We start from the raw sequence: 144179 nt of genomic DNA, 5'->3' as shown, positions 1-144179 counted from the left end.
AAATCTGTCGGAGGGGGCATAGCGAAATTTAAACTCTGCTTTGCAATTTTTTTTAAATTTTTGACTAAGCGGGGGTTCGAACCCGGAACCTATAGGTTTTAGCCGAAGGGCAAAATTTAAATACCACCCCAAAAAAAGGGCAATTCTGCGAATTGCCCATGCCAATTTATCGTCTTCAAATGGACCGGATAAAACATGGACTAAACTATTAGAAGCGGGCTTCTTTTGAACCAAATGGGCCTAATATAGTTGAAAGCAAATGGTGTCTTTGGACCATTTGGGGAAAAAACATAATTCTGCATTATTTTAAAAATATTTACAAAAGTTGGGCAGCATTATTGAAATTACAAACCGTGTCGGCTATAATTTGATTTTTGTTTTATAATCCTTCTCAAATATACACTAGAATGATTTCTCCTTCCTACATTTTCGCCCTAAAAATTAGCCTCCATAAGTTGAAACAAATCCTGTCATTCCTATAAGTATGCTTAAGGTTTCCAATTTCCACCCAAACTCTTCTTATATTCTCTCTGTGATACGATACGACTTCCCCCTCCCCCTAAGTGACAGTTAATTGTATAAAAAGCTTAATAATGGAATCAATAATACATTTATAAAATAGTTTTAGTATATTTAATTATACAAGTGGTATCATAATGGTGTAATTAGGAATATTTAATTATACAAGTGGTATAATAATGGTATAATATATATGTGTTTATGTTTATTTATGCATTTTTATTTAGAGAAATATTTATGCTATATTTTAATAGGTAATATATATATAGTATATTTCAAGTATAACTGTCATTATACTTATAGTATTACCGGTATACTTAGTAGATATTATTATACTCATAATATTATTAGTATATTAATAATATACATTTTGATATATACATGAGTTCACAAAGAACAGAAAAAGAAGTACCAAGATACAATAATCAATTGAGAAAAATGAAGAATTACGAGAAATCAAATGCAACAATTTAAGATTTAAACAAAAATCTCATTTTCTCTATGTCAATAGTAAAAGCATAGAAGAATTTATGGTTTATGGGGCACTTATTTTAGCTAGAGAAAAGGGTTTAGGGCGGGTTGGGGAGGGATTAATTCCTTAAAAATCATCGTTGCTCATAAATTTTTGCCATTAAAACCCCACCAAAATCACCATCAATATTTATCCTAAAGCATATAGAGGTAGTGTGTTTGAGGTGGAGAGAGTGAATTTGAGGGTGAAAGAGAAATTCAGTTTGAAAGCTAGACAAAGATGAATTTTGGATTTATAGTGATGAGAGAGAAAGCAATATATATATATATATATATATATATATAAGGATAAAATTAATTCATTATTTTATGGTGTTATTTTTTAAGAACTTTAAAAGTTGTGTTATTTATGTGTCTAACTTTAAAAGCTTGACCTGTGATGTAATTCTCTCTTTATTTTTCTTTTTGGTTGGACGTTTTCAGGAGCCGAACCAAGATATGCAGTGTCAAAATCCCAAATGAAACGTAGAAATTCAATTGGAAAACTACATAAATGGACCCTTCGGCCATCTAGTTTACCAAACATGGCCCGGAGTATACACTCTCTATACTTTGTGTTGTAGGTATGTACAGGTGTGTGTATTATATGTATAGGTATGTAAATTATATGTATATTTGGTATAAAATATACATTACCTATACATTGTGTACATATTTTGTAAATTAGATGGCTAAATGGAATTTCGCTGTAATTATCCCAATTGAATTATGAAGCATGTTACGCGTGGTCCTAGTGAGTGTGAATTACACCAAACTTGATTGGTCATCTCAAGTTAAATATAATTGACTATGTTGGACTAATGTTTACGTAATAAGCATTAACATCATTATGTTCACGATTAAACTTTTTTTGTTTTATATATATATACGTCTTTCGGAAACACCCGTCCTACCTTGGTAGGAGTAAGGTCTGCGTACACTCTATCCTCCCCAGACCCCACGTTGTGCGATTTCACTGGGTTGTTGTTGTTGTATATATATAACATACGTCTGTAATGCAAGTGATACAAAACTGGATTATCTAACTTATCGTCGAATGTAAATCTAACTAAACATATCGGAATTTCAAATCTTAGATTAATTGGCGTGAATATCATTACATTCATTATTAGGCATACTCTTAACGTATATGTGTGTATGTGCGTGTACGCATGTGCGTATTGTATGCATATGTGTGCGTGTTGTATGCATATGTATGAGTGTATCTAATGTTTTAAGAGAAAAGACATCATTTGACCCTTGAACTTGGCACAAAAACTCAGTTTGGCAACTAAACTTAACTTGTATTTATTTACCCCCCTTAACAACTTTCATCTTAATTAAATACAACCCCAAATGCTGAAGTGGCAAAAAAAAATAAAAAAATTAAGAGAGTGAAAAATATAAAAAGGTGGGCCCGCTGATATAATATATATATATATATATATATATTATAATTAAAAAATAAAATAAAAATAATATATAATTAAAAAATAAAATCAAAATGCACCGCCCACCGCCCACCCCCACCCGCTCCTCTCCACCCCACCTTACAGTCTCGGCCCTCTTCTTCACCAAAGAACTCCTCCCCCACCGCCATCTTCTTCTTCACAACCCCACCCCACGCCACATCCCCGCCCCCACCACCTTCTTCTTCTTCACAGCCCCCCACCCCACGCCACAACCCCTCCCCCACCACTTTCGTCTTCTTCACAACCCCTACCCACGCCACAGCCCCGCCCCCACCACCTTTCTCCTCCTTCTTCTTCCTCACAAATTCCTCTTTCTCTCTATATTCTCATCATTCTTTTTTTACCATTTTCTCCATTTTTTGGTTTCTTGATTTTGATTTTTGTTTTATTTCAAAAATAAAGTTATGGAATAATGATTATGGAAGAAATGGGGTTGCTAATAATAATAATAATAGCCAACAATAACAACCAAAATAACCAATTTGGACGAATTTGAGAAGGAATGGGATGAAATTTGGTGGGGTGATGATGGTGGTGGTGGTGGGTGTGGGTTAAAGATGTGGGTGTTGTTCTTATGGGTGGTTATGGTAGGATGAGGAGAAAGAAGAAGAAAGAGAAAAATAAAAAATGAAGGGTTGGTAATTTTTGACATGGCAATGACGTAGTGAGGATGACGAACTGAGCTATGTTCAATCATGGCGGCTGCGGAGGTGTGGCGGCAGCGCGGGGGGAGGGGGGGGGGGGGGGGTGAGGAGAAAGAAGAAGAAAGAGAAAAGGGGGAAAGAAGAAGAAAGAGAAAAAATAATAAAAGAAAAACAAAAAATGAAGGGTTCGTAATTTTTGACATGACAGTGACGTGGCAACGATGTGGCAATGACGTGGCGCGAGTGTTACACACCTCCCATTGTGAGAGTGGTATTATTTTTTTAGGGTGGTAAATAATTGAAATGAAAGTTGTTAAGGGGGATAAATAAATACAAGTTAAGTTTAGTTGCCAAATTGAGTTTTCGTGCCAAGTTCAAGGGTTAAATGATGTTTTTTCTCATGTTTTAATTATTCATATTGTTTAATATACAAGCTGAACCCCTCGTATAATTAGGGTATAGAATAAGTAGGTTTGACAAAATCTAGGCAGATTAATAATCTGTCAAAGTTATTTGGGTTGAGATGAACTTGGTCAAGATGAGTTAAAATTGGGTCATAGGTTAACCCGTCCAACTCATGCCGAGTTTTAGTTAGTTAGTTAGTTTGTTTTTTTTCCCTGCCAATTTGTTAATTACCAAACTAAACTAGTAAAATAAATTTACTATGGCTATATAAGCGTTACAAAGATGATTTGGGCTACCGATTTAGATGAGTTGAATTGAGCGGGGCAAAATGAATTAAGTTAATAAATGAACGAGTTACTAATCCGCTTAAATTTAGACATGTAGACAAATCATATTTTTGTGGATTAATTTATTGCCCCTACATGTAATTACATGAGGTGCTATAAAAGAAGTTTGGTGCTATAAAAGAAGTTCCATTAGACTTCTCTTGAACATTCTTTTATAAAAAGAGGATGAATCCAAACTCATGCCCAACTTATTCATTTGAAATATTCTTGCTCCATTGTCCAATGACTTGCCATAGTAGTATATATATGAAGTTGCATCACATGGATTTCCACTTTAACACTATCATCATCCACTAATTTTGGTCCCAATCACAAGTGACATAATTTCCTTGCTTATGCTATCTATTAGGTTTCTTTTAGTACGTTTCACTTTGTCCAAAAAGCTGGGGGGGTGACAGATATGGTAACCCACACTTCATACATAGGAGAATAATATATATCTACTAGATAAGCATTGTTGCTTTAGTGACATGATACTAGGCAAATGAATGTGAGCGTTATTCTTTGATTCTTTTTAACGATAATTTCTCCTACAATAATTTCGTTAATTTCTCCTAGAATAATTTTTTCTTTCGTTCTTTTTAACGATAATTTCTCTTAGAATAATTTCGTCAATTTCTCCGAGAATAATTTTTATATTGTTAGTATAAATAATTTCTTACACGGTCAAGTTATTTAATAGCCAAATACACCTAATTATAATTTTAGAGATGAATTCAGGATTTAAACTTTATGAATTCTAATCCTTTAAAGTTATAGAATTCTGAGTTAATGATTTGCACATATTAAAAAAAATTAAAGTAAATACAGAGTCAGCTAAAAGAGTTGAGATTTCTCTATTAGTCCAGGTTATTTCGGGACCAAAACTATTGGATTTGGTGGGTCAGTTCAAATCCGTATTCAAATAAAAATTACGGATAATAGCATTTTTTTGTCCCGTTGTTAATGATGAAATTTGAATTTTTGTCATATGATATCTGACTAGGAACATTTAATCTTCAATTAATCAAAATTTGTGTTTTTTGTTCTTTTACTTAGGAGATGTGTTAGATTTGAACTATTTTAAAAATATTATTTTACCTTCAAATATGGATTAAAAGTACAAGTTTAACATAATACATAGGTACTTAAATGGTGAAACAGTCGATAATCATGGTAAATTTGTGAGTTATTCACAAGTAAAGGAATCAACAATTAAACGTTTAAGTGATTTGAAAGTTAAATGTGTTTAGTTAGCTATTAAAAAATCTAAACTTAAATTTTACTAATAACTGAGGGATCCCAAGTATTATTAACCCAAAATATATTACAAACTCAAGTCATTGATTGACAGTAGTTGTATTTCTTCTTAATACTGCATTTTTATATTCTCAAGTAGATAAACAAAGAATACGTTGGATATGAATCAAGATTTTTGCGATACCTTGGCAAGTAGCCAAAACCTAAGAGAATATGTTCCCCATATTTTTGCTCAAAACGAGACAACAAATGAACTTGTTTATTGTTATTATCATCAGCAAATAATCATCAACCAAAGTCGTAGACATAAGGTTAAGTTAAAAAAACAACTTAACTTTCATACGGATAAGTTTAGAAACATCTTACGCTATTATATTATCAAATGTTAACTACAAGAAACTAGAGGTGGCAAATGAGCGGGTTGGGTCAGACTGTGTTGGTTCGAAACGGGTTAATTCAATGAATGAAGGAAAACCCAACCCAACCTAGATTTAGTTGGATCAAAATGTTGTTGGGTCAAGTTGGATTTAAAAGTAGGTTATAACTCAACCCGCCCAACTTAACCCAAAAATTCTATCACTTGTACTCGTGAACAAACACTGGTTTAAGAGCCGAAGCAAGCTAACAAAAACAAATCAATGCCATCTAATACTACACCATACAGATAAGGTGGACAAATATTTCAATGAACTTATCCCTGTTCTAATCAAATACTACGATAATTTTAATCCGATCAAGAAAATAATGAAAGCCTTTAATTAATCTAATTCCATCAGAAAAGAAAATAACATTAGTCCACAAACAAAATAATAGTATCCTTCTATTAAAGTTTAAACGTATAGTTTTTTTAAAATATGTTTGCTTGTTTAGGTTGGGTTACATTTTGACCCGGCGGCTACACTACTTTGACCTGATTGATTGATGTGTCATTTTGGGTTCAACCCGTTACATAAACTCAATAAGCGGGTCATGACCCAGCTCGTAAAATCACTGGACCGGTTGGGTTTGGTTTTGCCACCCTTACAAGAAACCATTTATATAAAGTGGAAATATTAACTTGTATCTGTGTTAGAGGCCCGACTACCTGTGCCGCATAAACCTATTAAAAGAGGATGTAGGCTCTATCAAAAAAAAATAAAAAAATCCTGAAACTCGAGCCGAGACCTCACGTTAAAAGTAAAAGGATCTTACCCATTCCATCAAAATCCTTGATGGTAGATATGCTATCTATATAACATTATTGATAGTATAACATTTATTGCACTGTCAAATAACATTAATTAAATACATACTCCAAGAAAAGCCTGTAAACTATATATTCTGCATCCGATACTTTCCAACTTTTCTTCCATAGGCCAGTTAGCACTAACTATACCTTTCAAAATTAGATATCTCCGATGAAAAGTTTTATGTCATTTTTAGTCCTAGTAGATTCTTTATTTTTTCTGTTTTCCATTGTCATGGGATATGACCAAATTTACCACATGAAATGACAAGTAAATAATTACAAGAAGTTTGTATTATTAATAAAGTAAGATCTGATATGCTACGTTATGTACCAAACAAATCTGGCTTAATTATTTGTTTATAACTTATAATTAATCTGGTTTGAATTAACCATATTTTTTTAACTTTATGCCCTGAAAGATACTTTGGTTTAGCAGCGAACTTTTTTTGATTTTACACAAATATCGTGGCGTTTGTACAGTTTTTTAAGAGTAGTTTATTTAAGTAGTAGTTGAAAGATTAAAAAAAACTAATAAATCGCATTCAAATGTGATTTATAAATTGCACTTTCAAACGCGACTTATAAATAGCATATCGTGAAATGCGACTTATCAATCATATTCAACAAATGCAACTTATAAATTGCTTTAAGAAAATACGAGTTACAAGTAGCATTTGTCAAAATTACTTATAATTAAATCGCATTTATCTTGTGACTATGTGTTTATTGCTTATTATAGACCACAATATTAACCTTAATACCACTCTTGTATTCACCACAAGTTGAAATGATAACACATTGTGTTCACAACCGTTTCTTTTTGCTATGGTGTAAACTAAAATTGAGTGAAATAAATTAAAATGAGTTCTTTTTATTTAATCATCTAGTATACTAAATTCACGACCTGACTAATTTAAATTCACGTCACACAGAATTTATTTTGATAAGGGCTCGAACTCAAAACCTCTCGTTAAGGATGAAAGTTCCTATCGATCCCACCTAAATTTGAGCTAGTACTGTCATTGTAGGTCTTTTAATTTTTGAAGACTCATATACTAATATTACTTGCTCATTTCATTAATTTCAACTCAGAATTAGTCTAATATACAGATATTGTCAAGTTGAAAATGTACGTCACCCAAGGTATTACCTAAACCAAATGATAAAACGAAAATAACAACAATGATTTGGTGGTTAAGATAATACTAATAATTTTTTTTCCCAATTATTATAAATTACTCTGGTTGAAAAAAGCTTTTAAGGGTGTAATTGACTTCTTCTTATGCCTTTTTAATATAAGAATGCCAAAAATCGATTTTTCTATTAATTGTCAGGAGTGACCTTCATCTAATCTAATCAGGATGTAGTTTAAGCCCTAATCAAGTCTCTTTCAATTGAGTCTTATAAAATGTTCTTATTCTTCCTTTATTTCTTTTGTCTAACGTAACTCTGCCTAACAAAACACTAGATTTCTTCATCAAAACAATTATCTACATGCAAGTATTCAGAGATGAGAGAACGTTGACATTTAGTTAATTATGCATGGCACTACTATTTTCTTTTCTTTTCGAGAAGGATTGTAATAAGATAGATAAGCTACGTACTTTCATCCTTAATCAGAGTCTTGAATATGAGTCTGGGATGGAAGAAATTTAGGCGGAGGTGAATTTAGAATTTAATCTTTACGGGTTCTAATTCAAAATTTTATCACTTATTTAATTTACTAAGTTCGAAATCAACCATTTGTACTTTTATAGATTTTTTAGCACATATACATGTTCCAAGTTAAAATTATTAAGTTCATCCGAACTCGTATATGATCCTCTACTATACATTCAATTGTGAATCATAGGGAGCATTTTCTCTTTATTTGGATCTCACACAACAAAAATTCAAATTAATCGACTCAATAAGCCTCAAATACGAATGGTTATAAAAATAAAGAGAGAGAGAGGATGAATATTTTTCACAAGTTGGAAGAGAAAATTACGAAGAAGGTGATGCGAGGATATACTAGTCAAAGCAAACTGTCAAATTATAGCTTAGATTCAAGCGGATCTAAAATTTAAATTTGATGGGTTCAATCTTGAAGATCTTAACATTAACCTTAATGTAAGCTGAAATTACGGATTCATAATTTAATATTTTTTAAAAAATTAGTGGCTTTCGTACATATAACTATGTTACATGTTAAATAATACTGGTGTCAACTGAACCCGTATCACAAAGATTAATATATCCGCCTCTTGTTAGATGAGAAGACCTATAGATATTTAGGTTTGGTCAAGATTCCATTCTAATTATCTGTCTAAGAATATAATAAAATGTCATTTCTGGCATTAATTATTATCTTCGGATGTTGGTTGCTAGTTGTTGCCCTTTAAAGTTTCAATGACCTTTCTGATTCTGAAACATATAATGCAACTCATGTACAACTCTGACTCTATCATGAATAAATTCAATAATTAAGCAAAGTCACTCTTATAATTATTAGCACGACCAAACCATGTAGTTATTTCGTGTCCTTAAAAATTTAGATCTCATTATTAATATCTGGACTTCGACTGCTTACTTGTTCCAATATTGTTAACTATATTTTTTTAGGGCAATGTGAATCAATCGTATTCAACCAGGAATATATGAGGCAATATGAATCAATCATATTCAACCAGGAATATATGACTTTTCTTTTCCTGATTTTTCATTTGGTGTTTCGGTATTCGCATTAGAGTTCAACTATATATTTGAATTTGTGCTGACAAATTATACATTATGGGGTAAAGTACTTGTTGACACCCAATTTTGTCCCGCCTCTCCTCCGAAATACCTATTTATACTTCTGGTATTTTGAAAAATTAAAAACTATGCATTTAAATTTTACTATAATTATTAGTCTTTTATTAACACCCACGTTTTTATTCTACTGCAGTTATTATTATCATTATTATTATTATTATTATTATTATTCTTAAATTATCATTTATTACTAATTATCATTAATTATTATTATTCTTGTTATTTCCATTATTATTATTATTATTATTATTATTATTATTATTATTGTTATTATTATTATTAATTACTAATCATTATTATCAGCGTTATTCTTGTTATTAATTATTAATCATCATTATCATAGTTATTTTTTATTATTAATTATTATCATTGTTATTATCATTATTATTTTATTATTACCACTATTACTGTTATTATTATTAATTTATTATCATTTTTGTTGTTATCAATAATTGTCATTTTTTTTTATTATTAATTACTACCATATTTATTATTATTATTAATTATTATCATTATTCTTATTGTTATTTGTTATTAATTATCAATATTTGTTATGTACTATTATTATTATATCTATTGTTATTTTTTATCACCATTATCATCAGCATTATCATTATTACCATTATCATTATTGTTATCATTATTAGCAGTATTACTACCGCTATTTATTTGCTACTATTATTTAGTATTATTGAAACTTGCATTTCTCGACGTTTCTACCAACTTCCGCACACACATCGCATTTATTTCGCACATTTAAATGATAGCGTTTGTCATTAAATATTATAGCACGGTCATTTGCGACATCATATAATTTTTACCCGGATCTTTTTTTTATAATTACATATTTCCGTATTAGGTGATATTCTGGCACCCTTAGTACATCGTCAATCAAAATGTGTCTCTTATTCAAATTTAGAAGCCAAACTATTTCTTGCACTCAGTCCGTATTTTGACTTACCGGACCACAAATCAAAGTCCGATTAATTCCTAATATTTTTTGGACTAGACCATATGTTTTATCTCAATTTTTTAGATCAGTCCATGTTTAATTTAATAGTCCGTTCTTTTAATACCCAGTCTAAAATTTGACCCGGTCCACAAATGGACCGGGTCCAATTCATTCTTCAGCCAAATAAGGGAAACCCTTTTAGGGTTTCCCCTTCATTTTCCTCCATACCCACCGCCGCACCCCTCTCTTCTCCTTTCCCTTTCTCCCTCCTCCTTTCCCGCCTCCCTCGCCGCCGCTCCCACTTCCCCCCCCTTTTTTTCCTCCTTCTTCTCCGCTTCCTCCACTCATCCCTGTTCCCCACTTAACCTTGTCTCCCTCCGCTTCTCCTTCACTCTGTCTTCAAGCACGAGCACAAAGAAAAAGCAAGCAAAAACCTATAAAAGGAGGAGGAATCGGAGTTGAAGAGGGGGAAGGAAAGACGAAGAGAAAGGTACCAAAAAGACCCCCCAAGAACGAGATCTTTGATTCATAAAATTTCCCCAAAACACCATTTTTTTTTTACCGCAGAAACCCCCCAAGAAATATTACTCATAGCCGTTTTGAAATCTGTGGAAAATAAGAGTTACTTCAATCTCTTTGAAATACCCGAAAATACAGTCTTTAATCGTTCAAATTCTCTTTTGATATCAATTTCAATTTCCTTGATATTACCTCAAAAAAAAATACTAAATCCATTCTATTTTGTTCGTTCGAGCATAAGTACCGAGATTTCGGAGTTTGTGTTATTTCGAGTGTAGATCGAAGATTCGCACCCACTTCGCTGCACCCGAAGAAGGTAATTCTCCAATCCTTCTTTTTATTCTTCTTTTTTTGCATTCGTTGGTCACCTTGTGTTATTTCGGTTTATTATTCCGCGATTCAAGCATGTTAGTTCAGTTAAGTTGATTTAGTTTGACAGATAGCCTGTTTCTGTGTTGGTTCGTTTTGTGTGATTAATCCTGGTTTCTATGATAATTTAGTTTAGCTGGTTAAGCATGTGAGCAGCTCTTCCTTGTTTAGTTGTTTTCAGTTTCGGCACGTGTTTATACACTAAGTTGGATATATTCTTATGTTAGTTGATTCAGTTTGTACAGTTAAGCCATGTTCCTAGAATGCCGCTTTTGGATAGTCGGTTTGGTCTCATATAGTGTCATTTAAATGCTTATGTGTTGGTTAATGATTGTGCTGTATAATTAGATTGATTCAGTTTGATTAGTGTTAAGGTTAAGTTTAAGGATGTACTGACTAATTAGTCTTTTGTGTGTGTCGAATCTTAATTCACATATGTTTGAATACTAGTCAATGTTAGTCCAGTTCCTTTGATGTATAAACATGTCATTTCCTCATTATGGAGTAATATGATGTTAAAGTAATTAATATTTTAGATTGATTTATAGGCTACACATCTATTTAACTCGTTCAGCATGATCCTTTATAGATTAGCAGCAGTCCAATATGGCTATCCACTCAGATTAAGTTGATGTTTAGATCTAGCAAAAGGGGCTCAACAGAGTTTCGAATTAGTTGTATGAAATCCTTATATATAAAATAAACCTGAAGTATCATTTAAAGATTCTAATATGATTATTCAAGCTTATGTTCCTTCAACTTGATGCAGAAGTACTGTGAATTGCTTTACATCGAGATAATATGCCTTAGTCCCTTTACGAAGCATTCTTTATTTATGCTGTCAATCTCAGTTAAGCATGGTCTAGGTGTTAATGTACTCGTTCAGCCAAAAGGGTCTAGGGTGTTATTTGGCTAAATTTGCTGATGTTAACTATTCATTGTATGTTAATCCTTGTTTTGATTAGTTATGATCTGTGTACTGAGTTGTTATAGTTGATTAGGCTAGTTGTAGTATAATATGATTCGAGCATAGTTAGCTTCTAGATGTTGTTGCTAATATGTGTCAACTTAGTCTTTATTCTGATCATTTGAGCATATAATCTAATCCTGCACTGTGTTAGATATGGCCTCTGGCAGGTTAAATATGATGAGTGGTTTTGTAAATAATCTAAAAGTACTAGATGGCCTGCCTGTTTCTCCCTCTTCTTTCAAAAAACCAAGTTGTAAAAATATTCATTAGGTTCTAAAGGGGTCTCTACATATCTAGAATATACCCAAATGGTATGAAACTGTTTAATGTGGCTGTTTAAGCATCGATTTGAATTATTAACAAAAGCTTGTATTAATGGTTCTATGTCAGGATAATATGCCTTTACTTGAGTCTTTTCTTGATTGATTAACCTGCATATGATATTATTGATGTTTCCATGCTAGGTTATAAATTGAATTCTGATAGGTTTAGTATTGATCTGAGTTTATTTGGATTCATATGTTCTTCAGCATGATAAAAAAATTGAATTTCAATGATGACAGCAGGTCTAAATAGAATCAACAAGGATCTGATTTTAACTTCAATTAGTTCATAAACATGTAGTGCCTCTAGTTTTTTTTAAGTTCTGAGCTTCCAATGCTTGCATGTTTACATCTTTGCCTGCCCCTTGTTTCATCTGAATTCACTCTCAATGAGCATTTATTCATCTGCATATGGCATAACCTCATTTGCATCCTGATTTGGGTGTAGCATGAGTTACTTGTTTCATTCAATTTTCAACATGATAGGATAATGGGACAGATGGTCCCTGATTAAGTCTGAATGAAGTAAAAAATAAGAATCTAAATTCAATTATAGTCATGGAAATGAAATCATAACTTTGAGTAGATAAGGTCCTATTCACTCTGCTGCACAAACAGGTCATATGAGAGCACATTTCAGCCCCCCCCCCCCCTTTTTGTTTTCCTCTTGAATCGAATTGTTGCTTGCTTGTCCTGCATCCTGCCCACTGCCTTCGTTTTGAGTGGAATACTCAACTTCTATGATGCATAATGAAGACTCTCTGCATGATAACTAACATACTTAATCCATGTTAATCTTAAGAATTTCGTGTAGTTTGCCTAAAGCCAAATGTCTGTTTAGGTGGTATTCTTTACATCTGAGCATGTCTTTTCCTTTCCTATGAATATTAGTGTTTTATCTTGATTGTTCCATGTGGATTGGAGGTGCATTGTTTTTCCCCTTTTTCCATTTTCAATTTTGGTTACTGTTATAATCTGTATCTAGTTAAGATATTAGCATATAGTTTGGCCTTAAAAGAGTTCAGATCTACTGCTGAGACTCCAAACTGATGACAGTTTTAAAGGGGTAGCTTTGGTTCCAATATTGGTTTGTTTATGTTTCTAGTTCGCATGATCAGGTATTATAATTTTGCTCCTGCTGTTGTTTTTTTTCTTTTTTTTTCTTTGAAGTTGGAAGTCATAATTTGTGCCCCTTCCTTGACTTGGTATTTGCAATCAGTTTAAGTCATTGGTTTGTAAGTTTGAAAGTAATTCTCACCATGATATATTAGAAAGTTGGTATGTCTCCCTTTTGTTTTGGTTTTCTGGTCTGAGGCTCCATTCAATGCCTTTTCTTTCCTCTTTTATATGCTGACTAAAGAAGAGCTGTACTAAGAGACCCTTTTTTTTTTTCCAAATCTGTCATTTGAGAATGTAGTTTTGACAGAGTTAATTTAAGACTGTAAGAAGTATAATCTTATCGGTTTGATCAATGAACGTAGGAGTCAGAGTTATAGAAGTCTATGCTAAAACCATGTTAACCTTATCTATGGCAGTGAATATGAATTCAAGGCTTTGTGGTTGTGCTGTCTAATGTGTTGGAATATTAATTGCATGTTAAGAGTGTTACTTAATCTTGTCCAGCTTCATACCTGTCAACTCATTTTTTTTTTTGCTTGCTTGGAAGCTGTTGATATATTAATTAGAAGTAGTCCATAGCGTTTAATTAAAGTCATTAAATTGCTCGTAGACTGTTATATTTAGTAAGTATACTTTGGAATATTGGTTTGATGTTTTCTTGCCCTCAAACTGTCTCGAGAAAGGTTCAAGAGGGTAAGGATCAGATTTGTGTGAAATTTGGGTTTATTTGAATTCATATGTGTTAGTGTATTTAATACATCCCTATCCACATGACTGTGCATGTACGAAATATACCTAAATATACATAGCACATATGTAATCCATGGAATTTGCTTTGAATTTGTATCTTTACATGTTTAAGCCGTATTGATTGTATACTAATCTGTCTTTTCTTTTGTTTATGCATGACCATCGCATATGAGTCCCAAAGACTCGTTCTTCTCCCGCATTTGGCGTTGGGCTGAAAGCCCAACAAGACTCCTCTCGTGTCCACCCCACAGCAGCCATGAAAGTTTGTTATTGGGCCAAAGCCCAACAACAGCCCTTTGAACGCCACATCAAAAAATGGGCCGAGCCCACTTAATTTTATTTATGACTTTGTTTTATTTTATGCCTTTAACTTGTATGTATTATTTGACTAACACGTTCGTATTTTCTGCTCTTCCTTAGCTTGGTTGAACTATTGAGGATTAGTAGAGATAGTTTAGTAAAGGGGTAGGTAGATAAAAAGACTAACGGTCAATCCCATAAGTCGTGTTCTTCTCTTTTATGTCGAAACTATTTATAAGCATCTAATATTTATCTTATTTAGAATAACTAATTTGCAAATGGCCTAATTTCATATTTTTGAGTCAAAGGATTCACGTTTTTTTTTTTTTTTTTTTTTTTTTCGAAACGTCATTAACACGTAAATAGGAATTGAAGAACATTTTGAACTTCCAAAACGCGAGAGTCAATCAGTACATCATCGTTTAGTTTGTTTCAAATATTTGTTAAAACATTACGCAAATCCGCGTTTTCTTTTTGCTTATACATTTCATGCGAGTTCTATTAGCATCATTAATTAAAATCTTTGCAACATTTATAAGCTATTTTCGTATGACATTTGCAATTTCTTTTACGTGAATTATTGCATTTTCTACAAATTTCATTTTTAAACATCATTTTTTCTTATATTTCAACATTAATAATATTTACAAATTATATGGCATTTGAAGCCTCCTTTTATACAAATTATTATATTCTTTTTCATAAGTTCATTTAGTATTTTATTTTAAATCTTAACAATATTTATAAACTTCTATTTCAAATAGCATTTTAAAATTCCATCTTATGCGAATTATTAGTCCCATTTTAACAACCTTATTACTTGACAACCTTATAAAAATGACAAATAAAATTCTCTTTTGCATAAATTGCTATATTTTACAAGTCTTATCCGCATAAACAATGTTTTCTTAAAATTTGATACTATATCCAACATTGATTAATTAACCTAAGTTTGGCCGGATAACCGTGTTTAACGGATTCTAAAGGATGCCTAACTCCTTCCCTTTAGGATGATATAGAACCCTTACCTAGAATCACACTGGTTAAGCAGACCATTAACAAAGGTTTAGTTTTAACTTTATCTTAGTTAATAATTAGGTGTCCTAATTCACTGTAAAAATCAATTAGGTGGCGACTCTTTAAAAAAAAAAGCAACAAAGAATCTCCAATATGTTGTACTCCGCTCTAACCCAGGTTAAAATGGGGTGTGACAGTACTCTCTAACAAATTTGATGACTCAATACCAAAGGTTCGAACCTGAAATCTTTGATTAAAGATGAAGAAATACTTGTCACTCCACCACAACCTTTGTTGGTCAAGAATATATGAGCTGTTTGAATGAGACTTGTCGGTGAAAATAAAAATATAATTAAAAATAAATAAGAAAATTGTTCAGACTCAAATGTAGATATTTCGTTCTTACTAAAAAGGTTCAACTCTTCGAATTCAAAAGTTATTTGTCTGAAATAATATTTTTGACTTGTCCTCTTCAAAGTACTAATACTCCAATAATATGTATGATCGGGGGCAGATACACCTTGCAATTTGCATTAAGTGGTGTCACTTAGTGGCGGAGCCACATGTGCTTCAGGGGTGTCAACCGACAACCCTTCGTCGGAAAATTGCACTGTGTAGTTAGATAAAAATATTTTTTATGTATATATATTACATATTGACACCTCTTGACTTCTTCGTGAATTTACTTTTTTATATTTTGACACCCCTTAATAAAAATTCTGGCTACGCCACTGGTGTCACTGGACGTCATTTAATCAAACTATATTTATTAGATATGTATGTGTAAATAATAAGATAAATGAAAACAAATATAAAAAATAACATTACTTGTCATTTTAATGATTTATTCATTTCTTGTAAATATTAACACTGCTTACAAAAAATTATATATACGTCACTGAGTATTACTCAACAAATCATTCTTAAGGTGTTGAGTCGAAAGTTTCACGATGGCAATTTATTCTTTCTAAAAGTTTCAACTTTCACCAATTAAATTTCTTTTAAATTTTGCAATTTTCAGCATATTAAAAAAACAAAGTTAGTTTTCTTGTCTTTCTCAATCATGATAAAGATTTTACATCCCATACATGGCGGACGTCAGCCTCTTTTTGTTTATTTATTTTGGTTTGTTATACTAGTTCTTTGTTTTTCCTTAAAGAAAAATACGGACATCTAGAAAATTAAGAAAAGGAGAAAGAAGTAATTTTCATTTAAGTAAGCGTTTGAATCAAGAATAGATATGAGTTTATTACCAACAAGGTTGTGCTAAGCTAGCTTCAAGTACTCTTTTATCCTTAATCAGAAGTTTTGACTTAAGCTCTATTGATTACGAAGTCATCTTTATTACTTTGTGTGAAATTTTTCAGCGCGAATCTAAATTTAATTGGACCCCCGAATACCATACACAATCATATTCTTTTTGGAGCGCTATTTGTATAGGATCAGTCTTTCTCATCCTTGCTTCTTTAATTCTTAATACGTATTTTGGTCGATAGGTCAAAACTGAATTAAATTATTGATTGGATTGCTGAGGTTAGGTCTTTGTCCCCCTCTATGTTCCTTTATGACTTATCAATGAAACTACCTCAATATGAGGCTTTAGAAAAATAAAAATAAAAAGTAAGCGTTTGAATAATATTTGGTTAAAATAAAAAGTAAAAGAATATTTAAAGTTGAAGTTGAATGAAAAAGCTAAAAAGTTAAATTTATAGTTGAACATAAATTTCAAAAGGATATATCAGGTACAATAAGTTTCCTTTGCTACAGAGCGATGTCGATACCACTATGGTTTAGTTAAACCTGATTGAGTTTTAATGGTAAAACTCAAGGAAAGAGTTTGGGATTTCATTCAAACTTCATGAGAAAATGTTGGAATTTGAATGACAGCAATTCAAAAATTCATAAAAAAATATTGGAATTCGAACTTCAGAAACATCTGTGAAGTTTCCAACTGAAAAATTTCGAACTTTTGCACACGGTGTTGAAGTTTTTCTGTGGTTTGCTAGGATTATTTGTACAAATTCTGTTTCCCATTTAAAAGTGATTATTTCTCAATTGCATTTCAAATGGTGGTTAAATGTTAATTACTAATCCAAAAAGTGGCCATTCGGGCTGTTTTTCATCAATATTTGGTTGAAAGTTTTTTCTAAAAAATATTCGAATTTAGGGTTGGGAAAAATTAGAGGTTGAAGTTGTATTTGAACATGAATTTTAGTTGAAATAAAAAAATTTAAATTCATGAGTTGAAATCTCATTTCACTTGAACTTGAAATACTTCTTACAATCTTACCTTATATTCCAAAAATACTGAATTCAATATTTAAATTATTGAAATAATATTTCATGCCTACACAGACAACTAATAGAATTCCTATTACATGTGGACATCAATAGAATTCCTACTCACGCTGATTGACTTTGAACTTTGAAGTATATGCTATACATAACTTAGTACATAACGTGCCGTTTCAGTAGGTTCATTAGAAAGAAAAAATATATATATTTGACAGTATTATGCAGCAAAGTTCTAAAGATGAAAGTGACACAAAGGAAGACTATTCTTAAAGTAGCATTATTTTCCAGTTGACTAAATGGTTATTACCAGTATTCTCATTAGAAAAATTCAAGATTCTTGTGGAAATGAAGATGCATTAAATTCGGGATCTTTACATATTTTCTATATGTGATGATGAAGAATATTATGGGGATACCAAAGTCAAATGTACATATGTATGAATCTTCCAAAGAAATAAGAAAAAATAAATAGGCCAAGTTGTAAATACTCAACTTATCATCTTTCTAATTTAGTACTCCCCGTCTAAACAAGAAACATACTGTTATTAATTACGTAATGAATATTTGTATGTTTATGTAATTTTGAAATATAAAAAAAAAATATATATCAAAAGTAACAATAAAATTTAGATGCATGGACCCTCATACTTCCAACTCGTAATAGTATTTGGAGCAATCATCTTGGGACGTGGTGGATGAATAAGATTCTTTCATATTTAATTAAAGGTTTTGGACCATCAAAGGATGTCGGGTAGCGGATGAGGCTGCTCTTCCCTTAACCAAATGTCTCGGGTTTGAGTTCTAGGTATGAAAAAATTCTTGGTAGCGTGTGCTTCGCCGAATGGGGCCCTACACGGTGTAAATCTAAATATAATCGGGCTCGAATGCGGATACCTCTCACCGGATGAGAAACAAAAAAATAATGATTTTGGATACGAGACCTAAGAACAAAGTAATTTCGGGTAGAGAGCGATTCTCCCTAAAATAAGTCTTCTATAGAACGCAAACTCAAATTAGGTGGACATTGGTTTTTGGATACCTATGATAAAACAAAAAAATGAATTGACTTTCACTCCTAGTATTTTGTTCTCTTTTTTTTTTTTTCCTTTTCATTGCATTGAATTAGAAGAAACATAGACTACTTGTTTCTTTTTACTAGGCCAGTGAGAATCTTCATCTTAGGGCAGGGACCTTGGTAGTGGTCGCCACAAACACATAATCATAGCTACCCTTGTGCATAATTTATTTTGTAATCTTATCCTTAGAATTTATTCATACAACTTATTATGGAATATGGTTTTAGTTGCCAAAAACTACCATTGCTTGTGGATGGGTTACCATTTGAATGTAAGACTTTCCGTCACGCGTTCAAATAGTCGGACTTTAAAATGAGTATCGAATATCAAAAGACCAAACACAGGCAAGTGGTCGTTGACCGTAGAGTAGGCATTGTTCCTTCAGACATTGCTAACTCAAAAATGTTTTGTGTATCGAACTGTTTTTTTTTTTTAATTATTATTATATTATTATTGGATGGTGGAGAGTGCAGCATAGGAAAAGGAAGTACTGTGGACTGGCACGCAGGAGACTGCAGCACCACTAGATTTTTTGCTTGCCATTAAATATAATGGAAAAGTTAACTTTTCCGGCAACGAAAGATCTTAACCGCTCAATTTGTTAAATAAAATGTAGGGTCATCCATTTACGGCTAATATGTTGCCACGTAAGCATACAAATTGAATCATTCAATGGCACAATATTAGCTACGGAGGATCTTCATCAATAGCACAATCGGCGCGTCCATTTCAACTCCCATTTGATTATTTAACTCACCTTAAGAAGATGACCATTTCTTAATTATAATGGTGTTTTTGGGCCATCTTGCAAGGTGAACTCTCTAAAGAGTCGTTTGGTTTCATGGAATAAGCTGGATATATCAGGATTAAATTTAAGATTATAAACTTTATTTGATTGGATTTTTTTAATAAGGTTTTATTATCGTGATGGAGGAGTTAAGCTTGACTCCAATCTTTATATTTCAAAAATCATAATTACATGGAGAAGGACATATACCTAGGAGTGGCGTTCGGGCCATCGGATTGGATATGAAATTTTCGGTTTGGATATTCGGTTTTTGGATTGAAGAAATTACAATCCAAATCCAATCCAAATAAGTTCAGATTGGATTGGATATTTTAAATTCGGTTTCGGATTATTCGGTTTGGATATTTCGGATTTTCGGATTTGACTCTTGACACTTAAGGCAAACTTATTAGGAACGAAATTCATGTGTTAGTTCCACAGAGGTAAATCTAAATCTTAATTGCTCAGTAAAAAAAGTCTTCCAGTTCAAGTTAGGATTAACAAATCCAAGTCATGTCCAACATAATAAATCCATACTAAATAAAAACATTATGAAAAAGTGGAAATGAACAAAATAAAATCTAAGTAGTCATATGGAAAAAATAACAAAGAACATTGCCTTGGGTGACACAGATGTGAGACTTTTGAGACTTGAGAAGTAAGAAAACTCTATATTATATTTGATTTAGTAGAGAATTGTATATTAGATTTAATATTTTAAGGGATAACTACATGGCATAACTAACTCTAGCACATATTTATATTTAATAGCTATAGTTTAGATTAATTACATCCTATAGCTAAGAGTAATATGTTAAATACAACTAATAGTTACATATATATTTAAAATAGAATATTCTATTTTTATTATTTTTATCTGGACCTCACCTTAGTCTCCGCCGCCTCCGGGCTCCATGAACTCCGCCTTAATCCTAAACCCTCCACCGCCGCATATTCCGAACTCGCCGCCACTAAAGAGAAGGAAGCTTCTGTTGATTCCTTAACTGAAGAAGAGATTGAAGCTAATGTAGTTTCACAAATTGGTGGAATCGAACAATCGAATTAAGCATAAGCATAATTTGATGCTCTGGCAAAGAAGAAAGCTACTGTTGTTGTTGATGCAAAGACGAAGCAGTAAAACCAAAAAAGAAGGTGGTTGTTGTGAAGACTAAAGCAGTGACTCCTAAGAAGAAGGTAACTGCTCCTGCGAAAGCGAAGAAAACAACTCTGCTCATATCTAACGGAATTCCACTTAGATCTAAGAGAATTTGTGGCGGAGGAGAGACCAGACCCGCTCGTTTTCCGACATTGCCTCCAAAAAAAACTCGTAGCTAATTTTTAGATTGTATTCATTTTTTTAGCATAAGGATTGTTGTTGTTGTTGTTGTGAAATTTCCGGCAGATCTAGCCGGAAATCGTCCACAAATTTAGCCGGAATTAGTAGTTGGTGTTGTTGTATTCACGAATATGGCGTGCTTTTTTTGTTCAAAATTTAGATTGTCTTCATTTTTTTTTATGGTGTATTTGTTAATTTTTGGTGTATCTATATTTTATGTATTCAGTTTTTACTCATTGTTTTCATATAGTCATTTATGAATACAGATAGTCATTTCTTGAATACAGTGAAAACGTAGCTATAGATGAATACAGTTGAGTTGAATACATCTGACTTGAATACAATTTAGTTGAATACATCTGACTTGAATACATCGAAATTTGATTTGAATACAACGAAATCTGAACTTGAATACAGTGAAATCTGACTCAGCCAAAATTTGAATACAATATACTGTAGCGCGTGAATACAATCTACTGTAGCTACGAAATGTAATTAGCTAAAGTGTAGCTATGCCAAATTTTTAACCCTCAAAATGTAGTCATTTATGTAAGTTTCCCATATTTTAATGGGTAGGGCCTTAGGTACTAATCTATTGGACCTTTAGAAACTAGACTTATTTGTACATATGATATAGATAGGTCTAGATAAAAAGTACAAAAATTTCGGATTTTCGGATATCCAAAAATCCATAGTACTAAATCCATATCCAATCGGAAATCCATAAATTTTAAAAATAAAATTGGAAGTCCAATCCATAATCCAAATATCCAAACCAAATATTTAAAAAGTTCAGATTTCGGTTTGAATATCGGGTTGGCCCAAACTATGCCCACCCCTACATATACCTTGGCCTCTATTAAAATATGTAGGTTGACAAAGTCCAACCTAATAACAACAGGGGAGGGATTGATGGGCAAAATATTGAGGGCTTCGTCCCTAACTTTGTGATTCTGAAAAGGTTTGCAAGAGGTTATTACATATTATGTAACACACCAAACGCCAAAACTAAGTTCAGGAAATTCCATCAGTAATATTGTAGAGAATCTGAAATTGGGCTTCAACCAAACAAAGTATAACTTCAATCTTAAACTTTAGTCCTGAATTCTCGCCTCATTTCATCAAATTTAGTGTTATTTTATTTCCGAGATAAATTAGTCCAAGAATTATAATTCCGCGATAACTTAATTTGCAAATCAAACAACTCCTAAAGAGTTGGCTCTATACTGACCATCAAGTGGACGATGGATTAAATGATCATCGTCTTAAAGGACTGTGTCTATGGTACAGTTGTTCCCTCTCCCTCACAAGGTGTAACTCACGCCTATGAACTGTTATAACTATCCAAGAAGACACTTGAAACTAAGCATATTGCATTACTTGAAGGATGGAAAGACATACTGTTTGAAACCAAAAACAAGAAAGTGAATGAAAGAAGCTAAGATAAATGTCAAAATACATCGTGGTCGTTTAGTTTGAGAGATAAAGGATCTTGATTTCGAGATTGAATTTGGGTTCAATTAATATCACATTAGGTCATACTTTTTTATTTCTAGATTGACAATTTTGAAATTTATGTGTATTACTTTAACTCATATTTCATGTGGTTTAGCAATTTCGGGATTAGTGATTCTAGAACTAAATATCAAAATAATATATTTGCTTTTCCCCAAAACTCTTCTCTCAAAAATCTAGTGTATTAATTGAACCATATGTGACTAGATCAGATTGAGATTTATTTTATTAACGAGAGAAAAACTGATTTTTACAAAGGAGTTTCAAACATAAGATATTCGGGTATGAAATTAGGCTTGATAATCCCAACTTCAAATTCATGATATTTTCAACTTCAGTCTCATGGGTGTGAAGTTGATTACCAAGTAGTTACATTTTATACTTTATAATTTTCGATTATATTATCTTAATTAACATTAATTAACATTTTCCAAGCTGATATTTAGTACTTACCGCGACTATACAAATAGGAATCAATCACTTTTTTTAAAGCCCAAATTTGGATATTGATCTTTTGTGTTCTTAACTGTCAATTTAAGAAGATGATGATTTGTTTGACGGTTTTAGATTTTCAAATAGAAAAACATTTCAACATTAACCATTCTATAAGCCTAACCTGGATTGTAAGAAATTGATTTTCAGTGTATTCGTTGTCTAATGTACTACAACAATGAGTCCGGAACCAAAATAACCCAAAAAAAAAAGGGTATGAACCAAAATGCCAAAAAAAAAAGGTATAAAAATACCTTTAACGCATGATTTTCATGCGTTATTGGATTGTCTTTTTTTTTTTTTTTTTTTTTTTTAATTTCTTTCTTTCTTTCACAGTTTTTTACATACTTTAGTCATAGATTAATCATGCTTCGAGACTCCAAAACTTGAATATTTTATATAGAACCCTATTTATTTTTGTGCGATTAATAAGGTAGGCTCAACACATCAAGGATACACAAAACTTCGGATTGTCGTTTTAGTGGTTGAAAAGTGCTCAAAGTCCATTTTTGTTTGAAGACTTGTTATCATTAGCTTTAAGTTATTTATGTTTTAGGGTTTCACGTTATTTTTATATTAATGCATAACTTTATTTTTAGTGATTATAACTTTATTTTTATAATCAATTAACAAAATATCAATTCATGATCAATTATTTATGTGTAATTTGTTTTTGCGTTATACCCTTCAACCCCCAACTAATTGGAGTCCGCAACTTAAATAGCCCAAAAAGTGGATTTGGGGTACCAAAATAACCCACTAAAAAACCTTTTGCGCACTAATTTATTTGTAAGTTGATAAAATTTTAAATGGTCATAACTTTGCGTTCAGATGCCCATTTGATGCGATTTTTTTTTTTATTTTGGGTATTTTTTCGAGATCTATGCATCTGAACTACCGCAAGGCTGTTCGCCCGCCCCGAATTTTCCAAAAACTTCCGTTATCCCATTCAATTTCAATTTTCCCCAAATTCGTGCGCAATTTTCATTTATTTCTTTTTTAAATCTAATGGAGAAAAATATAATTCAATTCCATAATCCCGTGATAATGATGTTTTCAATGTCAATTTCAAGGTTCCAAATTCAATTTAAGAAAACAAGTTAGATAGCATTAGTGAACATACAAAATAATAAAAAATGTCTACATTATTACTTTAACCAACTTGGCTTGGTGGTAAAGCCTTTGGCTTTTGACTTTTGACTTTTTTTTTATCTCATCCACCAGGGATCAAACCTCGGCAGGAGCATTGAGAAGATATTATTAGTAAAAAAAAATGAACTAATTTATTTAACGATTAACATGAGATAAACAAGTAATTAACATGGGAAAAACAATTTCAGAAATAAATATATTAACAATGACATAATTAACAAATATTAACAATGCCATAATTAACAAATAATTAACGGAGATCCATGGAGGTGTCGTATTTGTAAATACTAAATTATTCATTATTCTTGAAATTAACTAAAAAAAATCCTCTAATTAGAACTTACTTAACTAGGATAAGTTATGGAGGATTTAATTAGTTATTTTGAATAATCCATGATATTGTATTGCTGATTATAATTTACTTAACACATGTGGTTAAAGTAACGAACAAATTTTTTTATTAACTAACTAATCCTTCGTCAAAAAATTATGTTAACTAACTAATCCTTTTCGGAAATTCTGTTAATGATGTTCAATCCAAAACTAAGGATTTAGCTTATCGTTTGTTATTCAGGATTTAGTTTATCGTTCGTTATTCGGGATTTAGTTCATTATTCGTTATTTGGGATTTAGCTTATTGTTCGTTATTCGTTAATGGATTATTTTGGTACCCAAACCCACTTTTGAAGTTATTTAAGTTGCGGACTCTAATTAGTTGGGTGTTGAAGGGTATAACGCAAAAAAAAAAAAAAACATAGAAATAATTGATTATGAATTAATATTTTGTTAATTGATTATAGATTATTAATTTTTTAATTTTTTATTTATTGTTAATTTATTTATCTGTGAAATTATCAAAATAAAGTTACGCATTAATATAAAAATAACACGAAACCCTAAAACATAAATAACTTAAAGCTAATGACAACAAGTCTTCAAACAAAAATGGACTTCGAGTACTTTTCAACCACTAAAACGACAATCCGAAGTTTTGTGTATCCTTGATGTGTTGAGCCTACCTTATTAATCGCACAACAATAAATAGGGTTCTATATAAAATATTCAAGTTTTGGAGTCTCGAAGCATGATTAATCTATGACTAAAATATGTAAAAAAAAGTGTGAAAGAAAGGAAGAAATAATAATAAAAAAAAACAATCCAATAACGCATGATTTTCATGTGTTAAAGGTACTTTTGTACTTCTTCTTTTTCCTGGGGTATTTTGGTTGATACCCTTTTTTTTCGGGTTATTTTGATTCCGGACCCCTACAACAATGAAGTAATTTGTCTAGTTAAAACTTTATTTGGTCGATATCCATGGTTTGGTTCTCTTTTAATCAACATGAATATTTAACCCCCCCCCAAAAAATTCACCTATTTATAACATTTGGTATGACGAAATTTATTTCTAGTGTCAAGTCAAGTAAACTAAATCTAAATCAAATCAAATAAGACACTAAATAAATGAGATATGACTAGGATTCATTAGATCTTAGAGCACGACATCGAATTTCTGACACATGAAATAGGTATACTCAAAGGTGAAGCTATATTTAAACGATATGAGTTCCTGATCCTAGTCACTTAAAGTTATTAACTTTTAAATTATTAAATTATATATATTTCGTGAATACAATTAATATAAGTATTGGCGTGAACTTAAGTTATTGAGTTCGACTGAGCCTATAACCGAGCATTGAATACATAAATTATTAATATAAATGCAGGTGTGAACTGAATTTTGTGGGTTCTTGATTTTAAAACGACGACTTCAAGTACTAATATTGTGTTTTAAATTTAATATGTGTATATATTTAATGGATTTTTCAACACAAATACACATTGATCGGGCATAGAGATTTGTTGAACGATGAGTTATTTAACCAAAGGAATAGAGATCACTTCTCAATTGATATTATTTTCTCCCTTTTTAGTGGTATACCTATGTTTTAGAAGTTTCAGATCTGCCTTGCTCTCTACCAAACATGATTCAATATTCAATGCTCAAACTTAAAACTTCTATTTAAAATCCATCACCAGCAAATTGCTCAATATCCTTTTTTTTTTTCAAGTCCGATACTTGCGTTGAAACCCCACTAATTTGGGAAAACATTCTCTATCAAAAAAGAAAAGCTCGAAACTTCTGATTAAGGAAGAACATCTCACATCTACTACACCACAATACAAATTGCTCAATCTAGAAATAATATGTAGGAAGACAATTGACATTTGTCTTAAATAATTTTTTTTTAATATAAATACTATGCTTTTTCTCTTGTTCGTTCAAAATGAGGAGGAGCGCGTGGGTGTATAGTGATAAAGTTCGTGGAATATTCAAAAAAATTTAAAATGATGACTTTGATCCAAACACGACACTAAAAATTAAATTCTAATTGATACTTTCAAGGCATAAATGGGACCCACACAATTTGACGACTCTCCTAAAGTTCCCGGTTACCTCTTATCACAGGATTCTAGAATTCAACGACACGTGTCGGTGAAATCTATGCTTTCTCATGCCTAACTCTTTGGAGTCCTTTACCGTACCAGACAAATAAGTACACCGGCTAAAAAGGTCGTACGTCACCTAGATTCCCCTTAATTTCACACTCCTTTTGCTTTTTATTTACTTCTTTCTTCACCAACCTAATTTTACCCACCAACCATAATTTATTAATAGTGTGTGACTTTGACTAAAAATATTATTGGCGCTTGATAATTTTATTTAAGGAAGGCTTAAAATACCTCTAAACTATTTGGAATTTGATCGAATTTATTGTTCATTATGTTTTTGGCTAAAACCTGCTCTTACAGTTACTTTTTTACTCAACGGTGCTCTTCAACTAGCCAAATAGCTTAAAAATACCTTTTCTACTAATAATTGCTCTAAAATAAAAGAAAATGAGCCAATTTTGCCTTTGAACTATTCGAAATGGGATAATTTTCAGACAAAATTCTCGGGCAGCACCATCATTTGCGACAAAATTATTTGATGATAAGTGAAGCATTCATAATTTTCACAAATTGTAGAATTTTTACGTTTATGAGAAAAAATACAAACTTTTTAAATTCAAAATATATATCCAAATACAATTTTAAATTAACCTCTATCCTAATTAATAATTTCAAATCATAGTCTCAAGTTGACGTCCAAACGCCTACCAAATGTCCAAAGCCCCCAATCTAAAAGAGATCTTTTTTACCTGTCCTATCTTGTACGATCTGACTTGATTCACTGGACTTGTAAAAGGTACATTTGAGTACATTGGCAAATTGTTTCTTTTAACAAAAAAAAAGAGAATGGCAATGTCTTTCTTCAAGAAAAAGGACGGTTAATATAAGTATCCAAACGTGCAAGATTTCAATGTAAGGGGCGGGCCTATATTATTAGGTAACAATAGTATATGTCAAACGTGATCATAGAAGTGAGGTTTAAAGAAGGTAGAATGTATGCAGATTTTACCCTCATCTCGTAGAAGTAAAAATCCTATTTTCGAAAGATTCTCAGCTCAAATACAACAAATCAAAGAAATTATGAAAAAAGAAAAATCACAATGAAGAAAACATTACAATTAATAAGAAAAAGAGCACAGAGCATGCAGAAAAAGAACAGTATCAGAAAGAAATTCGATAATTTTTACTCATAGCTATTACTATATATTTATATTAAAAAGAGTTTTACTGAATATGCATCTTGAGCTTAGTAACAAAAATGAACTATTAAAATATTCAAATTTGAAATTCTTGCTCCACTTATCACAATAAAGGCAAAGGCTGAAAGGAGACTTTAAAGTATCAAAAGTATAGCTTTAATTATGTTTCAACCATGTAACTATTCCTCACTTTGAGGACGATAATGAGATTTTGACTTGTAATTTGTCCAATAACGAGTTAAAAGATTAGTAGTACTCCACATATAGTTCATTATAACCATGAAAAGTGGAAGAATCAGGCGTGCAAAATAGAAAAAAGATGCATTATTATACAAACACTATATAATGTCTTATTTTTTTTAAAGAAACTTTTTCTTTGGAAATGTACACCACGGGAAGCACATGACAATATCTGTAAAAGTAAGCTTACATATAGGAATATTGTGTATTATTAGACTACTTTTGTAACATAGCTAGTGGACCCGTGACCATAATTCATAAGAGCAAATTGATTAAAAAATAATAATAATCTTACATATCAATAATTGCTCCAAATTAAACAGTATAAGGGTAAATTTGATCTAAATGAAGGGAAAGAATAACTGACTAAGAGATCAGAGGCGTGCCGTAATTTTTAATTTATAAGTTTGAATATTTTTCTTTATTAAATTCTGAATAAATTATTTAAACACATCAAATGAAATTTTTAAACACAGAGACTTTTTTTGTTCGGATACTACAATGCATTGGTTATTTAAGCCTTTCCGAAGAGTAGACGAGCAAATTTAACCCTTTTTCCCCTTTATCTATTTTACATAATATCAATCATTTTTGTTTTCACTTTTGGTTTTTTGCACTCTTTAAGAAAATAGCTTAAACCTCTAGCATTCTAAAATGTAACTCAATATACTACTAAACTAACAAAAAGGAATATATAATCCCAAATGCATCGACTGAATTTACTAAGAAAGTTAATGAGTATGATAACAAAATGCAGTTTTGTCATCAAAACAATTTATGACAAAATTAGTGAAATCTTATCTATGAAATCTGAAATAGATTGATTGTATAATAAGCAACTTTATGTTTTCTTTATTCACTGAGTTAATCTTTTTCCTCTTTAAAATTCTCTGGTTTAGAATAGTAATAATTAATGCTTGGTCCCCATATATGGACATACATTTCATTTTTTAATCCATAATTGATTTACTACTATATTTTGTTTCACATTATTAATGCAAGTACGGAAGGACTCGTGAGATAATTGAAAATTAAACTCATTGTATTGTGAATCATTTTTAGACGTTAAAAATCTTAATATCCAAAATTCAAACTCAAATCAAAGTACATTGGCCATCGAGACCTTTAATCAAATACGAGTTACAAATCCTATTACTAACCCATAGTCATCTCTTCCTCTATATTTCTTTTCCAGATTTTAGTTTCTTTCCTCTTAACTTACGCTTTTTTTTTGCAATCGTACTTCAAACTTTGTCACTCTTTATCGTATAGAAGAACCATGTTGACCGCTACTTTGTAGTAAAAGGACAATCTCAACCTTCACCAACTCAGCGAACAAATGACATGTATACAATTTAATGTGGAAATTTTATAATAAAAAGTCTTAATATCTATATGTTGACCCGATATACCATGATTAAACTTGTGTTATAAACCCTGTTACTTCTCCCAAAGTCACCTCTTCCTCAATCTTTTTCGGTTTTTAATTTCTTTTTTTCTAACTTAAGAATTTTGTGCAATAGTACTTCAAACTCCATCATTCTTTGCCGTATAAGAACCTGTTCACTGTTGTCTTGTGACGAAAAGACCTTTTAACCTTCACTAAATCACCAACAATTGACATTAACTACAAATAAGCTTTTTTTTAAAACAATCTTAATATCTAAAAATCAAATAAGTGTTCCGTCAAGACCCCTAATTAAACATAAGCTCTGTATCTTGTGCGAATGTACTTCTATTCCATCATCTCTTCCACTAATTTTTCCGAATTTAGTTTCTTTCCTCTTAACTTACGAATTTGTGGTATTGTACTTCAAACTCTGTCATTCTTTATGTACAAAAAACATGTTTACCATTGTCTTGTGGTAAAAAGACTATCTCAACCTTCACCAAACAAATTGGTTAAAAAGAAAATTGATAAAAAAATAAAAACAACCGGCACTACAGTTACTCGATAAAAAGAAATAGAATCATCAAATTGGATTCTCTGTTTCATGTTCATTAGTTACCTACCCTTCGGGACAACCCACGTGTCCTATTTTATTTATTTTTTCTCAAAGTAGTCTACAATAATTAAAATCACGCATTTTTTTTCCCTTTCAATCACAATTATTAAAATAGAATAAAAAACAGAATAATTATCTTATCACTTCATCAAATCACCAAACAATTGACATATATAAAGTTTAGTGTCGAAATTTTATTACGCACTCTGTCCCAATTTATATGACATATTTTCTTTTTTAGCAAGTCAAAAATAAAATGACACATTTTCTTATTTGACAATAATTTAACTTTAATTTTTACCTTTGACGCTTAACGAGATGATCTATAACCACACAAATATCTTTGACTCTTTTTAGACAATAAAATTCAAAAGTCTTAGGAGTACTTCATTTCTTAAACTTCACGTCTAGTCAAATTATTTCATATAAATTGAGACGGGAGAGTATAAGAAGTTAAAAAGATCTTAATATCTAAAATTCAAACTAAAATTGACTAGCGAGACCCAATGAATCGTGTTACTTCTTTCACTCCAACACTCATTTGCTCCTGTATTCCTTTCCCATTTTGATTTCTTTCCTCTTAAATGACGAATATTATGCAATTATACACTTCCAACTCCATCGTTCTTTCTTGTAAGAAAAAAAACACATGAAGAATATTATGTTTATCGTTGCCTTGTGGTGAAAATGACTATCTTATCCTTCACCCAAACTATTATAAAGTTTCAACTTAGTCAAAAGCAAAAAATCAAATTGATAAAAAATAATAATACCGGCACTACAGTTACTCGGGAAAAGGCAAATAGAATGCTCAAATTGGATTATACTTTAAACTCGATCGTTCTCTGTTGTTAAAAAAAAAAAAACATGACGAATATTATGCAATCGATACTTCAAACTCCGTCATTCTTTGTCCTATAAAAAAAAAACATGTTGAACGTTAGCTTGTGGTTAAAATGACTATCTCATCCTTTACCAAAACAATTGTAAGGTTTCAACCTTAGTCAAAAGTAAAAAAAATCAAATTGATAAAAAATAAAAATAAAAAAATAATAATACCAGCACTTCAAGTACCCGGTAAAAAGCAAGTAGAATCCTCAAATTGGATTCTCTTTGGAACAACCAACTTGTCCTATTTCACTTATTTTCTCAATGTCAACAATAGTTAAAATCACGCCATTGTTTTCTTTTTTCATTTCAAATCACAATTATTAAAATAGGAAAAAAAAATACAGAATAATTAGGTAAGTAAGTATAATAATAGTTTAATACAACCAACCCTGAAAATCGCCTATATATACAGTGTATATAAATAACTCTGCCTCACCAAACAAATTCATATATCTTTTTAATATCAGAGTATTTTTAGAAGTCTATTTTCATCATGTCTCTGCTTTCAGATCTTATCAATCTCAATCTCTCTGATTCAACAGAGAAAATTATTGCTGAATACATATGGTTAGTTCTTATTATTTATTTTTTTACCACTCCATTAATGGGGTTGCTCTGTTTTTACACAAAAAATGAACAAGATTCTTTCTTTTACGTTTTTTAAAGTAATTTTTTGTGTGGATCTATTCTTGAAGCTATTAGGGATTGTTTGCCCCCCCCCCCCCCCCTTTTTTTTTTTTATCTAAAGGGTGCTCTATGTTTTAGTTTTTTTTTTTTTTGGATTTTGGGTATGATGTCTTGTTGTGATTTAGTAAATAGTGTTAAGTGTTTTTGTAAACTCTATGGTGTTTTTTTTGGGGGGTTCTGTTTGTTTCTTTTCACTGCATTAATGGGGTTGCTCTGTTTTTACATTAGACATGCAAAAGACTTGTTCTTTTTTTTTTTGACTGTTTTGTGGATCTTATGATTGTTAAAGCTATTAAGAATTGTTTTGTGTTTTTGTCAAAAGGATGTGTTGTGTTTTACTTTTTCTGTTTTTTGAGTATGATGTCTTGTTGTGATGGATTGTTTTTGTAGGGATTTGCTTGCTCTGTTTTATACCAGATATAAAAAAGATTATATTTTTTTTCTGATTTTTTTTTTTTTGGTTCCTGTTTTATGGATCTTATGATTCTTGAAGCTATGAAGGATTGGTTTCTGGGTTTTATCTTCAAAGGGTGTCTCATTTTAAGTGTTTTTGTCTGTTTTGGAATTTGAGTATGATGCCTTGTTGAGTGTTTTACCACACCAAATGGTATCCCATTAATGGGGTTGTTCTGTTTTTACATTAAACATGAAAAAGATTCTTTTTTTATTTCTTAAACAACTTTTTTTGGTGTCTCTTTGATGTGATCTTATGATTCTTGAATCTAGTAAAGATTGTTTTTTTTTTCTTTCCAAAAAGGTGTCTTGTGTATGATGTCTTTGTTGTGATCTAGTGAGTAGTCTTGAATGTTAATCTTTTTTCTTTTTGAGTGAAATGTTAAAGGGTGTTTATGCTAATTTGATCTGTCAATTTCATTAGATCCATTTGTTTTTCCTTTTGTTCTTTTGTTTCCTTTGTAGTTTTCCTCTTCAATTAGATCCTTTTTACATTAGCTATGAGGAAAAAAATGACACTTTCTACATAAATTTTTTTTTTTTTTTTTTTTTTTTGTTTACCAAGACATTAGAGTATGCATGGCTTCATTGAAAAAGCTAAAACTGAATGAGTGATATTTTTTGGAGAAAGATCTGATTTTTATCAGTTTTGGAGATTTATTTTAGGTTCTTACCTACTTATGATTAAAAAAATGTGTCTTTTGTCTTTTTGTTAACAGGATTGGTGGATCAGGCATGGACATGAGGAGCAAAGGCAGGGTATAATTCTTTAATTGATTTAATTTAATATATATTATCTTTTTGAGTTTTTTTTTTTTTTTGTTGGCTCAAATGGAATAATTGAAGTTTGCTTATATGTTTTTATTTTTTATTTTACAGACTCTTCCTGGTCCTGTTTCTAATCCTTCAGAACTCCCTAAGTGGAACTATGATGGATCTAGTACTGGTCAAGCTCCTGGTGAAGATAGTGAAGTGATCTTATAGTAAGCAGCCTTTGTTTGATGTGCAAAATCTGTTAAATTTTTTAAAATATTTTGTATAAAGTGAACTTTTTCTTGACTATAATTTAATTGAAATTTGACATAGCCCACAAGCAATCTTCAACGATCCATTCAGGAGAGGCAACAATATCTTGGTTAGTTCAGATTTATTTATTACCTATCATTAATTCCAGCATTTAATTTTTTCTAATTGACTGTTATTTGGTACTATTGGAATAGAGTTTAACTCCTATACCTCACCTAAAACATAACTACATGTAACTCTCCTTGAAAGACGAGATTAGTGACACGGGTCGGCAACATTTTTGAAGAGTCCGAGCAGCATAGACCAGAGAAATAACATGATGTTAAAATACAGTGACTACTATATTAGTTAAATCCTTTTTGTAATCATTTGTTTGATTTTTTTTTTCTTTCTTTTTTTATACTGAAGGTTATGTGTGATGCCTATACTCCGGCTGGTGAGCCCATTCCAACAAACAAGAGGCACGCCGCCGCCAAGATCTTCAGCCACCCTGATGTTGTTGCTGAAGAAACCTGGTATGGGCACATTCTATTAAGCTTTTAAAATACCCTTTTTTTTTCCCCGACACATGTTTTGTAAATTTCCAGTTGATTGAAAACATTGTGTATAATATAACTTAGGTATGGTATTGAGCAAGAATATACGTTGTTGCAAAAGGAAGTTAACTGGCCTGTTGGATGGCCTGTTGGAGGTTTCCCTGGACCCCAGGTAGATTATTAATACTTAATTTCTATTCTGCTACAATTTTCTTCTGTTTCCTGTGTTTATTGGCATTAGTTCTTTCATTTGGCTTATACCTTAGTCATAGATTATTTTCTCATATTGATGGCATTACATAAGAATCGAAAAGGGGGAAAATGTCGTGGCATAGGGTGTATTTGGTATGAAAGAAAATGTTTTCCACAGAAATTAAGTAGTTTTCTTACTTCTTTTCTTGTGTTTGGTACATAAGGAAAAAAATATTATCCCAAAAGTATTTGTATAATCTAGGTAAACGCTATTGGGGTGGGGGTGGTGGGCAATGGCGGAGCCAAGAATTTTGTTAAGGGTGTTCAAACTTAGGCAAGTAATTTTTTTTTATAAATGAATAAATCAAATTTCACAATATTTAGTTAAACAATGACTTTAAAATTTGTTTATTTGAAATAAGATTAATCAAAAAAGAAAAAAGAAATGTAAAACAGAGACCTGTTGGGAATTGGTATAGGTAAGATCTGTTTTTTAAAAAGGTAAGGCAGTGTTGTTGAGAATCGAACTTGGGCTCTGCAAGACTGTCAGGGCAACCTTTACTGCTGGACTACCTCTATAGTTGTTTCAAGGGTGTTCAAAACATGATTTAAGTTGATAACGATAGTATTTCACCTTTATACACTGTATAATTTTCTAGCAAAGGGTGTTCGCCTGACCACCCTTGATAGGCTGTAGCTCCGCCCCAGGTGGGGGGAGTGGGGTGCGTTGGAAGGTGGGGAGGAGACAATTAGTGTGTAATGCCACTATTGGGACTTCATTTCATAGTTCCACTAGGGAAGTCATTTTACTCATCTTTTAGGAACTCGTTTTCCTAGAGAAAATGTTTTCCAAAATTTTTGACTAACAAACATGGGAAAATTGGAAAGTGCGTTTTCCTCCATACCAAACATCCCCTTAGTTTGAGTGCTTAGTTAGCTTGATATTTAGAGAATTTATTTTTGCCTCATGCATTGGTCCGTCTGTGGTCCTAATACTTTATTTTTGTTGGTGGCTGCTGTAAGTTCTTGACCCTTTTTACTGTTTCATCTAGGGACCGTACTAATCCGTAGTTAGCTAACTGTATCTAACCGCATTTATTGTTGCCTTTAGGGACCATACTACTGTGGAACCGGAGCTGACAAGGCCTTTGGACGTGACATTGTGGACGCACACTACAAAGCATGTCTTTATGCTGGGATTAACATCAGCGGTATCAATGGAGAAGTCATGCCCGGACAGGTATAGAGGCGTTGTTCTTGTTTGCTCATCTAGCCAAGCCAGAATTGATTGATTTCACAGATATTTAATGTGTTTTTAGTTAAATCTTATGTAGTGGGAGTTCCAAGTCGGACCTTCTGTTGGCATCTCAGCCGGTGATGAAGTGTGGGTAGCTCGTTACATTCTTGAGGTAGTATTGCAGCTTATAACTGTTGACACTTTTATCGACCATTCTGGTCTTTTTCAATTCAATTCTCTTGCTAATTTTTTCGAGCTTGAATGCAAAATTTACTTATTGATTTGGTGGTTTAACAGAGGATTACAGAGATTGCTGGAGTGGTCGTGTCATTTGACCCCAAGCCTATCCCAGTGAGCTTTCTACTATGTGAATCTTTCAAGTTGCACTACTATGAACTGATATTCGTTTGGAATAACGTGTGTATTGATGATGAATATTTTTTCTTTATTGTCAGGGCGATTGGAATGGTGCAGGTGCTCACACAAACTACAGGTAGAGGAATCACACTTTTTCTTTCGACTATTATCTTTTAAATCCACCTGCCCCTGTCAGTAATGCTTTGGAACCTTTTGCAGCACCAAATCAATGAGGGAAGATGGCGGCTATGAAGTCATCAAGAAGGCTATTGAGAAGCTTAGCTTGAAGCACAAAGAGCACATTGCTGCATACGGTGAAGGCAACGAACGTCGTCTCACTGGAAAGCATGAAACAGCCAACATCAACAACTTCAAATGGGTATATAAACTTTTGATCTTTCTCATCATTTCTCATTTTGGCTTGTTCATTACCCCCCTCGTTCCATTTTATTCATAACACATGCCCCTTTTTTTTAGTCTGTTTCAAAGAGATGACACCTTTCTATATTTTGAAAACTATTCAACTTAAATTTTTTCAAATTTCCCTTATTGACATGCTCTTCTGGACGAGAAACATCATACCATGTTTATGACCACGAATTCTGAGAGTCGTTCTTTCTTTCTTAAACTTTGTGATGATCAAACACAGTAAATTTCAAGCAAAATGCATCCAACATCTTATCTTGTCTTGTGACACTTTATTTGACATGTTCAGGGAGTTGCAAACCGTGGTGCATCTGTCCGTGTGGGGAGGGACACAGAGAAGGCGGGCAAAGGTTACTTTGAGGACAGAAGGCCAGCCTCAAATATGGACCCATACATCGTTACCTCCATGATCGCGGAAACCACCATCATCGGGAAACCTTGAAGCTGTGCGATATGTATTGCTTGTTTATGGTTTGCACAATGTGGGATAGAAAAAAGGATTGAATTTGTGGACCGACCTGACCCTTTCCGCTTCACCCATGTCTTTAGTTATAGGATAGTCTTGTCTTTGTTATTTTTCCGGTTGAAGTTGTATTTTTATACAGCAAGGTCTTATTTCATTGTCTATGATTTGGCAATGCTGTTACAAACTATGTTATTCTTATTAATAACAAATATTGGAAGGGTTTGGTTCTGTTGCTCAGTTACTGCACTTTTGAGACAAGTGAGCACAATTTTGCTTATTTTACCAGATAAAAATAAAGGATGAAGGTTGCGGTAGGTTAGAGATTAGCATATAAATAGTTTAATTTGATACAATTCATCAAATTAGATCGTGTAAGTTGATATAGTCCTTAGAAGAAACCAATCTCTTTGGTAATAACTGTGTAGAATAATTGCCAGAGTTCATTAGTAGCTTGTAGATATATACTATAGTTGTATCATCGTACATTTGTCTTCTAGCAAAGATGTTTGATACAAAGAGGTGAATCCAGGGTTTGCGAGCATGAGTGCTTAGGTATATTTAAATCTAAGTCCTTGATAATTTTTTTCAGTTGTATTTATTTTAATCAAAAATAAATAAATAAAGAAAATTCCTTTCTAACAACCTTTTTCATTTGTATTTATTTTAACGAGAAAGGAATAAAGAAAGTCATGAAGAGTGAAACTACCTTTCTACTCAACACTTCTGGATGCACTCGTAGGGACTAGTTGTAATTGGCATCCTAAGAGCTCATTATGGGGTTCTAGCGCTCCTATCAATCGAGATGACTCCAATTTTACAGTTTGAACCCAATATGTATGATTAACGAGTATGAACTTTTACGATTCCATCACATTCTTCTACGGTAAATAACAAAGCATCTAAATCTGATGTTTGACATTTCAAATGGAAAAAACACAATTGGACATAAGCACATAACATACCACTTGTGCATATGACTTGTGGCAGACATTATATGAAGAATTATTTAAAAGCAACTTAAAAAAAATACTTCTTTTAGATGTTTGGTCATGCAAACTTTTCTTTGTCCTTTTTAATTTTCATTTTTCAGTACAAACTTTTTGAAAGCAAAGTACTCAAAGTACTTACCTTTTAAGGCTTTTTTAGGAATCTTGTTGCATCACAAGACTTCTTAAAGTAAGAACCAACCAAACATTTATAAAGATAACTTTTCTACAAAAATACAGAAAAAAAGCTTCTCTGATTAGCTTATTTAGAAAATTAACCAAAGTACTAAAATCCTTAATACAAACATATATATTCATATAAATCTATAATTTTGGATATTCTTTGTATTCAATATGTGTCTCGTTATGTTTTAGAATTCGGAGTTAGGTAATATGAGTTAGGTACTGAATAAATGATGGCAGTTCCCTTATCCCACAGCCTTCCCTCCAAATGGATAGCCCCAACTTCACTCTTCCGAGGATTTCTGAAAATTTCTCTAAACTAGAGCAACCCTTTATATTAAGAGATTCCAAGAAAGTGGTTGAAAGTATTGATTGAAAGTGTCTCTCAATAGTTTTATTAAGCGTAGAAGGGCAACAAAAAGGGGTTGAAAGTATTGATTGAAAGTGTATCTCAATGATTTTATTAAGCGCAAGAGGGCTTTAAATAGCCAACTTAACAATAAAAAATTTGTATAAAATCTGCAGGATAATTTCAAAAGCCTAAAATATTTCAACTAGACTAATCTCCAATAAAATTTTAAAATTCAAAAGTAGATTCATCCGAAGTCTAATCAACTTTCTATGCTAAAAATAAAATTACTGCATAACTGAAAGTAAATTTCAACATTCCTTCTTGCTTTAGTTACTACAATTTAAGAAGAAAATTCTTGCTCCTCAATTTCCGCTTGGTTGTTGGTGTTGACATCTTTTGACTACTTTTGAACTTGCACTTTTTTTTCACGACTAGTCTTCTTCCTTTTTCTTTTTCTTCATTTGTTTTTGTGCATAAAAAACACCCGCAATAACCTTATTTTGTTTAAAAGCTCTTTAATTTGAAAAATAGTAGGATTTGCAATAAATTGTTATGTTGGCACTGAAAGAGAGATTTATGCTCCCCAAATTTAAAAATAGGTTAAAACTGATATTGTTTAAAAATTGGCATTGGCTGAAAATAGCTTTGTTCGCCGAAAATAAGCATGTGTTAAAAAGGCTATTGGTTGAAAATTGATACCCAAGCATTAAAAATAAGCAAGGGTTAAAAATGAGTTGAAAATAGATATGAGTTAAAAATGGTTGAAAGTTGTTCATCCACAAACTCACGGATCCATTAAGATCAATGGAGGATCTAAGAAGAACTCACAGATCCCGTAAGATCAATGAGGCTCTGATAACACTTGTTGGTTTTTTAAAAGACGGACAACAAAAAGGGTTGAAAGTGATTGAAAAAAGTCTCTCGAGAAAATTGGTGTGATACCATTGTTGGTTTTTTTAAATATGGAGCAGCAAAAAGGGTTGGAAGTGTCTCTTAATAATTTTATTAAGCGTAAGAGGGCTTTAAATAGCCAACTTAACAATAAAAAATCTGTATAAAATCTGCAGGATAATTTCAAAAGCCTAAAATATCTCAACTAGACTAATCTATCCAATAAATATTTGAAATTCAAAAGTTAATTCATCTTAAGCATAATTAACTTTTTATGCTAAAAATAAAATTACTGCAGTAACTGAAATTAAATTTCAACACCTTTATATTAAGAAATTCCACGGTAACACATGGAAACCTCTTAAGGCTTTCACAATTAGAAAACTCTAACCAAATGAGTTTTCCGCAATACCCCAGGGAATCGTCAAGCTCTTCAAGACTCATACGGTCCGGCAGATTCAAGTACCCCGACTTTGGCATCCTCGTGAAATCTGGTGTTCGCTTCAACCAACTAGACCTGCTGAGATCTAACTTCCGTAAAGATGACAACTGCTGCAATTCGGAGCACAAAAAAGGGTGAGACAAGAAAAACAAGAAATGACAGGCAAAATAATTAATTTCTTACTATCATAAAAGAATCAGGGTTTAGATTTGGGTATCTACCATTCATCATACTATTCCCATTTCCTTTCTTTTCTTCTTTTCTTCTTTTCATTTTTGTATTTGAGGGCATCAAATGACCTTTATGTTCTTAAAAGGTACTATTAAAAAATAATTTATTCCCTCAAACGAAAAATAAGTAGTGGGTCATTTGGATTATGAGGGTCAACACAATATTTTGTGTGAAATTAGAAATTAGTTTATATTTTTAACATTTCTTCTTACTTCTTACTAGACAATGTATAATTTAACCCATATCTTACTTTTTTTAAAAATTTATTCTTTACCTGTAATGGCTATTTGTTTCAATTGTGTGTGTGTGTATACATATGTATTTTGGATCAAATCTATACCAAAAAAACTTGTCTAGGACTCTATTATTTTAGCCAAATAGAAAAGTTGTGCCAAAATAATAGAGTTCTGACTGCATATTTCGTTTGTTTCTTCTTTAGATGCAGTGACTATTTATTTAATTATGTATTTTTATTGGGAAAATACATATATAAAAGAATTTGGTTGCAACTCCATTATTTTTTAGCCAAAACAATAAATCTGTAAAATAGAAAATGGTTGGAGTCTAATTATGTTTATCCAAATAAAAAAAGATTTAGCCAAGGTAGTAAAATTTCAACTGTGTGTTTCTTTTTATTTCCTCTTTAGATGTCATGACTATTTATTTTGGCATTGTAGCTAGCCTGTAAATAAAAACTGGGTGAAACTCTTTTACTTTTAGTAAAATGAAAAAGTTTAGCCAAATAATGGAGTTCCAGCATGTTTTTTTTTTAAACAAATTTTGGTCCAAAACTTTAAAAGGTTAAAAAACATGTTTATTTCAGAAAATGTCACATGACGGCGTAAATCTCAACCTAGAACTTGTCAGGAGGATAAATGATAACAAAGAGAGTAATTAAGACATCATAAGTGCTTTAATTTGAACAATAGTAGAATTTGCAATAAATTGTTATGTTGGGCACTAAAAGAGAGATTTATGTTTCCCAAATTTAAAAATAGGCTAAAACTGATATTGGTTACAAATTGACATTGGCTGAAAATAGCTTTGTTCGTCGAAAATAAGCATGTGTTAAAAAGGATATTGGTTGAAAATTAATACCCAAGCATTAAAAATAAGTAAGGGTTAAAAATGAATTGAAAATATGTATGAGTTAAAAATAGTTGAAAGTTGTTCTTTCAAGAACTCACGGATCCATTAAGATCAATGGGGGCTTTAAAAAGAACTCACAAATCCCGTAAGATCAATAAGGCTCTGATACCACTTGTTGATTTTGTTATATCCCGTATTTTATACGTCGAATTATTCATAAGTTAATCGACATAAGTTAAGGACGGGATTATTTTGGGATATGTAATAGGGACTTTTAATTTTCAATTTTAATTAGAGCATAAGTTGTTTATAAATTTTATTTAATGTAGAAATATTATTGGAGATTAGAGATTAATTAATTGTGATTAGAATATTAAGTGGAGAAATTGTAGTTGGTATAAAATAATGCTAGTGGAAGGATGAGTGTTGAGTGACTCCACTTTCACGTTCATGTGGCAGCTTACAATGACTAAGCATTATTGAGGGATAAGTGGCATATTTATAAATTAAAGTCCATTAGAAGAATGGACCCCACAATCCATTAGGTGATAATAACACAAATGAAAACATTTGCTGGCTAAATTTCTTTAGCACAAAACATGGCATGTTAGTGGGACACTTTCTTCCACGAGAAAGTAAGTAAACAAGGATGGAATAAGTTGAAGTGTGAGTCAACAACACTTAATGTGCATGAATGGCACATGGAAAGTGATAAAATATTAACAACTCTTAGTGCACATGTATAGTTTACATTACTGGATGGAATATTAAAAAGGATCATTTTAGTTGCCTTTAAGTGAATTAGAAAAGAGTAAAGGAGATTAAATCTCCTTCCTGGAACGTTGATAGTTCTATGCAGCAAGCTATTTGAGCTCTCACTTGTAGTTATAAAATTTGTGTTGAAATGGGGAAATTAACGTGACAAATAATGAGCAGCAAGTCACGTTAACAAGCAGCAACAATACGCATACAAGGTAATAATTCTCCTCTCCTATTTAAATTCATCCAAGTCATAGTTAAATTGTCAGATGAGAACTACGGAATTAATTGCGGAAAATCGGATAAATTATTATTGTTATCATATGGACTGTTTGGTGGTTGTTATAAATTGTTTGGTATACTGGAATATCGTGGAATTGGTTGTAGTTGTTGTGGTTGTACTTGTTGTTATACTATGTATATACGGAAATAAAGAAGTGTGTACAAGTATCGGTATAGGAATGTATATTGGGCTGTTTTGGAGGAGATTTAGGAATGGATTTGATTCTATTTGGATAGGTATTTATTGATATTGTTATTGGTATTGTTGTGATAATCGGAAATTAATTGGAAGTTCGGACTAGGCGAATATATATGGGAAATGCTGCCCGATTTTCGTTAAATCTTTAACTAATGGAAACCCCTAAACGAGAAAGTATGAGTTAAAGAATAAGGCTCTATAAGCAGTGGGTTACGGATTTACAAATTAGAAAGTATAGTTACTAATGAATACGTTACCTTTATATTAAATAGGCTAAAAGAGCGAAGAGGCGAACGGATTTACGAATAGTTGCTAACAGGTATGTAAAGCTGTCCCTTCCTTCTTTTGGCATGTCTTAGATATAAGTGACATATGATATGAGCTTTGGGGTAATTCTATTCATAAGTTTCGAGTGTGATTCAAGATTCTTATTCACTTCTTGATGTGAGAATTCTTAAGGTAATTGAGCTATTGCCTCTCAAGTCTTTTGTACGTTGGATAATAGTCAATATATATATCAGCCTCTATTTGTAGGAACTCTATGATGACTCATGTCTTGACTTCACTACATATTCATACTGTATATCATATATATTGTTATTGTTCCACCTGATCAACTGGATTATGATATTCTTAAGCCGGAAGCGGCTGCCCGAAGGGGCCATCGTTATTAAGCCGGAGGCGGCTGCCCGAAGGGGCCATCATGACTACGCCGAAAGCGGTCGTCCGAAGGGACTATTGTATTATTAGCCAGAAGCAGCTACGAGTAGGATATTCTATATTTATATTGTGTATGCTAGAATTTGTGTAAGGGACCATATGGCATGGTTCAAAATGTTGTTCCAGGTTACTCCCGAGTTGCTTTCTAAACTTGTTTACTGTTACGCTTTTTCATTGTTTATGATTCAGTAATGCTTTACATATTCAGTACATATTCCGTACTGACCCCCTTTCTTCGGGGGCTGCGTTTCATGCCCGCAGGTTCAGAGATGCGGTCAGACAATCCAGCCACCTATGAGGAGTCAGCGTTGAGAGTCAGACAGCTCCACTTGCTTCGGAGACTGTTCCTGTTTTGGTATAATTTTGTGTGTATACATTATAGGCACGACGGGGCCCTGACCCGTCGCTTATGCATGGTCATACTCTTCTAGTAAGTCTGCGGACAGCGTGGGTGTCATGGATACTGTTTGGCCTTGCCGGCCACTGTTTTGTTGTACAGAAGCATCAACAGCCTCGTTGGCTTGCATTGTGATATGTTACATATATATATAAATATGTTTTGGGATGTTTTGAGTTACAAGTCGATGTTGGTAATCTATTTACAGTTTTCAAACTTAGTTAAATAAACCCTATTGAATGCTATGTTTGGGTACAAGTAACATAAGTCAGGTTATCAGGCAGGTTAAGCTCGGTCACTCGTCATGGCCCTAGGTTGGGTCGTGACAGATTTTTAAAAGATGGACATCAAAAAGCGTTGAAAATGATCGAAAAAAATTTCTCAAGAAAATTGCTCTGATACCACTTTTGATTTTTTAAAGTTCTGGTGTTCGCTTCAACCAACTAAAATGCCTTTTTTCATTTAAAAAAAAAAACTTATCTGCACCTACTTTTCAAGGCCCATTACCCAACGTCTTTTTCATATACCTATGCACAACATATATAAAGACTATGACCTAAACCATAACACCTAAACTACACAATCATCAATTGCACCTAAAAGCTCTACACACTTGTCGCACCCCATTTTAACCCGGAGTCAAAATTAGGAGTGCAACATATTGGAGATTCCTATTTTTTGTTTTTATTTATTTTAAGGAGTCGCCACCTAATTAATTTAACGATGAATTAGGACATCTAAATGTTAACTAAGGCAAAGTTAAAACTAAACCTCCGTTAATAGTCTGCTTAACCAGTGTGATTCTAGGTAAGGGCTCTATATTATCCTAAAGGGAAGGAGTTAGGCATCCTTTAGAATCCGTTAACTTACGGTTATCCGACCAAACTTAGGTTAATTAATTAATGGTGAAAATTTGTATGGGAGAGAATTTTGAGTGCTTACTTTAAATAAAACTTTACAAATATTGCTAAGGCTTTAAATAAGATGCTATTTTGAAAAATAAAACTTGTAAAGAACATTTTTTGCATAAAGAGAGGATTTTAAATAAAGTCCACAAAATGTTGCTAAGATTCTGAAAGAAAATATAATAATGTTGTATAAAAATAGGCTTATAAATACATATTAATTGTTTTTTCTACGATTTAAGAATATATTCAAAAGTAGCTAATAGGAATTTCTTTATCCTTTCATCATTTCTCATTAACTAATGATAACTATGCTTAGATGAAAATATGCGTGATTGATTTGAATTTGAAAGGGTTATTTATAAGAATAATACTTGAATTTACATTTACATATTAATGACGTTTTGAAATTTCTAGGATAGTAAGAATAAAATATGATTCTTTTAACTCGAAATATAAAATCATGCCATTTTGCAAATCAAAGAAATGAAACCACAAAAGAAGAGAATAATCTTATGGGATTAATTTGTTAGTCTTCCTTAAACTAACTACCCATTACTAGAACTAAATCCACTAATTTATTAAGATTCATCTAAGTTAATAAAATAAGATAAGGTTAGTTATACAAAGCAAATAAAAATATACAACAATAAATAAGATAGAGGGGAAGAGAATTGGATGGATCTAGCCCATTTTAGGGCCCAACTGCTGCGGACTGTTTTGCCATTGGGCTTTAGCCCAGAATTCTTTTCTTTTTGTGTATAGGCTGCGGATGGGGCTGGACACGAGAGGATTTCGTTGGGCTTTAGCCCAATACCGAATGCGGAAAGAGGCGAATCCTTCGGACTCGCAGCAGTGGTCATGCTTTTGTGTGTGCAGTGAACTGAGGCGAGGGTTTCGATATCTACCTCGAATACTTTGAAATTCGAACTTGCGTATGCTCGGATTTGCAACAACACAAAGCGAATAAAAGCAGAAAAACAAAACAAATGTTCTAGAATTTTGACTAGATAGTTCGAGACTATGATTTACTAAAGCAACTGTTTTTTTACGGAGATTTTGAGGCGGCTAATGAACTAGTATTACTGGTGATTTTACCACTGAAAAATAAACTTGTTTCTTGCTTTAAGGGGTTTTGGGGGTTCAAGGAACTGTCCCCTGAGCGATTCAACTCGTCCCCTTTTATAGGGGTTTGCTTTGTGCTTGAGGAAATAGAGAGAAGGAGGAGCGGTGGAAACAGACGCTCTGGTGGGGTTGAGATGAAAAGGAAGCGGCGATGGTGGGGACAGGGGTAAGTGGGGAGGAGCGGGGTGCGAGGAAGAGGGAGAAGGGAGGAGGAAAGGGAAAGGGAGAGACGAAGAGCGTGGGAGTGGGGTAGCGGTGTGCAGGCGGCGGTGGTGGGGCGAAGGAGATGATGACAAAGAGGAGGGAGCGGCGGAAAAGGGGAGAAGAGAGAAAGAGGAAGGGAGCGGCCTGAAGAAAAGAAAAAGAATAGGGGGGGGGGGATTAGGTTTTAGGAAAACTTTGGGCCAAATCGGGTTGGGTTAAAAAAAATGGGCTGGTTTGGCTAAAATATGGGTTGGAAAAAATTAAAATAATGGGCTGGTCCGAAAAATGTTGGTTAATTGTTTGGGCTGGGGTGAATTAAATGATGTCAGGTAAATTAAAATGTGGACTGATTTATGAATTGGTCCGAAAGTAGCATGAGTTGATTGGGCTACTACATTTAAATAAAAGACCTATTTAAATAAACTTGTGTTAAAATATTACTTAATATAAAATATGCAATTATTGGTGCTCAGATAAAAAATGGCGTTGTAATAGCCGTGCAATAATATTTCGAAAATCCACAGTAAATAAACACTATTATTTAATTATGCAAAGATAAATGCGATGCGTGTGCGTAAGCTGGTAAAATGTGCTGAAATGATAAAGATGTGAATAATAATAATAATAATAATAATAGTAATAATAATAATAATAATAATAATAATAATAATAATAATAATAATAATAATAATAATGGCTAGTAACTGTATAGAATAATGAAATGCCGATATTGATAAGAGACTAATAATTATAGTAAAAAATAAATATATATATTTTAATTTTTCTAAAAATATTAAAAGCGTAAATAGGTATTTCGGAGGAGAGGCGGGACAAAATTGGGTGTCAACAACACTTAGCCGCCGCCGGAGCACACATGGAATACACTGCACCTAGTAGGAGCTAAAAACCAAGCAGCCATCAACAACGCTTCATAGCTTTCTTCTACATATACACACATAGAAGGCATAGATATATATATATATATATATATATATATATATATATATATATATATATATATATATATATATATATATATATATATATTCGTTTACACGCTAACAGTGGCTTTCATGAAAACCATCCCCTTATAAACAGTCATGTAATTAAAGACCAATAATCAGCTTCCATAGTAATAACTGAAAACACCCCAAAACTCCATTAAGACCGACTCTTGAAAAACTCCATTTTTATAGCCATGTGACTACCGAAAAAAGTCGTGAACCACTACTATCACTGTCAGCCTGTCATCGAGCATATGGTCCTGGTAGTGGTCGGTTTAGTGAGGTTTCTTGTCGAGGAACTCGTCCAAGGTCTAGCCCGTTTCAAGCTCTGTTATTAGTGGAAAGTTCTTGACTATTAAAGGTATTTTTTATTTTTTTTTACACTTAAGTTTTCTTTATTTCCTTTAACTTGTATTTTTGTTGACTTGATGTTTAAAAGTTCTTGGAAATTGTTAAATTGATATACAGTAGGTCCGATTCATGTTCATATACCTCTCCTTTCTATCTTCTTGCTATATTTTATAGTTTATCTTTTATAATATTTTGTTATTTTTGAACTGCCCATTATCAAATGAATAGTCAATGGTTAGTATAGTAATTTATATGGTGAATATCTTAGTTTCGTTAACTAACAGTATGACAAAGTTATTTGAGTACTTTAGTTGGGCTTGGATTTGTTTAAATGGTTTAGTATTTGGATGACTTAATTAAGTGCTTTTAGGCAGTAAGTATTTTAGTTACACGTTCAGTTTTCCCTTTTGTTAATAATCGAGTCATTTTTAGATCATATTGTCTATTTAAAGAAAAAAAAGATTTGTTCGTTACTGATATTTTTCTTTTCCTTTGAAAATGATAAGCTCATGTTTTAGTGGTTATTCATTGAGGTGAAAGTGCTTGTTATTAAATTCATTTTACCCATTATTAGATTCAAATTTAAATGCTGCTGACACGAAATTAGGATTAGACGTTTTGATAAAGTTAGATAATATGGGCATTTCTTGAATTGACCCGATAATCAGATTTGGGCCAAGATCTTTGTGGCCTGGTTAAATTTCTAATGTAATTTGAGCGAGATGAGGCGCAAATTTATTTCAAAACCTATTGCAAAAGTAAAAAGACAAGAACAGAAAAACCAATCGTAAGGGAGCGAGATGGGTTGCGAATTTATTCAAAACCCGTTATCAAAAGAGTTGAAAATTAACCAAATAATAATAAGTCTTGGATTTTAGAGACAAATAGTTGACTTTAACAGTAGACTCTTTAGGTGCGTTTTAAATTGTGCTGACCATGTGGACAGTCCCGTTCCTTGGTTAAATGAATATAATTAAAGAAAAGTCATGTGGGTCATCCCGTTCCTTGACACTTTAATAATAATTGTGTTGACCATGTGGACAGACCCGTTCCTTGGTTAAATGCATATAATTAAAGGAAAGTCATGTGGGTCATCCCGTTCCTTGACACTCTAATAATAATTGTGTTGACCATGTGGACAGACCCGTTCTTTGGTTAAATGCATATAATTAAAGAAAAGTCATAAGCGTCATCCCGTTCCTTGACACTCTAATAATAATTGTGTTGACCATGTGGACAGACTCAGTCCTTGGTTAAATGTATATCATTAAAGAAAAGTCATGTGGGCCACCCTGCTCCTTGACGCTCTAATTATATAAATAATGAAAGACTTTATGTGCATACATGCTCCTAAGTTTAAACAATTAAAACACGTATTATCCAAGAATTAATTATAACCAAGTATAAGCCGATAAAAGCAACTGTGCTAGAACTACGGGACTCGGGGAATGCCTAACACCTTCTCCCCGGTCAACAGAATTCCTTACTCGGTCTTTTATTTTCGCGGACCAAAAAATAAAGAATCATTTTCTTTTGATTAGGGATTTAATAAAGTGACTTGGAACACCAAAACTCAATTCCAAGTGGCGACTATGTAAATAAATAATCCCTTTTTAAAATCGTTACATCAAATGGAAAAACCCTTATAATAAATAAAACTCGTGTGTGTTATCGCGCGGGGCCCAAAAAAGGGGTGTGACAGTAATGACTATTGATTCTAATTGTGTATTTTTTTACAGGCCAAATCTGTAAAAAAAAAAATGGCTTGAGTTTCATTATGTTTATCCAAATAAAAAAAAAATTAACGAAGGTAGTAGAATTTCAACTGTGTTTTCTTTTTATTTCCTCTTTAGATATCATGACTATTTATTTTGGCATTGTAGCTAGCCTGTAAATAAAAACTAGTTGAAACTCTATTACTTTTAGTAAAATGAAAAAGTTTAGCCAAATAATGGAGTTCCAGCATGTTTTTTTTTTAAAGAAATTTTGGTCCAAAACTTTAAAAGGTTAAAAAACATGTTTATTTAAGAAAATGTCACATGGCGACGTAGATCTCAACCTGGAGCTTGTCAAGAGGATAAATGATAACAAAGAAAGTAATTAAGACATCATAAGTGCTTTAATTTGAATAATAGTAGGATTTGAAATAAATTGTTATGTTGGGCATCGAAAGAGAGATCTACGCTTCCCAAACTTAAAATAGATTAAAACTGATATTGGTTAAAAATTGATATTGGTTGAAAATAGCCTTGTTCGTTGAAAATAAGCATATATTAAAAAGAATATTGGTTGAAAATTGATACCCAAGCATTAAAAATAAGCAAGGGTTAAAAATGGATTGAAAATAGATATGAGTTAAAAATAGTTTAAATTTGTTCTTCCATGAAGTCATGAATCCATTAAGATCAATGAGGGCTTTAAGAAGAACTCACAAATCTCATAAGATCAATGAGGCTCTGATATCACTTGTTGGTTTTTTAAAAGATGGACATCAAAAAGGGTTGAAAGTGACTGAAAAAAAATCTCAAGAAAATTGTTTTGATATCACTTTTGGTTTTTTAAATATTTGGTATTCGCTTCAACCAACTAAACCCGCTGAGATCTAGCGTCCGTAGAGATGGCAATTGCTGCAATTCGGAGTACAAAAAAGGGTGAGACAGGAAAAACAAGAAATAGCAGGTAAAATAATTACTTAATATCATAAAAGAATTAGGATTTAGATTTGGGTATCTACCGATCATCATACTGTTCCCATTTTTTTTTCTTTTTTTCATTTTTCTTTATGTTCTTAAAATGTACTATTAAAAATAATTTCTCTCTCAAACGAAAAATGTATAGCGGGTCATTTGGATTATAAGAATCAGCACAATATTTGTGTGAAATTAGAAATTAGATTATATGTTTAATATTTCTTCTTGCTTCTTACTATATAATGTATAATTTAACCCAAATCTTACTTTTAAAAATTTATTCTTTAGCTCTAATGACTATCTGTTTCAATTGTATATATATATATATTTTTTTTTTTTTTTTTTTTTGGATCAAATTTACTTGTCTAGGACTCCATTATTTTAGCGAAATAGAAAAAGTTGTGCCAAAATAATAGAGTTCTGACTGCATATTTCATTTTTTCTTCTTTAGATGCAGTGACTATTTATTTAATTATGTATTTTTGGTTGGCAAAATATGTATATAAAAGAATTTGGTTGCAGCTCCATTATTTTTCAACCAAACAATTTTTTTGCTAAAATTGTGGAGTTCCAATTGTATTTTTCTTTTTTTTTTTTAATATAATGACTATTTATTCTAATTGTGTATTTTTTTACAGACCAAATCTGTAAAAGGAAAAATGGTTGGAGTCTCATTATGTTTATCCAAATAAAAAAAGATTTAGCTAAGGTAATAAAATTTCAACTGTGTTTTCTTTTTGTTTCCTCTTTAGATGTCATGACTATTTATTTTGACATTGTAGCTAGCCTGTAAATAAAAGCTAGTTGAAACTCTATTACTTTTAGTAAAATAAAAAAGTTTAGCCAAATAATGGAGTTCCAACATTTTTTTTTTAAAACAAATTTTGGTCCAAAACTTTAAAAGGTTTAAAAACATGTTTATTTAAGAAAATGTCACATGGCGGCGTAGATCTCAACCTGGAGCTTGTCAGGAGGATAAATGATAACAAAGAATGTAATTAAGACATTATAAGTGCTTTAATTTGAACAATAGTAGGATTTGAAATAAATTGTTATGTTGGGCACTGAAAGAGAGATCTACGCTTCCCAAATTTAAAAATAGGTTAAAACTGATATTGGTTAAAAATTAGTATTGGTTGAAAATAACCTTGTTCGTTGAAAATAAGCATGTATTAAAAAGAATATTAGTTGAGAATTGATAACCAAGCATTAAAAATAAGCAAGGGTTAAAAATGAATCGAAAATAGGTATGAGTTAAAATTAGTTAAAAGTTGTTCTTCCATGAACTTACGGATCCATTAAGATCAATGGGGACTTTAAGAAGAACTCACAAATCCCGTAAGATCAATGAGGCTCTGATACCACCTGTTGGTTTTTTAAAAGGTGGATATCAAAAAAGGTTGAAAGTGATTGAATTTTTTTTTTGAAGAAAATTGTTCTGATACCACTTTTGGTTTTTTAAACATCTGGCGTTCGCTTCAACCAACTAGACCTGCTAAGATCTAGCTTTCGTAGAGATGGAAAATGCTGCAATTCGGAACACACAAAAGGGTGAGACAGGAAGAACAAGAAATGCCAGGTAAAATAATTATTTCCTATCATAAAAGAATTAAGGTTTATATTTGAGTATATACCGTTCATCATACCATTCTCATTTCCTTTCTTTTCTTCTTTTCATTTTTGTGTTTCAGAGCATCAAATGACCTTTATGTTCTTATAAGGTACTATTAAAAAACAATTTACTTTCTCTAACGAAAAATGTATAGCGGGCCATTTGTATTATGAGAGTCAACACAATATTTTGTGTGAAATTAGAGATTAGTTTATATTTTTAATATTTCTTCTTGCTTCTTACTATATAATGTACAATTTAACCCAAATCTTACTTTTTAAAAATTTATTCTTTAGCCGTAATGGCTATTTGTTTCAATTGTGTATGTGTATATATATATATATTGGATCAAATTTATAACTAAAGAACTTGTCCAGGACTCCATTATTTTAGTCAAAATAGAAAAGTTGTGCCAAAATAATAGAGTTTCGACTGCATATTTCGTTTGTTTCTTCTTTAGATGTAGTGACTATTTATTTAATTATGTATTTTTATTGGGCAAAATATATCTATAAAATAATTTTTTTGCAGCTCTATTATTTTTCAGTCAAACAATTTTTTTTGCTAAAACAGTGGAGTTCCAATTGTATTTTTTTTTTTTGGTATAATGACTATTTATTCTAATTGTGTATTTTTCTACAAGCCAAATCTGTAAAAAGAAAAAGACTGGAGTTTCATTATGTTTATCCAAATAAAAAAAGATTTGGCCAAGGTAGTAGAATTTCAACTGTGTGTTTCTTTTTATTTCCTCTTTAGATGTCATGACGATTTATTTTGGCATTGTAGCTAGCCTGTAAATAAAAACTGGTTGAAACTCTATTACTTTTAGTAAAATGAAAAAGTTTAGCCAAATAATGGAGTTCTAGCATGTCTTTTTTTTTTTAAAACAAATTTTGGTCCAAAACTGTAAAAGGTTAAAAAAACATATTTATTTCAGAAAATGTCACATAGCGGCGTAAATCTTAACCTGGAGCTTGTCAGGAGGATAAATGATAACAAAAAAAATAATTAAGACATCATAAGTGCTTTAATTTGAACAATAGTAGAATTTGAAATAAATTATTATGTTGGGCACCGAAAGATAGATCTATACTTCCCAAATTTAAAAATAGGTTAAAAATTAGTATTGGTTGAAAATAGCTTTGTTTGTCGAAAATAAGCATGTGTTAAAAAGAATACTGGTTGAAAATTGATACTCAAGCATTAAAAATAAGCAAGGGTTAAAAATGGATTGAAAATAGGTATGAGATAAAAATAGTTGAAAGTTGTTCTTTCATGAACTCAGGGATCCATTAAGATCAATGGGGGCTTTATGAAGAACTCACAAATCCCGTAAGATCAATGAGGCTCTGATATCACTTGTTGGGGTTTTAAAAGATAGACATCAAAAAGGGCTGAAAGTGATTGAAAAAAAAAAATCTAACTGATACTACTTTTGATTTTTTAAAGATCTGGTGTTCGCTTCAACCAACTAGACCCGCTGAGATCTAGCTTCCGTAGAGATGGCGAATGCTGCAATTCAGATCACAAAAGAGTGAGACAGGAAAACTAAGAAATGACAGGTAAAATAATTGCTTACTATCATAAAATAATTAGGGTTTAGATTTGGATATCTACCGTTCATCATACTATTCTCATTTCTTTTTTTTTTTCTTTCCATTTTTGTATTAAACGGCATCAAATGACCTTTATGTTCTTAAAAGGTATTATTAAAAAATAATTTACTCTCTCAAATGAAAAATGTATAGCTGGTCATTTGGATTATAAGAGTTAACACAATATTTTGTGTGAAATTAGAAATTAAATTACATTTTTAATATTTCTTCTTGCTCTTACTATACAATGTACAATTTAACCCAAATCTTACTTTTTTAAACTTTATTCTTTAGCTGTAATGACTATTTGTTTCAATTATATATTTTTTCTTTCTTGGGGTCAAATCTATACCAAAAGAACTTGTCTAGAACTCCATTATTTTAGTCAAATAGAAAAAGTTGTGCCAAAATAATAGAGTTTTGATTGCATATTTCGTTTATTTCTTCTTTAGATGCAATGACTATTAATTTAATTATGTATTTTTGTTGGGCAAAATACATATATAAACGAATTTGGTTGCAACTCCACTATTTTTAGCCGAATAAATTTTGTTTTGCTAAAATAATGGAGTTCCAATTGTATTTTTCTTATTTTTTTTCCAGATGTAATGTCTATTTCTTCTAATTGTTTATTTTTTTACAGGCCAAATCTGTAAAAGAGAAAAATGGCTGGAGTTTCAATATGTTTGTCCAAATAAAAATAAAAAATTAGACAAGGTAGTAGAGTTTCAACTGTGTGTTTCTTTTCAGTTCCTTTTTAGATGCCATGACTATTTATTTTGGCATTGAAGCATGTAGATAAAAACTGGTTGAAACTCTATTACTTTTAGTAAAATGAAAAAGTTTAGTCCAAGTAATGGAGTTTCAACATGTTTTTTTAAATTTTAGTCCAAAACTTTAAAAGGTTAAAAAAACATGTTTATTTCACAAAATGCCAAATGGTGACGTAGATCTCAACCTGAAACTTGTTAGGAGGATAAATGATAATAAAGAGAGTAATCTAGACATCACAAGTTTAGGTCTGTGTAGAATAAAACATATCCAATTTGGGAGAGTTTAAGATTTTGCTTAGATACAAAATAATGTTAAATTTATCTGAAAATATTTAAAGAAAATCGTAGCCAAAAGAGATAAATATTTGTCTCTTTAAAAAAAGTGTATTATAGCATGGAGAAAACAAAGTGTTAAATCTGGAAATAATGTCTAAAAGCTTTTGAATTATTCTAGATCTAGAAAATAGTCGTGAATAATATACCCCTTGTGTTCAACAAGTATTACTTCCATCCCACAACATACAAGCTTAGGATGAGATCAAATCTTGCTAGATTTTTTTTTGAATGAGGTGGCTTCTTAGTTAAATCATATCATATCAATAAATATTTAAAATTCAAAAGTACATTCATCTTAAGTATAATCAACTTTTATGCTAAAAATAAAATTAATACAGTAACTGAAATTAAATTTCAACACTTTATATTTAGATATTCTAGAGAATGCATGTTAACACATGGAAACCTCTTAAGGTCTTCACAACCATTCAAATCTAATGGCGAACCTCTTCAAGAGTATCACACCATTTCAGGTACAAATACTCCAAATTTGACATCCTTGTGAAATATGGTGTTTGTAGCCTTTTAGAGAAGCTGAGATTCAACGTCCGCAAAGACGACAAATGCTGCAATTCAAAACAGAAAAAGAATTGAATAGTAGAACAAACAATGCCAAGTAAAAGAGTTATCATAAGAGAATAAAGGTGCTCCCCTGAATTTAGATTTAACTAGTGGACTATGAACCTAGAGACAATTTCCTTTCTTTTCTTTTTGTATTTGCGGGCATCACATGACCTTGTGTTCATAAAAGATACTATTGAAATATTAAAATATTTATTGATCCCTTAGACGAAGATGAGTAACGAAATTTGATTTATGAGAGTCAACATAATATTTTGTGTGAAATCATAAATTGTTTATCTTATTTTTACATGAAAATTAAATATTCAGAATCTAAATTAAATGTTCAAGAATTGATGAGCATGTGCACTTTGCTTGACAAGTTGGTATGAAAATAAATTTGAACTTTTCAAGCATCAATGACAATGAGTAATGTACTACGTATTATTCTTTTAGCTATATTCATCTGTCTCGCTTGACATCACAATTTTTTTTTTTGTGCCGGAACGTTTCTTATTTAAGATGTGGGTAGGACGTAAGATATGAGTCTTCTTTAATACTGTTTTATTTATGGAGTCCATGTCTATATGACATAAAAATTAGTTTATTTTTCCTTGTAAGATTTTTTAATGACAAATCTGATTGAGTGATTTCATAGGAGAAAAGCGTTAAGTTGAATAATTTTATTGATACAAAAGAAAGTTGAACGACCTTGATACACAATTCTTCGTAGTTGGATGTCCTTTTGAGATATTTACTCCAAGTAAAAATGGACCGATGGAGTAGCCTTAAATTGTCTCATATATGTCCTCGATGATAACGAAACTCCAACGTGCTGAAATAACATAAGATAATTATACTTCATTTGTTTTATAATAAGTGGTGTTTTTATTTTATGCACACCCCTCAAGAAATTGCTTACTCTTAGAAAATTAGGAGCATTTTTACTAATTTATCCCTAATCAAATTTTACATCTTTCTAAATTACCTCTTTTCTAGAAAAAATACTTAATGATTCTTGATTATGTAAATAAGGATAGTAAGTATAAGATCAATTTTTTCTTGAAATCCAATAACACCTCTTATCTTGAAACAAAATGAAAAGCTTAAAATACCATTTATTTAAAATGGAGAGAGTAATTAACATTTGGATCCTTTTCTCAAATATATAGATATTCATTTTTTCCCTTGAGGAAATCCACAAAAACAAAACACCTTTTATTTTTATTTTTTATGAACCGTTACTTAACGTGCCACGTGGCTATAGGATACCCACCGGACCGTCCAACCCGACCCGCTTCCAAATCATAGGGTTTAGGGTTTTAGGAGAAATACAATTTCAAATACCAAAATAAATTCATAAAAATATCATTAATCTTTCTGTAATTTCAAGTTTGTATAATTCAATTTCGATTAGTCAAATGATGTTTTCCCGTAAAGCATCTGCTAATTTGCTCAGAAGGTTTCGGTTTTCAGCTCAATCAATTACTACTACTTCACGTCAAAGAAATTACCCAATTTTACTATCTAATACTGGTAAATTTTTTAATTTTATATATTAAAGATTCGATTTTTTATAGTATTAAATTGTGTTGACATGATCAAGATTTGCATTTGGGTTAATTATACAGCTTATTAAGCTACAACATTCAATGATACTATGTGTGTATGTTTGTGTGTGTGTGTGTGTTTTTTTTTTTTTTTTGTTAATCAGCTGACATTTTTATGAAGACCCCACTTTTTATTTATCATAATAAATTGTAGTTTTTTTTTTTTAGATTAAATTGTGTTCAATGATCAAGATTTGTATTTGGGCTAATTATGCAGCTTTTTAAGCTACAATATTCAATGATACTATTTGTGTGTGTGTGTTTTTTCCATCATTTTGTTTATCAGCTGACAATTTTATAAAGAACCCACTTTTTATTCATCAGAATAAATAGTAGATTTTTTTTTTTAATATTAAATTGTGTTCAATGATCAAGATTTGCATTTGGCTAATTATGCAGCTTTTTGAGCTACAATATTCAATGATACTATTTTTTGTTTTGTTTTGTTAATCAGCTGACATTTTATAAAGAACCCACTTTTTATTCATCAGAATAAATTTTAGATTTCTTTTTTTCATATTAAATTGTGTTCAAATGATCAAGATTTGCATTTGGGCTAATTATGCAGCTTTTTAAGCTACAATTTTCAATGTTACTATGAGTTTTTTTGGTATTTAAATCATTTTGTTAATCAGCTGACATTTTTATAAATAACCATTTTTTATTCATCAGAATAAATAGCAGATTTTTTTTTTTCATATTAAATTGTGTTCACATGATCAAGATTTGCATCTGGGCTAGTTATGCAGTTTTTTGAGCTATAGTATTCAATGATAATGGTAAATTTTGAATTTTTATGTATTCAGAGTCCTTTTAAATAAACCACTTTCTATTAATGACAATAAAGTTGGTTTCTTTTCATCATATTAAATTGTGTTCAATGATCAAGATTTGCATCTGGGCTAATTATGCAGCTTTTTGAGCTACAGTATTCAATGATGCTGGTAAATTTTGAATTTTTATGTATTCAGAGTTCTTTATAAGGAACCCATTTTCTTTTACTGAGAATAAAGTCGAGTTTGTTTTGTATTCAAATGATCAAGATTTGTATCTGGGTTAATTATGCAGCTTTTTGAGCTACTCAATGATGTTATGTGCTATTTTGTATTTCCATGATTTTGTTGATACTTTTATTAAGAACCCACTTTCCATTCATCAGAATAAATAGTCGACCTTTTTTTTTTTTTTGTAATATGAAATGGTGTTCAATGGTCAAGATTTGTATCTGGGCTGATTATGCGGTTTTTTGAGCCATAATATTCAATGCTGCTATGTGCTATTTTGTATTTCCAACATTTTGTTCATCAGCCGGCATTTTCCTTTTTTGGCAGGAAAATGTAGATTTTCCAATCAGCTTGGTTCTGGAGGGTACTATTCAGACTCATTTCGATGGATTTTTCTGTTTGGACCAGCTGGTATTCACTACTCTTATGGGGTAATCCATTTGTTTGTTGATGTTGTATGTTTATTTTTTAGCTTGTAGCATATTAATGTTTTCTAAACAACAATAGTCAGCTATATCAAATACAAAATTCTTTTAGCAAGAAAGACCACCTGTTATCCTATATCATCAAACAGCGTAGCAGAGGCAATATTGATAAGCATCCATATTGAATTGCTAATAAGCAAACAAATTGACAGCCCTTTTTGCTTTTCTCCCCCCAAATGTTCATGGTTTTGTTATCTATTTGCTACTGATCTGTAAAAAGGGCTGTCCGGTGCACAAAGCATCTCACGTTAGCAGGGTCCAGGGAAGGGCCGCACCCCAAGGAGTGTGATCTGTGATGTAGACAACCTTCCCTAACGCAATCATTAGTGGCTTCCACGGCTCGAACCAGTGCCTTGCCTGTCTCCTTATTTTTCTTTACTTTGGCAAGCTTCTCTACATATATAAAGTAGAGCTTGTTATTAAGAACTAATGTCTGCTTTACTTAGATTACAAACGATGCATTCTTCTTCAATATGCTGAGATAGAGTTGAGGATGGTACAGAGTTTCAGAGATCCATTTTTTATAAATGTCAATCCTGTTATACCACAAAATTTCCTTATTTTTACTGCCCTTTTCATGTATTAAGAGCCTTACTTTGCTGGCCGTTAATTTCTGCACTTTGATTCGATATTCTAATACGTCTTAAAGTAAGGATCCTCATATGTGACACTATAATTCAAGTTTTTGGTATATGCATGTGTGTTGGCTCATGGCTGGTCTGCTTGAATGATGTTTTGCAGTTCTTTGCTCTTGACCTTTTTTTCATACATTTGAAAGGTCTTTAGCTGTTTCTTTAGTAAATTTAGTTCGCAAATGTGTGTATTTGTAGTATTTATTAGTGATATGGAGATGGTTTGGGTTACCAATGTATCTCATTTCTGAAGTTGTTGCTTCTGATTTTTCCTACAAGTTCCAATCTATGTGAGTGTTGTTCTTATATAGCAGAAAGAACGTTCTCTGTTGGCACAGCATAAATTTGCATGGAGAATTTTCAGTGCTTTCTAGCTTGTGTCGCCAAGCTTCTAAAACTTGCTTATTTTGAAATTGCTTTTTGAAAAAGGACTTTTGGAGAGTAATAGTTTGTGTTTGGCTAACACTTTTGCCAATATTTGAGCAGTTCTTTGTGCTTGGCCAATGTTCAGAAAGTGCTTTTGGGAAAAAACTGTACTTTTTTTTAGCTTCTAAAAAACAGCTTCTGTTACTGCTCGAAAACACCTATTTTTTCTCGAAAACCTCAACTTTGTAAAATGAGCACTTTTAGCTTCCCAAGCTTGGCCAAACACGCTAACCTATCTCTTTCAAATTGCTGTTTTTTAAAGCCACGTACAATGGTAACATGCCGTCAGACCTATTTTGATAAAGCATTAACTGTCGTTTCCTGCTGCAGCCGTAATCCTTGGAGTAAATGTCAGTCCTGCCTTGGCAGAAGAGGTTTCTACTCCAGCACCTACTGGAATTGATGTTGAAATAAGTGGCTTGCGCAAAATTGAGGATGGGTCTGTGGTATCCAATATACACACATCCAAATGGAGAGTTTTTACAGACAGTGGAAGGGATTTGTTTTTACAGGCATGCAAGCCTCCTATGTTGTCACTGATTTATCTTTACAATTCAATTTTATGTTCACACGGTCTAAACTTGCAGTAGTAATTCTATTCAACCAGGGAAAACTTGAGGAAGCTGAAAAACTGTTCCTGTCTGCATTGCAAGAAGCTAAAGAGGGTTTCGGAGATAGGGACCCACATGTTGCATCTGCATACAATAATCTGGTAGGTCCACTATTAGATGCTTTTTGTACTTCGGGCTATTAATAGAATGATTTACCATATTAAAAAAAAAAAACACAATCTTATGCTTTTAACGCTATTTTTCAAAATTAATTCTAATGCTATGGCTGAGTATTTATTGAATCACCAAGCACTAGTGATTTGGGAAGTGATAGTCTTCAAGATGCATTTTGCACGTAAGTTACTTTGGAGGGTGATCATTTAATTTCGTACATGCCAAGGAAGTCAATGAATAATGCACACACTTTTAAAAAATTTGGTTCTTGGAGATGTGCTGATTCTCATTTCTTATGAAGACTCCAATTTTAAGATCGTATTACATGGAGAAGGTTGAATTTTAGATGATTTTAATGACAGTGTAGTAGTCACATGTGTACAAAATGTCCTATACTTTGAATTTCTTATATTAAAAGTATGCCGCATGAAACAGGATGGAGTGAGTACACGTAATTTTAAATAACATTTTTTCATGAAACTCATTTTCCGCTTGACTGATTAGTCTTATTAGAAAGGTTATTGGCTCTATTTTTTTTGACAGGCAGAGCTGTATAGAGTCGAAAAGGCGTTTAATAAAGCAGAACCTATGTACTTGGAAGCAATCAATATACTTGAGGAATCATTTGGACAAGACGATGTACGGTAGGTATTGAAATGACTTTTGATAAAGCAGAACTAAGCCTCAATCCTGAAGTGGTTGGGTCAGTTATATGAATTTTGTGTGTCAATTTTGCTCTATTAAAGTCCATTTCATTCCATTCCTAAGTTATTTGTCTTTTTAGAAAAATAAGGAGTTCTCGAGATTTCACACTTATCTCGCACAAACACTTGTTTAATTAAAATCCCTATTAGTTGATATCGTCTATATGGATCCCGTGCCTTCATAATGTTGTCTTCTTAGTTAAGTCCAAATTGATTCTGAGAGTTTATACATCTTTGAAAGCATCTTTGCTCCATGTGAGTTTAGGTCTACCTAACCTCTTTTTATCACCTTTGGTCATCATATTGTCACACTTCTGATCAATGAATCTGGAGGTCTATTTAGGACATGGCCAAACCATCTCGTGTGACCTCTTAATTTATCTTAAATTTGTGCTACTTGATCCTTTTTGGATGTGATCATTTCTAATCTTGTCTAATCTTAACTTCACATACATCTTAATATCTGTATTTATATAACAATCATTTTGGGATAATGATCGATATGAAACATGTTCCATTAGCTGCATAATGATCGATCTACTCTTGTTAGAGCATCATTATGCTAGTTAGGAAATGCATTGCCCCTATACAAGTCTTGTTTGAAGATATATCATAGTTAATCTCCAAGGCTACGGATTTATTATAGAGTGATAGTTACTTCGTTAGTTCATCTATCAGCATCTTTGATTTACTTGCTTGAAAGTTGATTATTTCTTTCCCTTATATGCTTGCTTTTGTGTCGTAGAGTTGCGGCAGCCCTTCACAATCTAGGCCAATTCTATCTTATGCAAAGAAAACTGGAACAAGCTCGTGGTGTCTATGAGGTAAGAAGGCAAACATATTCAGACGCTTATTTTCTTTCCCTATTCTCATTCGTAAACTTTTATGACATCACAGAGATTTTCATGACATCGTTGTATTATTTCTTAAGCTGGTGTATATCTCTCTGTTGTGGTTTATTAATCTAAAGTATAACTTTTATATAGCAATTGGCTATCTTTTACAAAATTTTCAAGTGCCCTTTTGTATCAATTACTGATATTGTTTTCTTTTCTTGTGCATCCGTACTATTAACATGGCAGCGTGCTTTAAAGGTATGTGATTATTACCAGGACCTGCAATGTATTTACTTCTATTGTTGCTATTAAATTCCTAAATTTCTTTCTTTCACCACTTAACCTTGTAGATAAAGAGGCGTGTCTTAGGGGAGGCTCATTCAGACTATGCTGACACCATGTATCATCTGGGGACAGTAATTCCACTCTTTCTGCTCCACTTCTTCTTCATTCGTTCAAGTTTTGTTTTATCTTTAATTTCTCATTCTATTTAAAATCTGTTATGTACCTAAAGCTTTTGGCTAGTGCATTTGACATTTAATGGTTGATTTTTCCCCCTCTGTATATATGTTTTATGTTTCCTTTCCTTCACTTAATTCTTTTTTGAAGCTTTTCCCTTTCGGTCACCCTAGTTATTTAGTGGTTAATATCTACATTTATATGCTTTTGGCTAAATTGAAAATGTGGATAGACTTCATCAAAAATTGAAAATATAGATAGAATAGAAGTAAATTTTGATAATATGGTGCACTTAGTTTCTAGTGCTGATGGGAAGTCGTTTCTTATGTAGTCTGTCATTACTTTGACTGACAAGAATCCCACTCCACTCCCAGGTGCTGTATCTTCAGGGGAAATACAAGGATTCAGAGGCTCTGGTTCGCGATTCTATTCGGATTTTGGAGGTCCCTAAATTTGTTACACATGCTGATTGTGGGTTTTCTATAATAGCATGATTTGTGTTTGTGTTCTTACAATTTTGTTTACCATTGCAGGATGGAGGTCAAGGTGAATCAATGATTTGTACCAAGAGGATGCGTCAACTAGCTGAGGTTGTGTGTCCATGCTTTTTGGCACCTGTGCCAAGGTTATGCAAATGTTGCTTGTGCATAGAGCAAAAACCTATGTTGCATGGACTTTTAAAAATCCTTGCTGCACCCATGTTGACACGACATGGGTGTGGGATCCACACCGGATTTGGTCAATTTACCTTGGGTGCTTTGATTATGTCTATGACCGAGAAGTATAAATTGATCGGATATTTGGTATATATATATATATATATAGTTCTAGTTATTGACTTATTGTTAGATGAAGTATGAGAATGTTTTGCTATTAACGAGACATCTTAGGTTTTTATAAATGATTAAATTTATTGGTTTTTGGTTCCGCTTTAATTAATCGAGATATATGCTTTTATATGTCATAATATATATTAATTGGCAGTATCCCAGCACCCGTATACGCACTCAGATCCATACCCCCGAACCTTAAAATTTATGTGATGAAGAATCCAACCTTTAGATCCGCACCCATATCGGATACTCGTAACCGAGTCTGAGCAACTTAGGCAAAACCATTGAGGTTACTCTCGCTGGTATAGTTCATCCAGCTTACGGTTGTCCCGTACGAAGGACTGGAGCACTATTTCTTTTACCAAACAAAATTATGGGTTGATTCTGTGTGATTGAGACTTAAGCTTTATCTTACTTTTGTGGTGGACAAGAAAAGGATACTACAGAAGATTGATCAAATGCTGCTATCTGAGTATGTCCTAACAGCTTTGCATGTAATTATCCTGGAAAAGACTTATTCAAGCATAAATAGCGCAAAATGACCTGGTAACATAAGCTAGATATTTTCCTTCTGTTTCCTGATAATGCAAGTACACTCTTTCAAAACATACCCCAGGTACACTTCAACTTTTTGCTCAGGTAGCTGATCTGTTAGCCTGTTATAGTTTTAATACTTGAGTATTAGCTCCGGTCTTAACTATCTCCGCAATGTGGATAAGTGTTGATCTATGTAAGGAATGTCAACTGAATCCGTGAATGTTCTTCTTGTATTCTGTTAGTTAATTCAACAGCTTGCATCTTAGCGGATCAAAGGAGAAGCATGTTACATGTAAACACTAAGTTTTTTTTTTTGAAAATAAAGTTGTCATTCTGTACATAAGGGGAAAACACATTGAAAATGACCTGGTTTTCTATAATTGGGGTTCCTAGACATCTGCCTATGTTGCTTTTCTTTAGGCAATTGATATCACTTTTTTCGTCCTTTAATCATATCATAGCTACTGCTCAAATCAAGATGTGTAACTGTAACATATCTGCTTGCTTTTTGTCCGTCACAAAATGCTGAGTTACTTGCTACAGTTGGCTTACAATCTACTCTCCTGTATAGATATATATTAAATCTGACCGGCTCGAAGAGGCTGAGAATGTGCTGAGGAAGATCCTGCATATAATGGAGTTAGCAAAGGTCTACCAACCTCTCTTTATTTCCTGGAATAACTTTCATTGTTCCAATCTGCTGCTTACCTGAAGTTATAGTTCAGTTCGTATTATCCTTTTTTGGAGTGCTGACATCTTCATTTTTAAATTGGTAGTTTAACATGCATATTACTGATTCAACTTTGTTTTATGATTTTAATTTTTTTTTTTTGAAGGGGCAGCCGGGTGCACAAGGCATCCCGCGTTAGCAGGGTTCGGGACAGGGCTGCAACCCTTGGGGTTAACATTGTAAATAATGATAGATGTTAAAATTGTAAATAAAAAATTAAGTTATCCTTTAACCAACATTAGCTGCCAATTTAAAAGCTTGAGTCCCTTCTAGTTTTCAGTTGTCAGCAATTGTCAAAGCTGCTTAAGCTAACAAATTCCTTTTGCTTGGTAAAATATCATGATCACAATTCAAACATATCTTACTGCTTTCAGATTTAATTACTCGCGATCTTATCCAAAATGCCGAGAAAGATATTCAGATTTAATTACTCAAAGGCAAAACTGTGTCTTCAAATTTTACCTCATGCCATACCTTCCTTCCAAGTTTTCCTGTCTGAAGATGCTTATGCTGATAAGACAAAATTGAAATGACCGGATCTCTAGCAAGTATTCTGGTTATAATTGCGTTTCTTTCTGTTTAAAGCCTCTAGAATTAACCAAAATCATGGAACTCTAATAGGATAATTTTTGCCTTTCTTTCTTCTGAAATTATTCTGTGTTTCCAGACCTTGTTGCTCTGTATCCACTCATTTTTCTCATATGTTGTTACTCATATCTTACAGGGGTGGACTTCCTTAGAAACTGTAATTGCAGCTGAACGCCTGGCGTTGACCCTTCAGTCGCTAGGAAACTTGAAAGAAGCTCAAGAGCTTTTAGAGAGGTTAATCATGTACCCTAATTAATTACTGCGTATGGTGGATGCCTTTAAGAGTCTGATTAGGAGTGGCAAACGAGCGGGTCGGATCGGATATGGGCGGGCTGAAAACGGGTTAATAAAAACGAATAAAATATCCGACCCGCCCATATTTAACACGGATAAAAATGGGTTAACCGACAGATAATAAGGATATGATATCCAGATGGATAATATGGATATCCATATTATCAATACCCATTTGTCAGCTTGTTATTGTTCATGAGTTCTTGGTTTCTGCGAGTCCATGCTTATTTTGGCTTTTAGCTTGTGTTCTCACCTAACTATTTTTAGTGGATAATATGGGTAATATCCATGTTTGATCCATTTCTAAAAAGTAGTTATCCAACTAATGTCTAATGGGTCGGATTGGATGGTTATTTGCTTTTTAAACCATTTTGCCAGTCGTAATTCTGATCAAGCATGGCATGATATAATCATTGGAGCAGGTGTCTTGAAGCTCGACGAGCTTTACTCCCTGAAGACCACATTCAGGTTTTTCCCTCTAAATCCACGACATTATACAAGCAATTAAAGATGACTATATTATCTGTTGATTTACTAATATGAATTATATGTGATTTCCCTTATTTCCTTCTTTTTTGATAGATTGCTGCCAATTTGCTACATATTGCTAGAGTAAAAATGCTCGACTCCAACAAGCTCCACAAGAGTAATGTTTATCAAGCAAGGGCTGAACTTGATATGGCAAAAGATCTTTTAAGAAAGTCAATAAGGTACTTTTTAGTCTTACCTTAGGTGTTGAGCCGAGGGTCGTTCGGAAATAACCTCCCTATCTTCCAAGTTAGGGGTAAGGTCTGCATACACTCTACCCTCCCCAGACCCCTACTTGTGGGATTTGACTGGGTATGTTGTTGTTGTTTTATTTGTCTGTTAAATAATTTTGATGTTAATATCATCTCTTGAGTAATTAATTGTTTTTGTCAAAGTTCAATTTTGAAACATCCCTTGCTTTGTTAGTATTCTTTAAGATTTGCTTTTCTGTTTTTGAGATTTAACATATATTATGCTTAAATTTTATAAAAAATGGAGTACCTGTTCTTTTGAGTGCATCATATGAGCTTACTACACTTTAATCCCAAGCGAAATTGACTAGTTTTACACTTACAATCTCCAAAAGAAGATTTGCAACCATGCCAACACATTTTTGTCCAAAAAAAACTTCAAAAACCCTTTTCCAAAGGAGGCACTATAAGCATTCCTTTGCAGACGGTCCCACAAGCTTGTACATTATCAATATTGGTCACACCATGACAACTTTCCTTATTCTGTTGTTTTTCATAATTGTTGATTGTATAGTCTATTGTTTTTCATAATTGTTGATTGTAGAGTGGCTCAGAAAAACCTGGTGCCTTTCACGAAGGAGAAAGGAAATAAACAGTCTCATGGAGCATCTCTGACAACAGTAAGGAGCAGGCAATCAGCACTGGTGATCCTGGTCAGTTCCCATCATTGATTTTTTGTGAAGTGAAATAGCCAATTTATTGTTGTCCTCTGCTAACTTCTGCGTTATTTAAGCAATTCAACCAATATTTGTTTAAGATGTTAAAATTGAACAAATATGCAATAAAATCATTTAGAGTTTCTTTCCCATAAATGGGAAAAACACGCATCAGTGTCCTATTCATTGACAAACATTTAGATCGACATATTCATTTAATCCAATACAACAACTACGCCTCAACTCAAGCTTGTTAGGTCGGCTATATGAATCCCCAGTATCTGTGTCGCACTGGCACATCTAAACTCGTCTCAATCTAATATTCAATTATTTAGGTTTTCTAAGTCTCTAACGCAAACAACGTGTCAGTAGCGTTTCAAACCCTAAACCTTCAGGACATAAGAGAACCTCTTTGACCACTGGACAACAGTTCTTTGTCACTGCAGTTATTTGTTCGCTGGATTAGGCTTTCCACTCCGGACTTTAACTGAATGAAGCATTAAAGCATAAGAACTGGTCTGGTCACTACCCAGTGTAATCCCACAATAGTGGGGTCTGGGGAGGGTAAGATGTACGCAGCCTTACCCCTACCTGGGTAGGGAGGCTGTTTCCGATTGACCCTCGGCAACCCTCCTCCTTTATCCGGGCTTGGGACCGGCAATGTGAGCAAGCTCACACAGGCGGAGTTATATTAAAGCATAAGAACAATTTGACAAAAAAGGGTCCCACAACCTATTTGAATGGGCAAATAAAGGTTACTCTGGATTTATTCAAATTTTGCTGTCTTTTGAGTTAGTGACCCGGGTGTGCTGCTAGGAACTTTTAGTTATTCGGTTTGGTATGGAATGGTCAGTATAATATGTAGCCTTCCTTCCTTTCACGTGTAAATGAAGTTTAATATTCAAGCTTGTTACCCTCTCTAAAAGAGGATATAGTAGAGACCTTTTTCAACTATTTTGGTGTTCTTTTAAATAGAACCAACTTATTTGGTGTTATTCTATGTGATATGTACGTGATGTAGGTTTTCTTCATTGTCTGGTATTTCTATTACTGGTGTTGATTTCAGTAGTATCTTGCCCCCACTATTTGCAAAAAGAGTATAAGGGAGGGATAGCCTAGTAGTAAAGACTTTTCACCTCCAATCATTAGGTTGAGGTGAAAAGTCTCCAAGGGAGAAAAGCGGGGCCATTGCTCGGGTGCTGGGTAGGGGATTTGAGATTTGGAGTTTCACTATATCATGGAAAATGAAGTATTTGCAAAAGGACTAATCAACTCAACACAGTATAATTTGTTAACTTAGTAGCTTTAGCTTTAGAAGCGTCACTGAATTGAATTCTGAATTTCTAGAGGGGCTAAATAGATAGTTTTACTTGGGTTTTCCTGCTATATTTGGGGGATATCAATTAGATCTCCTCACCCATGAGGTCCTGCCGACCTCTTAAGACCGCATTGCTCTAACTAGGAATCGTAACAGAGGACTGATGTTTAGTGTTTTTTTTGAATAAATGCCCAGGCATCTACTGAAATTCCTAGAATTTGGAGAATGTGTTCATCCCTTTCTGCCTCTGTACTGTGGCTTAACTGACTGATCATTATGGCCCTTTTTAATTAAAATTCTCGTCTTTAAATTAGCTTTTTTGTGCATTTGCCTGCAGTTGCAATCACTTAATGCTCTTTCATTGTTGGAGATGACAAAGTCGGAGCTTGAAGAATCAAAGGTGGGATGTTATCTTGTTGTCTTTCATTGACAATCCTTTTTGTTTATCTGGATGTTTCAAACATGATGAAACTGATTTTTGATTGCACCTTCTACTGAAACAGGATCCTTATAACTCTGAGGCTGAGAGTGCTCTTCGTGAATGCCTTTCTGCATATAAGGAGGTATGAGAACATTGACAAGTTTAGTTTTATATCGTCAGCAAGTTTCCAATTGTTATTTAGAAGTATGGGTGCTTATTTGAGTTTGTTATCATGATCTTGTGGCTTGACTTGTTATTACCTTTTCTTCTTGGTTCTTGCACTACATGAGAGCTTAGAATACACCAAATACAAAATCCTAAGGATAGCGTAATTGAGGAACTTCTGTTTCTATCTCTGGGTATATTTTCCTTGGGGCAAGTCGGGATCTCCTTTGAATGACTACTATATTGTTAAGGTAATAGCTGGTGTGCTTTAAATAGATAAATTTACAAGTTTCTGAGACTGCTAATATATTTTATTACTCTAGAAGACAGAAAAAGCAAAGTACAAAGACTTCTGACCTGGCCAGGCTCTCCAATTGAAAATTAGATGTCACAATAGCATCTCGCATGATTGAGGCAGCATATATGTCAATGCTTATTTGTGCAAATTGTGCACTTGCGGGAAACTCCTTGCCGAGGGCCTGTGCACCCCCGGGATTAGTCGGGGCTCAAAGAGACCCGGACACCCGGTGCTCAATCAAAAAAAAAAATATGTCAATGCTTATTTGTGCAAACCATGACATGGTTGATTTTGGGCATATAATGTTCTATTTTTTTCTTTTTCCAAAAAGCAAAACAGAACATATATGTAGAAATTATAAAATTGTAACACTCTGTTCAAGATGGTTCCCACAAAAAAGTAGTCAAGATCTTGAAATACTCGAAAAGTGAAGTCTGAGAATTTTTTTGAAACTGGTAATGTTGTATTCCTCAAACATTAAGGATATGCTGGAGACCTCACGGAGAACCACTAAAGGAGCAATGATAATTACAAATAACCTCAAATATCAGCTATCTCTATTCCCCTTTACACTAAAAATAAAAGGATATACTAATACAAGTCCATTTAACTTTCTGTATGGAGTTAAATCTATCCTCAAAACATCTCTCATTCCTCTCTCCAAACTGTCCACCATATGCATGACTTATTGACAGAATATATCAATCCCAGTTACTCTACATCTAATTAAGACATTAGTAAGGGACGTGCACCTTTCTGATTTACTAGTGTACAACTATTTTTGGAATCTCGTGTCAAGTATTTCTTTACTTCTAGTGGACGTAAGATATACGAAGTATATTCTAGTAATACTTTTATTCTTTGTTGCTTGTGCAGTTTGTTACTGAGAAGTCATTGTCTGATGCTCCTGGAGTAAAAGCTGAATACCTCCTGTGCCTGAAGCATCTAGTTGACCTGATAAGCGATAACAAAACCTCAAGCGCGGATCAATCTGGGAAGGCTGGTTTAAAGGAGTTGAAAGATGAAATTAAGCGCGTAGAAGTTGAACTCTCGACAAAAGGAAGGCGTAGAAGTTAGCAGCCGGATGAAATGCCCTTTTCAGATTAGTGGAAAACCAGTCCAGAGATGAAATGTAAAGATTGATCAAAACAAGTAGCAGACATGGATATACACTATTTTATTTGTAGGGAAAAGAAAAATAAAACAGTGAAAGAAGAAAACAGAAGTTGGTGTGCTGTGATTTGATTGTAAAATGCTATATTTAAATAAAATTGTACAAACAAACAGAGCTATAATACTACTAATTATTTCCTAAAGAAAATCTTCTAGCTTTCTTTGCAGTATTCTTAAAACATCCCCATTTTGCTGTTTAAGATGTTGGTGTGATATGTGTCCTGGAGCTCCTAATTTGTTCCATTACTATATAATTTTGCACTTAATTAATTTTCAGATATCATAATTATGTTCAAATAGAAAGCAACAAGTGCTAGTTAAGTGCCTAGAGCTGCCGTGGATGAAACTTTAGCAGTTACTAGAGTTCATAGCATTACAAAAACATATATGAAAATATTAGTAAAATGTGAAATATTCATCTTAATTTTTTTTTTCGAGGACTATGGAACAAAGGATTATCTCAGACCTAATTAAGGTATTGGTGGTGGTTTTTTAATCTTGCAGAACAATATAATAGAAATAAAACAGAGAACGTAAAAATAAAAGGTGAGCCCCATACTAAACACCAAGCAATATAAAAAAAATAAAAATAAAGTGGAACCCACCATCTCCAAACTCACGAAAAAAAAGTGGACCCCAAATTAACAAAATCAAGCAATATATATATAAAAAAAAAGTGAACCCCATATTAAAAAAACAAATAATGTCAAAAAAAAAAGTGTATCCCATATTAAAAAATCAAACAATATTCATGTAATTTCCAAAGTATCCCATTAAGTCAATAATGATGGATTCATTGCCACATGCGTATCAACCCATTAGTGAGAGCAAATGAAATTATTGTACAACAAAAAATATGGACCTCATATTATTGCTTTTCTTCAAAAGGTTAAGTAGCCAAACCATATAATTTTTTTTATATTAGTCTGAGATCTAATCTAAATATTGAACTGTTGTATTTGCTATTCCGCCATGTCATTTATTTGTTATGTTTACTAAAATAAATATACTTAAAATATTTATATGTTAAAATAAGATAGAATTTAATTATAGAACTTAATTACTTTTTCATTTTTATTTTTACTCTAATAAATATGAAAAGTGATTAATGCCGAAAAAAATAAAAATCAAATGGAGATCAAATAATGAATAAGGTAAATTAGTTAAATTCTAATTCTAATTGACGTTTCCTTAAAAAATCATGCAAGAGACAAAAAAATTAAAAAAATAGTATTTCTTTGTTTAAATAGAAAATCAATTTCTACTTTGTTTCGTTTTAAACATGTAAAATTAATTTAATAACTTGAATTAGAATTATCCGAATCAAAATTTGATAAAAAATAATAAGTATTTTACACTTTTAAATTAATCGAATTAAAATTGAAAATATCAACTGATGCTTAAATATTGCTATTGTTTTATCTTAAAGAGAGGAAAATAGTTTCCTTTTAAACAAGTCTTATCTTTTAAAAAGTATTAATAAATTTTTGCCGATTTTGTATTCGTAGCAAACACTAATGTAATAAAATTTTAGATATGGAGCACGAACTACAATGTTATATTAATCGTGTTTTGAACATAGTATATATATATATATATATATATATATATATATATATATATATATATATATATTATCACTATCCAAACACAACTACATACACATAGATACACTATAATCCAAAATATACCGTCTAGTATTGTACTATGCATGATTGGCTTGACGACAAAGGTCTCACTATTCCATTTAATTTAAAAATGAAACAAATCTTGGATGGAACGTATTTAAAACTTAGGGTGCAGTATTTGCGTGGGCACCTTGACTGTGGGACATTATATAAACATAAAAAAGATTTATTTCTTGAGTAATTTACCTACTGATAATTCATTTCAGGCCAACATTATATAAAATAAAAAAAGTTATAAATATTATTTTCTAAAAAAATAAGTATCAATTCTCGTATTGAGATCGAGAATTAGGAAAAAATTATTACCGTCAAGGATTGTGATGGATGAATAAGAACTTTTTAGCCTTAACTAACAATCTCGGATTCGAGTGATGGTTGTCAAAAAAATCTTAATAGAGAGCGATTTTTCCATTTTAATGGATCTTATGTGCCAAAAACTCGAACTAATTGAACCCTAATACGAATACCAAAAATCAAAGTGCGAAAAATAGCTAGAAAGCATTAACTCTCAAGCTCCAAACACTCCTCCATTCATTTTTGAAATGAAGAAAAAGAGTGAGTCAATGTACCAAAAATCTGTCATCATTGAGAATTTAATGACTTCAGAATATCAGAATTTTCTTGAAAGAGAGTTGCCACTGAAAATACATAACCATTTCCTAGAACTCCATAGACCATATCATTAGTTTCTCACCTAAACAAGTCATTCTAGGGCCCCAAAAATGACCCACTCAAATTTAATATATTTCTTTTGGTACACTCAAATTTAATGTACACATATCAATGTTACATCATAACAATGACCTCTAAAGGCTCTAGCTTCTCACTTGTGTAACGGAAATGTTGAGTTTTTGTTTTTTCATCCGGTATATAGTATCTGATTTGGGGTCGATTAATTCGAATTTTAACAAATAGATAAGGAATTTCGTAAATTTTTAATCCAAGTCTCATCATGCTTGTAGTCTTTTCCAAAATTTTGTCTATTTCACTTTCAAAAGTCAAAGTAGACGTTGGACGACAAGTGCACTTTTAGGTAGACTTATGTAGTTTTATTCTAAACCATTTAACATGACAAAATCTTTACGTAAACATTAATTAAGAGTTTAATTCTGTACAGAGATGATATTTATATCTTTTTAACATTATAATATGTCAAATCCAATATGATAACCTAGAATAGAGTAATACATAACTTGTTATATTTGGTTTATGTTAAATTTATTGCGTATGTTTATTTTACTCTATCAACATATATAACTTCGAATCTTTTTGGAGTATTTAATCTCATCCGAAAGATGTCTTGAACCAAACAAAGCTTAATTTGACACAGAAACTCAAATCTAGAGAAAAAATAGGGTAAGAGTAAATAATTGTGATTGAAATTATATAGACTAACATAAAAACTATATATTTTACATCACGGGTGAATTTTAACATATGATAGCAAACTAGTTAGTTGTCAGTTTTACCAAATTACAAATAATTCATCGGTAATTACTTACTTAGTGACTTTGATTGTATAAATATATTTAAACCATCCTTGCACAACACTCCTAATATAAATAATACATAATAGTAATAAGAAACTGAAAACAGCCAACTACTTCCTCATACATACAAAAGTGTGAAACTTTTAGTACTCCAAATCCAAGAAAAAAAACACTCTTTCTTCTTCTTCTTTCAAGAAAACATGTCATCTTCATCTCCATATTCCTTCATAAGAAAACCATCAAAAGCTAGTACTAGTATTGATGATTTAGCTCTGGTTAAAGCAGCAGCATGGGCTAATTGGTGTGAAGAATTTGATCTTTCAAGTAATAAAAAGGCTCAAGAACCATCATCAAGGTACAAGTTCCAAGTTATTAGTAAGGAAGTTCCAGAATTGTCACAATATTCATCATCATCATCATCTTCACCTAATGTTTTTTTTCCAATTGTACAATTAAGTAGTAGTAGTAATAACATTTCCCTTCTTGATAAGTATGAGATTGAAAGAATCTCAAGTCAACTAGATCAATACATAGAAACTAGTCAAGCTAATCATCATGAGAATATTGAGAAAAAGATTGAGAAAAAAATCAAGATTTTTAAAGGGTTGTTTAGATATAGGATGATGATGAATATGTGTGGTTCAACTTCACATCATGATGTGGTAGAGAGAAGAGTTTTCAGCAATCCACAGTCACCGGAAAAGTACTTTTCACGGGCACCGGTGGTGAAATTTGTTTCCTGCCGGCCAAATTTGAAGTTGGTTCAGAGTACATAGGTTCATGGCGGGATAGTGGCAGATTCAGAATTTTAATTTGATATGTTCGACTTTTAAGGTTCTTAGCATTGAACTCGAAGTATCTTTGAAATTATGAGTTCGACTCTAATAATATTTGCTGAAATTTTTTGAGTTTTTACATATAATTATGTTCAGCGTCCAAATTATTGAATTCGGATGAATTTGTTGACGAACGGTTAGATTAACATGTCGGTTTGTTAACTTTTTTGGTTTAATCATCCGCTATTCGAAATTTACTGTCTCGACTGATTTGAATTCGCGGTGTGTATTTTTACTAAAGAGGAAAATGCGTCTTAACATTTTTTCATGCAGCGAACCCGAAATCTCTTTATTAAAGCCATGCATCCTAGCTACTTCGATATTGGCAAAGATGTGGAATACTTTGATATATTTAAGTTACATGTAGTCTTTTCTTGAATATCATTCAGAAATTAAATTTTGACTACATTATAATGCTTGGAGAATAAAATTAAATGGTTCTATTCGTTTGCTCCAAATATTCCATGTGAGTGGCTCTTTGATCATTAGATATTCATTATTTATATGGTGCTTCTATAAAATTTGGATTCGTTCCGAAAAATTTCAAATTAAGGTAAAACTCACTCTAACAAATGAAAGACAACATCATACTCAAGGCGCAAACTCAAACCTTTATTGATGAATGACAGAATTTAATTCAGTTTCCATTTATTGCAATATATATAACATATGACAAGTTGCTATTTTAATACTTGAATTTGAATAATAATATCGTCTGCATCTATCTAACCATAATAAATGCTTTCATATATGTGGGGTTTGATATGTCAATTATTTAAAACAGTGGAGTCAAAGTGCTTATAAACAAGGACCATACACAACTATCATTAATGGTTGCAGTAAGATGAATATAACCCTTTCATTTTAATAAAAAGGTCTCGGGGCAACTACTAAATATGAAAAAGATATTGTTAGAGAGCGCTTTCCCGTTAATAAATTTTACGCGGCGCAAATTCAAATGTGTCTCGGAGCCCTAATAAAAGTATTGTTGGGGGGCAAGGTAGGTCCTTGCGAGTTTGTCTTCCCACCATATTACTATTACAACTCGAAATACTTCTAGTAAAAGTAGCTTTTAGAGTGTCTATTCAAAAACTTTTGAAATAAATATTGGAGGAGCTACCAAAATTCTAGCTTTGTCAAAATCCTATATCTGTTAAGAATAACTATCTTAACCGAATGTATTACGATATCTTTTGCCTTTAAACAATATATAGAATCAAATTCAGCTTAAAAGATACGTCTCTTCTTTTGCAAAATCACAATTTTGTTCGGATATCCAAATTTTGCAGAAGTTGAATTTCGTTTGGTTTTGCAAAAATTCAAAAGAAATTGCCATAAACTTACCCAATAAAATAGTGGAAACATAATTTTTTTTTTTAAAGACATGGATTACTCTATTAACGGCACCAAGTTTATGTTTCCTCCCTAACGCATGTAGGAGCAGTTAAGGTATATGAAAAAAAGGATTCAAACTACTCCATCAACTGTACGAAAATTATCAACTCTCAAAACAATATGATAGTCAAATGAAAAGAAAAAAGAAAAAAGAAGAAGCTTAAACTCGTACTCTCCCAAAATTTGAAGTAAAAAGGAAAAGCAATACAGAGAAACACGAAATGTAATACCGAGCAAGCATGAAGAATTAAGCTACCATTATTTCATATCAATTAAATAAGACTAAGGCAAAAAATGATTATATCTCAATAAAATGAATAACAATTGAATAAAGTAAAACTAATAGATAAATAATCAGTAAAAAAGGAACTCCTTTCCTTTTGGATCTGGCTACCAAGGTCGAGAAAAGTTAGATAGTATGATAATTAATGGAGTATCAAACTACGAAATAAAAATGCCCAAATAACCATGGAACCAATCTACTTTAATAAAAAATCACTTAACGAAAGAGTTGATTTCTCGAATGGTCACTCAATTAATAATTCTTTTTTCATAAAGTTATTTTCTTTGTAAAAAAAAAATATTGAAATAAAAAAGAAGGGTAACTTTATGAGATAAAGACTATTAGTTGAGTGATGAGAAATCAACCCGCTAATAAGACGTACAACCAACAAATTAATCCGATCAAATTGAGAATACTATTCATATACCAAAGTTAGATTATCAAGTAAAATGTTTAAGTGCACTTAATTATCCGCAATTTTGCCAAAAATTCTACCTGACTAATGAGCACTTTCTCCCCATAAATCTGCTTGACAAGTGACAATATAAATAAACTAATCTAAAAGTTCGACATATCCCTGAACATGGAAAAAAAGAACAAACAAAGTACATTAAAGAAATGTTTTGTTCATCTTCTATTAAATGTAGGGTAAAATAAGCATGATTGGATTAAAAGATTTTGAACCTGTCCTGTAGCTCCTCTGTCTCCCAAGGTAAAATTCATGAAAAGTGGAAACGGTTGTTATCCACTAAGAAGGGCCGGTAATTACTTTAAATTTTGAGGTGTTGGAAAAAATTAAATGGAAAAGTGGAGTATTATTATTGAGTCATTTAATGTTGTTACAAAGATACATAAAGACTAGTAAAAAACAATTTTTTGTTAAGAGAAAATGCAGAAAAAAAAAATGCTAATGGAGGTCATAGAGAGGTGTCACATAAGATTGTCTATGCTTAGTTTTATTATATATACTAGTTTTTACGCCCCCTCTCTCAATCGGTGGCGGATCCAGGATTTTCATTATGAGTGTTCGAAAAAAAAAAAGCTAAATATAATTTATTCAGCGTGTTCAAAAGTTAATATATGCACATAAACACAAAAAATTTACCCTATATATACACTGTAATTTTTTGCCGAGGGTGTTCACCCGAACACCCTCGACAACATGTGAATCTGCCACTCTCTCAATGAGTAAAAATTTATTAAAGAATCATATACATATTATATTAAAATATATTAAGTTATTAAATAAAAATGCAAGATAGCTAACTCAATGAAGAAAAAGACGGCCAATCGATCATTAGTCAATATATTCAACTTTTATGTTACATTAGTTAATTTAATTTCATAAGTTAATACTTCGGATTTTCATTTCGGCCAGAACTCATGGCCCTTAACATATAAGCGGGTAACTAATAATCTAAAAGTTTCAGACGAACACATAATCAGAATGCTATGAAAACCATAATTCGAATCATATTAGCACTTTCGACTCAATAGGTGTATCTACAATAAACTTGTATTAATTTGAAGTAACATAATCTACGAACTGAATATTCACTACTTGAAATTTGCGTATAATTATTGCTTGAAAAAAAACCCCGAAGAAAGTAAAAAATATGTGACAAACTTATGCAAACATAGTGATTCAATAGTTATACTTCCGATCTCAAGATTATCAAGTGTCCTTACTGGAAATACAGAGGACTCGACAACCAAGGATGGCAATTTTTTTTTTTTTTTTTTGTGCAATCTAATTTGGAAGGTTATATATAGCCACCAATGGATCAATTTGTTAAGCCTTCCAAAAGTTTGAAAAGTATAATTCAGGATTCTACCAAAAGTTTGAAAATTTTCAAGGACAATATAACTGTTTTTTTTTTTTTTTTTTATGTTAAGGTGTTTTGTACTTTTAATATATTATATGGTGCATTGCACGTGTAAGCTGTGTTTATTAATGAAATAATTTAATTGACAAAATCAATATAATTATTGACGTAATATGCGACTTCAAAACTATTGCAATTTTTCATGAGGGATCCAATGATACATACAATTTTTTTAAATAAGTCAACCCTAAATTGATAATATATATGAGCATTATAATAAAGATCACAAAGGACAATCTTTCAATTTGCAATTATTGTTGACACCCAATTTTGTCCCGCCTCTCTTCCAAAATACCTATTTACGCCTCTAATATTTTTAGAAAAATTAAAATATATATATAGTCATTTTTTACTAAATTATCAACTTCTCATCAATACCGGCACTTTATTATTCTGTTGCAGTTACTATTATTATTATTATTATTATTATTTATTACTATTATTATAATTCACAATTTTATCATTTTTTTAGTATTTTTTCCAGCTTACGCACACGCATCGCATTTATCTTTTTTGTGTAATTAAATAATAGTATTTATTTTACTGTGGATTTTCAAAATATTATTGCACGGCTATTACAACGCCATTTTTTTTTATATCTGAGCATTAATGATTGCATATCTCATATTGAGCAATATTTTAACACAAGTTATTTAAACAGGTCTTTATTTAAATTTAGAAACCAAACTATTTTTTGTGCACGTAGTCCGTATTTTTGACTTACCGGACCCCAAATCAAAGTCCGATTAACTCCTAATATTTTTTGGACTAGACCATGTTTTTTATCTCAATTTTTAGACCAGTACATGTTTTAATTCACTAGTCCATCCTTTTAAAACCCGGTCCACAAATGGACCGGGTCCGATATATTTTCATCAAAATAAGGGAAACCTAAAAAGGGTTCCCCTCATTTTTTTCCTCCGCCGCTCCCTTCCTCTTTCTCTCTCTCTTCGCTCCCTCTTCTCTCATCGACAGCCCCACCACCGCCGCTCCTCTTCGTCATCTCCTGTTCCCCGCCACCCACACCACGCCGTTCCCTTTTCCCTACCACCCGCTCCTTTCTTTCCCTTTCATCATCATCATCGTCGTACCCCGCTACCCCACTCTCCACTCACCGCCGCCCCTGCTTCCCTCTTTCATCATCACCTACGCTCCCTCCGCCCCTCTTTTTCCTTACTCTATAAAGGGGGAGATGATAAGTTTATCAGGGGGGAGGGAAAAAGGCTTTGGAAGAGAAAATATCGAAAACCCCAAAGAATCTGAAATTTCATTTTTTCTTTCTGGTCACGAAAAACCCCAAAATTACCTCAACAAAAAATAGTTTATGAAGCTCCTAAATCATTCTTTTAGCAATATTATTTGATCTCGAGTCGAAATCCACACCCCTTTTTTTTGTTCTTTTTTTTTGCCCTTGGCATCCGTTTGGATTCGATGGTATACAAATCCGGGATTCGCAGTGTTTCGAAGTAGATTTGAAGTGTTCGAGCATAGATCGAAAGCCCGTACCCACTTCGCTGCACCCGAAGAAGGTAATTTCCCCTCTTCCTTGAAATTCATTTTTTTTATCTGTTTGGTGTTTACTTGAACTATTTTCTGCAAAATTGGTTAATCTCGGCTTAATCCTACTCAGTGTAACTTCATGTTCGTTTAGTGTGTTCATCATGTTGTTCAATTGGTAGCTGATTTAGATTAGGCATCAAACCTGTTTATATGTTTAATTAGATACCCATGTTTAATGTCAATCTATATCCATATGCTTAGTTCGGCGATTAGCATACTTACTGTTTAAAATTCTGAGTCAAATAGGTTGATGTGTTTTTATGTGCACCACGCATTAACTGATAATGACAATTTTGAAACCATGTTACTAACTTACATATGATTAACATATGTCCTATTTTGAAGAACATGGTAAGCTCGTATTCAGTTAACAATGCTTTCACAAATTTCGGATATGACTAAATGAGCTGTTTTGTATGTTAAGGATGCTGTTATTCCAATCAAGTATGCATATGTCGAATGAAGTCCTGTCTAAATCATGATTTCTTATTTGGAAAGTCCAAATTTGTTTGTAGAAGGTCCGGCAGAGTCGAACTATGATCGTAATGGTCTAAAATGTGATTTGCGTATAAATGATAGGCTCTTCTTTTAAGCCATTTATTTGCCTTGAGCATTGAAACAGAATGGAAATTATGGTGGATAAATAAATGTATACATCTCTTAAGTGTAAATATCTTGTTCAACAGATTTCAACAGAACCAGTAGTTCCAGTACTTTTTTTTGACATCAGAAAATTCATTTTGAACCAAGTAGAACTTCTAGGAATCATTTCATCTATGGATTATGGTTAGCCCTGTTTGTATTTCCCACATCATGTTGTATAAGCTAGAAATGACATGTCAAGATTCTCTCTTTTCCAATCAATTGCTGCTGGTAGGCTTTAAAACAGTAGTAAAAATGACTCTAAATTCTAAGTCTTTAAATTTCGGACTGATCTGTTGCTGCTTGATAAATTCATTGTTATGGCTTATTGTTTTGGTTGCTGAGTCTTAAAAGGGAGAGCAAAGTTTAACCAGAGATGGGATCTTGAATCTTAAAATCACTAAAAATGAATCATCTGATCACTGAGCGCTTAAAGTCTCTACCCTTCAAAAGCAAGACTGATTTCCTGTCCTTTGCCATATCTTTTGGTTTATAGCATGTGCAAGTTTTGAAGTTACTTATACATTTCTTGGTATCATTTTGAACCTAGCTAAAACTTGATGTTGTTCTTATAGCATACCTGAATAATTGAACCTGTCTGCTGGTGTTTTTACCAAAACATGATTAGTTGAATAAAATGTTAAGTTAAATGAGTGATGAGTTATCTGAGATTGGTATAAAGCCTATTTGATCATTTGTTGACTTAGACTGATAGAGTGTGATATGATTAAGAGAAATCCTAGTCTAATTTGGAGTAAGCTTAAAATGCCATCCGTGATAACGATATGTAGTGTCATTACGTATGCTTAAGAGTTAGTTTAAAGTGGGATCTAAGTATGCTGAATTTGTCTTAATGTGGCTGTTCCTATATGTGGCTGCCTGTTACTATTGTTTACTACAACATACCACCCACTGGTTGAATTACTACTGCTATATATCGCTTTGAAGGCAAAAGAAACTTATCGTTTGAAACCAAACCTATATCTGGGGCCATGTCTTTGGCTAGACATTGTTTGACTATTGTTGGTTGTTGCTCAATTGTTATGGGCTGCTGCTCAGTTATTCTTATGGCTGTTGAAACTCACTTTGTGGCACTTCCCTGTTGCACTTTATGTTACTTTGCTGCTGTTCATTGCTGCTACCTAAGGCTGCTACTTGGTTCTGTTTGCTGGTGTTATTTCCTGCTAAAGAAATGAACAGATCACTATACTAAAAAAGAATAAAAAATGAACACATCCTGTATTTGGTCAAAGATCATTGATTCAAACATGACATTATGCTTGGGTCGATGAAGAGTTGTCTAACTTGATGCCTCGTTTTTAAAAGAGCGGATTTCTATACTCGATATTATTGAAAGGAACAAATATTCTACTGAAAAGAACAATACTATATTTGATCCACACTACAAGTTTTAGTGAGCAGCTGTGTCTATTTACTGCATTGTCTTGTATATGAATGTTTCGATACAGTTGATGCAAATCGCTGTTGCAATTTTAAGTTTGCAACTCTGCACTTGGTTTGGCAGATCCTATGTCGTAGTATAATAAATCCTGTATTTTATTCCGGGTTCTATTAGGGGAATTTTATTTCCTGGTTCTGTTACTGTCCATTAAAGTCTAGTTTGTTTGGGTTTAGTTGTTTCCATGATAAGTAACTTAAGTCACTAATTCAATAATCTTCCTTCCTCCTTTCATTTTTTTGAGTTCTGTTTTCATTTAGTTCACTATTTGTTTGTTTGTATTTGCTATATCTAGTAATGAATAGTTAAGTCCTTGTTTATGATTTTCTCTTTAGCTTCTGGTTGGATTAAGTGTTAAATTTCCTTGGTGACCAAGTTGGATAAGTGTAAGCTTTCGTAATTAAAGTTACTGTACTTGTTTTTGTCTTATTGAAGTTTGTGTTCTTCAAGGTGCCGATTGAAATATGAATCATTAAAGGTTTCATTTCCTTTACACCTGTTAGAGTTATCACCTTGCTGGTTTAAAGTTGATTAATATGAGGTCTGTTAGGTTGGAGAATATGTTTAGATCTGTAGAAAATCACCTCGTTTCCCTTTGTTCTGCTTCTTTTGGGTATGTGAGCTGTTGTCCCTTTAGCTCAAAATTCGTCCCCTGTACATTTTGGTAAATGAGGAGAGCGTGAATTCTTACTTTGAGTAGAGTGTATCAGTTCTGGCTTTAGCAACTGGACCTTTTAGTATTCATGAGCATGAGTTTTTCCTAAAGTTGCTATACCTTGATTAAGCTTTAGCCAATTTCCTAGAGCCTCAGCATGTTTCACCCTCTAGCTGGCTGTTTGGATATTTAAACACTTGTGTATGGTTCTGTGTAATAACATATTCAAAACCTTTGAGTTACCTTTATTTTGGTCGATACCTGCTGTTCAGTTATACACCTTTCCCTTTTGGGATATTTGGGATACTTGCTTTGCCAAAGTATTTATATGCTGCCAGTACATTTTGTAAAGTGTTGTCACGGCTAAGTCATTATTGTCCCAAGTGTCCAAGCTAGTTGTTCTCTATCTCGTTTCTTTCTGTTGGGTTTCCAGTCCCTTGTTTAGATTAGGACAAATATACATATTATATACATACTCCACTGGTCTGCTTTATTTACATTATATTCGTTTAGCCTTATTTATCGATTATGTACTAATCCTTTTCCTTTCGTTTTCTGCATGACCATCGCATACGAGTCCGAGGGACTCGTTCTTCTCCTGCATTCGGTGTTGGGCTAAAAACCCAACGCAATCTCCTCTCGGGTCAATCTATGTCCGCAGCAGCAATATAAAGAAAAAATTCACTGGGCCTAAGCCCAATCACGTGAACAGTTCCAGCAGCTGGGCTTTAAAATGGCCGGATCCATTTCATCTTTGTCTTTCTCTCTTCCTTATTTTATTGTTATGTATTTTTATTTGCTTGAATGGCTAACCTTATCCTATTTTATTAACTCAGATGAATCCTAACGAATTAGTAGATTTAGTTTTAGTAATGGGTAGTTTAGTTTAAGGAAGGCTAACAATTAATTTCATAAGTTATTCTCTTGCTTTTTCATGTTTTATTTTGGTTTGGAATAATTGATTTGCAAAAATAGCATGATTATATATTCTAAGTAAAGGGAATCATATTTTATTCTTATTATCATATACATTTTTAAAACGTCACTAATACGCAAGTATAAACTCAAGTATATTTTATAAATAATTCTTCAAGTTTGAATCAATCGCGTCTGTTTTTAGCTGAGCATAATTAAATAAATCAGTAATAAAGAGGAAGAAAACTTACTTTCTTTGCATTCTATTTAAGTCTAGATTTTCTACACCGCCATATTCACATAACATAATCTTGTTTCAAAGTTACTAAAACGTCACTTATATGCAAATTGTTATATTTCTGTAAGTCTTATTTTCAAGAATATTATTACATTTTCATTCAAGGGTTTAGCATGTCCAAGTTTTTATTTTAAATAGCCTTTAAAATCTTCTTTTATGCAATACATCATATTTTCTACAAGTATTATTTCAAACGACATCATTATTACTTTCATATAAAGCCTTAGCAACATTTTAAGCTTTATTTAAATTGCGTCTAAAATCCTCTTTTATGCAAACTATCTTTTATAAGTTTTATTTCTAAATAGCATTTCATTTAAAGTCTTAGCAATATTTATCAGTCCTATTTTTAAAAAATGGCATTTTAAGTTTTTTTTTATATTATATTTTCAGTAAATCTTATTTCCATTAATACTATTTTCCATTTTTAAATTTAAACATTATATTTTACTCTCAATTAATTAACCTAAGTTGGCGGATAACCGTAATTTAACGGATTCTAAAGGATGCCTAACCCCTTCCCTTTAGGATAATATAGAGCCCTTACCTAGAATCATCCTGGTTAAGCAGACTATTAATTGAGGTTTAGTTTTAACTTTACCTTAGTTAACATCTTGGTGTCCTAATTCACCGTTAAATTAATTAGGTGGCGACTCCTCAAAACAATAAATAGGAATCACCAATACGTCATACTCCCTAAATCCATCCGGATTAAAACGGGGTGCGACAATTATCATCAAGAATACACTAGACTTTTATTATCACATTAATTCAACAACAAACTAAAGATTAGAAGGCTTACCTCAGATGATCACAAGCATATTTACCCCGTCAATCGTCATACTATCAAGAGTTCATGTCAAAATGATGTGGAAAATTGGCTTAAACTATTCATGGCTAAAGAATAAAATAAAGGTTAGAAAGTTTATCTCGGATGATCACAAGCATGTTTACCCTTGTCAATCGTCATACTATCAAGAGTTCATGTCGAAATAATATGAAAAATCGTCTTACTATCAAAAGTTCATGTCAAAAAATAAGAATAACCATGTAAAATAAGAATTCACGACCAGATAGTTGCAACATACATTTATTTGAAAAAATCAATGTAATTATTGACGTAATATGCGACTTCAATATTATTGGAATTTTCATGTAACTTCAAGAACAAACTAAAGGTTAGAAAATTTACCTCAAATAATCAATAATGTGGAAAATTGTCATACTATCAAGACTTCGTGTCAAAAATTTATAATAACTATGTATCATAAAATTCAGGGCCAAATAGCAACATGCATTTAATTGAAAAAAATCAACGGATTTTCTGTGAGGAAATTCAACGATCCAAATAATCTGTATAAATTTTTTAAATAATTCAATTTTAATCTTATACATATATAAAAGCAGGCAATAGGCTCGCCTACGTGGCGCTCTAAAAAATCAGAAATCATATTTATCTTTTTTCCTATTATTTTTTGCCTCTTTACTCCTTTTTTGCCATTTAATTTGCTAAAGAAAATTAAAAGGACACGCCTTTTAAATTGGCAGTTTTAAAACCTCCCTTTGTTAATTACTATTCCTCTTTCCCTTTTCCAACTAAAACTATTTTTCTTCACTTTCCGTCCTTCTCCTTTACCTCTCCCTCCCACTGGCCAGCAAATTCTCTTTTCTTCTTCAACATATATTTTTTCCACCTCATTTTATGTTAATTGTACTACTCAGTATTTTGTTTATTAGTTGTTTCGTTGCTCACGCATTGAATTAAACAAGTTTCATTTGATATGGCATGTGCTCTTTAATTTCGGAGAAGCCATCAAATTAAACACGGATACACCGACGACACTGGAGACGGTAACAAGTTTTGTGAAGAGAACGAGGCGGGCAACGGAAATCATAGCACCAATTATGGCAGAAACAGAGTGTCTAACTTAAATGCAAGGACAAATTTGGAGTTCTTCCAAAAGAACGATCACCTCACATATATACGTATCCTTTTAAGATTGACTACCTATAGAAGTTAAAGTAGTCGGGATTGATAGTTCGAACACCCATATTGTCAAACAAGACAACCTTATAATATATTTGTTATTTAGAGCCACTCGAAGTTGGTTTCCGGAACCAATTTATTTGGTTTTAAAACAATACATGTACGAGCATTGATTTTTATTGTTTTAGGTAAGCCATTTTGCACTTCATTTGATAATCCAACCTACACAAACCCGCGTTTTACAGACTTCTTTCACTATTTGCAGTAATACAACATTATTGTTTTTCTGGCTTCTCGCGCGGTGTCCGATACTTGCATTGACGCTCCGATTAATCAAGGTCCAACTCAACACGGTAACACAATATTAATCATGCATTTAAAATGATGAATTACCAACAATTTGATTTCTTTTACTCAAAGATATTGTTTTTTTTTCTAAATAGAATTTGCTTATGAAAAATTTATAATCATATGTTTTTAAGCATATGTTTGTTTTCGTTCCACTCTTTGTGTGAAACTGCTTATATGGAAAGTGCTGCGGCTAACTAGAAAAAATGGGTATGTATGATAGAATTAAGTCATTAACTTTAACATGCATATACTAGCAAATTTATTTCTATATCGATCAAATTTATAAGAATAATATATACTCCTACATAATTTAAGCAATATTGATCATAGAACTAACTTTTATATGCATATATATGAAAAGTTATTCCTATATGAGTGGAGGACTATTTCTTGAGAACTCTATTATAAACTTATAAAACACATATGAGATGCTTCTACTGAAGGTTTTTTCCCGTTTTGTATCTTTTCTCTTATATATTAATTTTTCTAAAAGATCTTTCATATGTATATCTTGCATATATTTGTTACTTTCAATTTTTCGTCTGCATGTATTAAAAGAAGTTTATTGACCGCGCGAAGCGCGGGTAAATTTACTAGTTTGATAATATATATGAGACATTGTAAATCACAACAAACAAGCTTTCAATTTGCAATTATCATCAAGATACATTAAACGTTTATTATCACATAATTTCAAGAACAAATTAAAGATTTAGAAAATTTACATAAAATGATCATAAACATGTTTACCCCGTCATTGTTATATCGATTATTGAATCCTAAATTTATAATTTTTCCTTTATAGCCTACTATCCAGTTCTGGTAAAAGGGTCATAAACCCTAAAGAAAATTATAAACCTATATAAAGAAACGACATAATATAAGTAATTAATATTAATTGGTACAAGAGAATCCTATAAACCCAAAAGAATCCTAAATCTAAATAAGGAAAACGTGTCATAAGAATCCTAAACCTAAATATTAGTAATGAAAGAATATAGGGGAGAACAAATTACCGTGGCAAAGATTTTGTGGTTTAATTAGTTGCTGATTAATCGGTGTTGTCGTTTTCCCTTTTTTGTCTAATGATTTAAATTAGGTAAATTTCAAAGGATTATTTTGAAAGGAAATTTATAAAATATAATAGAATCCGTTTCCATTTATGGTAACTGTTGCGTGGTCCATATGGACTTTGACGTGAAATCAATTCCATAAAGGAATTTTATTGGTGAAATATTACAAATATAATTAAATAATAATTTGAGCTAAATAGTACATGACAATTTTGTCTGTAGAGTATTTTAATGAAGGACAAAAAGTTCAATCAATATTTCTAAGGCTTTCGTGCTATAAATATAATATATATTTACTTCCTTTTTTGTTAGGAATATTCCAGAATATTAGTTTCCTTCTAAATCTAGATGCTATAATATTTAGTGTCCTTCTAGTTAGTATGAAAATAATATATTTCCTTTTTATTTTATTCTCTTTAATCTCTATAAATAGATGATATAATATTTTATTTTTTCAATACAAGAATAAATACAAATAGCTATAGTTTATTCTTTCTTCAATTTTCTCTCCAGTTTTTTTTTTTTTTCATTCCATAACAACTACCTCAATCATCACAATGGAATTACGTCCATTAGACATCAAAATCATCTCCGCGGAGAACATCAAGAATGTCAACACTTTCTCAAAAATGGATGTTTATGCAGAAGTCTTCATCCCCAGCTACTATACCATAGCCGCCCATAAGCAAAAAACCTTCATCGACAAGAACAGTGGCACAAACCCCAAGTGGAATCACTCAATGAAATTCACTCTTGATGAGTCTTCCCTTACAAAACCAGGGCTTTACCTAATCATTCGTCTCAAATCTGAATGCACTTTAGGTGACAGAGAAAGTGGTAAAGTCTCTGTTCCTATTAATGACATGTTTAATCAGTCCACTTTTGATGGCACAACTGAGAGGTTCGTTGAGTATCCAGTTATAACAGAAAGCGGAAAACCAAAGGGTACTTTAAAATTCTCTTACAAGTTTGGAGAAAAATTTACAGCACCTGAGCAAAAAAGAGATGTATATCATGAGCCTGTCACAGCTTATCCTGCACCAATGCATGGTAATTCATATCCTGGAGTGGCTTATAATGAGCAACATCCAGGATACGGATATCCCCCAGCTCATCAAGCTGGGTATCCACCAGCTGGATACCCACCGCAAGCTGGTGCACCGGGTTATGGATATCCGCCACAACAACCAGGGTACGGGTATCCACCCGTACAGCCTGGATATCCACCAGTGCAACCGCCTAAGAGGAATAACAATTTTGGAGGAATGGGTTTGCTTAACGGTTTGTTGATCGGTGATATGGTTTTGGATGTTGGAGAGATATGCTCATGGTGATGGGTACGAGGATGCTATGGATGAGATGGGTGGTGGCTTTGATTTTTAGATTAATTTTCGAAGTTCGTAAATTTTCTATGTTTTTTAATCTTTAGAGATAAAATAAGCTTGGGAACTTCGGTAGATTTTGGAGATTTTTTTATGTTTAGATCTTGGTATTGCAGAGTCGCTGATTACTTCTTGCTTGGATGTTCTAACTTCAATATACTTTTACTTCCTAAGCCTCCTTGTTTTATTTTAATTTAATTTAATTCAATTCTCGTGGAGCGATTTTTCATACAAGAGTTTGACCTTACAACTATCAGGTTGCTGTTTTGATTTATTGAATTGCGCTTTGATGTTTCCGTGTGACGTATAGGTTGCCGTGGAAGCAGTCTGCTAACACGGCCCTTCTCGAACCCTGCTAACGGCGGGATGCTTTGTGCATCGGGTTACCCCTCTCTCTCGCTTTGATGTTTCCAAAACAACATGCCAACAGAATCTGATTTACTCCATGAGTCTCCATCTCAGGCAATGGTGCAAGTGTATATTTAGTTTATTGGACATATTGATCTAAGAATTAGGCATAGGCATAGCCCTTGAAGACTAAATAAATGAACACCCCTTATACGTAAACTACTTGCATATAACCACTGGAGACATATATCTAACTTTAACTGAGTCTGCAGACACGTGAATGTTTCTACTACTATATAGGAACGTGGGTTAAGCCCTAAGATCCACATGTCTGTTTCATGACATTTATTCATTTTTTTAGGGTGTTTTAGGCTTTTAACTACACTAGTTCTCGACACGTGTGTTGCATGTATATCCCTGATTATTTAGTAGTAAATAATAACATAAAATTATTAAAGCACATATTGAGTAACAAAATATAAACTAAAGAATATAAAGAACATGTTTCAAATAATAATTTTATACTGAGAATGATATTAGTATCGAGGAAATAGGATCTCTTGGCCTTTTACAATTTGAATAGGAGAAAATGACTTTTTCAAATTTCAACTAATGAAGCAAAATATACAACAAAGTTGAAGCTTAAATTGCTGTGGAAGAATGATTTCTGCTGTTACCACATGATCACCCTAAAAAGTTAGATACTCACTTCTAAAAAACCTTTTTGTAGGCTATGTTGCTCGGACTTTCCAAAGACATTGTCGCACCATATTGGATCCTCCAAAACTGCAATACTTTTGATAATCCGACACACGTTGGTCGATACTTTTAAAGAGTCCGAGCAATTTAATTCATTTTAGTGGAACAATATTTACACACACCCAAATCTACAAGATACAACAAGAATTACCTAAAGGAAAAGGAAAACTCAAGTTGATTCATTGATCAAGTACAATTTTTGACCATCAACAATCATATCTACATCAAGAATTTTACCAGCAGCTTCTGATAATTTACAAGAGCCTAATGGGAAATCGAGTTGTTCTGACACTGTTGTAATGAGCTCCTCAATCGTCTGAGGTAACCACAGGACAACACCATGCTTTCTCACATCTTTGGACTCCCATGGATGGAAAGGAAACACAGTACATTTCCTCGGACGCAGTTTTTCTGTTATTACACAGAGTTTTACGTGTTAGGGACATTAAAACTGCTATACTGAGTAGACCATTATTACATTGAGAATTGTTAGAAGTATATAATTTATGAATGTGAAGGAATTTATGAGGTTTACGGTTGAATGCTCAGATTAAGTCCTTCAAAGAAGAGTTTACAGTTATCTTGCGAGATGACAGGGTCGTTCAAGCAATACCTGAGATCTCATGTGGAACATCAGGGAACTCAGATAATTGAGCAGATTTTGCTTCTTCCAGAGGACTGATCATTTGCTTGTTTCCACTTACTCTAGCTTCATCAACTGGAGTATTTCCCCATCTGAAACATGACAAAGATTCAACAAATATTTAGTAGACGTGCACTATACTGCTCGCACAATGTTGAATTTCAAAACAAGAGCTACCATGATGTTTAAACAATAACAACAATGCAGTCTCAAACAAGTTGAGGTTCGCTACATGAATCCTCACATACTAACCATGTTTCTCCGTTTAAGCTCAACTGGCATCATCATTAGGTACCAATGTTTCATGCACTTTAATAAGCCCGTAAATGAAAAATGAGGGAAAGAAACTAAACCAAGCCCGAGGTGAAATCAATTTTCCTAAGTCATATGAACCATGGTTAGATGGTCTTGCAGACTTGCACAAAACAAGGCACTTAAGCTTGAATTCCGATTGACTAACTACTATCCAACCAAGGTCATCCATGATACTCCCTCTGTCCCAATTATGTGAAGGGGTTCGCAGTACGAGGATCAAAAACACTGAATTTTGACTATGAACTCGGGTACAGATTCTTCAAAATTTTGTAAAAAAGTTACATATTTGGAAACTACACGAAAACCTCATGAAAAAAATTGTGCTCGCAAAAGGTGGCATGCTCTAATATAGGATTGTGTACTCTTCCAGGGAAATTAAATCAATAAGATAGCAATAAAGATTAAAATGGTACATGTCTTTTGAGAAAACAGAAGCACCAGCTCCCAAAAGAAACTTTGCCATTGGATATTGCCCTTGAGAAGCAGCTACATGAAGTGCCATTCGCTGATCATAGTCTTTGGTGTTCGGATCAACACCATTGGACAATAGCTTTCGCAACAAATCTGCATCCCCTTTTGCTATTACCATACACAAGAAGCTACCAGCATTTTCAATGTTCAATAAGGCCCCTTCCTTAACAAGTAATGAAGCAACGCGATCATGTCCACCCTTTATTGCTTCAAGCAGGGGGAGTGTTGCCAAATTTATCTATATGGTAAATAATAACATTAATTATTTGCACGAACAAAGGATAATTGCAGGTGAAGCAGACGCATTTGAGAAATTTACCTGGATCATTGATATCAACACCTTCTCGGATAAGATAAAGAGTTATGTCTTCACAGCCTCTTGATGCTGCAAGATGATGTTAAACAACAAACATTGATTAGGAGAAATTTGCAGTCTTCGAACTTCAGTATTCTTTTAGAATCATCTGTTTTGTATATGTTTCATTTAAATAAACTCATACCAGAGGGGATCTTCCATCATAATCTTTCTTGTTCGGATCAGCTCCAGCTCGAATTAGACTCTTCAGCTGGTGCAAATCACCATGATACGCTGCACTATTTACTTTCAGAGCAAGCTCTGCCTCATGCTTTCCGATATGGAGTGCAATATCCTGACTCTAGTTGCTTCACACGGAGATTAGATTCTTTTCCCTGTCATTTAATACTATTTAGACTCATCGAATCCACAATCCATAACTAGTGCAAAAGAAATTCATTTCTGAAATTCCTTGCTATTTTCTTATGCTACTCATACTAAGATGGGAAAAACGAGTAGATGGCATGGGAGGGGATGAACTGAAAATTCACTCGATGCTTTTTATGAATGTCAACTGAGTATTGTACTATAGTAAGTAAATTGGACTTCTTATTGATGAAGTAAACTAGATAGTTATATGAGTGAAAGAAAACGGCTTCTAACTTTGAAGTAAAAAAGTTGAGTCTCATTTCCCTTGCCTGTAGTAAATTGCTGACGATTCTTCTTCCATCATGAAAATTAATCTCTAAGATATTGGAAAATGACTGCTTATCGATACGTAAGAGCCTGCGTAGTTCACAAACACCAACTGTATATAGCTGAGGAATGTTGCAAACGATGGAAATGTCTCCGAATGAGCTGTTAGGCTCAAGAAGTGACACTGTCTCTTCTGATCTGTCCTTCGCTATACCAGTCTCCTCCTGGATTTGAAAAAAAATATACAATGAGTGTTGCCTTATTAGGAAAACATAAAGATTCGAGCAGGTGTAATTGATTGTAGAAGATCATACCAGGACACCATGACAGACAAAATAAAGCTGGTCTACTACATTCCCTTGTTCCATTATCACTTCTCCAGGGAGGAAAAATTCTTCGTTTACTCGAGTTACCTGCAAAAGTTCACAGTATCCAAAATCAGTAATATGCGCTTAGCCAGTTCTCTTCAAAAGCAAACAGAAAGCTGTGAAGAAGCATTGCATTTCGAAGGGCATATTTACTACGAATGTCCAGCGAATAAATAATCCCAAAAGAAATTACTTACAACTTGACTTATGAATTCCAAGGAACATCCCTTAAAAAGAGGAACATTTTCTATGTAAGATTGATATAAATTCTGGGAGATCTGCAAAAAAGTTGGATGCATTTGTTCGGGAATCATTAATTGACTTTAAATGCATAGGTAGTAAAAGGAAAATATCACCATAAAAGATGCAACACTAAAGATTCTTACAAGTGGAGAAGAAACCGGTTCATGTTTTTTTGTTTTTTTCCAAAACTAAAGAATAGTGAAATGACGAACACAGAAAAAAGAAATAAGCAACAGAAGAACTAAATATAACATAGTAATTCCCAGATACCCTCAAGCTTATTCATTAAGAAGTGAATTGCACATTTTCTTATATCAAATATTTTTCTTTCATATATTTACCTTGGTGCGGATTGAGATTGGAATGTCTTGGAGAACAGCTGCATATTTGTAAGAGCTTTCATATTGTAATCACAAGTGACCTTTTATTTGACTACGGATGTCCCTTCCGAGTCTATTTCTGTTCATATATTTCAATAGGTCTGTCATTTTATCCCTGTATCGTTCAGTTTTTGATCCTTTCACAATTAGAGCTGTCATGTTACCGATCAAATAAGCACTTAGAATCATATCAAAAGAGACGTAAATCATGACAAATATCATTTCCCTCAAATTGACTGCATGTATATCTCCATAACCTGTAAAATATTAAGATTTCTCAAACTATTAGTAAGATGAAATTGCTACAGAAAGTCTATAAAAAATTGAAAAGATTATGAAGGGGACCTTAAAGACGAGCACTTGAAATGAAAGGGGAATAAACTTAGCAACAGTTGGTCGCAATGGCAAAATAAATTGAAGTAACGTATCGAGTCCAAAGATCAATATCTCTAAAGTTTGAATAACTGTAATATCCCAATTTCAAACTACCAATCCATGTGTAACCTTCGTGCTGTTCAGACAGCGCAGTCGCCAAATAGTAGAAGGTGTAGGCTGCTGTATGCGTGCAGTATAGTTCTACAGTGATAAGTTTAACAATCCTCGTGAAAAGGTAATTGATCCGAATATCTTTCTCCATCTTCTGGAAAAAGTAAGTAATTCTGTGTGCCCTGCTCAACCGAATCCATAAGAGGTATCTCACTACCTCTTTGTTGCCAACAGCCTGATTAATTCAAATTGCTCAGATTGGTTAAAAGAGCTAAGAAGTATGTACAAAACCACTGCAAATTCAAAAAGAGGCAGAAATGGACAGAACAACTGTTAATTCAACATGCTTCGACCATAGTACTTTCATTTTCTTAAGGAATCTTGGTGGGAAACCACATATTACTCCATCAGTAGCAATTTAGGTGATACTCTTTCCTTTTTAGTCTGTCTCGAAAAGAATGAGACTTCTTTCTATATTCAAAAGCAATTCAACTTTAAACTTCACATTTTGCTCTTAATGAGATGATTTTTAACTGGAGTAATGTCTATGTCATGTTTTAGACTACAAGTTTTAAAACTCCTGAATGCTTGTAAGAAGCTCAAATTAAGTTAAAGACTGAATGCTTTCTAAATCAGTCAAAAATCAGAAACACAATGATCATGCAACAAATTAAAGCAGCTTTGTAAAGAGGGAGCTATTGTAAGAACACAACTCCCTCCGTATGTATGTGACATTCTTTCCTTTTTGGGATCTTCCTAAATGTTTGACGTCATTCCACTAACAAGATTATTCTATACAGTTTAAACATTCATCAATCAAAATTTGTTTAGTCATTCAAATTTATTAACATCTCAACCATTACATTTATATTTTCTTTCACTACCACTAAAATAATACGCCAAAAAAGGTCAGCACCTTAACCTCCATATCAAGTCAAAAACTATCATAAGAAATGAACGAGGTACCTTATAAATCACATCCCTGGGCATGCAACTGAGAAAATCCATAATGAAATGAGATTTTAAGTACCTGAAATTAAGCCAAAGAAATTTCACCTAAACTACAAAAGCAATAAAAATCTTTTTGTTGCAAATTGATTAGTGGGAGGGAAGGAAAATTAAGGAGACTGACCGAAGAGCGATAGGGGTTCGTTTGTACACCATCTTGTAAGTCTGACTATCTCTATATGCAACAAAGAATTGGAGGACTATATCCGCAAGAAATACTATTTGACCACAAATGTCTAAGAGAAATAGTTTCCTAGGTAATCCATTGAAGAAGGCAAACTCCATTGGTGTGAAAAATGATGAATATATTGACCATATAAGGATAAAAATTTCCCACATCCTGTACCACCTGTAGCGTGTATAAAGAAAACCGACGAACCACCCAAATCGAAAATCCGAATCAAACAAAAAAAAAAAAACGACTAGTGATTTGGTTTGGTTTGGTTTTAATTAAAAAAAAATCAAATGGAACCGAACCAATCCGACATTACATATATAAAGTTTAATAAATATTTTATACATAAAAAAATCTATTTATAATGTTATTTATAAATATTTCTTAAACTTTTTCATAGTTTTTTATCTTTTAACATATTATTTCAAGCTTGAATTTAGAATTTTGAATGGTCAATAAGTTTTATAGCCCATAAATGTTAGTAACTCAAATAAAACCCAACAAAAAATTAAATCAATACTAATGGTAACAAAAGAAATTCAATTCTAACATTAGAAATGATAATAATTTTGGATATCTATTATTTAGTTTTAAGGTTTAGATAGTGAAAATATATAATTTAATTTTATTTTTTTCTTTAATATTTAGCCATGTAATTAGTAAGTATTAGCCTTGTTTATTTTAACATGACTTAGTACTTTTAGACTATGATTAATTTCTATATGCCTTATAAATTAGCAGGATTTATTATAACATGACTTAGTACTTTTAGATTATGATCATTTTATTTTATGCGATTTCATTTTTTTTTTTTTTTGTAGAATATTTTTAGGATAATGTCATCTCTCATCTCACATTTTGTGTTATTTTCTTAAAACGTATCTTAATTAGATAGTCATATCTTACTATGACTAAAGAAATATTTGAAGTACAAGTTATATGTTTAGTATGAAGAAAAACCCGAGCAATCCGAAAAAACCGAGAAAACCCGAACTTAAAAAATCCGAATTTTGTTGGTTTGATTTGGTTTATAAATTTAAAAACCCGATGCAATTAGTTTGGTTGATATTTGAAAAATTCGAATCAATCCGATCCATGTACACGCCATACCACGTGCATTGAGATTTGTTTGTTCATTTCCCCAAAACAATCTTGAACGTGCATAGAGTTTAAAACACGCGAAGCTTGTTATGAAAAGGCGCGCAATATAATGGAATTAATAGTAATAAAGTGCATGTCACTGTACTAATGTGCCTAATAGGTAACAAAAGTTTTGTCCAACGGATTTTATTAAGTGGAGATCATTTCTTAAAGATCTTTATAAGCGGAGTACCTTATTTCTTAGATCATAATGGTATAAAATAAAAATGGACGAAAAAAAGTCTTCATGTTATAAAACTATATAATTGAAAATAAATAAGAGAAACAAACTAATAACTTTGTAGAAAGGAGGGAGAGATTATATTTCACTTCTTGTTGATGTCTCAAATTGAGAACTTAACCATCCATTTATAGAAATGGTAAATCTCTTGATGAAGTCATCAATGACAACACCAAGAATTAAAATCAAACTTGTGTTGCTTCATTTTCTTCATTTCATACATGCCACCAAATGTACATGTACCTTGCCACCAAATGTACATGTACCTATTCTTATTTAGGGCATGTGAAAAACCTAGGTTATATGGACATTCATATATATTTATTTTACAACCTTCATTTGTTATGGTTTTGTTTTTTGCTCAAATTTGTAAGAGACTCCAATTAATTTGTATTTTCAAAAGTAAGAAAAAAAGTACACCTTAAATAAAACTAAGACCCTAAATCCGTTTTCAAAAATGGAAATTCTGCCTCCAGCATGTGACTAGTGCCAAAAGAAAATTGATGATTAATGTACTTAGGCATTATCGCGTTTTCATTTTTATTCTCTCTCTCTCTCCCTTTTTTTTTTCCTTTACAGTTTCGACTATATCCAATGTCATTAGTCGTTAATGGCGGATCTAGGATTTTTACTGAGGAAATTCGAAAAATAAAAATGTAATGACTAGGATTTGAACTTGAAACCTCAAGGTGTATATTGAATACCTAAACCACTTAATCAACCTCTTATCTTGTGTTCAAGGTATTCAAAAATTATATATGTGCATAAAAAATAAAAAATAAACAGTACCTTATATATACGGTGTAATTTTTTATCAAGGATATTCGGATGAACACCCTCGGTGGGCCCTAGATCCGTCCTTGTCATTGCACCGCAAGTAGCATGCAGATAATATTCTTAAAGATAGTGATTTTTAGGTCAATTTATTTAATCGATTATTTGTTAACTCTTACAAGCACAAATTAACTCTATTCATCAAAGTTTCGACATATGAAAGAAAAATTACCTACTATATTCTTAGATACTGGCTATATGCATGTCGAATAATTACTAGGCCAACTTTGTTAGTACTATGCTAGCTATCTCTTGAATAATTACTAATTAAGATCCACTTAAAATCACTTTTTCATCGCGCGGTACAACCACAACATTAATATATAAGGGATATAATTGATATCATTATAAATTTACTCGAGATAGAATAGATTAAATTTTTTATGTATATGCATATAATAATTAATATTATATCAAATAAAAGTTATCATATCTTTTATTAGAAGTAGACTTAGGTGAACTGGGTTTTCATCAGCAGATCTTTTAAGAATAGATAAATGAAAAAGTATTTCGTATAAGTAAATTTTATAAACATTTGCTTACTTAAAAGGGAAAAGGGCCAAATATACCCCTAAATTATGTGAAAATATCTAGATATACCATTCGTTTAAAGTTTGGCTCATTTACGCCCCTGCCGTCCAACTTTTAGCACATATATACCCTTGTGGCTGTTAGTTGCATTGGTGGATTTTTCCAACCCTTAAATTTTTTTTTTATAAATCCGAAATTTCCACATGGAATTTTATTTTCCACATGACATTTAAATTTTAAAACCCCTCCCATTTATGATTTAACAACCCCCCCTCCCCACCCCGGCCCGCCGCTCCTCTTTCTTCCAGTACCCAACCACAAATAACCCGACCAACCCATCGTCCTTGTTCTTGTTCTTTTTTTTTTCCTCCTTATCAAAATGTTCCTTTCTTCCAAGGCGTAACTGCCTAGTAAAAAATTAATAAGAGCTCTAGACTATGGTGGGAAAGATCAAGCAGCTAGTGTCCCCTTCTTGTTCTTCGTCCTTGAGGGATTTGATTATTTGAGATTCTAATTTATTTTCTTGAGTTTCTTTTTTGGTCTCTTGTGGAGATGAATCCACTGTGTTGCGTTGCACCGGTGTCGATCAATCGTGATAATCGGAGAAGAAAATGGATGACTTCGTTTTATTAATTTTGACGGTGTCAATGGAGGTTTCAGGTCGTGATGGAGAATAGGCCGTCAATGGTTGTTGTTTATGGCTGAAACTTGTTGGCCGGTGATGTGGTGAAGGAGCGGAAAAACAGTGGTTCACCCGGCGATGTCGGGTTATTTGTGGATGGGTTATTGGAAGAAGGAGCGGGAGTGGGGGCGGGGATTTAAAAATTTAAATGTCGTGTGGAAAATAAAATGCCAATGTGGCAATTTCAGATTTTAAAAAATATAAATAATAAGGGTTGGGAAAATCCAGCAATGCAACTAACGGCCACAAGGGTATATATGTGCTAAAAGTTGGACGGCAGGGGCATATATGAGCCAAACTTTAAACGGAGGGTATATCTAGACATTTTCACAAAGTTCAGGGGTATATTTGACTTTTTTTCCTACTTAAAAACTATTTTAGACTTCAGATCTAGACGGATCAACTTTAACATTTTGGTGTAATTTATTTCTGACACTTACTTTTATATTTTTCTCTATTTTTCATTCTAAACTAATAACAACAATAAAAGAAGAATGAAAGGAAAAAAAATCAAAACCGAATAAATATAATCCAAATTCACTAAATTAAATCGTAAGAATCTCTTCTATATTTATTACTATCCTTTTCCTTCTTTTTTTTTTATCTGTTTTTCATTTTTCCTTCTTAATTCTCCACATGCTCGTTTTTTAGAAAAATGTCAAATTCTTTTATGTGAAATTGCTACCGTTATAAATTTACTCGAGATAAAATAGAATAAATTTCTTACGCATATGCATACAATATTATAGCTTATTTCAGCAAAATATACGTACTATCAAATTAAAAGGCCTAAGTGTAAATAAAATGATTTTAGTTGTTCAAAGAGTGACAGTTTTTCGAAAAAAGAATTACCGTAAATTAAGGGGTAGAAATAAGTAGATTTTACCTCCTTTCATTTCTACAACTCCACATTTTGTCTTCCTTCTCTGTTATTTTCTTTGCTGACTCCTATCTTTGCATATTTAGAAAATGATTAAGAAAAGCAAAGATAGGGAATCGGATATCTTAAAGATAAAATTCTTCTTCAGCTTTTGTACATAAATTACTGCAAAAGAATACAACAGATTAGGAATTTCCTTTGTAACTTTTTTGTGATTACAACATTACATCAAGAACCTCAAGAACTGCCTTGTCTCTTCCGCCTTTCAACAATTTTTTACTCCTGCGGTTGATTTTTCGCAAGATAACGAAGCTCCTTGAGGTCTTCATCCTAAAAACGGACAAAAATAAGAAAAAAAAAATTGGTACATGATATTAATTTCGATAAAGGGTAGAAGAAATCGAAACATATTTAATTTCATAAACTTTTGCTGGAGTAGTGAAACGAAAAAAATACAACAATGTAAAATCGGCAAAAGCACAAAAATTTAACTGACAGATCAATAATAAAACAAATCAAACTAATATAAAAACAAAACAACAATGTAAAAAAATCTAGCAGAGAAAATAAATACTTAATAGTACTCCCTCAAATCATTGGAAGAACAAAAGAATATAATACTACTCCATCATGGAATGGAGATTCACAGGAAGAACGGTGAGGTACATCTCTCCCAGAAGAAGTATATTGAGAAGGTAATTCAGAGGTTTGGCATGAATAAATGTAAACTCGTTACTTTACCGTTAGCGCAACATTTCAGACTTTCTTCTTTGATGGCACCGCAATCAAAGGAAGAGGCGGAGTACATGTCAAAAGTTCCTTATTCTAGTACAGTTGGTAGCATTATGTATGTTATGGTTTGCACTCGGCCTGATATTGCTCAAGCAGTGAGGGTGATAAGTCGATTCATGTCTAATCCGGGTAAGACACATTGAGAAGAAATTAAGTGGATATTGAGATATCTTAAAGGTTCTTCGAATGTTGGTCTAAGTTTTCGTAGGATGAGAAATAAAGGCTTCTCGGCCCTTGGTTATGTGGATTCTGATTTTGCAAGTGATCTTGATAGAAGGAGATCAACAATGGGCTATATCTTTACTCTTGCAGGTAGTGTCATAAGTTGGAAGGCAACTCTCCAGTCTATAATTGTTTTGTCCACAACAGAAGCTGAGTATATGGCAGCAGCAGAAGCAGTAAAGGAGGCTATATGGTTGAAAGGTTTGGTGTCAGAATTGAGCAGGTTTCAACGCGAACCAACTCTAAAATGTGATAGCAAAGTGCTATTCATTTGATAAAAATCAGAGATTTCATGATCGCACAAACACATTGATATTAGATTCCATTTTATTCGTGATGTTGTTGAAGAAGGCACAGTCAAGGTCTTAAAGGTTAACACAAAGGACAACGCAGCGGATATGTTGACCAAGGTGGTTCCTCTTGTCAAGTTCAGTCATTGTATGAATTTGACAGGAACTTTCATCGACTGATGAGTCAGGATGGAGAACGGCAGGGCAAGGTAGAACTGCTAGTATGTACAAGGTTTCGGTTAGTGTCACTTGTTTCCTACACGGAGTTAGCTCACATAGGCTTAGAGACATTGGACTGAATGACGTTCATATGGAAGCTTGAAATTCATCTCAAGGTGGAGACTGTGAAGTTAAGAAGATATACAAGTCAATTCCTACTCAAAAGCAGAAAGAAATAAAAGGAAACTTTCTTCTTTGTTGGTTTTCGAGTGTCATTGGGATTTAGCTCCTTTCTAGGAAAGGATTAGACCTAGTAGTATAAATACATGCTAGCTAGAATTTATTAAGGAGAACAGAACATAGAACCTAAGTGTATTTCTTCTTGTAACTTACTTTAAAAGTGCCGGCCGTTCTCCGTGGACTAGAATCACATTGATCCGAACCATATTAATTATTGTGTTTTTATCGTTTATGCGCTAACATGCCTCAAAATGTCCAACTTAAATTTAATATATTTCTTTTGGTACATTCAAATTTAATGTATACACATATCACTGTTACATCATAACAATGACCTCTAAAGGCTCTAGCTTCTCTCTTGTTTAACGGAAATGTTGAGTTTTTTGCTTCTCATCCGGTTTACTATATCTGATTTGAGGCTTGATTAATTCGAATTTGTGTGCCCTTCAACAAATAGATAAGGAATTCTGTTAATTCTTAATTCAAATCTTATCATGCGTAGCTTTTCCAAAATTTTGTCCATTTCACTTTCAAAAGTCAAAGTAGACGTTGGACGACAAGTGCAGTTTTAGGTAGATTTTGTAGTTTTATTCTAAACCATTTTACACGAAAAAATCTTTATGTAGTATATTATTTGAGAGCTTAAGTTCTATAGCTAATATTTATACCTTTTTAACATTATATGATTAAATCGTCCTGTATTACATATAACTTTTCAAGTCAAATTCAATATGGTAACCTAGAATAGACTTATAGAGTAGTACGTAATTTGCTATGTTCGGTTAAGTTAAATTGGTTGCGTATGTTTTGAACCAAAAGATTAGTTTGACATAGAAACTCAAATCTAGACAAAAAATAGGGTAGGAGTAAATTATTATTTAAGTTATATAGACTGAAATAATAAATTTTATCTTATTATCAGTGAATTTTAACCTATATCTCATCCCCTCTAATCCTATATCTCATCCTCTCTAATCCCTACTTGTGAGATTACATTTGGTATGTTGTTATTGTTGTTGTTTTTGTAATTTTAACATATGATAGCAAGCTAGTTAGTGGTCAATTTTACCAAATTACAAATCAATACAATCAAGAAATTCACCTGTAATTACTTATTTAGTTATTTAATTGTATAAATATTTTATAAACCATTATTGGTATAAATATAACTGAGGAATAATTATTTAGTGTAGCTTCTTCTAAGAAGTAATTATTAATAATAACTATCTTTTAATTTATTTGTATTTAGTAGCTACAGTGATTTTGTAAATTATCATTCATAGCTACCAAAACACATCAAGCTACTATGACTGAAGTGGTTATTGGGTGTGGCTTTGCCCTTGTCCACCCAGGTTTGAACTCAGTCAATCACATTACTTTTTACATGTTTCCTAGATTCTTCTCCTTGTATTTTGAGTGTATCTGAGTGTATTTCAGATACAGTTAGCTACGAATGGTAAGAAGCTATAACAAGGTAGTTATTCCTATAAGTTTACCTAAGCTTTACGCGGTGCAAATTCAAATGTGTCTCGGGGCCCTAATAAAAGTTTTGTTTGGGGGCAAGCTGCTAAACTATTGATCTTCGTATAGTTTCCGAATATCTAAATTTTAGTTTTAAAATTTTAAATAAATCTAATTTAATTTAGTTCCGTAGATTAATTAAATTGATTCTCGAGAAACAAAATGTGACAAGTAAAAGTGGACGGAGAGAGTATTTGTGTGAAGCTTGCCATCACTAGCTAGAGGTTAAATAATGGGCTATTTTAGTAATTAATTATCGTTTTGATTTTGTCATTATTTTCACAAATTTGTAGTATTCTAATCAGTGGCGGAGGCAGGATTTTCGTCAAGGGATTCGAAATATGAAGAACTAAACACGCGAAAATTAAAAAATGATTGCGGGGGTTTTGGGGGGGGGGGGGGGGGGGGTAGAAGTTCAAGACTAACCTTATAATCCACTAATTTTAACTTGCCTTGCCATGTCCCGTTTAACATTTGCCATGCTCCTTTGAGTCTTAAAATTTCTTGTGTTTTTTTTTCTTTCACTTTGCTAGTTTTTGCTTTATTTTGAAGTTTTTATGTCTTTTTCTTCGCTTTAGTGCCTACCGATCATAATATACCATTTAAAATCGTCAAGATTCTTGAATGAGAAAGAAATTAATACTGTATGATTTATGAATGAGAGAGAAAGAGGAACAAAATAATAAGAATCAAAATGTTATTCATAATTTTGAAAAAAGGTAGAGAATATACGAATAAAAGTACAATTTAAAATATTTAAAAGATACTTAAAAAAATTACGGTTAAAAAAGACTTGTTTAAATCACGAAATTCGAACTGTACCGCATAAATTGGTCAAACGTATTTTGTGTTTCAGCTTGAAATTTTATTGTTTTTTCTTTTCATGTTAATTAATTACTTTATAAAAATTCTCAGTAGAATCCATTACAAAAAGCTCGCACATACAAATAGAGCTGGCATAAAATGGTGAATTTAAGTGCAGCCCAATGGTCTATATTAGGGGTGGGCGTTTGGATTGGATATGAAATTTTCGGTTTGGATATTCAATTTTCGGATTGAAGAAATTACAATCCAAATCCAATTCAAATAAGTTCGGATTGGATTGGATATTTTAAGTTCGGTTTCGGATTATTCGGTTTGGATATTTCAAATTTTCGAATTTGACTCTTGAGACTAAGACAAACGTATTAGGAACGAAATTCATGTGTTAGTTGCACAGAAGTAAATCTAAAATCTTAATTGCTCAGTAAAAAAAGCTTTCCAATTCAAATTAGGATTAACAAATCCAAGTCATGTCCAACATAGTAAATTCATACCAAATAAAGCATTCTGGAAAAGTGGAAATGAACAAAATAAAATCTAAGTAGTCATCTGGAAAAAAAAAAACAAAGAACTCTGTCGTGGGTGACACTAACGTGAGACTTTTGAGACTCGAGAAGTAAGAAAATCCTATATTATATTTGATTTAGTAGAGAATTGTATATTAGATTTAATATTTTAATGGGTAGGGCCTTAGGTACTAATCTATCGGACCTTTAGAAATTAGACTTATTAGTACTGGCACATGATATAGGTAGGTCTAGATAAAAGGTACTCCCTCTGCTTCAATTTATGTGAACCTATTTTCTTTTTAGTCCGTACCAAAATGAATGACCTTTTTCCTAATTTGAAAACAAATTCACTTTATGAAATTATTTACATCTACACAAATATTCAAGACTTATTTTGAATCACAAGTTTCAAAAGAATTCACTCTTTCTTAAATATCATGCCCAGCCAAATGGGTTCACATAAATTGAAACGGAGGAAGTATAAAAATTTTGGATTTTCGAATATCCAAAAATCCATATTACTAAATCCGTATCCAATCCGAAATTCATAAATTTTAAAAATAAAATCCTAAATTCAATCTATAATTCAAATATCCCAACCAAATATTTAAAAAATTTAAATTTCGGGCGAACCCAAACTATACGCCTAAGCTTGTCAATTATGTCAAGGAAGTTCAATAAAGTAATATATCGATAAAAATCAGAATTTACCTTTTATATACTTATGGTGGAAGCGGGTTCATCACCATGGCTCTGCCCCTGAATTTCTAATTATAATTCATATTATATAATTGTAATTAAGGTAATATATGATTTGTACTCCTATCCTTATTAGAATAGGATTCAAGGAAAGGAGGTCATTATATTATATTAAATTATGTGAATACAAAGGCCAAAAAACATTCTTGTCTCCTCTTTTCTGGCTACAGGTTAAATAATCCGATTTGAATTTCAGACAGAGACCCTATTATTGTTGAGTTTATTAATGGAGGAGCTTATTGATGATGTGAAGCATTGGATTGCTATGCTTTGGAGTCTTGTGTCAACCCTTTTCCAGCGTTACTTTGATACTGCGGACTTGGCAATTACTCATGCTCTTGGGGTTACTTGGAGTATTGTATCATACCCTTACTACAGGATCTCAAGTGTTTACCAGCATTACTTTTTGGATAAAATCAGTCCTTATGGCCTGTATAGGTGGATTGTAACTGCTGTCTTGGCTATCCTTTATGGTCTTAGGGTTTGTGTTCGAGGATTCTACCCAGGCACATATTTAGTGTTGTTCCACTTCTCTGGAATTCTCTGTAAATTCCTGTCCCCTCATGGACTACCTGATCCTGATGATGATGGACCTGTCTTGCCAATCAAAGGCCCTCTCATTCGTCAACTTCCCGAGTTTAACTTCTGGTAGTACTCCTCTCACTTGTTTTCTATTTGATTTCTGTTGTTGTGTTGCTGTCACTATTTTCCTTTTTTCCCATCTGACTTGCTTTGTTATTGCTATATTCTTAGCGCCGAGGGTCTAGAGGTAACGTCTGCGTACACTCTATCCTCCCCCAGACCCCCACTTGTGGACAGGGCAGTGGCGGAGCCACAGCCCGGCAAGGGTTCAACCGAACACCCTTCGCCAAAAAATTATACCGTGTAGACATGTAAATTATTATATATTACAGACATATATTGCATATTGAACACCCTTAATATATAGATTATACGAATTCGAACACCCTTAACGAAATTCCTAGCTCCGCCACTGGGGGAGGGGCGGTGGGTTCGGCTGAACCCAGTAACTTTGATCCGAACCATATATTTGTATTAAATTTTTGTCAAATATGTACAATCATTAATTTAGAACCTAGTAACTTTAAAGAATTAGAACCCCGAACCCACAAGTTTCAAAATCCTGGCTCCGCCTCTTCTAGTTGTGGGATTACACTGGGTATGATGTTGTTGTAATAATTTATTCAATCTGCTTTAGTTGTTGTTTTCACATTGGTCTCTTCCCTTTCCTGTTAAGGTCTTAGAGTAATTTATTAACGCGTTAAAATATTCTAGCATGTGTGCAACAATAACAACATGCCCAGTTACTTCTTGTTCAGTGGGTATCGTTTTCTTTGCTTATTTTAGCATGGCCATATATTCAGGGTTTTATACTGTTGCCTTCTTAAAAAAACAACTACTTGTATCGGTTAGCTGACATTGTAACAGTCACATTATTATTTTTGCTTTCAAGTTGTGGGTGAATGATTTGATGGAATGTTTAAATCAACATCTGTCATGCTGAATCATTTTTTTTTTTTAAATAAGCCATCACCATGGTTGTGATCCCATAGGTGTGGGGGGGTTAGGCTTGACCCCTACCATGTCTAATTAATCCAAAAAAGTTACACATACTAGAGGGGGACATGGACCAAACCTCTAATAATCTATGCATTCACAGAAGTACAAGTAAGAGGAAGGATAAGCCTATACAACATCCTTCTCTAATCTAAGCAAAATTATACAAGTTAACTTACAAAGAAGTTACATTTCTCATATCTCCTTCTCATGGTGGGAAGTGCCACTTATCTAGTTGAATTAAACCTTTTCCTTCTCGAGGCATAGTATGCATAGAGGAGAATAAGGTTTCATTTCCACTAGTAGAGGCAAGCTTTGCCAAGAAGTCAGCTACCATATTGGCTTCCCTGTGACAATGAACAAACTGGACAGTAGCATTCCTGATACTAGACTTAGGGCTCGTTTGGTTGGGAAACAACTTATCCCGGTTTTTTATTCCAATCAAACATGGGATAAGGAGGCACTAAAATCTTATCCCGGGACTATTTTTGCTTATCCTTCACACCAAACGAACCCTTAGTGTCATAAATGATCCTCCTTATTCACCTCATTGTTGTTGAGCATATTATTGATTACCATAGAGTCCATTTCTACAGTAAAACTGTCAAATCCTCTATCAATGCACCACTTGACACCAAATCTAACAGCTTCAGTTTGATTGTTGCTACAGCTCTGACCTGACTTAGAAAAAGCCACATGCTGAATCATTCGAAAAGAATCTTAACTGTTTCGTTATTGTACTCATTTTGAAGAAAGTGTGTTGGTGTAATTAATGTAAAAAAAAAAGTGTATTGGTGTAATGGGGGGAGTATTTACAAAATGATGGGAAACTTGCTGCCAGGTAGTTCTAAATCAATAATAGATAATCTTTTAGACAAATTCTTGTAAGTTGTCTTCTAAACTGACAAGGTATAGCTCAGAGTTGATCAAACCATAACATCATATGAATCAAGTCATATTCATACAGAGTCTCCACTTCATAGGATTTATTGAACAGAAAAAATACAACAATTTTGAAAGATATTCATCGTAGATTTCCCAAATACATGACATTAAGCATATTGATTTACAATCCTGCCACATGTTCGCCATCACATTTAATGGTCATGGGAAGAGGGATGCCTCCAGCCAAACACCACAGAACCATCTTCCCTGGACCGGTAACAACAACAACAACAACACACCCAGTGAAATCCCACAAAGTGGGGTTTGGGGAGGGTAGAGTGTACACACAGAACTTAGGGTGGTAGAGAGGCTGTTTCTGGCTTCCCTGGACCGGTATATAACCCCAAACCAGATGATGGCACACATGCCCTTTCCGGTTATAGTGTGCCAACGCTTTGGTTGATGCAAAATCACGCCTTTGTAGGTCAAGCCATATCCGTGTACACCCCCTATCTCTCTTCCTTTATTGTTGCTCGCGAAAGCTTCAGTGCATGCAGTGACTGTCCTCGGTGACTTCTAAAGCGCTCCGGATAAAGAGCTGTGCGCGTTAAACATTGCTCTTTTATTTTTATTTTTTATTTTTTATAAAAGTAAACATTGCATGGTTTTTCGATAGTGTGGATCTACACCTTATAGTGGGATGCCCTTTTGCGATGAACCACAACAATCGAAAGGAGGAGAGTCATTTTTTAATCTTACCTTTATGTTTCCACGGAAACCCATTTTTCCTTTCTGCTACTTTCTTATGACTCTTGGGTGTTGTTATAAAATGTCTAATCTCTTCTGTCTACTTTCTTCAGGTATGCCGCAACAATAGATCTCTGTCTGGTATTTACCATGACTTTTTTTCCCGTAGTTGATGTTGAAGGTTGCTGGCCTCTCGTTTTTATTGCCTGGTGTCTAGTATACGGTTATAAGATGGTTGGTGTAATTTTCAAGTCAAAGAGATACAAATACAACCCATTTACCCTTAAAGAGCAGGTGATGAAAGCATCATTAAGTTAGACCAGCCATTGTTGGGTGGGAGTATTTAAAACATTCCTTTTGTTCTTGTAACAGGAAGTAGTCAGGAAAAGGACAGCAGGAAGTGGCAGCAGCACCACTGTGAAAGGACATCAGGCTGTGGCAGCAGCATCTGGAATACTGATTTCTGTTTAAGCCGAAATGGAGTAGGAATTAGGAAAAAACAACGCAAAACTATATGGAATTGCTACATGTAATTATAACTATATCTATATCTATCTATCTATCTATCTATATATATATATATATATATATATATATATATATATATATATATATATATATATATTTCCTTAGTTTTTGTATAAAAAATCTTGAGAAAATTAGGTTCTCTTAGTTTTTCTTTACTCATTACTACTATTTATTTACTGTAGTTTACGTTATGTGGGATGATAATTATATTCACGGCATATTTACAGGTTGATTGGTTTTGAGTACTTATTTTGGTCTTTCCTCTTCTCCTCTTTAAGGTATTTGCAAAATAACAGCTAGATTTTTGTTCAGTTATCTAGGAGCAGAAATTTTTGTTTTCTATATCTTCTTCTTATTCTCTAAGAGCCCATCTCTGCATCAGTTATGGATTACACTTGCTTGATGCAGCCTCGTAAAGTTGCAGAATGGAAGTCTTGAGTTTGAGAAGTTGGCTACTACCAATTGACGATGTCAGTAAATAAGCAATGTGTAATCTGGATGCTAAACTGCGTAGTTTAGCTTCATCTATTCAACAGCTCTTTTCCAGATTACTTGGGTGAAACTGATCGCATTTATCCTTTTAGAAACTGTTTATTAGGAAGCGTTGTCCATTGTGAGGCCATTATGTGGAGTTCACTTTAAAGCTACTGCATAAAGTCACAAGCAATTGTTAGCCTTGCGACGGGCGAATAAATTATCTATTTTTGCAACTAAAGCCAGCATTAGTGGCAGAGAAGTGGCATGGAAGTGACTTAAAGAAGCTCTACCTAATTTGGGCAAGATTTCCTGTTTGTTTTCTCCCTGCCCAAGCATCTGTGAAAGATAGTGAAAGCCTTGAAGATCAAATTCATCTACATTTCTGTGCTCATGAACATTACGAAAACTGAAAAGCACCACCAAAATCTCACTTCATCTTAATGATGACATTTATCTCCAAGATTTAGAAATTATGGACAAAGGCCTTCTCTTTCTGTCTGTTCTTCCCGGAGTGAGTAAACTGCATGTAGAAAGCTCTAGGGGCGTATAGTTGATATGTAGAGATATTGTGTCACGATTACAATCGTGTCATTGGGCCGGTTCCTTTCTAATTATTCGAATTGGTATAATTTCTTAGTGGGTTGTTTAAGTTGTTGGCCCAATATCTATTTAGGTCTTGTTTTCATCTTTTGTCTTAATTTTCCCAAAGGCAGAATTGCCAGCTGTAATGGACAAGTGTCCCAAATAGTACCAGTATTACAAGGACAGTTATAGCTAGCAAAAACCCTTTTTATATTCAGCTCTTTGTACGCAAGAGGTAATCATTCTATGAAAAAATTTGAATTATTTTCCTGTTTAGTTCTTTCTTATTTTCTGTATTTTCTCCTTTTAATCCAAATTCGTAGCTTGAGTGCTACATTTGGTATCAAGAGCATCGATCTTGGCCATCATGGTGAATCCACCGCCACCGTTAGAACAAAGTGATGGTGATGGTTCTTCAAATCTGGGTTTACAGTTGCAAAATTTCATGGAAATCTCAACAAAACGGATGGCATTGATGGAAGAGATACAACGCCGTAACACTGAGAGTAATCAGCGAATGGAAACGATGGTGATGGAAATTATAAGGAGAGATGAGTCTGCCACTGAGAATCGTTCATATATAGGTGTTTTGCAAGGTGGAGGACACTCTGAAATCGAGTAATCATCAGTGAACGGAGCTTTACGTCCAGCTCCGTCAACCCCAATGAACCCAGCTTATTCAACTCCTATTGAGGTCGTATCGGCGACATCCAACATAAATCGGAGTTTGGCCTTAACCACCACCACAAACCCTCTTAACTTTCGCCATAGTACTTTTCCTAACTGGAGTGAAGCTCACTCTTTCTCACCAATAAACCCCTATTTTTCTCACTCCCTTACAGGCGCCATAAACTCAACCATACCCGTATCCCTTAGTACCTCACGACCCTTCATAAGTAAACCGGCGTCTAGTGGGTCGTCAATCCTTGGTTTTAGCACATCAGGAAACCCTCTAACCTTTGGCAACTTCATGCCTTTTCCTATCACAGAAACACACACGCCTAATGTAACCCATATACCTAACTATTCCTTCTCAACCCAAATTCCCAACTACATACCCCAGTACACTGTTCCACCAGCCCAAATGACGATGACAACCCAAAACTACCAGAACTCACACTACCAAACCCACATACCCCGTTACGCAGCCCAAGCCCAATATATTACTCATCGAGGCCCAACCAATCCCATAATACCATCCCCACACTCTTCTCTAATCAAGATATCAATTCTCAGTATTTAGGATTCCTTAAAGCTAAATTGGAATTCCCTGAGTTCGATGACAAAAATGTTAGGGGTTGGATAAGGCGTTGTGAGTATTATTTCGATTATTATCAAGTCCCTGATGCAGCTAAAATGACTTACGTGGCTGTTAGTGTGAAGGACAAATTTGATAGCTGGTTTGACTCTTATGTCATAGACCATGGTGGTTTGATTTATTGGAGCCAATTTTGCAGTGATATTTGTGAACGATGTGATGGAATGGGGCCATTAGATGTGATTACTACTTTCAACCGTTTACAGCAAATCAGATGTAGATTGTTATCAATAGAAGTTCGAGGACCTTCGTTGTAGAGTTCAAGTAGTGAGGCCTCAGCTAAACGAGTTGTATTTCGTTACTTGCTTAGTGGGGGGCCTGAAAGATGAGATTGGACCTATGGTCAGGGTGTCTAATCCTTAAACCTTGGTGGCAGCTTATAACATGACCAAGTTATATGAGCAGTCACAAAATGCCCAGGCTAAAATTAATGCACCTAGATACGCGAGGCCCAATCAATTTGTGTCAAACTTTAAGGCATCAGGTCAGTCCGGTGTGGGAATTCACAAAGGCCCAATAGTCCCTGCTAAAGTTCCAGGCCCTAAACCAACGCTGGAAACTCTAAGAAGAGAGAACCTGTGCTATAAGTGTCATGAGAAGTATCATCCGGACTATGTATGTAAGCCCAAAACATTGAATGCTTTAGAGGGATTAGAAGAAGGTGTTCCAATTGATGCTGAAGAAACAAATGAAGTGGTCGAAAAGGTCGAAGAAATGGACCACGCCGAAGTTACTATAAATTCCCTGATGAGCTTGGATCATGCCCCAACTACAATTAGAATTGTTGGTCTAGTGAAGAGACAAGCAGTGACTGTTCTAATTGATAGCGGGTCAACTCATAGTTTTGTTGATTCGTTACTGGTAGAACAATTTGGCTTAAGGATTGAAACCATGGCGAGGCCCATGAGAGTGCGAGTGGCCAATGGAAAGATGATGATTTGCAAATACTTATGTTCAGTTTTCAAATGGAAAATGAATGAAGAGAATTTCTCTTTTGATTTGCGAGTCTTGAGAGCGGGTGGTGCTGACATTATTCTTGGCATGGATTGGGTCGATGCAGTGGCTCCTATAGTGTTGAATACAAAGCCGCATAGCATTTCATTTTTTAAGGGTGATAGATTGGTTACCTTAATAGGGTGTAATGTTTCTGTCCCAAATGCAATTACCGACATCAAATCCATTCAACAACTGCTCAGGTTAGGCCAGTGTTAGATTTCAGCCCAACTGTCAACAATGGATATTGCTGAACTTGGGGAAAATCTCCCAACACCCATTCATAAATTATTGGATATATATTCAGACATCTTTTTGGAACCCAAGGGGTTGGCCCCAAGCAGATCATGTGACAACGCGATAGAGTTATTGCCAGGGTCAAAACCTGTTAACCAGCACCCTTACCGATATTCCTATGATCAGAAAAACACCATTGAGATGATGGTAAGGGATATGGTGGAGGCTCAAACAATTGTTCCCAGTACTCCACCTTATGCATCACTAGTTATCTTGGTCAAAAATAAGGATTCAACTTGGTGATTTTGTGTTGATTACAGGAAGTTAAATGATATTACGATAAAAATAAATATCCCATTCCAGTGGTAGAGGACCTCTTAAATGAACTAAATGGTGCTAAAAAAAATTCAAAACTAGATTTGAGGTTGGGGTATCATCAAATAAGGATGCGACCTAGTGATAAGTTCAAAATTGGGCTTTTGGAATTCAAGGTGATGCCTTTCGGACTTACCAATGCTCCTGCAACCTTTCAGGCCCTAATGCAAGAAGTATTTGGACCTTTTATCTGGAGGTTTGTTCTTGTCTTCTTTGACGACATACTTATTTGTAGCGTCAATTTACAAGATCATGTGCATCATTTGGAGGAAGTTTTTAAGGTATTGACGGCTAATCAATTATTTGCTAAGTTATCCAAGTGTAGTTTTACCGGTGCCCAAGTTGAATATTTGGGCCATATTATTTCTGGGAAGGGAGTGAGTACTGATCCCGCTAAGGTGGAGGCAATGGTCAGTTGGCCTTATCCTAGAACCATCAAAGAGTTACGTGGGTTTTTCGGACTCACATGTTATTATAGGAGGTTCATTAATAAGTTTGTTATTATAAGCAAGCCTTTAAATGAACTTCTTAAAAAGGAGGATTCAACTGGAATTCACAAGCAGCGGCTGCCTTTGATGATTTGAAAAATTCCATGATTAGAGCACCAGTATTAGCCCTACCTAATTTCTCTAGTCCATTTATTGTGGAAGTGGATGCTAGTGGTATTGGAGTGGGGGCAGTTTTAATGTAGCAAAATGGGGTAGTTTTAATGTAGCAAAATGGGGCAGTTTTAATGTAGCAATATAGGGCAATTGCCTTTCTTAGTCAAGATTTGAGTCCAAAACACTTAGGCCTCTCAACCTATGAAAAGGAATTAATTGCATTACTTTTGATAGTTGAGAAATGGAGACGCTACCTACACAACCTAGCCACTTTATCATCCGGACTGATCACTTCAGTCTCAAGTTCTTGAGAGACTAAAGGATCACCACTGCTCTTCAACATAAAGGTATTTCTAAACTTATGGGATTAAGTTATGAGATATAATATCGAAAAGGGATAGAAAACGTAGTGGCAGATGCATTATTGAGGAGATTCGAAGACAATGAAGAATGCAACGGTTTGACAACTGTGCAAGCTAAGTGGTAGCTGACATCATTGAGAATTATCAAGACGACTAAGAAGCTCAACACATGTTAGAAGAATTGCTCATTGATAAAAATGCACGACCTAACACGACTATGAAAACTGGTTTGCTGATGGAAAGCCATTTGTAGGAAGTCATGGGCAGTTGAGAGAGCAACTCATTGATCGAATGCACTCAACCCCATGGAGAGGCCATTCTAGTATTCTAGGCACTCAACAAATATTAAGGGCTTTATTTTACTGGCCTAATTTACTTAATGATGTCAAGAACAGGGTCAAAAATTGCGAAATTTGTCAAAGAAACAAGGCTGAACATGTTCCTTACCCCGAGCTTTTACAACCACTGCCCATGCCCTTTAGAGCTTGGGAGCATTTGGCAATGGATTTCATCGAAGGGCTTCTTAAATCACATGGGAAGAACATTATATTAGTGGTCATTGATAGGTATACTAAGTGTGCTCACTTATTCACCTTATCTCACCCTTATAATGCACCTAAGGTGGCTCAACTGTTCCTTGATCACATTTGCAAACTTCATGGGATCCCCACTTCTATCCTCTCTGATAGAGATCCTATATTTATGAGTTTGTTTTGGCGTGAAATATTCAAAGGCCTGCAAGTGGATCAAAGACTCACATCAGCTTACCATCCACAATTAGATGGACAATAAGAGAGATTAAACCAATGTATTGAAGCATATCTACGTTGTATGACTGGTCATAGACCTAAAGAATGGAGCAAATGGATCCCTATGGCGGAATTTTGGTACAATACCAATTTCCAATCATCCATAGTGATGACACCATTTAAAGCATTATATGGCTATGACCCTCTCTTGCCTTCGTTTGAGCTTGTCGCGTAGACGATGTTAGAATATGTGGACCAAATGTTGAGGGAAAGACAGATCACCAACAAGCTTCTGAAAGATAACTTGATCAAAGCTTAAAATAGGATGAAACAGTATGCAGATGCTAAGAGAAGTGAAAGAGAATTTGCAATTGGGGATATGGTCTATCTGAAACTGCAACCTTACCGACAAATTTCAGTTGCAATGAGGAAAAATCTAAAGTTATCTGCAAAGTTCTTCGGACCCGATGAGGTGATTCGAAAACTAGGGCCTGGAGCATATGAGCTCAAATTGCCAGCAACCTCTAAGATCCACCCGGTATTCCATGTTTCTCAAGTGAAGAAGAAAATAGGTGACAAGGTCATACCATCTCAAGACCCTCCATTTTGCTCTGATGATGGTCAAATTCTTATAGAACCAGTAGCTATCCTAGAAAGAAAAATGGTGGAAAAGAGGGAACAAGGCAATCACGTAAGTTCTAGTGCAATGGGCGAATTTGTCGAAAGAGGAAGCTACCTGGGAAGATTATGCGTTCTTGAAGTCTCAGTTTCCAGAATTCGACCCATGAATGGTGGAGATAGGACTTTTCTGGAAGGAGAATGGGATGTCATGATTACAATCGTGTCATTAGATCGGTTCCTTTCTAATTATCCAAACTGGTATAATTTCTTAGTGGGTTGTTTAAGTTTTTGGCCTAATATCTATTTAGGTCTTGTTTTCATCTTTCATCTTAATTTTCCTAAAGGCAGAATTGCCAGTTGTAATGGACAAGTGTCCCAAATAGTACTAGTACTACAAGGCCAGCTGTAGCTAGCAAAAACCCTTGTTATATTTAACTCTTTGTACGCAAGAGGTAATCATTCTATGAAAAAATCTGAATTATTTTCCTGTTTAGTTCTTTCTTATTTTCTGTTTTTCTCCCTTTAATCCAAATTCGTAGCTTGAGTGTTACATATTGTAAGCTTTACTTTAGGCTTTTGTGCTTGAAGTAGGTGCTCTTACAAAAGTGGATATAGTAATGAGTAGTTATATTTGTACTTTTGCAGGCCATTGGGCAATTCTTCGTAGCTATGGATAAAGAAGACCAGTGGCACGTTCTGCATCTTCTGTGAATAGTATGATGTATTCAAATCTTCTTGGGTGTTATTTCTGTAGAACAACATGATTTTAGCCTACTATCTTCTTAGAGAAAGAGACACACTTGGCTTTCACCAAGTTTTGATCGCATGCCATTCAATCTAAGTATTTTGAATAGGCTCTGACTGTTTAACACTTGTTGACACCCAATTTTGTCCCGCCTCTCCTCCGAAATACCTATTTACGCTTCTAATATTTTTTGGAAAATTAAAAAATATATATTTATATTTTTACCATAATTATCAGCCTCTTATTAATACCCACGTTTTATTATTCTATTACAGTTACTAATTATTATAATAATAATAATAATAATAATTATTATTATTATTATAATTCACAATTTTATCATTTCGGCATTTTGCCAGCTTACGCACACGCATCGCATTTATCTTTGCATAATTAAATAATATTATTTATTTACTGTGGATTTTCGAAATATTATCGTCCGGCTATTACAGCGTCAGCTTATTTTCATCTGAGTACTAATAAATACACACTTTTATATCAGGGGATATTTTAGCACACTTAGTACATGATTATTTTAAAATGGGTTTCTTATGTAAATTTAGAAGCCAAACTATTTCTTCCACCCAGCCCACATTTTCAATCAAATCAGCCCAATACCTTATCCTATTAAATCAGCCCAATCTTCATTATCCATTAACCCGGTCCAGACCAAAAAGGACCCGACCCGTTTTCTTAATTAATTGAAAACGGGTAGGGTTCCTATCATTCCCCCCCCCCCCCCCCCCCCCTTTTCCTTTTCCTCTTCTCCGCCGCGCCTCCCCCTTCCCTCTTCCACGCTCTCTCCTCTCTGACACCCCCGCTCCCCTCTGCCGCCTCCACCATGCCCTGTTCCCTTCCCACGCCTCTGTTCCCCGCTCCTCTTCTCCCTCCATTCCCTTTATCATTTTTTCGACCCAAAAAACCCTATAAAATGGGGTTGAATCGTCTCAACAGGGAGATTTTTTCGGGTTCATGAGATTACCCCAAGAAATGGAGGGTTTTTTTTGGTGAAATTCCCCAAGAACGGAGGATTTTTCGATTCATAAGATTCCCCAAGAACAGGTTGTTTAGCCGCAGAAATCCCTAGAAATTAAAGTTGGAAAACCCCCCTAAAGCTAGATTTTTTTTAGTTGCATAAATTCCCTAGAAATTAAGATCTGGTCAGCCGCCCAAATTCCTCTAAAATATTAGTTGACACAATTCCTTTTGATATTGATTGAAGATACCACGCATTTTATGCCCTTTTCGCTGTTTCGAATCCGAGTACGCGCAAATCCGGAGGTTGGTAGTGTTCGAGTGTGAATCCAAGACCCCGCATCCACTTCGCTGCACCCGAAGAAGGTCAGAGAACTTAATTCCTTTCATTTATTTTTCAGTTCTTGCACATAATATGTTTATGCGCTTAGTTTGCTGTTTAGTTTAATTGTCGTTGGGGTATGCTTATATGATGTATTTTTGCTGTTTCATTTGATTGTTTGTGGCTGGTTTGCCTTCATTATGCTCTAGTCTAGTTCAAGACATGTTTGAATGCTCTTGGTTAATGTTTAGCCTGTCCTATACTTATAGCCCGCATTATTTTAGTTCAAGTCTATGATGTAGCTCCAATGTGATTTAGTCCTTGTTTGCTTCATTCTGGTTCATTCTCTTTGTATGATTTAAATTGAAAACCAGATCGTTATACTTGTATGTTTAAAGTTTATGCTCTTTTGGTCAATCTTGATTGATTTCAATAATGTAGGAGATTAAGCTCGAGTCTTCAAGATCTATTAGCAGAAAGTGTAAAATCTTTAAGGACAACTAATGGGAAGAGATCCTAATGTGGTTTGTGGTAGCTTCTTGCACATGATTCTTAATCTAAGATAAAATGTGAGTTAGCTGTTATCAAACTATATCAATGTGATTAAGGCGTTGTTTAAGGCTTCAGCGATTATCAATTTGTTCCTTTGAAGAAGCCTAAATGGCAAGTAGCCATATGTTTAATTCAAACCTGATTAAATACAACCCATTAACTGATCCCGGCTCACAGTTTGGGTATGACTGTTAATGCGCTCTAAGTTTCATGCTTCACTATGCACTGGTCAGCATTCGCTATACATAAATTTGATCGGGACCTTAAGGGCTGTTCGATTTGAAACATTCGGAGGCGGTTGGTCAAAGAATGTGATCCCATAATATGATCTATGTGCTTATATGTTAGCCTAGGTTGTTTGGTTACATTAAATGTAATAAGGGTAAGAAATAATCTTGAATTCGAAGCCTACTCTAGTCCTAAAGGGTTTGTCACAATGCAACCTTCGTTATTTAATAAACATGTATAAAATCAGTGGCTTGTCCTCTGATCCCCATAATCTTCATCTTCCTTTTGATTTTTTTTTTTTTTTTTTGTTTTTATTATTTCCTTATGTATATTTCAGTTCTGGTTTGTTTGTTTTGGTTTCTTGTTTGGTATAGGGGCTAGTATTTAATGGTATGATCCTACGTTAGTTGTTTAGTGGTTTGCCTTTATGTTAGGTCATGTTTAAGGTAGCTTGAAGTACTAGTTTTATGTATGTTTGGGTGCTGTCCATCATAAAAAATACAGTCTATTGACAACCGAGTATTAAAAGGTGATTTAGCTAAAATGTTAACTTATCTACACTTAAGACAGTTCTATTTATGATAACTGTATTCCAAACAAAAATCAGAATATGTTGCTAACATATAAGTTATAGCGGAATGCATCAGTTAGGTATTCGAATGATCTGAAAGATTTGTTGGGACTTTTCTTTATACCTACTGTTAACGCGTGTACTTGGAAGCTTAATATCATATGTGTTTTTGCCTTATTTAATAGTTACGTACGTTTCTAATCCTTATTATATTTCTCTTTGCATATACACTGTGGGAGCAAAAATGGAGTCTTCATCAAAGATTCTCGTTGCCGCAAGCAGTCTCGCTTCGAGACTTAATATCCGCCGCCGCTAAACCCAAAAACGTGCATTTGTTTCTCGTTCATCTCTATCTCTTTCTCTCGAAATGCAGTCGAGCATAAAAGGGAAGCGAGAGGAAATCCGGGATCTTCATTTGTTTCTCAAAGTCGCTCTTCTGATCCCCCAATAAATGCATTCGAACTGAGGCTAGAAAAGAAGGGAGAAGAAAGGAGGACCACTGCATTTTCTAACTTGTCTCTGATGGTTAATTCGTTGTTTGTTCTTTTTTTCTCATATGTGATTGTTTCTTTGACTTATTCTAGATTATCAGTCTTAGAATATTGAAACCTTTTAGAGTGGGTATTGGGACATCATTGCAGCGAGCCAAAGTAATTTCTTTTACAAAGCTATAATCCATTTCACTCCTTTTGAGCAATTCAACTCAGATTTTCATGAATCCGAAAGAGTTTTCTTTTAAAATAGCTATAGACATTAACAGAACCTTCAAAGTTCCTCTTGAAGCCAGTTCGATTTTTCAAATAAAATATTTTCAAACATTTAAGTTCACGTCTGAGCTAATAGAATTTCCCTAAATTTGATCCGCTCTTTAAGCTTAATGAGTCATATATGTTACCTCATTTGCAATTCGATTAGCATATTTTAAATCTTAGGTTAGTTAATGACGGTATTCTTTTCACTTTTCAAAATTATTTTGGCACTTGGCTATAATAAATATTTATAATCTTTTAGTAATACATTTTAATTAATTAACCTAAGTTGGCTGGATAACCGTAAGTTAACGGATTCTAAAGGATGCCTAACTCCTTCCCTTTAGGATAATATAGAGCCCTTACCTAGAGGGTTAGTTTTAACTTTGCCTTAGTTAGCCTCTAGGTGTCCTAATTCACCGTTAAATTAATTAGGTGGCGACTCCTTAAAACAAAATAAATAGGAATCACCAATATGTTGTACTCCTAATTTAATCCCGGTTAAAATGGGTTATAACAACACTTTTGAGTTAATAACTGTGGACTTTGTTCTTATGTAGAGCATAACGATATGTGCCTGAATCAACATCTACACTATTTTAGAGTATAATTGTTATTTTACCTGGAAAATAAATTAGTGCAAATATTTAGTGGTATAAATATCATGTTGATTAATTGGAATATAGATGCTTTCAGCAAAAAATTAATGAGGGAAACTATTTGAAGTTATATATCTGACGTCTTTCTAATTGCATCTACATATTGACTTTATGTGTCTGCACATTATCTTAATTGGGTTTTTGCTAAATTAGATATACGATAAGCTGACTTCCCTTTTACCTTTTTCGTGCCTCATATTCTTTTACCTTCTTCATAGCTCATATTCTTATAGTGAGCGTCTCTTTTTCTAGAGTTTGTTGTGGTAATATAGGGCCCGCGGGGAGCACGGGCGGCAGGCATCTAGTATTGCAATATATGTAACATGTGACAAGTTGTTATTTCAATACTTGAAATTTGAATAATATAGTCTCCATTTATCTAACCATAGTAAATGCTTTCATATGTGTGGGGTTTGATACATCAACGATTTAAACGGTGGAATCAACGTGCTCATAAACGAGGACTATACATGACTATCATTAATGGTTGCGATAAGACGGATATAATCCTTTCATTCTCATTAAAAGTCTCGGGTCAACTATTAGATAAGAAAAAGATATTGTTAGGGAGTGTTTTCCCGTTAATAAGTTTTGCGCGGCGCAAATTTAAACGTGTCTTGAAGCCCTAATAAACGTATTGTTTGGGGGCAAGCGGCTAAACTATTGATCTTCGTATAGTTTCCAAGCATTTAAATTTTAGTTTTAAAATATTAAATAAATCTGAATTAATTTAGTTCCGAAATTTAATTAAACTGACTTTCAAAAAATGAAATGTGACAAGTAAAAAAGGACGGAGGGAGTATTTGTGTGAAGTTTGCCATCACTAGCTACAGGTTAGATAATGGGCTATTTCAATAATTAATTATCTTTTGATTTTGTCATTATTTTTACAAGTTTATTGTATTTCAATTATAGTTTATAATTGTAATTATGGTAATATATGATTTGTACACTATCCTTATTAGAATAGGATTTAAGAAGTTGACTAACTTGTATAGAATGAGTTCATTGTATCCTATCCTTATTAGAATAGGATTTAAGGAGGATTTATTGCATTCTATTATGTCAATTAATAATTTCCGAGCAACCAAAGCCGTGGCCCTATAAAGGGAAAAAAGTCCGATTTCAATTTAAGAGAGAGACCCTATTATTGTTGAGTTTATTAATGGAGGAGCTTATTGATGATGTGAAGCATTGGATTGCTATGCTTTGGAGTCTTGTGTCAACCCTTTTCCAGCGTTACTTTGATACTGCGGACTTGGCAATTACTCATGCTCTTGGGGTTACTTGGAGTATTGTATCATACCCTTACTACAGGATCTCAAGTGTTTACCAGCATTACTTGTTGGATAAAATCAGTCCTTATGGCCTGTATAGGTGGATTGTAACTGCTGTCTTGGCTATCCTTTATGGTCTTAGGGTTTGTGTTCGAGGATTCTACCCAGGCACATATTTAGTGTTGTTCCACTTCTCTGGAATTCTATGCAAATTCCTGTCCCCTCATGGACTACCTGATCCTGATGTTGATGGACCTGTCTTGCCAATTAAAGGTTCTGATGAATTCAAACCCCTCATTCGTCAACTTCCCGAGTTCAACTTCTGGTAATACTCACTTGTTTTCTATTTGATTTCTGTTGTTGTGTTGCTGTCATTATTTCCTTTTCCTATCTGGCTTGCTTTGTTATTGCTATATTCTGAGCCGAGGGTCTAGAAGTAAGGTCTGCGTACACTCTACCCTCCCCAGACCTTACCCCTACCTAGGGTGGTAGAGAGGCTGTTTCTGGCTTCCCTGGACCGCTGTAGAACCCAGAACCAGATGATGGCACACATGCCCTTTCCGGTTATAGTGTGTCAACGCTTAGGTTGATGCATTAGTCATGCCTTTGTAGGTCAAGCCATATCCGTTTGCACCACCCATCCCTTGCTCGCGAAAGCTTCAGTGCACACATTTACTGTCCTTGGTGACTTCTAAAGTGCTCCGGATAAAGAGCTATACGCGTTAAACATTGCTCTTTTTATTTTTTTCAATAGAAGTAAGCATTGTATGGTTTTTCAATATTGTGGATCTACACCTTATAGTGGGATGCCCTTTTGCCATGAACCACAACAATCGAGAGGAGAATCATTTTTTTTAATCTTACATCTATGTTTCCACAGAAACCTATTTTTCCTTTCTGCTACTTTCTTGCGACTCTTGTGTGTTGCTATAAAATGTCTAATCTCTTCTGTCTACTCTCTTCAGGTATGCCGCAACAATAGATCTCTGTCTGGTACTTACCATGACTTTCTTTCCCGTAGTTGATGTTAAAGGTTGCTGGCCTCTCATTTTTATCTCCTGGTGTCTGGTGTATGGTTATAAAATGGCTGTTGTACTTATCAAGTCGAAGAGATACAAATACAACCCATTTACCCTTACAAAGCAGGTGACCGAGTTGCTTTTGTGTATTTTTTCTATGAAAGCATCATTAAGTTAGACCAGCCTTTATTTAGTGGGAGTATTTAAAACATTCCTTTTGTTCTTGTAACAGAAAGTGGCTGGAAAAGGACAGCAGGAAGTGGCAGCAGCACCTGTGAAAGGACATCAGGATGTGGCAGCAGCATCTGGAATGCTGATTTCTGTTTAAGACCAAATGAAGTAGGAAATAGGAAAAAACCGCAGAAATCCTTTTTAGTTGGAGCAATCTATCCCTTGTGAATGATGTTATCCCCCTCTTAGATTTCATTGGCTCCCTCTCAGTGGCTTAGCAGCCTTGATTTTTGAAACTCCCAGCTCTTACTAGTTTTTTTGCGGTGTCTGGAGTTTTTAACCTTTTCTTTGTAAAGCTTTTTGCATCTGCTTGATGCTTTTGAATATAACAACTTACATCATCAAAAAACAACGTAGAAAATATAATGAAATTGCTACATGTAAATATAGTTAAATGGATATATTGTAGTTTTGATGGTCTTTATAATTATTCCTCATAATTGCTGAAACTGCTGGAATATAAATGTATGTAGTATCTAATCCTTTTTTTTTTTTAGATCATTATATATCATAAATCATAAAAACGGGGTTTATAATTGCATTTCAATATAAATAGCTATTAGAACGGTTACTGACTCTTAAAGGAACTGACCCCAGTAGAGACATATGACAACCTCACCCTTTTGTGTTACTTGCTTTTCCAAGCTACTGCCAAATTTCTATTTGTGCTGTCGTTTTGGAAAGACAGAGATTGATTGCTGATCAAATGAGGCGCTCATATCAAATTATGAATTAAGATGTGCGTGTAATGTGCTTGACGAGGCAGACATTTCCTACAATATTTAACTATGGGACTGTGACTGTAAAAATTGCAGTGAGTTTTCCCCTTTGACTTCCTGAATATGATGTTATGATGTTATTAGATTTCAGCTGCACATGCAGGTGGCTATTTGAACTAGAAATCTGAATTTTAGGTTTGCTCCAATTACTTCGCGTGATTTGGATCTGTTTTATTGCAAATTATGTGAATCTGGATTATAGTAGAAAGATTTAAGAGGCCTGCTGCCTTGGGACAAGTTGCTTTTCAAAATGAAGCTTCAAATTTTGGTGCTATATTATCCAAGAAATCATTGCTTTGCATTATCTATAGTAATTGATGTTTATTTGTATAATAACTATGTTTCTGATGTTAAGAAGTAGAATTTGAGGGCAGGTATTTTGACCAAAATTATTTTTTTAATCAGTTTCTTAGGAATCTACTGTCTTGCTGCAAAGAGAATTAGACTCATTTACCAGTGGAGTGTACCCTGTGCGTTCATATAATTACATGCATTTATGTGATTTTGATTATATGGATCTGAGATGTTTTTGCTGCTTTACTGCTTTTGAGAAAGAGAGGAGGCAAAAACAGCCTGCAGTAGTCGGCACTTTGAATCTCCAGCATCCCCTGTCAGTGAGGTCAATAACTTGTACTCTTATTCGTAAGTGAACAAAGTGGCAAATTCAGGTGCCTCACTTCATCTTGGGTGCTTTGAAATGGCCTTTCTTATTGCCAGATGCTATCATGGTAGACGATTTATTCATACCTCTGTGACACCTTAGTAGTTGCCGCCAATGAAATTTGTTAAACACCTCCTTATTGCTATGTTGTTCTTTGTCTACTGGTCTACAGCCCCTGTGCGAGGGTGTGAAATCTGGTCCCCCTTCTGCTTTTTTCCAGCTTTTGTCGATGGCCGACTTCCCAAACTAACTCCAAAGCCTTTTCTCTAAATTTTTCATCCTTGATTGTAGAATAGGGGCCATGAAACCTTTTTCCTCTCTGCCTCGACAAAGTTGTTTTTCTCTTCTCACCTTTAACGTCCTTACCTTGATGGTGATGGTGATGGTGGTGGTGATGATGATGGTTAAAAAGCTATGGCTAGCTTGTCTTTTAACTTCTTCCACCTTCCGTTATGTTTCCTTGATTGTTTTGAGTTAGCAGACTTGTAGACGCATGCAGGACTTGACCTCATTGATGAAGAATCTGCTGAGTAGTAAGACTGTTCTTCAAGATTGTCATACCCTGAATGATCGAGTGACGAGGATCTCTCTCCCTTGCTTTTACTTGTAGAAATTATTTCATGAGCCCTTTCATTACCAATCCCCCTCACTGCTGCTGAAGCGTGAGCTGATCGTGTCATCATTTGACTACTATCTCTCCGAGGATATAATTCTTCTTGCTTGTTTCATCTGAATACTGCGTCTTGGTTTGAATCTTCCTTGGCAAGGAATCGTCTTTGTCACTACTGTAAGTTCTCGTCTGCTGCAAAATCTGTAGAGCTGGAAGAGTATGGTGAGCTTGACACTGATTCCTTTCCATGTAAATGCCTTCTCCCCAGTTGTTTCATGTGATTACTATTCTTCAAAAATTTACTAGGCGTCTTCTACAAGTTTGCATAAGAGCTCCGGGATGGTGTGTATTGACCTAGCTTGTGATTCAATGTTGATCGCCTCATTATTGCCTGCTGTGGATAAGGTGAATCCATTCTGCTCTATGTCCCTGACCAAGTTAACTTGCACCCGTAATCAATCAATCCCGGAGTATCTCTGTTTCTCGAAATATCTGCTGCCGCATCTGCCTGGCTGCATTCAGTTTTCCTAGATGCCATATTTTCTAGTTTGATGACATTTGGCTTTGGTTCTGGTTGAGCGACATTGCTGGCAAAGCAGGAGTCCAGTTTCGGTCGTTGGAAATAATAACTCTGATTCTTTAATTGATCAAATACTCAAATTGGTCAACATATGCTCAGACCATTATTTGATGGAACAGTATACCCCGGATAAAGTGAACTTGATGGGTCTTTAGGTTCTTGACTGTATTGAGTAATCACTAGCTGTAGTGAGTCATCCAGAACTGCAACAGTCTAAGTTTATCATTCACGACAGCTCCCTCTATCATCTTGATGGGAGTAGCTGACTCTGCTTGTGGTTGTGGCACAAAGTTAGTTATTGGTTTGAAGTTATTTTCAGCTGCATGTTTATCAGCAATAACAAGGTTCTCGGCATTCATCTGCAAAGCTGAAATGTGCAATTCGAGCTGTTTTATCAGTTGAGAAGTGATCAGTGTCCTGATCAGGTTCCGATCTTTTTACACCAGAAAAGTTATGCATGGATTGTGTAAAATCATTAGCTGGTCTGTCTGATAAGGGAGCCACAGTTTCTCCAGCACTTGATATGCAACGGAGATCAAGAACTTCTTCGGCTTTGTACTTTCAATGCTTGCTCACTGTAATGCTCTTGTTGAAAATCCCCAGAAAAATTGGCGAATTGACTATGCTGCTGTTCTTGCAACGCCACAACCTTTGTAGAATGCGGAGCTTCTTTCAAGATTCGGTCTTTACACAAGGAACAAACGACTTTTCAAATTTTGGGCGCTGGCAAATTCTGCAAAACTTTCTTTTATTTTCAGATTCACTTCAATTAAGCTGAATTGTGGAGGCTGCGCACTAGCTATTTGAGTAATTGGCATGATGGATTCCTGCTCTCTGCTTATGGTAATTCTCTAAAACTATTTTGTTTGATTGAATCATATTTCTTTATTCTCCTAAGTGTAACTTCCGAAAAATGAATTAGTTTTCTCAAAAAGGAAAAGAAGTTGACTATCAAACTGGTCTTAATTCCAAACACTGGCCTTCCTTGACATGCTCCTAAGACCAAATATAGGCTTATAGCCTGTTTGGCCAAGCTAATTAGTGTTTGGCCAAACTTTTAAAAAGTACTTCTAAGTGTATTTTTCTCAAAAGTGCTTTTGGGCAAAAAAAATAAAAAAATAAATTAGCTTCTGAAAAATTGCTTCTGCTACTTCCCAGAAGCACTTATTTTCTATCAAAAGCTTAGCCAAATACCTCACTTTTTTAAAATAAGCACTTATTTAGAAAAAACACTTTTGAGGAAAAATAAACTTGGCCAAACAGGCTATTAGCCTTACAAACTTTCGGGGAAAAAAAAAAAGAATATGAAATCATTTTGCTCCTCATGATGGAGGCTAACAACATACAATGACATAGATCAATAGGATAGACATTAAGTAGGGCTGAAAAGAGACTTCGGCTATTCATAGTACTGATATCAAAGGGTCCAAGAACTATTGGTTTCTGATACATCTCACAAGCAACTGAATACAAGAAAAAACGATCATCTAACTTAAACATTAGAATTTCCTACCAGCACACACTTGTACACATAATTATTTAGCAAATAAGGACCCCTCCAGGGTACTTAAAGAACTTCTTGGTAACTTTCAGTATCCATCTTGGTATTGTGGTTGAGAACATCATTGTCTGAAATTTCTGCGGAACACTTTCTAGATTTCAAAATCCTATGCAAAGCCCACATTAAGCATCTTATCAGCTTCACCTGAATAATTAAACGGAAAAGGGCCAAAATTACCCCTGAACTTTGAAAAATAGTTCATCCATACCCTTCGTTATACTTTAGGGCCAATTATACCCTTACAGTTATACTATGGGATCAATTATACCCTTATGTCTAACTGTTGCCACGTGGCATCATCTTAGCCCTTCAAAATTATTGTACCCTCAAATAATTTTTACCTACTAAAATAACTCAATTCGACCCGAATTTTTTTTTCCAGCAAAAATAATACGGAATTATTTTTATTTTATTTTGCTGGAAAAATTATCCGTATTATTTTTGCTGGAAAAAAAAATTCTGGTCGAGTTGAGTTATTTTAGTGGATAAAAAATTATTTGAAGGTAAAATTATTTTGAAGGGCTGGGATGATGCCACGTGGCAACAGTTAGACACAAGGATATAATTGACCCCATAGTATAACTGTAAGGGTATAATTAGCCCTAAAGTATAACGAAGGGTATGGATGAATTATTTTTCAAAGTTCAGGGGTAATTTTGGCCCTTTTCCGATAATTAAAAGACCCCCTCTTAATAGCAGTTCAATGATGCCATTGAATTAGGGCATCATGCGAAGCTAATAATTTCAATCTTTGAATGACAATAAACTAGACAACGAAAAAAATATACTAAAAAGGCATAAAGCCCTTAAACTTGGCTTCAGCTGGCATGTATGCCCTTCAACTTTGGGTGTGCACAAGTAGGCACCTCAACTTGTATAAAGTTGAACAAGTAAACAAAAATGTTGACGTGGCATTGACGTGACCGTCTAATATTTATGTGCCACGTCAATGTCATATCATCATTTGTGTTTACTTGTTCAACTTTATACAAGTTGAGGTGCCTACTTTTGCACACCCAAAGTTGGAGTGCATACTTGCCAGCTGAGGCCATGTTTAAGGGCTTATTTATGTATTATGCCTATAATAATATGATATGGTTAAATGACTTACATATTTGAAAACTAATAGTACATTAAAACTATGAGAGGTAGAAAATTCAGGGCAAACCCAAACAACGACCAGGTTTCCCGATGACAATGTCTACTTCCCCGTTAAACATATTGCGTATCAAAAACAGCAGCAGATTAGTATAATTCTTTATCCACCTGGCATGCAAGTTCTTAGTGGGAGGCAAAATCAGTCACAAAGGATATGCACCTGGCATGCAATTAAATATGTGTGTGTGTGTATATATACACACACCTTTGTCGTAGACCCATATCCATAGACCCATACTTGTGAGTATATGTATACTAGTATACATTATGGTACATGTGGCTGGAGGATGCAATTTTTTATCATTACTTCAATATTAATGTATATATTTAACAGATTAAAATACACCAATGAATTCTGTTTTGTAGGTCCATTGTCTTTTGCCCAAAAAACATTCAATGGAAGTCTGGATTATAGTAGAAAGATTTAAGAGACCTGCTGCCTTGGGACAAGTTGCTTTTCAAAATTTGGTGCTATATTATCCAAGAAATCATTGCTTTGCATTATCTATAGTAATTGATGTTTATTTGTATAATAACTATGTTTCTGATGTTAAGAAGTAGAATTTGAGGGCAGGTACTTTGAGTAGAATTTGAGGGCAGGTATTTTGACCAAAATTATTTTTTTAATCAGTTTCTTAGGAATCTACTGTCGTGCTGCAAAGAGAATTAGACTCATTTACCAGTGGAGTGTACCCTGTGCGTTCATATAATTACATGCATTTATGTGATTTTGATTATATGGATCTGAGATGTTTTTGCTGCTTTACTGCTTTTGAGAAAGAGAGGAGGCAAAAACAGCCTGCAGTAGTCGGCACTTTGAATCTCCAGCATCCCCTGTCGATGAGATCAATAACTTGTACTCTTATTCATAAGTGAACAAAGTGGCAAATTCAGGTGCCTCTCTTCATCTTGGGAGCTTTGAAATGGCCTTTCTTATTGACAGATGCTATCGTGGTAGACGATTTATTCATACCTCTGTGACGCCTTAGTAGTTGCCGCCAATGAAATTTGTTAAACACCTCCTTATTGCTATGTTGTTCTTTGTCTACTGGTCTACTGCTGCTATGTTTCGACTTCTTTGAATGCTGGATACGTTGCATCAGCCCCTGTGCGAGGGTGTGAAATCTGGTCCCCCTTCTGCTTTTTTCCGGCTTTTGTCGATGGCCGACTTCCCAAACTTACTCCAAAGCCTTTTCTCCAAAATTTTCACCCTTGATTGTAGAATAGGGGCCATGAAACCTTTTTCCTCTCTGCCTCGAGAAAGTTGTTTTTCTCTCCTCACCTTTATCATCCTTACCTTGATGGTGATGGTGGTGGTGATGATGATGGTTAAAAAGCTATGGCTAGCTTGTCTTTTAACTTCTTCCACCTTCCGTTATGTTTCCTTGATTGTTTTGAGTTAGCAGACTTGTAGACGCATGCAGGACTTGACCTCATTGATGAAGAATCTGCTGAGTAGTAAGACTGTTCTTCAAGATTGTCATACCCTGAATGATCGAGTGACGAGGATCTCTCTCCCTTGCTTTTTACTTGTAGAAATTATTTCATGAGCCCTTTCATTACCAATCCTCCTCACTGTTGCTGAAGCGTGAGCTGATCGTGTAATCATTTGACTACTATCTCTCCGAGGATATAATTCTTCTTGCTTGTTTCATCTGAATACTGCGTCTTGGTTCGAATCTTCCTTGGCAAGGAATCGTCTTTGTCACTACTGTAAGTTCTCGTCTGCTGCAAAATCTGTAGAGCTGGAAGAGTGGTGAGCTTGACACTGATTCCTTTCCATGTAAATGCCTTCTCCTCAGTTGTTTCATGTGATTACTATTAGTAGACTTCAAAATGCAAACAGTTGAAAGGAATATCTCTTTATATATCTGAATTTATGCCCCCGTAGTGCTAAAGATTGCTCTTTCTTCATATCTTTCCATCTTTGTTTTTATTTCTGAGAATGGTAAATCTTTCCGTCCTATCGGAAACAGCCTCACTGCCTTTCAAGGTAGAGGTAAGGTCTGCGCGAATTCTACCCTTCCCAGACCCCACTTGTGGGACTATACTGGGTATGCTGCTGTTGTTGTTGACAAATCTTTCCATCTTCTAACACAGAGCTTTCAGTTTTTAGAACTTTAGGCTACTGTATAGCCTGTTCTTCATTCATTCTTTCTATCAAACAGGTAAATAGACTTTATGTTTTGAAAGAAATGTGCGAATCATCATTCATTATTGAGTTTTCCCTTGAGAGATTTGGATCTTCTGGCCGCACAACCTATGCAGTTTAGAACCCAATTTTGGTAGTTTACCAGTTGGTCAAATCAGGTCAAATACTTGTTAAATTCACTCAAGACTTTAAAGTTCTTGGTAGAACTTGTATAGTTCTGAAGGTAGTAATCTTGGGAATGCATTAGTCAAAAATCAAAAGACTGGATCCCGAGTCTATTGTGCTTGTTTTCTGAATACTTTTCTTTTATTTCATTAGTTACTAATATTCACATTGTTAATGGAGTTAAATTTGCATGCATAGGGTTACTAGAACACAACTGAAAGAAATCAGATTCTCCGTAATAATCACAGAATTAAACAGTTTGTTGACAAGAAACTGGAGCATTGATTCATATTTAGATGTTGATATTATGTACACTTGTTGAGTATCATGTATCCATTACCAAACTTATCACAGTTAGCTTAACAAACTAGCAATTGTGGGTTTCTTTGTTGAAGGTATGAAGCTGATGAGCATCGACTCGAAGCGACTGATACAGGTAAAGCATTTTGAAGATCTGCAGCTACACCTCTGCTAATGATTGATATTATATAGAAGGATGTGCCTATCACACATTTTGCATAAACTGACACCATCAATAAGTGCTACTATCACTACTCACAGCTCCTGGATCCTGCTAATACGGGATGCTTTGTGTACCGGGCTACCCTATATAATTTATCGAATAAGTGGTGTTCTGCTGCTAGTTTGATCAATTAGTATCTCATGAAGGGCTCTAGCCTCTTGGATGAATCCTCAATACCCAGAGTCTTCTTTGGATTATTTATGTGAAACATGTCTACCTTTCATTGAGTTCGTCAAAGATTTCAAACTATTGAACTTTATTTAAAATCCGTATGAAGCATATTAGTATCTAATACAAATATTTTTATAGCAAAAAAGGGATTATTCTATTTGATCATTATCAATAGTAATACAATTCCCACTTATATGCAATTAATTACAATATAGTATATATTTTGCACTCTAGAATATAGTTATTGTTTCTTATATACTTTTAAGTGGACATGTGAAAGGAGGACAGTAAGGATGGAAGAGAAGGAGGTAATTTTAATCATAAATAATACAGAATTGAAATCATACAATACTACAAGTTTCATTGAGATCTAAAACCCTTTCAATGCCGTTTCCGTTGAGAAGTCTTGTTTCATTGAACTTTTTAAAATCATTACGTAGCTTACAAAAGAACAGTACATTTTGTTCTTGCGGTGGGTTGGTTCTTCTCAATATTGCGGAACACCCTTTGCTCTGGAACCCCTCCACAAGAGAATCAATAGAAAGATTCCTGGAAACTACCGATGACTACAAGATTCTTAAGATTAATGTTTTTAACAAAGAAATTCTAGCGCTAAAAAGTGGTTCCTGGAGAGAAAGTTGAATGCAAAGTGTTCGGTATTATGGAATATTGTTTGGCATTTGTACACGGAGCTAGCATTTCATTGGCTTGGTGCGAACACACATATTTTTGTGGTTTCATTGAGTATTTCAGATGAGTTGTTCGCAGAGATACAGTTGCTAGAGCCAATGTTGGATGGTGTCTTTATTTTCTTAAGACGTGAAATTTCAGTATAGAGAGGAATGCTTTGTTTTTATAGTAGTAATCATATATAGTCCTAATTAAGGAGATTATTCTTTAAGTTGTGGGTAATGAAAGACTATGGTGTCAAGGAATCTTGGATTCAATTGTATACAATACGAGATACCTGTCTTTATTATATGAAACCGAGTTACATGCTTGCAGATGGTGAAGTGCTACTCAGCGGCCATTGTTTGATCGAACTTGACTTTCATTTTAGGACATCCAAAGGACCTTATGGATTTTGGCCGGCACGTAATATCGTTCAGGAAGGAATTGCTTATACAGAAAGTTTGATCTCTTCAAAATCACTTATTTAGTGTGTGCTTATGTATGATCGAGATGTTTTTACCTTTTTGTTCTTGGGTATCATGTAACAAAAAATATGCTGATAAGTTTATCTATTGCTCAATAACTTTTGTTTTCGAGAAAAAATGCCTCTTTGTTTTTTCTCGTAGATTTATTCTTTCATTTGTTCATTTATGAAATAAAGAACTTATTATTAACTAGTTAACTTGTCCGCGCTTCGCGCAGTCATTAAAGAAAATACAAAATGCCTAAATAATTATTATTAATTTTTCTAATTAAGAAAATCAATCTTTACTCATCAAGCAAATTTTATCTTTTCTCTATTACCCAACTGTAGCACTACATGTTGTTCTATTTATATTTTCAAGATTGAGAACAAATAAAAATAAAAAAAAATAAAAAAGAGAAACACAACTTCACAAATTCAATATCGAACAAATGACGACCTTCTTAGTGTTTACTCTCCCATTTCATATGTCACAAGAACCATACGCCACTGACGTGACAAAGCCGCACAATTTTAACCTTTCCATCTTATTATTTTTTCTAAGATTTCTAGCAAATATTATTAAGTTAAAATCAATTTCACAAATTTATTAATAAGAAAAGAAAAGGAAAAGTTTTTGCTTGATCATATTCTCACTAACGTGAAAATAAAATTTCTTATTATTTTTTGACATTTTTGAAATCTTCTGTTCGCCTTTAGATATTTTTCTTGATTATCTATCCTTCTTTTTGTTCGTGTTTCCCATATTGCTTTCCATCTTAATAATCTTCTTTTACCCTTCTTTGTATTTATCCCAACATTATTTTCCGATTCTCCTTTTTTCCTTATCTACAGTGCTTATTCAATTATTCCTCTAGAAAATCAATAACTATATCCTTAAAGTAATCAAGTTAAAACCTTTCTCCTTCTTCTAATTTTATAAAAAATGTCAAAAATTCAAAATTTCCTCTTGATTAAGTTTTACTTATACTTTCATGATTCATGTGCTATATATGTATTAGATATTCAAAGATGACTTTATACATATCTTTGTTATAATTGGCTATCTTCCTGTTCTATCTCCCATGTGTTTTTTAGCATATGAAAATCACAATGCGGATATGCATCAACATACTCTATTATTCTCGAGAATTATTCTTGATAAGAACATTATTATTGATCTTGCTCTTATAATTTCATACGGCATTTTCAATTCTGCCCCTGCAACTTATATATATATATACAGATATTAGAAAAATGACAAATTCAGTTTAAGAGAAACTTGGACAAAGCCAGGTTATGAAGGGTAATATAAAGGTGCTTTAAAGATTTTAAATTTGACCAAAGGAAATGGAAAAGAATATATCAATGAAGTTGCAAGCATCAGTAGAACTTCCCATGTTAACATAGTTACTCCGTTGGAACTTTTATGAATTCACGCCCAACAGAATTTGTGTTATTTTATGTGTGAATTTAAGGTGTCAGAAACTTCCATATTAAATATTGTAATTTGGAGGTTATGAACATGAAAAGGTTTGAGAGTTTTGGATATTACTAATACTAATTAAGAGTAGAATTTATGAAGATGAAGAGGTGAAGTCGTGGAGTTGACTTCTTAAAATAAAATAATTGAAAAAAAAAGGGAAAAAGTTTTTTTTTTTTTAAAGAAGAGAAAATAGATAAATTATATCTTTGGTAAAAAAAAGGTGCCAATCAACGTTCCTATTACCACTTTACCAGTGTATATCATAGGTTTTCAATAAATTTAATTAATAGTTGTTATAAAAATAATCAACTATCAACACAGATTAACAGCATAGATTGCAGCACAAATTTTAATACCCCTTAGGTTGAAAAATAAAAGTAGCTTTATGATTCTTTATTTCCCATATAAATTTGTTTGACGGGTTTGTGACAAACATTTCAGTTAAACTATAAAATAACTCACTTGATAAATATATTTGAACTTGAACAAGAAAAAATATATTAAAATGACAACAGTTTTACTAAAACAATTGGTAAGTAATTGCTTAAGGATCAAGAATAGTTTTGCTGTTAAGCTCAAGTTCACAAGCATTGCACCATACAAGTTGTATCTTACTTTTCCTTTGGTCTCTTCCCCAAGACCCACTTCTAGATGCTAGATAAAAGAGTTGGAATTTACATTCGTTAGCTACTTATGGATAAAGGACTCAAGACTTTGTTTTTAAATAGAAGAGTGTACATATAGATATTATAGAATGACGAAACTATTTAAATTTTATAACATATAAATGTGATAAGACAAAGTAAGAAAAATAGAAGTGCCAGATTTACTATGTGGATGAGATGTTTATGAGAAATATGTACACAAATATAAAAGAAGAAATAAGAAATTTTGCCAATTATATTATTCACAGTTATTTTAAACAGTGGTTTCGCACATATGAAACATGATACTATATATGCATAAATAAATCTATTATTTGGTTTTCTTTCCTTTTCTTTTCCTGATTATTATATTTCCATTCTTATCTCTCCTCCTCACCCATCATTTCATCAAAAATTGAAATCAAATACATTTTGGAAATACTCCACAACCTCAGATAATTTCATCTTTGCCGATTACAACATGTTATCACTTTCTTTTATACAAAATCTAAAAAAGAAAAAAAATATAGTCAGCATATTCCAAAAGTTCAACTGAAAAAAAAAAAAAAAAAAAGGATATCAAAGTAAAGAGAGAAACTCTTTAAAAGTTCAGCCATGTATAAAGAAGGGTAATCTGAAAAAGAAACTAATTTCTCTAAAATGCATGCAGCAATTATGACACAGAATTAGGCCATGTAAAGCCTAAATTATAAGCAAAAAAGAGATACCTTTACATGTATAATTTCCAGTAAACCATATTTTAGTTTTGGTGACTGAACATAATGTGAGTGAAGTATAGTTGAAATACTACCAAAAGGAGTATCTTCCAGATGACCCCAACATTTTGAAAATAGCCATCATATGTCAAACGGTTAGAAGAAGAGGAGAAGATGCTATGTGATTAAGAAGATTTGAACGTGCATGAAAGGTTGATCTTCTCATCTTCATTTACTTGAATGTGTTATTTAATTCTAACAGATATCTCAAAGGGACGTGCATCCTCACTAAATGGGCAATGCATTTAGACACTTTCAGTTTTGTTTCCTCATTAATTGGGTAATGTATTTAGAGATTTTTAGCATTTAAAAAATAAGAAAATAGGAAAACTAAGATAAAAAGGAGAAAAAAGATAAATAGAAATGGTGGCCATAGAGAGGTGTCACATCACCTTGCCTATGCCTAGCTTTATATTTATATATAGATTAACTGAAAGAAGAAAGTTAAAATTCCATAAGAATTATATAGTAATATATTTATAAAAATAAAGTAAATCGAAATAATTGACAAATGAGAACTATTTTTGGTCAAGTCATCGAAGATTTGACATATCACCTAAAATTGGTTAATTTTAATGTATTCAACATATTTGACTAACTCGGCAAAAGAAGAAATCATATCTCACGAAAGTCCTCGTAATTAAGTATGTCGGGTCCGGCATAACTTTAGTAATTCCTTAACAAATTTATGCCGGTGGGGGAATACTTTTAATGGGCAAACTTTTATGCCAGACCCGACATAAACTTGTGAACGAATTACCAAAGTTATGCCGGACCCGACATACTTATGCCAAGTCCACCCATACAGCATAAGTATGCTGAGTCCGGCATAACTTTGGTAATTCCTTTACAAGCGTATGCCAGTAGGAGCATAGCGAAATTTAAACTCTGTCTTGCAAATCCTTTTTTTTTTTTAATTTTGACTGTATGGGAGTTCGAACCTGAAACCCATGAGTTTTAACCAAAGGGCAAAATTTAAAGATTTTAAATATGAGGGGCAAAAATTAAAGACCACCCCAAAAGAAGGGCAATTCCCCCAAATTTATCTCTAATCTTAAACGGTCTGCCACGTGTCCTAATCCTAAACGTTTTGCCCATCCCATCCAATAATTTTTTTATCCCACCTAAATAAACCCAACCCAACCCGTTCTCCTTCAATTTACCCAGATAACTTGTATTTCCTCTTCATCCTTCTTTAAAGCTAATGATGACAAAACTTTAAGCTCGCATCCTCACACTACTCACGTTCCTACTCAGTGCACGGAGAATATATAGACACATTAACACAATCATGGAGCCCACAACATAACCTGACCATTTTCTATGGAACCATTGGGATTGTTTACATAAGCAAAGGATTTACCAAAGTTAGGAAGGTCGATTTGCTGCTCTTTAATTTTTTTGTCAATGCATTAAAATAGACTAATGGCCTTTAATTAGTGCAAGACTTGAAGGAGGTGATGCTTTTATGATGATTAACAAGACTTGTTGAAATCCAAGCAATCACGAATATCTTATTTAATATCCGTAAATTTCTTTCTTACTCTCTCTTCTCCCCGTTCCTCCAAAATCAATTATGCAGAAGCAGCGGAAAGCATCAGTACAAAGATATCTTAAGAAGCGGAAAGACAGGTACTGCAATAACTAAACTGCTTAATATCAAAATGGAAATAAGAAACATGTTATCTGGGTAAATTGAAGGAGAACTAGTCGGGTTGGGTTTATTTAGATGGGGTAAAAAATAATTGGGTGTTTTTTTTTTTTTTTTTTTTTTTTTGGGGGGGGGGGGGGGGGGGGGGTGGGGGTCTAGGATTAGGACACGTGGCAAACCGTTTAGATTAGGAGTAAATTTGGATCATAATATAACGGTAAAAGCATAATTGGCCTAATAGTATAACGAAGGGTATAAATAAACTATTTCTTAGAGTTCAGGAGTAATTTTAGCCCTTTTCCGATTTTAAATTTATAGTAGGGATTTAGTAGCTCAGTTGGTTGGCTACCTGAATTCTCACCTTGTTGGTGAGGGTTCGAATCCCCACGTTGAAATCCGGTTCCCATTCCCCTTCCCCGACCCCCTATGTAATTTAAAAAAACCTCAATTTTTTTTAATCATAAAGACGTAATTCAAATAAGAAAATATGTAATAACCAAAAACTCACGTATTTATATCTAAGCAAATACATATTCTTAAAAGTAAAAGGTGAAAGAGCATATGCAAGAACAAACTTGAAAAGTTAATTTCTTCATTAACTTAATCTTTGGTGTCTCTCAATCAATTCATCACATGCTTAAGATGCTATTAGAACGGTAGCCATAACTTAAATTATTTATTCCTGTATATTTATGTAAAATACAATTCATTACTTATTATTCATCAAACAATACAACAATATTTAGTTACTGGGAAAAATTAATATACTTTTAATGTCGAATCAAGATCAACTAGGACAGAAATAAAGCATTGGGTCAAAGTTCAAACTTTTCTTTGATATCAAAGTAATAGCTATAAATAGTCATCGCTTTCCGGGAAAGAGTAGAAGACTAAGACCTTATTTAATAGTCAAAATTTTAGTTAACTTCAAAGTCTTAAATGTAAGGAATATAACTTGAGTTACAATTTTTTCTCTTTTGATGTTCTCTAAATAAAATAGAAAGTTGGAAAGAATTATAGAACTATGTCAAGTATTCGTAGAAAATTATTAGTAATCTCAAATGACCTAATCTATATATAATATAAAGCTAGGCATAGACAAGGTGATGTGGCACCTCTCTATGGCCTAGAATGCTATTTATCTTTTCTCTCATTTTTTTGGATTTTCTTTCATTTTAAAATCAATATGCTATCTACTAAATAATTCAAAACCCACTCTCTTAATTCTCTTAATTACACCTCTTAATTATTTTAATACACCTTTACCTCCACCTCTCTATCCGTTTGTTTTCGTTAGCTGTCATTGTAACTGTTTTCTTTTTTAATTCTTAATCAATAGAGCATAAGATCAATTCTTCTGCTATTTAAGTTGGACAAAAGAACGTTGCAAATGATCTTCCACTTGCATTTTGTTCATCCAATTAAATTCTTGCATATGATAGAGTCATATTTTGTTCTTTAATTCTGCCAACGATTTGAGGGAGTAATATTATTTTCTGCTGGATTATTTTGTTTCCCTACATTGTTGTTTTGTTTGTAATATAATTAGTTTGATTTGTTTTATTACAGATCTTTCTGTTTATTTTTTGTGCTATTGCAAATTTTGATTGTTGCATTTTTTCCCCGTTCCATGCTCTAGCAAAAGTATAGGAACTATGATTCAATTAAATATGCTTCGATTTTCTTCTACCATTTATCAAAATTAATATTATGTACCCGATTTTTTTCTTCTATTTTGTCCGCTTATAGGATGAAGAAGTTTCCTTGAGTTCTTAGGTAATTCAAGCAGAAGTAAAATATAGACGGAAGAGACAAGGTAAATACGAAGTCGTTTGTGTAATGTTATAATCTCAAATAGTTACAAATGCAATTCCATACTTCATTTTCGTCTTTATGTAGATTTGCGGTAATTTTATGTTCAAAAGGAAGAAGGAAGATAAAAGGTGGTTGTAGCAATGGAAGGTTGTAAAATCTGCTTATTTCAATCATTATGGTGTATCCTTTAACTATTAGTAGTTATTCTTTTTCCAAAATACTCCGTCGCTCTTTGAAAAACTAAAATCACAATCAGACCATTTAATTTGGTAGTACATATATTTTGCTGAAATAATTTCTTTGTTCTGTCATAGGTGATAAGTTTTAATATATTTTAGGTTTAAGTGATGGTTTAATAGAATAGTGATTATTTATGATTTTATCTTCTAAAAATATTTAATTGAAATAAATAAATAAAAACTTAAACTTTTTAGTTTTGTTTAAGAAACTAATCCAAATAATTGTATTCTCAAAATTGTTATAAACTAAAAGTACAAGACAACAAGAGTATCCCACGGTGACAACCGACAAACATGTTCTGGTGTGAGAGATATAAATGAATAATGAAAACTCAATATTTTTTAGTGTTGAATTGTTTAAGAAGTATTTTTGTATATGCAATAAAATAATTGTAATTATATATTGAATTTACATTGCTCTCCTCCACTTGGGCATAGACAAATTTGACATTTTTATGGAAAATGAGCGGGTAGAGAATTAAGAAGGAAAATGAAAAACATAGAGAAAAAATAAAAGGGAAACTGATAGGACTAAATATATACGAGATTCTTACGATTTGACTCAGTGAATTTCATATTATATTTTTTCAGTTTTACTTTATTTTTACCTTTCATTCTTCTTTTGTTGTTGTTATTATTAGTTTAGAATGAAAAATAGAGAAAAATATAAAAGTAAGTGTCAAAAAATAAATTAACATAAAATGTTAAATTTGATCTTTTAGATCTGAAGCCAACAAAAGTTTTTAGATAAAAAAATGTCTATAAAACTTATATGTACGTATACTTTTTCATTTCTCTATTTTAAAAAATTTGATAATGGAAAAAACTCAGTTCATCTAAGTCTACTTTTTAATAAAGAATATTATACCACCAAAAGATGTGGGGTAGCCGATAGAGTGCTCCTCCCTTAAGCAGAGTTTCAGGTTCGAGCTCTGGATATGAAAAAAATCCCTGCTAGGGAGCGCTTTTCCCCGAATGGGGCCTTACGCAACTTAATCAAACTCCAATATAAATATCGAACACTCGACGAGAAACAAAAAAAAAAGAATATTATAACTTTTAAATAATTTTGAGAAAATTTATAATTAGATCAGTTATATCCTTTACATATTAATGTCGTAGTTGTACCGCGCGAAGCGCGGGCTACTTCACTAGTTTGAAATCAAAACTTAAGAAAGATGTTAATTTTCGACGGGACATATGATTAAAACATACACATACGATGCCTATACGAGGAGGTCAAGTATCTTTTGACTGACACCTTGACACAATTTTTAATTAAAACGAAAGTCATGGGCTCATGGCTGGTTAATACTTAGGGTGTGTTTGGTAGGGAGGAAAATATTTTTCAATTTTTTCATGTTTATTTGATCAAAATTTTTGAAAAATATTTTCTTTATGAAAATAATTTTTTTAAAAATTAGAAAAATAACTTTCCTAATCAAAGTAGAAAAAATAAGTCCATAATTTACATTTCACCAACCACCCTAAGACCACCCAACTCACCCCCAACCACTCCCCCTCTCCCCCTCCAACCCCTTTTTTTTGTGGGGTTTCTACACCACCCCATCCCCCTCGTAGGGACCCCCACCCCCTCCAAAAAAGTTTTTTTTTTTAAATAAAAAGTACAAAAATAAAATAAAAAGTACAAAAAAAAATTACTCCCTCCGTCCCAATTTATATGATGTATTTTGATTCGGTACGGAGTTTAAGAAATAAATGAAGACTTTTGAATCTTGTTATCTAGAAAGAGTCAAAGATATATGTATGATTACGTAGATCATCTCATTAAGCGTAATAGGTAAAGTTTAAAGTTAAAGTATTGTCAACTAAGGAAATATGTCATTTTTTTTACTGACTAAAAAAGAAAGTTTATCATATAAATTGGGACAGGGGGAGTATTTTTTAAAAAGAAAGGTTTTGTAAGGTTCGCTTTTTTATTTTCTACACCCACCATCCCCCCACCCCCTCCCTCTCGGGACCCACTTATCCCTTTCAAATTTTCTATTTCATATCTAATTTTACCTTTATAATTTTTTTTATAAAAATGGAAAGTTTGTTTGATTAAATTTGATGGGGGCGGGTTGTAGTTGGTGATAGGGTGGATAAGAAAAAGTTTCCCATTTTTTTTTTATAAAAGTAAAATAAAATATACGAAATAGAAAATTTGGAAGTGGGTGGGTGAGAGGATTGGTGGAGCGGTGGTGTGGATTGGGGTGGGGGTGGGGTGGGTGGTGGTGTGGGGTAGAGGTTGGTGAAATGAAGTCCGTTAGAGGGTGATGGGTGGGTGGGGTGGGCAGTGGGTATTGAGTTGGTGTGGTATGGGGTGGTGGGATTGGTAGGACTTAGGTGGTTATTTTTAGAAAAATATTTTCTACCAATCAACAACATGAGAAAATAAGTAAGAAATTCACTTATTTTTCACTGCCCAAACGAACATGAAAAAATAAGTAGAAATTCACTTATTTTTCAAGTACGTATTTTCCTTCTTACGGAACACACCTTAATTATCTTTATTTCTGTTACAGTATTACTCAATCAAAAAAACATCTTAGAATCTTAAAAGAGTAAAATTAGGCTTTAACTGATGTAATATCTGCTTGTTCTTTCGTCTTCTACCAAGCAAATTCAACAAAATTGTGATTCCTATTAAACACATATAATAAAAGTGCAACAAGGCATCGAGAACATCTGAGGCTGGAGTTCTTTTATCTAGTTTGATAAATACAATGAACATTTATCATATTGAGGAACACGTTTTTAAAATTCATTTTAAAATAAGGGATAGCACATGTCCAGAAACTAGTGCGTCTATAAGTTTTTACTGCGCAATTAATTAATAGTGCTACTCCGAGTTGACAATGTTAAAAACTTCTCAATTTCCAAATTGAAAGTTAACATTCTCAATTGCCAAGTTGAAAAAATGAATGCTATAAGTCTGGTTCATTTCAAGAAAAAGCTCTACTCTGTCTGTAATAATACAAGAAAGCTCTACTCTGTAATAGTACAATTTTTCAGTTGCCTATTTTCACCTGCTATACGATCTACTTTGAGCTATCATTTACAGAATATGATATCATGACTCAATAAACAAGAAGGTTCTGGTTTCGACGTTCTTGGTGAAAAGAAGTTACACAACAAGATAAAGGAATTGAGAGGAGCAACGCGTTGTGAAGATCTTCTGCTGCTACATCTTTCTTGATTAGTGACATGATATAGTCCATGAAGCTTGAATCACACGGTAATGTAATAAGGCCACCACTTGATAGCCCAAACTCTTCTTCAGACATGCTTAAAAGCTGCCTAATGACCTCATTTTCAAGATAAGCCAAAGGAATGACAAAGCGTTTTTGATCAATTATGTAGACTACAAAATGGCCTTTTCCAGCGATAGAGGATGACGATGTACTACAATTCTCTGCATCGCTACCATTTCTTGGAAATGAAATCCTCTTCCGCTGCATGGCTGCTAACTTTTGCCACCTCCTTGCCAACTTGATGAGCTTCTTAGTGCTGGGCATTGTCTTTCTTTCCATTTTTTTCTTGAAAGTTTTGAAGCAAGAAAACTAGAAATTTAGAACCTTTGATGGCTGAATAGATAATGCTTGTCCTTGATGATAAAAAAAGGCCCCTAGAAGGGGGTTTATATAGACAAGAGGGCATAGACAGGCGGCTTTGAGTTGGAGTTGGAGTTTTGCTACTAACAACCAAAGGCAAAGCCATGTGCTGATGTTTGTTGGCTATGTTGATATGGGGCCTTAAATTTGTGTGTGAAGTTGGTCCGGAAGGATGTAGACGATAAGTTTTTTAACAATCAGGTCCATTTGTTACGATATCAGCTAATACTTGTTACTTCTCACCAATGCCAATAATCTGAAACCATTAAATGTACAATTACAGGTTAGAAGCAAAACCATGTGCTTCTCCCTTCTTGGTCATGTAGACAGGGAACCTTTGAGTTGTCATCTTGGCTAGTTGCGCTATGAAAACCAATGCATTAAAGCTCAGTTATAGAGGATGGACATGGTTATAAAGTGAAAATCGTGAGTTAACACTATCGATAGTGCTAAAACAAACTATGCGATTAGCTACCTAAGAAGTGGTCTTCTGCAAATAACTCAATGAGTCTTTTCTATTTTACATTTTTTCTTGGAGTAGGGGATTGATCAGATAGTTCCACGAACCCGTATTTGGTACATACACTTGTAGATTTGAAGTACCAATGTTTCTTGATTTCATTCTGGATAGCTGGATAATAATTTTTTACAGAAGCTGGCTTTTGAGGAAAGTTTCCTTTTATATTATCTGAAAATCATAGTTAATGCAGCTTTTTACATGACTTTCTATTAAATCAGAAAGTCCACCATATTCTGTTATCGACTTGATTGTGATATTCAACATGGCACTTCAATAGAATAAAATGAAAACATAAAAAGGAAAGAGTGTCAATTCAAATAAGCCGCTTGCGCAAGCCTGCATTCAAGATTCTAAAATTTCCTGGTAGAGCTGCTAGCTATAGTTCTAGAAAACTGTAGTCCTGGATATGTAGTCAAAAAACAAACCGTTAGATCCCAAGTTCATTGTTGCTCACTTTGTGAATACTTTTGAGGCTAATCCCAAAAATTGACTGCATAAAATTTGTTTATACTGATTATATTTTTGATGTTCTAAACAGTTTGTAAGTGTTTAAGTAGATAGGATCCCAACTTGTAATTGGCCTTACTTTTGAGGGGACTACATAGTTTTGTGTAATATACCTGATAATATCTATATAACTGTTACCATTCTCAGAAAAAAAAATTGTTTGTACTTCTCTGTTATTCCTCGTCGCTAAATATTGTCATTGTTAATGTAGTCCCATTTGAATTCATAGTCCTTACAAAGGGAAACAAATTTGTCTTTCCTAAATTATCAAAGAATAGAACAATTTGGGGGGAAAAGATGGAGTTTTGAATAATAATTAGATGTTAATATTATGTACACTTGTTGAGCATCATGTATCCATTACAAATTTTATCACAGTTTGCTGTTTGTACTGGTTATGGAGTATCTGTCAAGGGTTTTAAAATGCATGAGCTTACTTCCAGATTTCAATTTTCATCCTAATTGCAAGGTATTCCAACTTACCCACTTAATATTTGCTGATGATCTTATGGTTTTCTGTAAGGGAGAAATGAGATCAGTCACAAGGATTCAGGAAGCTCTCGCTCATTTTAGTGCAGCCACCGGCCTGGTAGCAAATATGGATAAATCCCACATCTTCGTAGCGGGGGTGGATGATCCTATGAAGGACCAACTGCTCTCACTTACTGGTTTTACTCAGGGTGCTTTTCCTATAAGATATTTAGGATTGCCCTTATCATCTAAGAAGTGGAGTAAATTAGAATGCCCACTCCTTACGGAGAAGATCACAGCCAGGATAAAGAATACCTACTCCAGACAGCTATCTTATGCAGGCAGGCTCCAGGTGATCATTGCAGTCCTATTTTCTATTCATAGCTTCTGGGGATCAATTTTTATCTTGCCTCAAAGTGCAGTCAAATAAGTAGATACATTGTGTAGAGAATATTTATGGGGCACTACTATAGAGAGAAGGAAGATATCTTTGATTGCTTGGGACAGAATATGTGTTCCCAAGAAGCATGGTGGACTCAATGTTAAAAGTTGTGGGCAGTGGAACTTGGCTGCTGTTGGAAAATTGTTATGGCAAGTAGTCATGAAAAAAGATACATTATGAGTGAAGTGGGTTCATGGGATTTACGTAAAGGCTTCTACTAGTATATGGGATCACAACGCCCCATTGGATAGCAGTTGGTATTGGAGGAAACTGAACTCTTTGAAGGAAACAATGAAGAACTGGTACGCTGAAGGAAGATTTGTCCTAACTGCTGGTGGGAATTACTCCATAACCAGAAGCTACATTGCTTTGTCAGAAACTCAGGCCAGATTGCATGTTGCAGAGCTCATATGGAATTCAGTATCCATTCCCAAACACAGGTTTATACTCTAGTTAGCTGTTCATCAAAGGTTGCTTACCAAGGCAAGGCTAGCCCATATGAACATTCCTGTAGAAGATCCTAATTGTTGTCTGTGTGATGCACAAGTTGTGGAATCATGCCATCATCTGCATGTGACATGTAACTGGACTACATCAATAAGAGATGAACTTTTGTTATGGGCAAATGTTCAACTGCCAATTGGAGATATGAGGCAGGTCCTGGAGATTGTAAACAAGAGGCACCGGAAGAAGTTCAAAAAGGAAGTTATGGCTGCTATACTTGGAGCATGGGTATATCATACATGGAGGGCAAGAAATTGGAGATTACACAAAAGAGTTGCTGTACAGAGATCAGATATCTGGGCTCAAATCAAGCGGGAAATTATAGAGAGAATAGAGTTTTATAGGCATTCAAAACGTGCACATAGATGTAGATTTTTTTGGCAAAGCTATGTACTTAGTTGTGAGAATAGAGTTTTATAGGCATTCAAAACGTGCACATAGATGTAGATTTTTTTGGCAAAGCTATGTACTTAGTTGTTCTTTCCTTGTTGAGGCTTGATACTTGCTGCACCCTTCCAGGAAGGTGGTAACAGGATCGAGTGCTCTTAGTTTGTTCTTCTTCTGTTTGTTAATGGTATTCACATTGGTTACCAAAAAAAAAAAAAAACTAGCAATTGCGGGTTTCTTTGTTCTTGAAGGTATGAATCTGATGAGCATCGGCTGAAAGTGATTGACACAGGCAAAGCATTCTGAAGATCCGCAGCTACACCTCTTTTGAGGAGTGATATGATGTAGTGCATCGCAAGGTAATGTGATCGGGCATCACTCGGAAGTCCAAACTCTACTTCAGACATGTGCAAAAGTTTGATTACCTTGTGTTGAAGATAAGACAAAGGAACCAAAAATCGCTTCTGATCAGTATGCACCACAAAATTCCCTTTGCTAACAAAAGAAGATGATGTGATGCAACTATCTGCTTCATGGAAATTGGATCTTGGAAAAGAAATTCTCTTCCTCTGCTTGGCTGCAAACTTCTGCCATTTCCTTGCCATTTTGATGAGTTTCTTAACACTGATCATATTCATTTGGGATATTGGAAAGAAAAAATTTAATGATCTTTTAGAAGGTTTGAATAAGTGCTATCTGTTTGATGATCAAAATGGCTCACGGAGGCAATCTATTTATAGCTGAGGCTAGAGAATGAATTTGAATTGTAGCTGAGGCTCTACTAATCTCAGTGCCAACCGGAGATAAGTAGGCAGGCAGAATCATGTGCTTTTGTTTAGTATGGGACCTTAAGAATTGTGGACATGGCTGGTTGTCTAGTTTTAGGCATTTATTCAATTCTCTGTCAGCATATCTTTAACCAAGTAGTCTAGGACTAAGTCATCAACTTCATCCATTCTTGTGGCTTCTATTTGTAAGGCTGTCTTCTGTTCCAAATCATGAGAAGCAGTGGGGCCTAGTGTTGTTGTTCCTCAAATTTATGGTCTAAGTTCTTTGACAATAACAGAGTAGGCAAAACCATGTGAAACTTCATGTGCCATTGTCTCTCACTAGTTGGTATAAAACTTGCCATTAACTTATATATACTCAGACACAAATGATTTGAGTAAAACACATGACCAGATTCAGAAAAAACCTTTCATTTTATGTGCAATTCTCAAAATTCTTGTTCTTTATTTTCCTTCACCATTTAGTGTTACCAAATATCCCTCGAGACAATGGGTATCAAAGTGACTCCATTTATTTAGGCTAGTCGAATCCTAAGGAGGCCTTTAACATCTGGAGGTGTTCCAAAGGGCATTGTGCAGTATATGTAGGAGAGAGCCAAAAGAAGCGATTTGTGGTGCCAATATCATACTTAACCCATCCTATATTTTAAAAGTTGCTGATTCAAGCTGAAGAAGAGTTTGGTTTTGATCATCCAACGTGTGGTCTCACAATACCTTGCAAAGAGGATGCGTTCATTGATCTCACTTCCCGCTTGAGGAAGTCATTGGTAGTGTCTTACTGAAGTGGTGATGTAAGGCAAAGCAACCAACATCCATAGTAACTTTCGGCCAACGGAGTGCTGCTCAATACCCTAGGCTAGATTGCCAGTGGCAAGTTAGTTGTGATTAGTAGGAATATAGGATCATGGTGCATATTCTTCTGCCCATGAGATTTTGTAAAGTAATAGGATTAGAAATGAGAAAGAGAGATTGTAGAAAGGGCAAAGAGAGATTGTACAGAGGGCACTTTCATTGTATAGTTGGGAACTACAAGAACCTTGGAGGGAATTTTCCCCATGTCAATGTATGTATAATAGTAGTTGTA

The 144179-nt window shown here is 33.5% G+C and overlaps 6 protein-coding genes and 1 pseudogene across 9 annotated transcripts; 5 read left to right on the top strand and 2 right to left on the bottom strand.

The window, feature by feature from the left end:
* The first annotated feature begins 31332 nt into the window (after positions 1-31332).
* Positions 31333-36530, top strand: LOC132613798 (glutamine synthetase). Its single transcript, XM_060328031.1, has 12 exons — positions 31333-31489; positions 32782-32821; positions 32942-33045; positions 33149-33197; positions 33497-33603; positions 33709-33796; positions 34928-35056; positions 35151-35225; positions 35351-35404; positions 35509-35546; positions 35630-35789; positions 36126-36530. The coding sequence occupies exons 1-12, from the start codon at positions 31416-31418 to the stop codon at positions 36276-36278; spliced, it is 1071 nt and encodes a 356-aa protein (XP_060184014.1). The 5' UTR covers positions 31333-31415; the 3' UTR covers positions 36279-36530.
* Positions 36531-55288: 18758 nt separating this feature from the next.
* Positions 55289-68810, top strand: LOC132613990 (uncharacterized). 2 transcript variants are annotated; one of them, XM_060328317.1, is made up of 18 exons: positions 55289-55525; positions 56931-57014; positions 58477-58658; positions 58754-58858; positions 59415-59515; positions 60321-60399; positions 60658-60669; positions 60762-60827; positions 61245-61313; positions 61404-61460; positions 62812-62889; positions 63695-63792; positions 64275-64320; positions 64435-64562; positions 65176-65284; positions 66943-67005; positions 67109-67168; positions 68366-68810. In XM_060328317.1, exons 1-18 carry the CDS (start codon positions 55411-55413, stop codon positions 68564-68566), a joined length of 1653 nt encoding a protein of 550 aa, XP_060184300.1. In that variant the 5' UTR covers positions 55289-55410; the 3' UTR covers positions 68567-68810. The 2 variants fall into 2 exon arrangements, with proteins under 2 accessions (XP_060184300.1, XP_060184301.1); XM_060328318.1 differs by having other exon boundaries at positions 55386-55525; positions 56931-57034.
* Positions 68811-85658: 16848 nt separating this feature from the next.
* Positions 85659-86672, top strand: LOC132615511 (protein SRC2-like). Its single transcript, XM_060330113.1, has one exon. The coding sequence runs from the start codon at positions 85738-85740 to the stop codon at positions 86512-86514; it is 777 nt and encodes a 258-aa protein (XP_060186096.1). The 5' UTR covers positions 85659-85737; the 3' UTR covers positions 86515-86672.
* An 827-nt stretch (positions 86673-87499) lies between these two features.
* Positions 87500-97386, bottom strand: LOC132615293 (potassium channel SKOR-like; annotated as a pseudogene).
* Positions 97387-102324: 4938 nt separating this feature from the next.
* Positions 102325-116517, top strand: LOC132615132 (protein RER1A-like). 3 transcript variants are annotated; one of them, XM_060329708.1, is made up of 4 exons: positions 102325-103019; positions 105695-105875; positions 105954-110287; positions 113071-116517. In XM_060329708.1, exons 1-3 carry the CDS (start codon positions 102598-102600, stop codon positions 106050-106052), a joined length of 702 nt encoding a protein of 233 aa, XP_060185691.1. In that variant the 5' UTR covers positions 102325-102597; the 3' UTR covers positions 106053-110287; positions 113071-116517. The 3 variants fall into 3 exon arrangements, with proteins under 3 accessions (XP_060185691.1, XP_060185693.1, XP_060185692.1); XM_060329710.1 differs by lacking the exons at positions 102325-103019; positions 105695-105875; positions 105954-110287 and adding an exon at positions 111946-112683 and having other exon boundaries at positions 113071-113139; positions 114393-116517; XM_060329709.1 differs by lacking the exons at positions 102325-103019; positions 105695-105875; positions 105954-110287 and adding an exon at positions 111946-112683.
* A 1696-nt stretch (positions 116518-118213) lies between these two features.
* Positions 118214-120183, top strand: LOC132615131 (protein RER1A-like). Its single transcript, XM_060329707.1, has 3 exons — positions 118214-118828; positions 119469-119649; positions 119755-120183. Exons 1-3 carry the CDS (start codon positions 118392-118394, stop codon positions 119848-119850), a joined length of 714 nt encoding a protein of 237 aa, XP_060185690.1. The 5' UTR covers positions 118214-118391; the 3' UTR covers positions 119851-120183.
* An 18609-nt stretch (positions 120184-138792) lies between these two features.
* LOC132615309 (auxin-responsive protein SAUR68-like) lies at positions 138793-139526 on the bottom strand. Its single transcript, XM_060329891.1, has one exon. The coding sequence runs from the start codon at positions 139393-139395 to the stop codon at positions 138943-138945; it is 453 nt and encodes a 150-aa protein (XP_060185874.1). The 5' UTR covers positions 139396-139526; the 3' UTR covers positions 138793-138942.
* Between the last annotated feature and the right edge of the window lie 4653 nt (positions 139527-144179).

Source organism: Lycium barbarum, chromosome 10 (genome assembly GCF_019175385.1).
Source record: "Lycium barbarum isolate Lr01 chromosome 10, ASM1917538v2, whole genome shotgun sequence".
Lineage (NCBI taxonomy): Eukaryota > Viridiplantae > Streptophyta > Magnoliopsida > Solanales > Solanaceae > Lycium > Lycium barbarum.
This window is presented reverse-complemented; position numbering and strand designations above follow the sequence as displayed.

What these genes read in the sequence shown, in the direction of transcription:
- LOC132615511 (XM_060330113.1), top strand. Translation starts at nt 85,738, where the DNA reads ATGGAATTACGTCCATTAGACATCAAAATCATCTCCGCGGAGAACATC.
- LOC132613798 (XM_060328031.1), top strand. Translation starts at nt 31,416, where the DNA reads ATGTCTCTGCTTTCAGATCTTATCAATCTCAATCTCTCTGATTCAACA. An exon ending in ACATGAGGAGCAAAGGCAGG is followed by an intron (nt 32,822 to 32,941) that starts GTATAATTCTTT and finishes TTTATTTTACAG; the next exon opens with ACTCTTCCTGGTCCTGTTTC. An exon ending in GTTGTTGCTGAAGAAACCTG is followed by an intron (nt 33,604 to 33,708) that starts GTATGGGCACAT and finishes AATATAACTTAG; the next exon opens with GTATGGTATTGAGCAAGAAT.
- LOC132615309 (XM_060329891.1), bottom strand. Translation starts at nt 139,395, where the DNA reads ATGGAAAGAAAGACAATGCCCAGCACTAAGAAGCTCATCAAGTTGGCA.
- LOC132615131 (XM_060329707.1), top strand. Translation starts at nt 118,392, where the DNA reads ATGGAGGAGCTTATTGATGATGTGAAGCATTGGATTGCTATGCTTTGG. An exon ending in CTTCCCGAGTTCAACTTCTG is followed by an intron (nt 118,829 to 119,468) that starts GTAATACTCACT and finishes TACTCTCTTCAG; the next exon opens with GTATGCCGCAACAATAGATC. An exon ending in CATTTACCCTTACAAAGCAG is followed by an intron (nt 119,650 to 119,754) that starts GTGACCGAGTTG and finishes TTCTTGTAACAG; the next exon opens with AAAGTGGCTGGAAAAGGACA.
- LOC132613990 (XM_060328317.1), top strand. Translation starts at nt 55,411, where the DNA reads ATGATGTTTTCCCGTAAAGCATCTGCTAATTTGCTCAGAAGGTTTCGG. An exon ending in GGATGCGTCAACTAGCTGAG is followed by an intron (nt 61,461 to 62,811) that starts GTTGTGTGTCCA and finishes TCTCCTGTATAG; the next exon opens with ATATATATTAAATCTGACCG. An exon ending in TCCCTGAAGACCACATTCAG is followed by an intron (nt 64,321 to 64,434) that starts GTTTTTCCCTCT and finishes CTTTTTTGATAG; the next exon opens with ATTGCTGCCAATTTGCTACA.
- LOC132615132 (XM_060329708.1), top strand. Translation starts at nt 102,598, where the DNA reads ATGGAGGAGCTTATTGATGATGTGAAGCATTGGATTGCTATGCTTTGG. An exon ending in CTTCCCGAGTTTAACTTCTG is followed by an intron (nt 103,020 to 105,694) that starts GTAGTACTCCTC and finishes TACTTTCTTCAG; the next exon opens with GTATGCCGCAACAATAGATC. An exon ending in CATTTACCCTTAAAGAGCAG is followed by an intron (nt 105,876 to 105,953) that starts GTGATGAAAGCA and finishes TTCTTGTAACAG; the next exon opens with GAAGTAGTCAGGAAAAGGAC.